Here is a 119,767-nt window from a genome sequence, read left to right on the forward strand (position 1 = left end):
ATATGTCTCATCAGGGTGTTCCCAATGTTAATATCCGGCAACTCCATTCACGAGCGTTTTACGTCCCATCTGAAAAGCACAAATAATTGCGGCGTTCCCCACTTTTTTTGTGTCGTGCCTTTGCCAGACCGCCCACGTTTTGCACACTTCAAGTCACCGCACCAAAACACACACATGAACACGTATTCCTCTTCTCCCTCCCGCATGCGACACCTCGCCTCCCCAGAGAGACGCTGTGAGGAAAACCCACCATCCTCCCTCCATCTCTGCTCCCTCGGCACTCGCCCACGCATTCCTATCATCACACCCCTCCCGCTCTCCTCAAGAGATCGCCTTTCTCGGGTGTGCAAAAAAAAAAAAAGAGAGATGCAGATGACTCACCGGCTTCTTCCTTGCTCCCATTGGATGATGTGAAACATTTGAATTCTCACCTACAACTAGGCTGGGACCGATTATGATGCCAGACCCAAAAGAATATGCAATGATGACACTACAATGTATCAAGTGTCATATATGCAGGACAAAAATCCATTTAGCTCTCATACAAACACAAATACATATACAAATCGCTCCCTCACCCCGCCCCCAAAAAACTCACACGATCACCCAAAAACCTCTCTGACACACCAAAAAACTTTACAGGCATGCGTCACACTCACACCAAAAACCTCTCACCCAGAAAAAAAAAACTCTGAGTCACAAGCAAGAAAACTTCTATTTATCAAAAACCCTCCAACTGAAATGAAAACAAACACAAAGAGAGAGAAAAAGGGCTTTTTTGTAAGTGAGAGAACTTTTAGGTTTAAGTGATGGTTGTCTGGTGACTGTGACAGTTCAGCATTATTTTTGACCAATATTTTAAAAAAAAACAACCCCTGAAAATGGCTTCTGCTGTTCTGGTGACGAAAACCCACAAAAGCTGATTAATGCAACATCCTTCCCTCGTGTCCAACCCACGCACTTTTCCCACCCCCTCTCTTGATAAAAAAAGAAAAATCCTACTACCACCTTCCTTTCTCGCCATCCTTTTCCATCTCAACCCTACGGGGAACGTAAAAGTTCCATTCCAATTTATTGCTTGTCAACTGTGACGGCTTGACAGCCACACGCCCCCACGCAGCCACCAGTTAATTAAACCCCGGTGAGATACGATGGCTTGATGGCACAAACTTTCAACTTGTACTGAGCTTGTTAGCCCGTTCTACGTTGCGCTGCCATAACCATAAAGGCTCATTTATTCTCTTCTTCGAGGCTTTGGTCCACATGCTTTGTTAATTTTGTCTGTAGCAATTTATGTCCTCAGGAAAGTGGAAGATATGGATCAAAGGCTGCGGCCCGATCGGAAATAGTGGGCAAAGCAAAGAGAATTTTTTTAATGGGAATTTATCAGAGCAGACTGCTAAATGTGATCCGATTATAATGTCTTTAGACTTACAGGCTGGTCTTTGCCGTCTGCTATTTTTGTACGCTCTGTTCCGAGTAACATTTTACAATTACGTTTATGACCAGGAAGCTGATCTTGTGTTGTGTAAGAGCGACAGCTGCAATCCAGATTCTTTCTTACAAAGATTAAATACGAGCATCCTTTCTAAATGGACTTCCATTATGACATTTTGGACTTCTGCATGATACGCAAAAAAACACAAAGTAGCTTAAGAATCTGTCAAATTGGCACTCTCAGATACTGCCATACATAGTTTTTCTTTGTATTGTTTTATATTATCCCACAAGAGTTAATTTCCCCCATTGATAAATTCCTTTTGAACTTTAACTGGCTTTTTTTGTCTTTAATGTTGGCTATACAATGAAGGATCAGACAGAGAACTGCCAATCAAAGGCTGTGTCCAAATTGTTATGCTGCATCCCTCAAAGGTCACATTTGTCAGCCACATGAAATAGCTTGATTCCAAATTCACATGTCCTTCGAATTTAGCCTTAAAATGTGGCTTTCGTTTGTAGCCTGCATTGCTCCGCTCTTCTCATTTATGAACACCAAAAGCATGGCAATACGTTCAGCATAGTCCCGCCCTCGCCTGACGCTGGATGCTGATTGGTCATTCGCGAAGATTCGCGAGTGAGTGACGTTCTCCGCATTTCCGCTTCCAGTGCACAAGCACAGCTGAGCTGAAATTACAAAAAGACCTGTCCAAGGGAATCTAAGGATCCTCTGGTTTAGCAATATCGCACTAGTATCATTTCTGTATGAGTTTATTTGATTGGATTCCATTTTAAATTGGGTGTTTGGAAATTCCAAATTTCCTACTTTCCAACGACGACATCATTAATGCACGTACACGGGCAATCAAGCAGAATGCGTTCTTAGCAAATAAAGCTCTTTTAATCAGCGCTAACAAGTGTTCTTTGGTAACGAATCAGTGTCGGGTGCCTCTTTCTCTCGACACCCTCCTCATCATCACCCCCCCCCCTTCACAGCAGGGGGTCTCAGCTGATTAGGGAGATCCATAAATATGCAATCAAAGCGAGGGTCTCATTATCACCCCGCCTGTCTTCCCCGGCACCAAAAACACCAAATTCGCACTCTTGGAAAGACAACGACACCTTGGCGAACGAATAGCAAAGGGTTGATGGGTGAAACGGAAATAAAACGATGAGGTGAAACACACGCGTAGTTACCGCGAGCGTGCCTATAAACTGACTGCAGTAGAATGACTCACCCTGTTGCTATGGCAACCTAAAGACATACGCTCTTCGAAGGTGCAATTTCAAGCGGCCGGCTAGGCAGGCAGGCAGGCAGGCAGGGGTTGTTGTGATGTACCGTTTGCGTAAACCATTGTGGCGAAGGGTCATTGAGGGCAGCGTGGGCGCGCGTGCGTAGGTGTCGCCGCACCAAAAATAAATAATGAAATAAAAGCATCAGCGCAGATGAAGCAGTAGAGCAATGAAAGGCATTGTGTGTTGAAATGCTGCATGTGGGTGTTAAGCTCGGATGGCCTCGATAAGTAAAAGCCACGTAGGACAAAGTCTGGCCTCCCACCTTCTTCATTATTAACTTTTTATTGCTGCAGGAATTCGTACGTAATCGCCAACAGTGGGTTTTTTTTTTTTTGCTCACAGTCATTGAAATGAAATGCCAGCGTTGTCCGTCAACGTGTCAGATGCGTTTCCGATAGCATTTCATGCATTCGGCAGCTCTTTGAGCCATTTCCCCAGAGTGTGTGGAAACATTCCACATTGTTCTTTGAAACATGGAAGCATGGCCGATCCATCAATGATTGGATGGTTGATGATGGGTGGAGGGATGGATCCTTTTATGGACGAATGGATGGGCAAGGCTTTAGGTATAGATCAGGGGTCGCCAACCCTGTGTAAAGCCTAACACTGATTTTTTTCTTTATTGTATGTATAACAAAAACAATTGTGTGTTGCTGTTATGAAATCAATTAATCGCTACAGCATGTGAGGAAAATCGGCTTTTCTGTTGATCATCATTTTTTCATGTGTGGAATGTGCAATCATCTGTCAACTTGAATTTAAAAGGACAATTTGACTTCACGATATCAAATAAATACTGTATACAGCAAAATAGGCAATTCGACTATTTGTCATTGTGAATGTGATTTTTTTTTTTTGCTTCTGGACTTCAGCGTACTGAATTTGCACATCAAAGCTGGAGACATCGCCTTCATTTTTACACATGATTGTAAGCCGTCATCTGTGTGTTGGTTATATATATAGAATAGTGTTCAACACTCTGATTATTTCAGAAAGTTTTCTTTTCTGGGCCTTGTCCGCGGTTTGCCAACCAGGGTCGAGTAGCGTAATAAATCCCGGCAGCAGGTGTTGCACACCACTTCTTGTGATGAATATTCCGAGCGACAAAAAAAAAAAAAAAAAAAAGATGCATTTTCTTTTGTGACCGCAACCTTCATATTTAGATTTACAGTTGAAAAATGAATAGAACCCATTTAAATGTAAATTATAATCTATTTTACTATATTTTAATTTTCAAAAGTGAGCCTCGGAAGAAGTATGAAAGAGCCTCTTGTAGCCTTGTAGCCTCTTTTCAGACCACTCATTGGTTGATGTATAGCTAGATGACGCATGGAGACACGGATGGACGGCTAGGTCAATGTGATCAGCATGTGGCTCATTACGCAAGATTATTCTTGCATGTCACAAGGCCTTTTTATAGTCGCTATAATGTATCTCTAAGAGGAGCTGCCGTGTTCAACTTTCTATACTTCATTCCTTGTCTTCACAGAATGTGTATGTGGAGGTGGTGTACACCACGGCTTGTGCACTCTCACGTTACCGAACCATACAGTATGACAGTCGAGCTATTCCGTGACACAAAAATTGAAAGGGAATCTTTCCGTCTTCCCCTTTCTGCGGAGGCGGGAGACAAGCAGACGAGCGGACAAACAAAGAAAGGCCCTGATGTTTAATTTAATTGGCTCCTGTGTGGACACGCGCTCTCTTCCTGGCTGCTCGTTTGTTACGCTCGGCGCTGGGAAGCAGAAACGTTCCAATAGAGAGGCTAACATAATAAAACAGGATGGGATGGGAAATAAATACAGTGGCGTCTTGACTTCGGAGTTTAATTCCTTTCCGTGACTACGCTTGCGATGCAAAAAACACTTGTATGTCAAATCTTTGCACCTTAGTGAAATGAATGCAAGTGTCATAAATTGGTTCCACTTTCACAAGAAAAGAAAATAGAATAGAACTTTGTCATTGTCACATTGGAACAATGAAAATCAGTAAAGTGTAGGGAGTGAGGGTGTAACGGAAACCAATTTGAATCATACAATTGCTTTTTATTTGACCAAACCTAATTGAATTTTTAGATTTTAAAATGTCCCTTCTGTGAATCGAGTAACGAGGTTGGTGTCCAATTGTCTTTTCTGGGCGATGCACATCAGCTATAAATTTCTTTTGTTGTATCTTGCACTCCTTGGCCATCAGGGGGCAGTATAATACAAGCACACGTAACGATTCATACCCCAAGAGTATGAATCCTTGTGTGTTAATTTTTGCAACGGATAAAAAAAATATTTGCCTGTCAGTATTCTTGCGTTGTCGGTCTACATGCGTTCCTGAACCGTTTGTGTTCAAACATCCAATGCTTCAAGTTTAAAACTACCGAAACATAAATGCTAGTTTGATTGTCAGCTATGACGTTTTACATTGAGAGTTAGCATTAAGCTATCGAACTTTCGTAAATGCATAGCATGTAATTTTCTTTGATTTACGTTTAGTGTTAAATTGGGAATTGCAATAAACACATTTGGTCTCTTTTTTTTTTTCTTTTTTTTTTAAGAATTGTTCACTGATGTTGATCTGTTGCTTGTTCTGAAGTTCGCTGCCCCATTCAGCTTTGTCCCCAAAAAAAGAAAAAAGACCTCGAAGAAATTTCTGCACCGCTCATCACTGTTAATAAAAACATTATTACAGAACTGTCAGAGGAATCGGAACGCGGTGTGACAGAGCACTTGGATGAAGTCTGTCCTTAAATGGTTCTGATGAGACTGTGCCGGCGCAGCCTTTTGTCACCTCGTCGAACTCATAAGAAGTCATTATCGGACGTGTGGGAGGATAAAGTTTCCTCATTGTAATAACAGAAAGGAACAATTGCAGCACAATTTTTGGACATCATTAAAGCGGAGCTCAGTGAAGATGCTTCTGGTACACTGCATAAAGGCCTCAACACACCAATCCGCCATTGGAAAGTCTGTTTGGTGTAGTGCGACACTTCGTAAAGTCAGACCCGTTTTTGAGGAAGTAATCACTCTCATTCACGAGAGACCGCCGTTTTTTGACATCACCGTCATTGACTAATTAATTTAATTTTACATTAAAGAGGAAGTTAAGTCCATCAGATTCTTAACAATAATATATTCTATACGGACCCACTAGTCTAAACATGAGATTCTGAGAAAGAGATAGAAAGAGAGAGAGAGAGAGAAATCAAAACATTGCTTTTGGTTTGTTGATTGCGATTTATTTGTGGGACACATTACAAGCTTCAAATATATCTTATTATCATAACTAAATAAACATGTTTCACTGGAAGTTGAAAATAAATAGAACAGTATTTAAAAAAAACTGTTTCATTAAAACGTTGACCCTTTTTTCTCACTTTGTTGTGAGGAGAAAAAATCTGTCAACATGACAGCTTGTTAGCGTGTGCGTGTGTGCCCACATGCTTGGGATTGAACTGACATAAGAGTGCGTACACACTTCATAATGAAGACGACAGAACTCCTGGAACTGTCTCACACACACACACACACACACACGCACCCCCCCCCCCACACACACACACAAATAAGCTTCTGTGTCCCTAATTAAATAGAAACAGCTTCACATTCGCATTAGGTTTGTCATTCATAACATTTCAAGTCGGCAGTTTGAAGGGCGCGCAGTCTGTGACGTAACGTCAGCCACCCGCAGCAGTTATGTATCACCAGAACACAGGTGTCCTACCTTTTGGAAGACACATTGAACACAGCATATGAAAGCAGCGTGAAGACCTTTTTTGTTTTTGTAACAGCTCACACAACATGGTGACACTTTGTGCGTGTGCGTGTGTGCGTGCGCGTCAAGTGCTTTTCAAAACCATTACGTGTAGTGACGCGTGGGAGGCCCAAGTGCTTAGGTACAACCGAGCATTCTGGGAAATAACGACTCCTTTTGTGCCCTCGTCGCACATCGAGGTGGCGTTTTGTCGTCATCGGCGTCCTTGTGTGCTGGCTTTCTTTTGTTTTCTATTCTATTTATTTGATATTGCTTTTTTTTTTTTTTTGCGAGCAGCAACCCACATGTTCACTCTCCACTTACTGTACCTCACCACCTCCACCGTGCACTTACGTAAAATAACTTTTAAGGGCAATTTCACCTGTGACTTCAACGCACTTCTTTGGCTAGTGACTCATGGGCTACCTGGGCTTGCAGGCAGCAAAAAATATTTATTCCTTTCCCCTATTTATGTTTTCTCATCATTCTTTTCTATATTAATGGATTTTTTTTGGACCCCCACTTGACGCTAATTGTCAAACTAAACGTATAATAGAGAATTTCACATTGGGTACTTATCTTTTTCAATCTTTTTTTAAGCAAATAAATGAAAGAAAAGAGGATGGATTGTAGAATATAGTATGTACACATAAATGTCCACATAGGACATTTTGCCTAATACCAGAAGAAAATCTTTTTTGGAGCTCCAAATCGTACACTTTTATTGCAAAGCCGCGTGAGCTTTGTTAGGACCAGGTGTGTTAAATCATGAAATTGGGGCAAACCAAATGAAGAGCAAAAGTGGGGGGGTGGTGGCAGGTTTGCATTGATTGAATCTTTTCCCATATTAACCCTGATTAACTAATTTACTGCCATTGACGGCTAAAGACGTCAAAGATCCGTTTATTGTTTTTTTACTCGGCTGGTAGTGAATGAGTTAAACAATTTTAAAATGTTGAAATATTGCGATTACAATCCTTGAAACCACCCCAGTTAACACATGTTTGATTGTTCCCCTCATTTGTTGGCGCCATCCTCCTCGTTTAAATAACATGCCTTTTATAACTAAAATCCACGCAGGCAGCTAATTTTTTAAAACTAATTACACATATTCAAACTATTTTTCCATTGTATTCTCTTCTATATGACGTTTTCTTTGTGCAATGTCCGTTTGTGTTCTATTTTAAGAGTCACGGCTCGACTAATTAATACTGCATGGGGCCCTCCCCTTGTGTTCAGAATAACTAACAGGGTGATGCCTAATTAATTCCCAAAGATCCATACATTTAAATATTAATAAAGCGGCATGCTTGTTTCGGTTTCCATCTCCCGGTACCCGTGGCGCCTGGCGCCGCGTGAATCCCACCGAGCCCCGGCAGTGAGATTGTTTTAAATGGGAAGTTAAAAGGAGACTCATTATTAATCACCCTGTCATTGAACGATTGAAAAAGGGGAAACAAAACTTGGGAATCAGCTGCGAGTCGTTGCCATTATTTTCCTTGTCAATCTCAGGTGGGATCACGTGGTGCAATTTATAAGACATTGAATGAAAAAGCCGAATACAAATAGGTGTCTAATGTGTGCCAAATGACCCCATAAGCACTGTATTTTTTCACAGAAACGGTTGTTAAATTACTTCTATAAATAGTCTTTTTAGACTGCGTTTGAATTGATTTATGTATCGCGTGGTGTTGTCCGTGTAACAAAAACCTCAGCTACTCCTCGGCACTTTGTTGCCATGGTAACTGCTGCCAGCTGGAACATCAGCACTTGTGGCATCAAAAGGGGCTTTGTTGTGGACACGTTCATTTTATTGTCATAGTTTTGCTTGCGCTGGCTGCTGCAATTGATTAAGCGGATGTCAGTGTTGGTGAAGCAGCATGCGGCTCATTGCCCAAGGTTATTACTGTACTCTCTGTTCCCGGGAAACTGTCAACATTGCGTTCACGTGGTGGCTCCTGTCTCGTTTAAGTGTGTGGCTGCAGCTCAGAAGCGACGATGTTCTATGCTTTTGCTCAATGAAAACGCTTCCTGAAAGGCACCATTGAGTGTGATGAACACTGGCACTTATGTAACAAGTCTGTGTGTAAGAATAAAATAAGTCAGCGCAAAAAAAACTCCGAAATGATGGAAGGGGTTTATGTGACATGTTTTACCACACTGGGATGCTCAAAAATGTACGTAGACAGGTTGAGTGACACATCAGCCGGACGACGTCAGTGAAGGGACGACGGCGGAATTTTAATATTGTTTCCAGTCTTGCTTTGTCGGCGTCGATTGTAAATTTTGAACATTTAAGCAAATATGTCAGCCAGAAATTGACTTACACAAACTGGAATGAGCGATATTGCAATGACTCTTTCATTATTTATTATTTATTTATTATTTCAATGATACTTGTTGTAATTTCATTTCATAAAACCAGTTAATTAACCAGTTATACTGCTTGTCACTTCAGCGAGTTCTGTTCGGAGATAGAAATCTGTGTTTTGTGTTTTAATATCATGTTTTTACAGCTCAGCACATGACACAATTTTGCTTTTTTTTGGGTTTGTAACTAATGCATTCAACCACTCACGGAGCGTTTACAGAAACGAATGACCCTCTGCCCACACAGTGCGTGTGCGTCACACTCAGGTGACATATCAAGCGAACGATTTTAATGGCAATTCTTATCCATTTGAAGAGTAATGATAGATAATGTCTTTTGACGGTCGTAATTGAGCAAAAGGAAGTGTGTTCTTTTAGAACATGACCGACAACAACACAAAGCAATCAGATTTGCTGTTGCACCTTGCAAAAGTTCCGCATTCTAAAATATATAAAACTGACCAATTTAACCATTTGCACCTTACACACACTCTCTTGCTCACACACACACACACACACACACACACTTTAATGAGAATCTATTACATAATCACTTGTGAAGGCAGCAGTTCATCACTGAGCTAAAATTTTATCCTCCCTTGCATCTCCAAGGAGGAGAATTTGGTGATGCTAATGGACTAATGACTCCATGCTGTTATTAATTTTCCATACAAGCATTAAATATTATGGGACCTGTTTTCGTGCGCGGTCTAACTGTGCGCTTGAGTGGACTTGCAGTTATTTTGGTATTTTCATTAATGGGCTCCATTAGAAGTGGGTGTTTGCGCCATTGTGGGAGTGAACACGGCTGACTGGCTGAAACTATTAATATGAGCAATTTTAAACATTTTCACAAGTATGTCAATTACTTTCATATTTCAGCTTTTGGTCGAGGCCAAGCCCTGCTGCTAAAATGCAAACTATGTGTTTAATGCCTAAATAAGATTCTACCCATTTTCAGTCCAAAGTCTAAATCAACTGAAGTGTCCAAATACTTGTGGGCCTAATTTATTCTTTAATCCTCCTGTCAGGTAGATTGATTATTATTGTATGCTTGCAGTGCTCACTTGGCCTTTAGTTTGCTTACGTCATTAACTTCATGAGCTCCGCCGATGTTCCAAATGTTCTCAAATCCTGTGTGGAACATCTGTTTATAGAGCAGCATGCAGATGGAGCCTGACCGGAGGCCAGCAGCGGCAGCAGCGGTGGGTGGGGAAGGGGGGTCTCCCCCCCCAGTCACGACTGCCTCGGCATGCTGCTCTCGTCGGCAAGTGGGCGGTGAGCCAGGGGGGGGTGTTCCAAGATAAAGGTGAAGAGGAAGGAAGGAGGTGGGGGCGGCTGTATGAGCAGCGCGTGTGCTGACATTAACCTTCTCCATTAATGATGGACTGGGGGGACTTTGCATGCACAGGAAGGAAGTTCAGAGGTTGAGGGCGGCGTCAAAGTGGCAGAGGAGGAAGGCCGTCAATCAAAATGAGGCTCAAATTGAGTGGACGAATGACACAGCTGCTTTGAACCTCACTGCGCTCTTAACTTTGTTTACATTGTGACGTACTCACTGACAATTTCATTTATTCTCCATCACGTTGACTCATCCGTACGACACTTGGGATGTGCTTTATGCATCAGATGACATTAGGTCAATCCACAAGAGCTGTGCGCTACTAAGAGGTGCTCCTGAGTGGGACGAAATGTTAGAAACAGCTCGCAGCATAATAATACGACAATAAAATACCACAACATACTACTACAATTATTTCACTCATGGATGGCGTAATGCACACGTATCAAACTCAGTGGCCGACAGAAGCAAATGTTTTGTGTCAATTTCAATGATTCTTGCTAAAATTGTTACAACAATTTCTCTTTGTCATATGTAAAAATAACAACGTAGAGACGTTGCAAGCGATTTTTATTACCATCATCATTGACGACTGGTTTTAAAACAAATTATCCATCAGTTGTACTATATGTAGTGTAATCAACTTTTGGGTATTCATTTATTTATTTTCCACATTTTCTCCCATCCCTGTAGGGAATATTTAAGGAATGTTTTTTTTGTTTTTGTTTTTGCATTGCGGACCGCCTCAGATTTCGATGCCCCCCCCCAAAAAAGGGAAAAAATCCAGCTGCACCAGTGAATGTGACCCGCGTTCAAAACGGTTCACACTAAAAAACGAGGTAGTAAAGTCATTATAAACAGGGTAAATCAAGTATTCAAATCAGCCAAATGCAAATGCACTGCCTGAAAGTTATTGGCATGGTAAATGGCGCCCCCTTGTGGATGGACTAGTAAACGCAAGAACGTTTTCAGCTTTGAGTCGTCTTCAAACTCACAAGAATTATTTGACCTTAGCTAAGCTCTTTTTAAGAGAAAATGAAGGTCCATCTTGTTACAACTTGTTTAAGACATCCGTCCAACTTCTCTTGTTCCCTCCTCATATTCCCATTTTTTTTAAAATAGGCTCTAATTTCTATAGACCTTCACACACACATCTATTATTAACATAATACATTTACATACTACTGTAAATACAGGCCAACTTACATAAATTATATTTTAACGTTGCATTGTGGTATTCTATGCAGACTTTATATATTGAAGTGGGTGTGAAGAAAAGCTAAAGCCTTAGTCAGCAGCCTAGTATGAAGCAAAAACTAAATAGTATAACTATAAACAATTGAGAATGAAATAAACACCTGCCATCGTATCAGCATTGGACTAACTGTACATGAATAATGTGTAAAAAGGCTACTACAGTAAATGCAGACGTGAACAAAAGCATTAATACGTCAGCAGCATTGTATATTACGACTGTCCATGAATCAGCAATACCATAAATAAAGTCCCTCCCCTCCGAGACCTGTAGTTGTTTTCACCGAGATTATGCAGCAAAATAACTCATTTAAATACGCTGACACGATTCTTTAGGATGACAACCTTCTCCACTAGATGGCAGTGATGTCTTCCACCACGTCAGCACAAATATGTTTGGCCTACCACCCAGCGTTCGTTCTCCCCACCTGCCCAGTCAGTCAAACATTCAGTTCTGTGTCCAATTCCGATTGGACACGGTGCAACACGCCATCCTTCACTTTCACGCCGTCTCATGGAGCCACGCCACATGAAAGGGGCCCCCGATACGTGCGAAAGATCATACATTTGAGGGCGCTCCCCGTTCACCGCCATGCTGTATTCATTTGCGTCGCTCGGCAGCTGTGATGCAAACCATATGAGTGAATGGGCAGACACCCAGTAAAAAAAAAAAAAAAAAGAAAGAAAAGCAGCCCACCCACGGCTCGCGGGCTCGCTTTTTGTCTTTCCCTCCCCATCCAGGTCAGGCGGCATTCCTTCTAGGGCTCCGGGGATCTCGACTAATGAAGGCAACCGACATCCTTCACGAGGACTGGGATGTCGCAACATGTGCTACTTTAAAAGACTAAAAAAAGAAAACGATAAAAAGAGTACATAAAAAAAGGGACAGACAGACTAGGTATAGTAAGGTGAAGTGAACAGAAGCAGATGTTCGGATGAACAGGAGACTCCTCTTTGGATAAAAAAAACCCAAAACTTTTCAGTTGTGAGAGGAGACTTTATCCCTTATTTGCCATGCCCTTGAAGAAATATGAAATATAAGGGGTGCTCGGTTTGACGTTCCCACAGCGGTGATGTAACCCAAATTTGTCCATAGCTCATAAGGCACCGTAGTCCGTCACTAACCTACGCTAGCGCAGCAGTAAAGTCTTGACTAAAACAAACATTTAAATCCAAAACACTTCTCCGCCATAAATATAAAACAAGGAAAAGAAATACAATATGCACGATATTAACTTAGCGTGTCTTTTTGTGCCGCGTGACAACATATTCTTACACCGCATTGCAAACAGTTCGCTGTGCGCCGTTCGTGACCACATGTCATGACTACGCGAGGAGCCTCTGTGCTTAAAAGTTCGTCTGACATCACCCTGCAACAATGAAATGAATTGTTGTCATATGCAAGCATGTACGTCATATAAAATAACAGAATAAAATGAAAAACATATGGATCATGAATGTTTAGTTTGCCATGACAATATAAACAGTTAAATATATCAGGCCAAAGCAGAGTGCCTTAAAAAAATGTTAAGTGGAGTCTAGAAAGACTTGTTCGTTTTTTTTCACCCCCACATCCCATATTTAAAAAAAAAAAATGAAAAAATATTTCCAAAATCCTTGGACGGCGAACCGCGAGTATGCGCGTGTCGACTGTATTATCATGTGGAATTGAAGAACAGAGTATCTTCACCCCTTCCAGCACTGCATCCTTCCTTCCCACGCTTTCACTTACCACAAAAGTTGAGGAATCATTGCAACCACAGCAGTTGGATCAGATAAGAGCAAAAGCTGACTGTCAATAAACTGCGGCAACGCTGGAATGGTCGGATCATTGGAGGCACTTGATATTCATTACATTTGGCACATGCTGGTGAGAAGAAGTCCCCCGGTTATTGAGTGTGAGATCATAAGTCTCTGGTTTCCATCACAAAAGCCACATTAAGAAGACAGGACCAAAAGTTTGTGGACAATAACAGAATTTTGTTTTGCCGTTATACCCCTCCAGTGTGGATTTGGAAGACAAAGATTAAGGTGCGATTAAAGCGCCATCACTTTGCTTTCAGAACGTCTTGACTTGCTTTTCACTTGGAAGAATATTTCATTCCTTAATTGTGAACACTTTTTGTGGGCTTTTCACACAGGAGGACTAAAGGCCCATCCAAACCAACCCAATGTCGGCCAACTGTCCCGTCGGCCTTGAAGTCGGCACGTCAGACTGGAAAATAACCGAAGCAACACGCCGCAAAAGCCGACGGAGACGCCAACTACTCCGGACCTTCTGCGCATGCGTGCAAAGTAGTACCCCTCCTGACCATCGGTGGCGATAGTGACTGCGTAGCCTTTGACAGTGATGTTGAATAACCGCGGTTTTTCGTGAATAAGTGGTGAATTCGTTTTTATGTTCTTCTGTCCACCCAGACATCATGTTCATTGAGGAAATTTGAAAAATGAGCAAAGTTGATTTAGTTCTTGAGGAATAGTTTCAAACGTCCGCCTTCGTCACTTCCCATTCTTGTCCGGTGCACTGATTCGCTAACCAATCACAGTGATCATTTGCCCTGACAGCCCGACCTGTTTGGACTTGTTGATTTGGCCGAACACGCCTCCCCAACGACAGCTCCAACTTTACGACGTTGTGCGCTACACACCAAATTGACGGCGTGTTCCAACGGCCGACAGGATTGGTGAGTAGAGTCCTTAAAGTTGACGATGACACTAGCGAAGCGAGAGGAGAGGTGCAGGGGCGCTGCCCCCCTGAAATTTGCTTGCCCCCCCCAGGTCCCAGGCCAGATGATTGATTTTTGGATGTATTCAGATTTTTTCTTTCCTCCTGTGGGAGTTTTCTTTTCCACATCAACTTGTGTCAGAATGACAGAGAAGGAAAGGAACAGCTCCCAAAACAAACCATATCAAACATGGAGAAGGAAGAGTAATGCCATGCAAATGGAATGGGCTCAAGGGTGAATTTTGTGGCAAAATCCTCCGCAGATGATGAAACAATGTAAAAAAAAAAAAAGACACACCAGGAAATAGAGGGAGCTAAAACCAACAGCGGTTTGACTCAGTGATTGCGATCTTGGGAACTTTGAACGCCTAAAAAGCACGCACATGGAGTACGTGAAGCAGGACACATTCACTGCCTCACACATGGCTTTATTTTACGTGGGCTGTTTGGTGTTGCCGGCTACCAGAATGATTCACTGTGTCTTGTGCCAGGCTAAAAACCACTAGCTTCTGGCGTTGCAAATTTGACTTTCAAATGTTTTTTTTACACATACAAGCATGGGACATTTTTTGGAGAAGGTTAGGAAATGACCTTTCACGTCTAAAGCGCTTTTTTTCTGCTATCAGAAATTGTACTGATGATGCAGCGTTAGGAGCAGGTGTGGGGTGGCAATATGAGCAAAAAAAAATAAAATAAAATCAGATGTGTCAAGTTATAAAAGTTGGTGTTGCATATTTGCTCATTTTTTACTGAAGTACATTTCCGAGTCTGTACTTTTTTTTTCTTTCACTCAAGTAAATTAAAATCAGTAAGAGAAGGCCTGCATGGCAAAGCATCTCCAGTGAGGAAACTCAGACTCAACTCCATTGTGGCATTGTCTAAAGAAAATCATCGAATAATTATGAAATTAATTGTACATGACTGAAGCACACGAAGACAGCGAAAATAAATCCACTGTAATGAGATCAGACTCATCCACATACAGCGATTATTAAGCAACGGCAAGTGTTTCCCCAAATACGTTGTCGTCTTTGCAAGCAACTTGATTTAATTCCGCCATTAATGACACAAATCTAAGACATGGCGGTGTACTTAATGAGCCAGTAATTAATCAATTATGGCATTTATGAGATCATGCAAGTGGCCAGCGTCTGACGCTTGGAGGGATCATTTCCCGACTCTGAAAATTGAGTCAGCGTCAAAGTGTCGTGCCTGCCGCGTCTTATTACTGGCTGAGAGCAGGGCCCATCCCAGCTGCATAATTCCATCTGGGCTAAATATTTATACAGGGGTGGAGGGTGGAGAGGAGGGGGAGACGGGGGCGGAGGAGGAGGGGGGCGGCTACATCACTTAGCCACAACACATTCATTCACATAAGGAGAGAGGCTTGCAGGACAAGTTAGTGTGAGAAGGTTAGTCGGAGGAACATCAATTCTATCCCTTGCCGTGACTTTTTTTTGTTGTTGTTTTTTTGGGGGGGGAAGTAAAGCAGAAGATGAAGAGCTTTGTGGTGTTTGCTGTTATTATCACTTTGTGTCAGATTGGGACGAACACCGTCAGTGGTAAGTGGATTTGGGATTAGGAATTGATGGGGTTTTTTTTTAATCCCTTTATTGAAAATGTCCATGAAAAATAGCATCACTTATTAAAAAGTGCAAAACTGATGCAAGAAGTGATTTGATACGCGTTGACAAGGAAGAGCTGAATTTCACAAAATTTTGAGTTAGTATTTCTATATCTTTCAGGTGCATAATTTATTGGAAAATGTATTTCATTCATGCTGAGTGAGTCAATTCATGGTTCGGTTCGATTCAATTCGATACACAAGGGTTCGATTCGGTTTTTGATTCATGATTCACTTTGATTGACTTTCGATTCCATCAAGGATTTCACACAGATTTAGGTGTGGAATGCATTCTCAGAAGAACCAATGGTGCAATTACTACAGTTAGTAAAAATATTCATATTTGCATAAAAAATTTAAGCCAATGCAGTTTGATTAATCATGTACCTTTTATTTAACGTGACCTGATCAAAACCATAAATATATCTGCCTTCATGCTTCTTGGCGCTGACGTCACTCCTTCCACTGTTTAGTTTTGAGACGCTACTTTTGCATCGTGACAAGATCTCACGTGATGGGTGAAGTCATGTCAATTTACGGGAAAAAAGACATTATTGAAAGTATCGATATATCGTTTTATGAATTGATATCGGGCTATAAAAAGGAGAATTGTTTAAAATTGATCTGTCATTTTTTTTTAAACCCAGCCCTAGATTTGATATTTATATTTATCTTATGAGTAGTATAATTGTCATTATATTTGCAATTACAGAACAATATATTTTAATCCGTTTGTGCGGGTCAAAAGCAAAAGTGGACCCAAAAATCAGTTCAAGACAATAAAGCTATTTTATGATCATTTGTCCAGGGGCTTTTCCTTGGAATCTACTTACCTACCGAACCTAATTTAACTACCTAGCTAATCTATCGATTTACCCTTACCTCAGTAATGTACTGCACTTATCCATCTTACCGACCTACATACGTACCGGTGTACTTGGTCCATTTTTTTCACCCAGCTGTTTTTAGAGTACGTTATATGTTGTTCTATCTGTCTGACTCATCATTTGTGATTTTTGCAGCGGGGATGTGCTGGCTTCAGCAGAGCCAGCGGTGCGACATGGTGCTGATGAGAGGGGTCACCAAAGAGGAGTGCTGCGCGGGAGGCCGGCTGGACACGGCGTGGTCCAACACCAGCCTGCCCATGAACGAGGTCAGCCTGCTGGGCTTCCTGGGCATCGTTTCCTGTAAGCCTTGCAAAGGTAACTAAACGCATGAGGAAAGAAAGCAACTTGCCTCACTTTTTATGCTTTCGCTTTTTTTTTTTTTTTATTGCATTGCATATGACAGTGTTATCGCCATCCGTTGTCTATAGTGCTCGCGGTGATTAGTGTAACGGGTAATCCGACGGCCAATCGCAAGGCCAGACAAAATAAACACACTTTGCTCTGCTTTATGATTAAGGATAATTGGAGGTAAACACGTTCAAATTGTCCACAACACGCACACTTGTACAGTATAATGAGATCCAATGGAAAAATTCACATCATTTAGTCGTTATTCATTTCAAGTCAAGTCAAGTCAATTTTATTTGTATAGCCCTTAATCACAGACAGTCTCAAAGGGCTTTACATAGCCACAATCGACATCCCCGATCTTAACCCCCAGGAGGGCAAGGAAAAACTCACAAAACCTCATTAGGGGAAAAGTGAGAAACCTTGAGAAGGGACCACAGATGGGGGAATCCCCCTTCCAGGATGACCAGGCTGCAATGGATGCCAACTGGGCAACATTTGACACATACAATGATGCTATGCAATGATAGATGAGATAATATAAGAGTCAATTGAATGAAGTGCTGCAGGAAGATGACTTCAGTGGAGTGGGTCCTCATCCAGGGCCGTAATATCCATGGCAGCATATCCGAAGATGAGCCTTCGATCTTGTACCGGTCAGTTGGTGTAAATTCAGTACAGCCACTTCCAAGTGAATCGCCATCACCTAATTCGGGGAATTGGGAACAGAAAAGAAAGAACAGAAATAGCAAACAGGCCAACAAGTAGTTCAATGAAGTGCTGAACTATAAGGAAATCAGAAAAGGCGCTGCATGAAGACGACTTCGGCAGAGCAGGTCCCTTCCCGGTTCGTCAGTGCCGTAATCTTCAAAGCATGTCCCCATCACCTAATTCCCAAGCAGGGGAAGGAGGGGGCAGAAAAGAGAAGAAGCGGCAGTAAACAGGCCAACAAATAATTAAATTAGATGCTAAAGTATATAAATAAATTGATCAAATGTCGCGCTGCAGGAAGACGACATCACTGGAACAGGTGCATGCCCAGTTGGTCAATGCCTTAAACTTCCTAGTGGGTCACCGTCACCTAATCCCCCAGCCGGGGGAAAAGGGGGCAGAAAAGAAAACAAAAGAAAAAAAAAGCGGCAGTAAACAGGCCAACAAATATTTCAGCTAAATGCACAAGAGTATAAATGCGTCTTTAATAGTGTTTTGAACATTTCTACTGAGGTGGCGCCTCTAATATCTGAGGGAAGTGCATTCCAAAGCATTGGTGCCCGAATAGAGAACGCTCTAGAACCTGCGGACTTCTTTTTGGCTCGCGGGATCACTAAAAGACCAGCATTTTGTGAGCGAAGGTTTCGGGACGGAACATATGGTACCACGAGGTCAACGAGATAAGAAGGTGCTAAGCCGTGCAATATTTTAAAAGTAAGTAGCAGAACTTTAAAATCACATCTCAAGTGGACCGGAAGCCAATGCAAATTGGCTAATATCGGGGTAATATGATCAAACTTTCTCGTCTTAGTTAAGAGTCTAGCTGCTGCATTTTGAACTAACTGCAGACTTTTAATACTCGACATGGGGAGACCCGAGAGCAAAGCGTTACAATAGTCGAGGCGAGATGTAACAAACGCATGGATTAAGATTTCCGCGTCACACGTTGATAGAATTGGGCGAATTTTAGCAATGTTACGCAGATGAAAAAACGCAGTTCGAGTAATATTTTTAATGTGCATTTGAAAAGACATAGTTGCGTCAAATATAACACCGAGATTTTTTGTTGAATCCTTTTGGATAATATTACATTTATCGATATTCAGAGTGGTGTCTTTGAAAAGGTACCGATGACGCGCTGGTCCAATGATGAGCATCTCGGTTTTATCTGAGTTAAGACGCAAAAAATTGAAAGACATCCATTGTTTAATTTCGGCAAGGCACGCCTCTAATTTATAGCAGTCGCGGGGATTCGTTATATCCAACGGCATGTATAATTGCGTATCATCAGCGTAACAGTGAAAACTAATGTTATATTTCCGTATAATATCACCAAGCGGTAGCATATAGATGCTAAACAATAGAGGTCCAAGTACCGATCCCTGCGGAACTCCACATATGATCTTACAAATATCCGAAGTCGTATTGCCATGAATTACACGGTGCGTCCTCTCCGACAGATACGAATTAAACCAAGAAAGCGCTGAACCTGAAATGCCAACACACGTTTCAAGGCGTTTTAATAATATGTTATGATCAACGGTATCAAAAGCGGCACTAAGATCGAGTAAGAGTAATATTGATGAGGTGTCGGCGTCCATAGCTATGAGAAGATCATTAGTAACTTTAGCAAGGGCCGTCTCAGTAGAGTGGTCGGCTCTAAAACCCGATTGGAAAGGTTCAAATTGATTATTAACAGTCATATATTCATTAAGTTGTTGTGCTACGACTTTTTCAAGAATTTTTGCAATAAACGGAAGATTTGAAACCGGCCTATAGTTGATGAGACTCTCTGGGTCAAGGTTTGGTTGCTTAAGTAACGGTCGGATAACGGCGGTCCTAAAAGCTGCTGGTACTACACCCGTGGTAAGTGATAGATTAATTATATTTAAAACAGACGGTCCTAGGGTCGTAAACAGTTCTTTAATTAGTTTGCCAGGAAGCGGATCGAGCACACAAGTTGTCGGTTTTGCCGCACTAACCAATTTTGTTAGGCTCTCAAGAGATATTTTTTTAAATTGACATAAGGTTATCGGACAGTTATCAGCCCTAATGTCCCTATTAACACAATTTGTCGCGGAATTCGACGGAATTTTAAGAACAGTGTCTTTAATCTCATCACGAATACATTCTATCTTCTGAGTAAAAAATTGCATAAAATCGTGAGCTGAATAGGAAGAGCTATCCGAGGTTGGTCGCTGTTGCGTTAGCATTGCTACGGTATCAAATAAATATTTAGGATTGTTTTTATGTAAGACAATTAATCTAGAATAATAATTAGTTTTGGCTAAATTAAGCGCTTCTTTGTATATTAGTAAACTATCGCACCATGCCTGACGGAAGACCTCAAGTTTGGTCGCACGCCATTTGCGCTCAAGCTTCCTACAAGATCGTTTCAGTACGCGCGTTTCCTCTGTAAACCACGGAGTAAGCCTCTTTGGACGAGTTTTAGTTTTTAAAGGCGCGACGGAGTCAAGCGCATTTAACAAAGCGACATTAAAGTTGTTTGTGAGATCATCAATCGTACCAATATAATTAGGAAACGAAGCAGTTGCTAAAGGGAGTAGCTCAGAGAGCGCAACGATGGTTGAGGAGCTAATGTTACGGCTGCTATAATTTTGATTATGGTCAGAACGATGACAGTGAGCCAAGACTTCAAATTTGATAAAGTAATGGTCAGATATAGCACTGGTATATGGTAATACAATTATTTTTGAAGATGCTAAGCCTCGGGTTAATACCAAATCTAGCGTATTGCCATTTATATGCGTTGCTTCATTTATTATTTGCGTGAAACCAAACATATCAATGATTGTCCGAAACGCTACCGTAAGTGGTTCCGACGGGAGATTCATATGAATGTTGAAGTCGCCCATGATAAGTATATTATCCGCATGAGTTACTAAATCAGCTACGAATTCAGAAAATTCATCTAAAAAGCCGGAGTAAGAGCCAGGTGGACGATAAAGAACGGCAAGATAAAACGGCAGCTCGGCTGAGGATCGCATAATGAGAACTTCAAATGTTTTAAAGGAATTGCTAAAACGAGGACTAAGTTTTAGGTTAGATTCGGAAATGAGGGCTACACCCCCGCCTTTCTTTTGAGGGCGCGCAACATGCGAGCTCACGAAGTTTGGAGGCGAAGCCTCATTTAGCGGTAAAAACTGATTTGGTTTTAACCAGGTCTCGCAAAGACCAATCATGTTAAGATTATGGTCTCTAATAAGGTCATTAACTAACAAGGCTTTCGATGAAAGCGATCTAATATTTAAAAAACCGAGTTTCAGTAAAATAGGTCTATCTAAGTTATTCCGCGCAACAGGACTCCTGGTCATAATATTAAGGAGATTGCCTTGCCTAGGTCCCGGATTGTACCTCGAGCGACTATAAACGCGGCGAGAAATTCTGACGGTCGGAATCCGATAGTTATTTACCAGCTTTCGAGTGCTATTATTTTGAGAGAACGGCTCGTCGTCAATAAAACCGACCGAGGAGGAATGCTTAAACCCATCATGTATTGCCACCTCAGTAGAAATTATATCAGTATGAGATCTACCAGCGTATGGTGTGTAGCGCTCAAATCTAGAAGAAAAGCTATGTGTGTTGTCTAAGTCTAGCATAGCGCTAGTTAGCTCTAGCCTTACAGACTCCATACCCTTCCTTACAGGCTCACTATTCGCCTGCAGCCCGACCTGCTCTAATATGAATAGTCATGGAAGGCTCAAACAATAATCTATGTTTCTAGAAAGAGTGATGGCGCCTTCCCAGTTAGGGTGAAGGCCGTCCATCCTCAGCAGGTCGGGTCGGCCCCAGAAAGAAGGCCAGTTATCTATAAACTGCAGTCCGTGCTCACTACAAAAACTAGCCAGCCACTTATTTAGCGAGAATAATCTACTAAACCTCTCATCATTGCCTCTCGCAGGCAAGGGGCCAGAGACAATTACTCGATGCCGACTCATCTTTCTGGCGAGATCACAAGTCCTTGCTATGTTTTTCTTTGTGATCTCTGATTGCTTCATCCTAGTGTCATTGGAGCCAACGTGTATCACTATATCTGAATAGCTAGCGTTGTTTGCACAGCGCTGGTGTATAGGTGTCTTGCGCGCTAGCTCCATAAGATTAGCTTCTATGTCGGGTGCTCTGGCCCCAGGAATACACATTACTGTGGCTGGATTTTCAAGCTTAATGTTGCGGGTAATGGAGTCACCTATCACTAAGGTGCGGGAGCCATGAGACCGAGGTGGAATGGAACTGCTATGTGTCTTAACAGGCTCACCGCGATTAGCAAGCCGTTTACGGCCAATGCTAACCAGACTAGCAGGTTGGCTACAACCCGTGCTAACAGTCGTGTCCGCCACGTTTACGCTTACCACATTACTCTGCTCTAGCTGGCGGACACGTCCCTCTAGCAGGGAGAGTCTTTCCATGAGAAAGGTGCAAGTGTTGCATGTGGTGGTGCACGAAACCATAGTTGCGTTTACTCGCCCGGTGGATAAAAGCGGAGGAAAAGATGTCGCGCCGAAAGTGACGTCCTGTCGCGCCGAAAGTGACGTCCTCTGGACAATATGGTTATTGCTATGGTTGTAGTTTGTAAGGGTGTAAAACTGCACTACATTATTCTGAGACCTTCTTGTAATATTTTGCAGTTCAATCAGTTATTTTACCTTGGCTGTGTTGTACTGAATAAAGTGTACCGTCTAATAATGAATCAAATACTGTACCGTAAAAAATGATATGTAAGGTATGAATACTTGCAGGTTTGCACTAAAATGAAGAGATCACGGCTAAAAGATTCTGTCATTTTTTTTTGTTTCAGTACAATTAATGGTTTTCCTTGATAGTCCGCACAGAGCTGTATAAGAAGGCATGCAATCAAATTTGGTGAATGATGAACAAAGGTCAAAACAAACTGACCCAAATATTGAAATAACAGAAACACAACAAAGTGTGACAAAGAATTCTTGAGTGTACTTTACAAAACAAAACAGTTGTCAAGTGATTAAAAACAAATGGAAAATTCAATCTGCTAATAAATTACAGCGCTGTTGTACATCCATTGTCATGCTTACATGACAAAGTCGATGAAAACAGAGCAATATTTTATTTGTATTTTTTTCATACAACTCTTGTATTGGATCTCATCACGTTGTGAAGGCGTGCCTAATGTAACCACGTCACCTCCTTGTGAAACGTCTTGCAATTTGCAGCTATTTAACACAATCGAGCTTGGTATGTAGCTTGCTAACAAAATGCAGACATGGATGAGAGAAAGACACACACACACACACACACCCTCACACAGTATGAGGCGCTCCACATAACTCCACCCAACTTTCCTTTGCGCAAATTTCCGTGAGGTTCATCCAGGTTCACACTCGAGTTATGTGGTCATGCTTTTCATCTTGACTTGACACCAAACTCAAGTGTGTGCGTGGGTGTGTGTGTGTGTGTGTGCGTGCATGTTGATACTCCAACATACTGATAAAAGTGCACCTCCCACATGTGTTTCCCGGGCATCACATGATTTCAGGTCATCCTTCCTTCAAATTGGAATGGGAGTAAGAAAACTCTTGGACGATGACCCTTAATGAACACCCTCTTCAAATTCATACGGCGAGGCAATATGTGGAATGTCCAAAGTGTAACATTTAGTGCATGTATTGGATCTTGATACAAATGACGTACTGCATTTTTCGGGGTCCCAGACACTTTGTTTGGTTTCACCATCCATCCATTCATTCGCCGTGCCGCCCTTGGTTTCTCCAGTTGACACGTCCATGTTGAAAAGACGGCCAACCAAACAGAATGTTTGCTATTTTGGTTTGAAGCAGACAAAATTTCGATCTTCCAAATTTGAAGGTATACCAGAACGATGATAAATTGGATAATGATAAACTCTGCTGTCAATATGGTGTGTGGACAGGCGTAGAAGTTTAATCATTAAAAAAATAAAATAAAAAAAGCTTTACAGGCTCGGGGTGCAGGAGCCCGCTCATTGAATTTTCAATTCAATATGCGGAATAACAAAACCTCAAATTTTGCGTCGCTCTCCTGTCTAGTAGACATGCCTTGAATTTTGTTTAAAAAAAATCTCTCGGCAAGTTTGTTTTTGAACAACACCTGGAAAGTTCTCACCAAAATGCAAGACTGCCTGAGTTGTTTTAAGTGAGTCTTTTTTGTGGGACTTCTTATGGTGGACAAGTCTACTAATATTTCATGTTTCATTTGTAAAACACTTCAATGGCTATTTTTTATATCTACCAACTGAAATGCAAAAATTGTGATTTACAGAATACCAGCAAAGAAAAAAAAATCAATTTCAAGAGGACTTTTGTGCACACACCCACCCTAGTAAAATTAAAAAATCAATTAAATCCACAAGTTACATACTGTACAATAATAAAATAGTTCAAACTTTGTTTCTTATTTCTCATCATTTTAGGTTGACCTTTCGAGGACTTTGTAAAACCTGAGCTGGGCCCTGATAAGAAGGTTCACCTCACAGGTCCTGGGAACAAATAGGCCTTTTTCTTTTTTCGCTGTGGACTCTGCTCCGCTTAAAATTACACTTCCAACCGAGCACCGTCAATGTAGCTCATCTTCTTTGTCTCTCGGGACGTAAAACTTTCCGCAAAAGTCATTTGAACTCCTCCGACTGTGCCGCTCCACCCTCTCCACCTCGCCTCGGCGGGAGCTTAGGCCGCGTCTACGTGCAGCCGCTTCACATTGGATGTGTTATGAAAACACACCAGGCCCGCATTCCATCAGGCACGACGCCCCCCGTGCGTACCTCTCGCCGAATGTGACATGCTTATTGTAAACATCAGGCGAGGTTAAAACAAGGGAAATCACCTTCAGACTCAGAAAAGATGAGACCTGAAAAATCTATGGAACTCTAAATAACAGGGATTTGCAACTTAAATGATGGAGGAGGAAACAATGTTTCTGAAAAAACGAATTTTGTGCATTTTTTTCCCCTCAAAACCAACTCACGCTATAATAAATAATAACACTGAGGTTTTATGTTTGTCCTCCGTGTCGTTTTAAATCTGCAAACAAATTATTAGTTACAGTATAGGGCAGTATAAGGGTGCAAATATGCAATGTCTGCCATCTAGTGGTGAATGGTTGTATTACAAACAAAAACAATAAATTCATCAAGTGGCCCCTCAACTTCTGTTCTGGCCACATGTCGCCAGTTGCCCATCCTTGCCCTAGTCAACTATTTTCCTGCTACCTAACTTTGTACTTTGCTACTTGCCACCTCGAAGTAACTCTGTACATCTGACAACCGTTTCTTTGGCAGAGACATGTGAGGGTGTGAAGTGCGGCGTCGGGAAAGTTTGCAAGATGAAGATGGGGAGGCCGCAGTGTGTGTGCGCTCCAGACTGCTCGCACATCGGACGTAGGCACGCCGTTTGCGGCAGCGACGGAAGGTCGTACAAGGACGAGTGCATCCTGCTCTTGGCCCGCTGCATGGGACACCCTGACCTGGAGGTCATGTACCAGGGGGAGTGCAAAAGTAAGCCTTTGACCTTTAAGCCAGTTCGCCCTGGGTTGCAAAATTTTGAGGGTAGTGTTAATAGGCGCAAAAGTATCGGAGTTATATTAAAATGTGAGAACACCAAAAAAAAAGTCAAAAATGCTGAGCTTGCAATTAATTCATTACCTGTTTGTCCAAAAACACCCGGGAAGAGGACCTTGTAAAATATTCGCATAGTAAATCCCGATGACGTGTTTTTACAGAGTCGTGCTCCAACGTAGTGTGTCCGGGAACGCACACCTGCGTGACGGACCAGACCAACAGCGCCCACTGCGTCATGTGCCGAACCACGCCCTGCCCGAAACCGCTGCCCTCCGAGCAGCCCATCTGCGGTAACGACAACATCACGTACCCCAGCGCCTGCCACCTCCGCCGCGCCACCTGCTTCTTGGGCCGATCCATTGGAGTCCGCCACTACGGCCACTGCAACAGTACTGAAACCTCAAAATGTATTCACTTCTCAAATGGCTCCCTTATCTCATCGTCACTCTTCTCTTTGCAGGTCCTCCAAGGAAAGCGCACGTGTTCCACGGCAGCGAAGAAAACGCCGTCTAGACGTCGACCGACGCAACACAAGCTAACCTCTGTTGTATTTGTGACAATCATTCCTCAGTTGTGTGCACAATTTATTTGATATGGAAGCAGTGGCTTGGCATGGGGGAAGGTGGTCGCCCTGGGGTGAAAATTTGGAGGGGTGCAAAATTTCCCCAAAAATGTTCTAGTATTGCTGATCATTTAGTCCTTTGTTTCGGTTTAGCCTGCTAATCTTTCATGGAAAATATATTGACGTAAATTGAATAGTGTAATGTGCCATGCCACGGAAAATGTATTTTAAAAACATGTTGTAGTTGTAGTGGTGGTTAAAGCAAATTGATTGAGGGGTACCCTATTTTTGGACTATAAGTTGCTCCGTAGTATAAGTTAAAAAAAAAAGTGGTGGTATTATAATGATATCATTATAATGCACCAAAACTATTTGCCAACCGCCAAAAGAAAGTCGACATCATTAGGGAACGAGGATTTTGGGCGCCAGTCCAAGATCTAATTTTAATATATATACGGTGCACCTGAGTATAAGTCGCAGGACCAGCCAAACTGTAAAAAAAAGTGCAACTTATAGTCCGAAAATTACAGTCGTTGTAGTCATCATCAAAATGATGGCTTACCCCTCAATCTGTCAATATGAGCTCTTTTAAAATCGATTTTTCTTTCTGTCATAGTCAAATGGTCTGCATATAATTCATATCGTAATAGTTGTAAGTTCAAGAGACCAACGGGAATTAATTGTATTCCTTCTATTTTTTTTAATTGGATAATTTTTATTCGTAATCGTAATTGGCATCAGCCTAAATATCGGTATGGCCTTTGTCAAAATGTGCAAGAAACACGCCATTGAACCAGTGACCACGTGGAAGAGGAAGTGAGTGGGTCTTCAAAAAGCTGAAACAGTCATATCAAAATGAGTGAGTATTATGGTATGGAGACGTTGACCTCATGTGGGTGAGGAGCCAAATTATAAAAAAAAAAATGTAGCAGTTGTGGTCATTTTTTTTTTTTTTACAAAAAAAAAAAAACAATATTCACAATTGCAAGTGGCTTGACCATTTCGAATGGCTTGCTTCCACTTGGCCGACATGTTGGACTTCACATTCAAAAGGCTAGAAAAGAGGTGTCGTGCACCCGTTGATGGTTGCAGGGCAAAATGCAACCCAAGCTACGCCACTGTGCTTTGAAAAGCTGTATTGAAAAAGTTAGTTAGGGGCAGATGAACACATCAAGAGAGACAGAACGCCGCGAGAGACGTGTTCATATTGTAAATAGAGTACCGCAATTATTTATTGGAGAAGGTATCAATCACTATTTATGATTTTTATCCCAAATAACCAAGCCGTGTATCCTTGGGAAAGCTGACGCAAAACTATATTTATTGTGCTTTGTTTTGATTCTGTGCCACATTTTCACGACTTGGTTTTATGACAAACAGTCTTTTGCTCATTAAGTGGATGGGGTAAAATCTAGGGCCGCCGGGTGGAAAGCTAAGACCAAGTTTATATCTTTGGTCATTTCAAAGCTGCACTGTGAGTGATAAAGTTGTTTAGTGTGTTTCATTAAGTTCGCGACGCATGTGCCTGTAAAGCATTTCATGTTGACACCAACAACTATGGAAAGTCATTTTGAGTATGCATTCGCTATCGGTGGCATCCAGCATTGTATTTTGTTTTCACTTGTAAGGCAAATCAGTCGTAGAATGACTTTGTCTTACTAGTGAGGGCAAAGAAAACTCTTTTCCAGGGATCTCAAGGTGGAAATCAAGGGTATCCAATGAATTTTCAAATGGCTTTCCACAAACAACCCGCTTCCAAACATTCCTCACATTGAACTGTTCTTGTTTTTTTTTTCCCCCCAACAATACCTCCTCTGTGAAACACTCGCCTTTTGTTTTTGTTTTATTTTGTAAATACAAGCTTTTGTAGGACACGCTCTGCACTTTTTTTTTTTTTTTTTTTTGCTTGCATCAATTTGACCAGAATTCCCCCAAAAGAATGTAGCGGAGAAGATCAAATTAGTCTCGGAATGGACCTCAGTAGCCAACACTTGATGTCGCGCCATCAGAGGTGAGTCACGTCTGTGTCGTGTTGACGGCCCCAATGAACTCCGTGAAACACGCGGACTCCTTATGTGTCTGTACATGTGTGTGTAACCTACTGTGAAAAACTCAGTAATAAATGCATCCTATTTTTGTACTGCCGTTTCCATAACATAAAGTTATTACTATAAGACTTGCTCATTGCTCTTTTGTTCAGTGGAGTTGATCTCACTTGCTCCCAAATGTGCCTAAAAAATCCCTACTAAGTAGAAGTAGAGATAGATGTAAAATACACATTCATATCAGATTCACTTAAGACTCGGAATACTTCCCACGCAAGCTAGCCCCAAGAACTCCTAGCCTTAAAAGATGATTGTCCACCTGGCTGACAACTTTATGGGGAGGCCTGAATTCTGTGGGCACAGGAAGGCCAACCGCATTAAAGGTCCAACTTCCTGATTCACTGTACCAGCTAGCTAGCGTTAAGCTAACCTAAGTGTCTCGCTGATCTAGCGTCATGCTAGCACAGCGTCAAATGCTAATGGTGAAACAATGATAAAGGTGTGGATTCACGTCACCTCCAATTCGTGCTCAGTTCTAGTCACGACCCACAGTTTGAGAATTTTGATCGACTAACAGCTTCAACCTTTGGCTCACCGCCTTCTTCACCACGATAGGTTTCTCCTGACTGCAGGTTCTACACCTGTCCATGTCCCAGTCCTTCCTTGCTTCCCTCGTAAACAAGATCCCAAGATACTGCAACTCCACTTGGGGAAAGATCTCATCCTTAACCTGGAGCGAGCATTCCACCCTTTGGCCATGGCCGCCCATTTGGATGTGCTGGTTCTCGTACCCGACGCTTCATACTTGGTTGCTGTTCTGGCAGGAGTTGAAGATCACACGTCAATGAAATCAAGATAAGGGCTGAAAGCTAACCGGCTAAACATATTGGCGGTCCAACGACCACCGGCACAGTCGGTCCAATCACTCGAAGCGGTCCATGGAGGGTCCAGCCACCTGACTCACTCAATTGGAGGCCCAAGAACTCGACCCAGAGGTGTCAAAGTGACCTTCCCCACCAAATTTGCTCCACAGATTAGAATGAAGCTGACTGCTTTGGAATCCTCCCAAAACATTTCAAGTTGCCACTGTTAGCAACTCCTAAAGCAGCCTTGTTGTTTAGCATATAGCAACATCTGGTTCAACTTTTTCCAGAATGGCCCGTTTATATATTACTGCTGCGACACATTTTAAATGACTCATTTTTGCACATCAAAGCGATGCCCACGCGAGCATACATGCTGTGCAGGAACACGCACTGCTTTTTTTTTTTTTTTTTTTTTTAATTTTTAACGGTTTTGGCTGTTCCAATTTAACGAGCTGGACGGGAAAATAACTCTTGTTTTTGATCGCATCTTGTTATTAGGCATCCAGATGTGGCCATCACTTGACCTTCTGTAAACGGGTAAACACAAACACGTGGTTATGTAGGATACCAACTGCACGGCAAATTCATTAAGCGACTACACTGGGATGTTGGAATTACACGTTGTCACGCAGATGCTGAAAATAAATGTTCCGTCATGAGCCGAGATACCATCGCCTGTAACACTTCAGAAATCATTTAATTATTTTTGTCAGCATGCGAGCGTCACGTGACCAAACTCAGAAAACAGGTGTGTCTTGATTCATTTTTACCTCTGGCCTGCGCGACTGTGATGTCATTTTCAGTTGACAGAAAGTCGCAAACGATTTTGCTGCTGAATTCATGTTCCACAAATGTGGTATTAATCAGAATGCCATGTTTAGATTAGTTATCGCGCAATGAACATTATTGTAACCATCATTTTTTTTTTTTTGACGATCATTCTTTTATTTGACTTCTAAATTTTGCCACTCAAGTTTGAAACAAAAAAATTATCTATTTTTAATTAGGTAATATTTTCGGGGTTAATGACAAACTTGCTGCGCAGGGGTCCGCAGGTTACCACGTCTGCCTCACAGTACAGAGGTGCCGGGTTCAATTCCGGCTCCGGCTTTTCTGAGTGTGGAGTTTGATGTTGTCCCCGTGCCTGCGTGGGTTTTCTCCGGGTACTCCGGTTTCCTCCCACATTCCAAAAACATGCATGGTAGGTTGATTGAACACTCAAAATTGGCCCTAGGTGTGAGCGTGAATGGTTATATTTCTCTGTCTGCCCTGCAATTGGCTTGCAACCAGTTCAGGGTGAACCCCGCCTACTACCCGAATCGGCTGCAGCACTCTTCGACCCTTGCGAGAAGTGGCTTAGATAATGGATGGATGGATATTTTGTTACTGACAAACCCATGCTTCATTCTTCAGCCTATTCATCAGTAATAGAGTGAGCAAGAGTGGAAATGTTAATATTTATGTCAATTTATGTTTCATGTGAATTTTTTTTACACCTAAAATTTCTGGTTAGAGCAGGGCAAACTACGGCCCGGGGGCCACATGCGGCCCATTAAACGTTTTAATCCGGCCCGCCAAACTTGAGAAAAATTAAATGAATAAATCTTGTTAATGTTCTATTTTTTTAAGTACTGTGTTTTTTCAAAGACATAAATATTGTTGTAATGCTTTTGTTCACTTTCATTTCAAATTAAATGTATTTTTTTTTTCGACGATGAGGTGAGGTTACCGAAACACTCCATCCATCTGCTCCTGGTCCGGCGCTTCTGTCAAATTTTAGAACCCATTGTGGCCCGCCAATCAAAAAGTTTGCCCACGCTTGGGTTAGAGGGTCACTGTACTCATGCTAAAAAATTTTTTTTAAAAAAGGTTAGTCTGGAGTCCTGCATATACAAACTGTTGTCAGTCTTACACAGTGACAAAAATATCTGAATGGTGTCCATGTTCCAACATTTATGGACCTGATTGTTCTGTACAACCCAAGTCTAAGTTTTTTTCTTTTTTGCATCATTTGCCAATAATCCTTTTTATTTAATCCTAATTAAGTCACCTGTGAGAGAGGACAAATCCAGTGACTGCTGAAAAGAGTTGTCCAGAGAAGATGACGGAGCCTCCTTGTTCCCCCGTGACGCCCATTCCGGAGGCTGCTCATCATGCCGTGACATGTCAACGACATCCACATGGGATCCTCGGCAACTCCTGCAGATCCCCCCCCCCTCCCGCTTCCAGTAAGTCAGACAGAGAGCATCAAGATCACAAATGAGCATGTGATGAAAGTGGGCCCTGTAGACCACCCACTCGCCGGAGAAAGAAGCGTCACCGCATTGTAAACACCCCACAGCTGAAACTAATACATATCAGAGCGGGCCTCGCCGTCGCCGTGTATCTGCAAGCAGACACCATTTTCCAAGGTCATAAAAATAAATCCGTATTCTTACACGTCAGCCCACGGCGCACGCATGCAAGCTTTTGGGAGTTCATGGAATTGTTTTTCCCTTCTTGTGGTGGATAATTTTAATTTCTCAGAATTATTATTATTTTTTTTTTAAGATGACGTTACTCTAAGCAGTGGAACCTCTAAGGTTGGACTAAATTGGTTGACCAATTTCTTATTTTGGGAAAAAAAAAGCAAGAAAAGTCCTAAGGGGACTTTATTTCCCCATTCCGTTTCATTGCTATTTGCACACAAAAAAAAAGATGCGGAAAAATTAACTTTCTTCTCCCAATTCCTTCCATGTAACAGAAGAGCAGCAACACAAAAAAATACATTACGATTGAAAGAAAAAAATGTGGAAAACATCCCATTAACTTTGTGTCTGCATTGGTGCAGTTTGCTTTAAGAAGAAAGTGAGCCGAGTTTGTTAGTCCCATTTTATGCTGGTACCGTTCAAGAACAACAACAGAAAAAAAATCGTTGGAAAAATGTGTACAATATTTTGTTGGTGCTCTTCATACAAAACAACGATAAGTTGGGTCAACATCGGAAATTCCAGGTCATTTTCAGTAAAAAAAATAAAAATAAAAAAAAATCCCAACTTGACTTGCTGGATTGCTTGATTTCAGAAATTCCAAGTTGGTCCTGAACAAAAGGCCGAAAAATTGTCAGGTCGACGTTTTAAAAATAGATTGTCTAAAACAATTGTCCTCCCCCCTTTGGCCGATGCTGTTTCTAAACACAAAAGAAAAATGTTGGGTCGCATTTGTTAATAAAGGTGTAACGAAGCGGGTCCGACTTCTATCTTAGTGCCATTTGGACAAAACGGCAAAGGAAAAAGGTGAAAAATTGAAACGTGGCACAATTCTGACAATTGGTCACTTTCTGGTGAATCGCGACCATTACCTCGTAACAAAGCTCCACTCACATGGAAAGTCATTGCTTAAATTGCGGTTTGGAACGTAACTATAAACCACGTTCATAATTTTCATCTTGTTGTTTTTTTTCTGCCTAAAAAACAGGCCACCACCCTCTTTTATTTACAAGCTTTGGCCCAAAACCTTGCTTGTATTTAGTGGAACGTGGGAATCGTTTTTTTTTTTTTTTTGCTTACTTTGTAATCAGGCCTTGTTTTTCCCAAACTTTTCCAGCTCAAGGCCCAAGTACAAACCCCAATTCCAATAAAGTTGCGACATTGGGTAAGACAAATAAAATCAGAACCCGATGATTTGCAAATCCTTTTTAACCTGTAATTCAATTGAGTCCACTACAAAGACAAGATACTTCAGGTTGAGAGTGGGAAAGTTGCGTCATGGCTCAAATAAAAAAATTCAATTAAAAAAAAGGGAAAAAAAAAAACGCTTGTTTGGAACTCCCTTTATTGGAAACTGATGAGTGTCATAATTGGCTATGAATGGAGCATACCCGAAAGGCGCGGTTGTTCAAAAGCAAGGATAGAGTGAGGTTTACCACTTTGTAACATTTTCCAACATACATTTGCAAGTACTTTGGGGGATTTCATTATCTACCGTCATTACGTAAGCGTGTAAAAGCAAAACTGAATTACCGTGACCTTTGATCTCTCAGATGGCACTGGATTAAGAAAAAAAAAACGGTATGATTGCGTAAAGAGTTCAGGAACACTTCAGAAAACCGTTGTCACTTAACAGTTTGTCTTGAAATGCAAGTTAAAACTAACTTGGAAAAAGTAAAAGCCAGAAAGGACTGACACAAAGTGGAAAAGTGTGCTGTGGTCTGACGAGTCCAAATTTCTTACCAAAAAATATGGGGTGCATTATGAAGCGTAAAAAAAAAAAAAAATGATAATGGAGATTAAGCCAGAGAGCTGCAACTTTCTTCCGTGTTAATCCGTACATGTCCACAGCTTGTTTCAATTGGTTAGCGCTTCAGCTCATGTTTTATTAAACCTGTCAGGAGCAGCAATGATTTCAGGAGGAGCACATCATTTTATTATCTCGCGTGCATGACGCTCGACTGCCTATTGGCTCCCAGTGAAAAATTAAAGTGAATGTAATGAAATCCGCATGCACGCTTGAGTAGATTGCATGTAGCGCAAGCACACAGAGGGATTACAACCACACACTTGTATAAGAAAGCTAAACACACACACACACACACACACACACACCCACACACACAATTGATGGCAAAGATATTAGCCTCGAAAGGCCAGAAGGGAATCATTTACACATTCCTCTTAGTTCTTATTTCTTGTTGTTTTGGCCGTTTTCCCTTCCACGTACTTGCACTATTTTCCAGAGTGAAGTTTGATAGGCCTGATAAACAATAAATTATTTAAAATGCAAAAGTGATGAGGTTTGTGGTTGTCGCAAGTGCGTAAAGCTGTGACCAGTTGTGATAAAACATGGAATTATATTGATCTGAACTTGCTTTTAACCATAACGGAGCCGATATTTTATGAACCTTCCTATTAGGTTGGTTTCCCAGGAACGGCAATATATTTTTTTTTCCTGGGTCAGTTTGATGTGAGCTGTGTTTAATTCAGCGTGTGAATGCAAATAATAATAATCAATAAGCAGAGCCATTTGAGTTCTCTGTTGATCGCTGTCGGAAGGCACCACAATAAGGCTAATCGCGCACATATGGGACATCTCGATTTTGATAGCTGCTCTGGCCACGTCATCCCAAACAATGTACAGTAGTCCCGTACTTGGAACACATGACGTTTCTGTTTGTGCTTACGTGTGCGATCCACAACACTGGTGACACAATGTCAGACAAAAAGTAGATCTGGCAGAACAGAAAGTCTTACTCAAGTGGATTTCAAAACAATTGACGCATGAAAGAGGCCCAGGAAGTTCCAGCCAGCGGGCGGCTGTTTTTGCTGTATGCGTGTGTGTGGGGGGGGGTGCGCGCGTGTGTGTGTGTGTCTCCTCATGTGCAGGTGTTTTAAGTCTATGTTCAATAAGTGTTTAGAAACTTTGGGAGAGCCTTGCAGCGCCACTTTCTGTCCTTGGCAGGAGCCATTTATTGGCTTTCAAGAGTAAACTATGCGGCAAAAAAAAGTTTCAAGTATTGAGAGCCTTGTTCGTCCACCATAAGGACTAAACGCATCAATTGTCGTCACATTAATGTTAAACACTGAACTGCTTTGTGACTCATGCGAGTTACTCAGTACAGACAGTTCGCAATGAACCACATGCTGCTACACCCAGACAAAAGACATTATTTTCTGATGCCATATCAAACAGATGCTCAGGTGAAGTTCCATTACAGACGAATGTATCGTTGTCCCGTCCACCTCTTCACTCATCCTAGAAGAAATTGCACAACCGACTCAAGGAATGCATTTGAGCCAAGCGCCATCAATGTATATCTAAACCCGATCGATTCAAGTTTACAAAATCGATTAGATTTGATACACATGGGCCCAATTCGATTCGCTTTTCGATTCACGATTCATTTTGCTTGATATACGATTCAATCAGGGATTTCACGCAGTTCTGATTTTACTTTGGTATGGAAGGCATTCTCAGAAGAACCAATGTTGCAATTAGTACAAACTGCTTGTTGTAAAAATAGGAATATTTACATTAAGAACTGAAGCCACTGCCGTTGCATCAATCATGACATTATTAAAAGAATCGATATCAGACTTGGAAAAGGAAATATATAAACCTTACAGATCCTATATTGGATGTAAATCCCAAATATCGGAATTCTCACAGTGAAATGCAACAGTAAAGGGTGTGAAAAATTCCCACGGTATGTTAGTTGTTTTGTGTGGCTCACATGACCGGCGACTGACCCGCAGTCACTCCCCGGCCACATTTGGATGGCTGCGATGAGCGTTGGACTGGAAGGCTGGTGACGCACCGGGGCACAAAGAGACAATAGATGACCTCAGACGGGCAGACATAGCAAACCTCCGTGCTATCAGACCTTCTCTAATCTGGACCCATGGGACAGACAGGTTGCTTCTGCTCCCACATGGACCCCGCAGACACAACAGCAGAAGCGCTAGACACGACATCCACAGCCTTGCACCGGAGGAAACGGCCACTCTTAATCTACAGTCATCTGCACTGTGTTTTGTTTTCATTCTCACAACAGTTTAGTTTACATTTGGGAAATAATCAGGAGACATGAGATTCTCAGTTGTCATAGTAATGCTTCAATAGGTGAACGTCGACCAACTATTACTTTACTTATAGGTTTACCAGTACAACTTTTACAGGAAGCACAATGGTTTTTTTTTTTTTCTTTTCCTAATCTGTTTAGTCTTCTTGCCCTCACACGTGGATTTTACTTGCTTTTCCCAAATTTGTGTTGGTTTTGTCCAGATACTCTAGCGACGTCTCACATTTTCAAAAAAGTATTCGTTTTCTCATTGATTGTGAGTGTGAATGTCTGTGGCTTATGATTGACAGGCGACCAGTCTAGGGTGTCGCCCAAAGTCATCTGGAATGGGATCGAGCTCACTGTGAAGGAAAATGGATGAAAAAAATGGGTGGTAAGTGTATTGATCCCACACTTTAAACTGTTTACCGCTGACCCCATTTCAACTCATTTGCTAACCAAAACAGCAGCACCGTCTGAGACAAATATACAGTAATTTCAATTAATTTAAGTGTGGAAGCATACTGCCATGAAATAAACCAGTTTGGTATTGATGAGTGTACATTACGTGGAGGCAAACATGAGTTTGTTGAGTAAACAACTCAAAAGCTACTCTTTTTGTCATCGTGATCAGCATAAATGTAAAAAAAAAAGGACATGGATGCCGTTTTTTCCCTCCTTTCGATCATTAAATCTAAAATATAGAGCGAAAAAAACATAAATGGCCAGTCGCTTGGAGAGATGGGATTGGCTGGTGGGTCACTTGTATGAGAACTCTTGCTTGCTTTTGAGCCAGACAAGAGAAATATGGTTATCCCATTAAGAGTACCTGAAAAGAATGCTGTCCAAAAAAAAAAAAAGAACAGCCATTACTTTTCCATCCAATTGCTCTCCATTTGTTACTATTTTTGTCCACGCGTTTGATATAAATAATGTCTTTTACGAGCGTTATTTTGGCTTTATTTTGTACAGAGAAGCATTGTTATGAGGAAAAACAACAACAGCAACACTTTGATTAGAAAATAAAATAGAAAAGTAACCAAGAAAAAGGTGGGAAAACAAGAGAAAATCAAATAAAAAACAACCGTTTTTCTCCATGGGGTGCGATACAAATTGGTCGGTGTTATTACATTAAACGCTTTCCCTGCGGCCAAATCGTTTGGCAGGTGAAAGAGAATCTATAAAAAGCCCTTTTTCAATTTATTTGGTAACTTAAATAAATTGGTGTAAACTGCACGCCACGGTGGCCGACTGGTTAGCACGATGGCCTCACAGTGAGAGACAGCATCGGGCGTGGGTTCAATCCCGGCTCCGGCCATCCTGTGTGGAGTTTGCATGTTCTCCACGTTCCTGCGTGGGTTTCCTCTGGGTACTCCGGTTTCCTCCCACATTCCAAAAATTGATTGAACACTCTAAATTGCCCCTAGGTATGAGTGTGAGTGTGGATGGTTGTTCGTCTCTGTGTGCCCTGCAATTGGCTGGCAACCAGTTCAGGGTGTCCCCCGCCTACTGCCCAAAGATAGCTGGGATAGGCTCCAGCACCCCCCGCGACCCTAGTGAGGAGAAGCAGTTCAGATGATGGATGGATGGATGCACGCCACGAGATTCACACGACCGCCATCTTGTGGCAAAATTGTGTGGATGCACTCATGCCTAACTGTCGACGAGGACATTAATTTCGGTTACATGAAATAATAACAATTAAAACACAAATTGAGAGTTAATTTAACTATTACTTGCAAAAACAAAAAAACAGGTACTATTTGTATTAGTCTTCATTGTCACATTCACCAAAAAAAGCTCGGTAATTATTATCTTCAGCTAAAATAAGAATCAAAAATACATTTAATTGTGAATTTATTTTTAAACACCGCGAAAAGTTATATTTTGTGCGTTTTTGCTCGTTTGTGGTGAAAACATTGTCCTCTGTGGTGCCCCATACTTGCTCCAACCTCTCCGCATAAGAGGCTAGAAGATGGCCGAAGCACAACCGTGGCCTAGCCGGTTCTTCTGTCACAGATGTACCGCGGAGATCAGCCCTCGCCTTCCCGTAAGTCTTGCCGACAGTACGTTACGGAGCAAAACATCCAACCGTTTTTAACACGCGTTTGATGTTTTATGACGTTTTTCGAGAGTCATTTCGTCATCGGGGCCAAACGTTAGCATGCTAACGGCTACGAGGTCCCGTTTTAACTGTAATGCTAACGGCAGTGTTGCTATCTTTAAGCCTCGCTTTACGTAAAAAGCGAGTTGCGTTTTAAAATATACCGTTGTTTCACTTGTAAGGAAGTTAGCCACCTTCCTCATTTTCAAAAAAAAAATTACTGTCAATTTAATATAGATTTTGTAAATTGACGTTTAAATTTGGTACGTTTCTGTTGTGTAAGTGGCGACTTTAACGTCAATGACGTGATTGATATTAACATCCTACGTCACTCCTTTGCCGAAACAATACCGTAAATTATGTTGCGGAACCAAAAGAAAGCCGTTGCGTTCTGTTCTCTTCATACCATTCATTATGGTAGATAAGGTGTCACGTTCTAGAATGATCTTCTCTCATCCACATGCTGCTCCATACATTCCATAGGAAGTGTGTCAGAAAAGTGCCAGGACTGGTGTCAAGATGCAATACAAACCCAAACTACGAGTTTTCCGCTTCAGTGTGGGCCAGGCAATCAAGCAGTATGTTGGCTTTATTCAGTGCGTGAGAAGAGGCAATCTAGTTTTTGCAAACTCCTCATAGTTGTTTCAATGGCCCTGAGCATGAGTTCCTGGTTGAGAAGAACACCGCCATACTGGACAAACCTCAATACTCAACTGACCTGGCTATTCCCAAGCTCAAGGGCAGTCGTTTTTTTTTTTTTAAACATGGACGTCAAGTTGATGGAGCTGCCAAGCATGTTGGAAGAATCCTTCCAGGAAAGCATGAAGGATGGGAACATTTTCTTCGAAGGGCAAAACCTTCCGTTTGGATTTGAAATACATCTTCTGTGACACCAGATCTGGAACTGTTTTGACACACCTTGTACTATGTATATAATTTGGTTTATAGTCCTTTTGTATTGGCTTTCCTTCGGTTGTGGTGGTGTACTTGATGTTTTGACCAGTCAGTGTGATTCATAACAGTGACCTCCCCTCCAACTCAGAAAAAATTGCATTCAATTATTCCCCATTTTTGTTCTCTGGTCCCTGCTTTATGTTTTTTTCCTTCTATCAAGTGATGTCAGCATTACAATTTGGCTGCGTACCAGATTAAAGGCGAAGCGGATAAATGCTGACACTTCCGCTGCATCGCTGATGTTGCAATATTGCAAATTCAATCTCACGTGTGATGACCTCCAATACTCTTACAATTTTCATAACTTCAGAAGCACATCTTCCTCAAAAGTTGTTTTTTTGTTTTTTTTCAAAGGAATACACATGTCCAAGATGTGAATCAGGGTTCATCGAGGAGCTGCTGGAAGAAAGAAGGTTTGCGTTTGTATTTATTTATTTTTTTTAATAAAATGCAACACCATACTAATTAGGTATGCTTTCAATTTGTGTACATTTTAAGCCTTCCACCATTCATTGTGTGTGATAAAATAATAATCGTATCTGTACATTGATGTAGTGTGTAAGATCTAAGGATACATTGTAATGGGATGCTAATTGATTTGCAGTGACATCAATGGGACTCTAACCGAAAAGCCCAATTGGCGTGGTTTAAAAAACAACAGCAATATAACAACACATAACTCGTCAACTATTTGTCTCCCGTCTAGTGCTGACAATGGCTCCGTGTCTACCATCTCCAGCAGGCCACAAAACCGGCAACCAATTGAGGTTCCTAACTCATTCTTTACTTACACCACATTCTGTCCGACATATTACATGAGTAATGCCGTGTTAGTCCGATAAGTAGATGAATAAGATAGAGGTGGCGCCTTTGCGACTAACTGGTTTATTTGACGAGCATTCGCAGGCACAATATGTCTGCTTTGTCAGGTGAAGTGAAGAAGTACAGTCAAAGAGCAGGTTATTTGCACAGGATGCTGTTGTAGCAGCTAAACTTGTCCGGGCCACTTTCAAGGTAATACAAAATAATTGAGAATGGGCAATATGGTAACAATGAACGGATTTTCAGGTAACAGGTGTGTCAATAATAAAGCAGTGAAAGAAGGAATGCACTGAAACGGTAAGTACTGGTTCATTAGTAACTGAGCCTATTCCTTTGAAGTGGCATTCTTACAAACTAATTAGTTTCATTCCTAACCTTGAAATGTCGTATGTTGCTACTGTAATCAACAGCGGAGCCCCTTTATGTTGTGCCTCTGATTTTATTTTTGAGCTGAACTGGACTCTTATCAAATGTAGCAGGGTTAGCGCTAACCAAATATAAGCTGACAAAATGTGAATTTCGCCTTGTGTGTGGATAGCTTTTGGAGATTTTGAAACTCCTCTTGCTTGGTGCCTAATTCTCTTCCTTCAGAACGGATACCAGCAATTTTTTACATTGCCTTCGAGCAACGGCCAGTTCTCGCTGAGCATCTTCGATGAGGGCTTCGACTTCATACCTGTACCCAGACCGGGGGACAACCGCGACGCCGAGAGCCGGCGAGAAAGGGAGAACATGTCGCGGCAACGCTACAGCGCCAGGCAGCCGAGGAGTCGTCACAGCGCGAGGCGGCAGCCCATCAGGCATGAGGGAGTTCCTTCTTTAGAGGGGTGAGTGTCAGATAAACAAACATATGGCACCACACTTGTTTTCACCTATTTTTTTTTAATGATATATCTCCTCTCCTTGTGTTTTCAGAATCATTCAGCAGCTAGTGAATGGAGTCATTGCACCTACCGTAATGCCAAATATTGGGGTTGGACCCTGGTGAGTGTGTGTGCCCTGAGTACAAAATAGGAGATTATCAATTTGTACATGTTTTGATACTCATTTGAAATGTCCGTTGATACTAGTATCCATCCATTTTGTCTAGCGCTTCTCCACTTTATGGTTGCGCACAAGATAGAGCATCTATCCCAGCAGACTTTGGGAAAGAGGCGGGGTACACCAGCCAATCGCAGGGCCCGTATCGACAAACATTCACACTCACATTTTCACCAATGGACAATTTAGAGTCTTTAATGAACTTAGCGTGCATGTTTTTTTGGAATGTGGGAAGAAGCCATGGAGAGACCACACAAGCACGGTGAGAACATTACAACATTGAAGTGAACTGTGTGACAGGCGCCATCACGACTGGGCCTCCATGCAGCCACTGAGGAGATTTAAGAAAGCAGATATTCTTCTGTTTAGTCTTTCCAACAATAAATAAATAAAATCACGATACGTTGATGCTATTTTGCATATGATACTCCTTGTAGTGTCGAAAACATTTAGGACCTGACTCAATTGCACCCTCTACCGGTTGCTGGCACGAAGTGAACTCCATTATGCCTCCATTTGCGTCATGATTTAGTGGCTACAATAATAGGGGATTGTTACAGATTTAGCATGAGGGACACAATTATTAATAATAATCCCAGATTTAAAAGTATGCAGTATTCATATTGTCCATCCCTAGTAGATCAATAATAATTCGCCTTCAATTCCTTTTGATGCTACGTTTGTTGTGTTTCACAGGGGTGTTCTTCATTCAAATCCTATGGATTATGCGTGGGGTGCTAACGGGTTAGATACGATTATAACACAGGTATTTCCCGTCATTTACTTTTTAACAAACCATAAACTGCTATTTCTAGTGCCGTGTGTGCCCAAACCGTCTGTGATTTGTCGTCATTTTCAGTTATTAAACCAGTTTGAGAACACGGGGCCTCCGCCTGCTGATAGAGATAAAATAAAAAATCTGCCTTCAGTCCTTGTTACAGAGGGACATGTTGGTAAGTAGGCAGTGGACCCCTCAGAATGACTTAACGCATTATTCTGCACAATTGTCATTTTAAATTGAAGTTGTCATAATATGTGGTTTGTCTTCCAGCTTCAGGATTGGAATGTCCAGTGTGCAAAGAAGATTACAGCGTGGGAGAAAACGTGAGGCAGTTGCCGTGCAATCACATGTTCCACAACGATTGCATTGTACCGTGGCTCGAGCAGGTAGGAGACTGACCGTCATGTACTCTGGAAATGTTCGGTCCGTAATCAGATTGAATATTATGCTGTGGTGGCGCACGAGTCCCTTTTTGAGAAAATCTCCATGCATATCATGTGAGAGAAAGAAAATGCCAATTCCACACAGGCCTCATGCGGTAGTGCTAAGCACTAGCTTCCCATGCTGCTTCAAGTTAAACTTTGTAAACTCATAATAAAATAAAACCACTCACGCTTAAAAGATGTGTGATAGACGTATAGGGAAGCGTGGAAAGGGAGGATTGCTGAATGTGATTATAATTTTTTTTAATCAAATTTTTAAATATTTTTTCAAGTGTAAAAAGAACATTGTGAAGCGACCACATACACAAATCATTGTTATCGGGACATATGATCCTCTTTAATATTTTCACACAAGGACCGTTTACGTGGCTCAGTATGTACAACAGAGTTGAAATGGGCTCTTTAACGTCCATGTGTGTGTGTGAGATGCATGGCATCCATTCCTATTTGAGGAAATGATGCATTTATTTATTAATTTATTAACTTTCTCTGTCATTGTCTCCAGCACGACACATGTCCGGTGTGCAGGAAAAGCTTAAGCGGCCAGAACACAGCGACCAACCCTCCAGAACTATCAGGGATGAACTTTACCTCCTCCACCTCCTCAACGTCCTCATCGTCCTCATCGTCTTCCTCCACTCCTCACTCCTCCAGCTCTACCAGTAATGAGAACTCCACCGACAACTCTTAGAGAACCATTTTATATCCGTCTCCATCTTGATATTTCTTTTTGAGCCGTTTGGAGCTCACCACGGCCCAGCTGTCTCCCCCCTCACGAAGGTGAGAAAACCTGGGTGCAATCTCGTCAAGATCACCCGGTTCAAGTGTGAAGTAAGACGTGAGGTTCCGTCGTTACTGTTTATTAAATCCATCAGGGATTCGAATAAAAGGTAAGATTGGAGGCCCCCTGGAATGAAGCCTCTGTTAAGGACAATGTGGGGAAGCGTTCGCGAACATTTGGAATTGAGCTGTTTTTGCCAGTGTGAAATGTAAAATCTACATTTATTCCCTTGTTTTTTTAAGAGTAGCATTCACATCTGAGAAGTTTACCATGCGCCTAATTTCTCTCGACTGTTCCTTTTGCTTTCAAATTTGCAATGACTTCACTATCGAGGCGCCACTTTCAGTTTTAACTTTAGACCGAAGCATATTTTTACATGAAAACTTGCTGTCCACATACACAATCATTTTTATATTTTGTCCGAAAAATTGCTTGCGCCCTCCGTATAGTTGAAACGTTTCATGTGCGATTTAACCTCAGTGGAAAGTGAGCTCTTTTCTAAGGTTGCCAGTTGAGTTGCAGTTTGATCGTGTATTTAAATAAAGCAGTTTGGGTGATGACACTCAAGACAATTCTCATGTGTCGTTTTTACTGCACCGCAGTGTAATCACCACTCTCAAAACACAACAGTGCTTTTATTCTTGTAATAACAACAAATCAAAAGCTGTTTTTGCAACTTTGAACAATAAAGCATTTCCTAATGTAATCACAAACTCTCAAAATGGGACATATTTTGACCCCTGACCTCAACAAAGTCATAGGGAAGCAGCTTCAATGTAGAATAAGATTTTTGTCGATAGCTTTGTACTTTTCAAGTGCTCAGGCTCTTGTTCGATTCTTGACTGCATCAATGAAGTCATCAATTCTGCTTCCTTTTTAATTGTAAGCCCATCAAGGGTGCCTACTTCCTCTATTTGGAAACATTCCTCCCTGCTTCAAAGGGCTAAAATCAGAACGGATTGTTCTTATTGACGTGACTTCAGTTTTATGAGGAGAGAAACAAAATAGCTTGGCTTCACGACATGACACTATTCAAACATTCAAACAATGCGGTTTAATCTGCATTCAAATGGATCAAGAGGCTTCAGAATGTATTCACGGCTCAGACAGTTTTGCAAGCTCATGCTAAATTTATGTTGATTTGTTGGAATTTTTTAAAATGGTTTCAGTTTTACTGGTTTATATAACTCATGATGGTTTAGATTTCATACACTTTAAAACAAATGCATTCACACCTATGGAAACATTTGGAGTCGTCAAAGAACGTAACGTAGTACCGTGTATGATTTTTTTTTTTTACATAATTTTTCAATGGCTCTTAAAAACCTTAAAAAAACTACAATGGTTATGTAGATATGTTCCCTGGCCACATCTACACAGTCTGAGACAGGTCTGGGCAATTAATTAAAATTCAATTACGATTATTATACTCAATGATTACTAAATTGACATAATTATTATATACAGTATGTATTATAACTAAAAGTGTTAAAATTATACAAATTTTAACATTTCTAACACTGTAGAGCTTGTACTATCCAATATAAACACTTCAGACGTACCACATATTTTTCTTAAATAATAAATTAACATGATTACATTTCTAACGAATTACAAAGCCGAACTTTTTTTCTGACATTTCATCTGAAATTAATTAAAAGCGACTACTTGACCACGCCCTCTAAAATACGTCACGTGCACGTGCTGCTCGGGGCGTGTCTGCGTGAGTCGCAACCAGAAGACGACAAGCGTCTCGGCTGGCGAATATTCACTTCTGCTCATCGAACTTCAGCGACGCCAAACACTGTCATACTCAGCCCGGCGTGAACGGCATCCATCGGCCTGCGGTCGAGCACGTAGTCGGTTATCAACCATGAAGCTATTTTGGGCTGTCGCTGTCCTTGTGTTGAGCTGTTGGCGGGCGAACGCGTCCACAGGTAAGCGTTTTCCACCCCCTTCTCTATGGTCAGCCATGTTGCTGGAAGATGGAAGACTTTGCCCTCGGTGTGGACGACGTTTATGTGGCTCTTTAGTCGTTGCTTCATTGATGGTACGCTAGCGGTTGTTTGTTTTTTTCGATGTAAACTTACATATATGCAACAACTTGTTTTTTAACGAAATAAATCCACGCCCTATAGGTCATAAATATTATCTCCGGTAGGCGTCCCTAAGCTAGCGTCATGTTATGCTAATTTGCTGTGGGTGAAATTCATTAGCACTGTGAGCTTCATTGACCTCGCCTTGTTTGGAATCTAAAATGTTTATTTTTTCATTTTTTTCCCTCGACGTTTGTTTTTATAATAGCCCCTTGGCTGTCGTTAAATATCCCCGAGGAATGTTGGCGCTTACGCAATAGGTCGTGTCAGCTAGTCGATAATTGGTAATGTATGTCCCGTCGTTTTGGTTTTCGGCTTCGCTCGTCCTGTACAGGCTAGAAATATTTGGTAAACATTTGCTGTTGGATTTTTTTTTGTTTTTTATTTCTGAATTGCGGTATTTCGCTCCCTTCATCCATTGTAATAGAAGATAATGACCACCTCCGACTCCCATCTTAACGGGTTGCTTTTTTGTGAGCCAATCGACGGCACAGTTTTTCAAAGAGTTAATTCTATAATCTACTGTAAATGTTCTCACGATAACGACGTTAAAATGTCTCTCTTGCCAACACGCCGCAAGTAAATGCCGCACGAGGGTCCTCGTTTTACGACGAGAATCCGTTTCTAATGCGACGGGTAATCCGTACGTAAGTCCGAACGCGTCGTGTCAGTGTCAATTTGTACCCATACTACGACGTGTGGTTAAAACGCACGATTAAAGTCGTCATGACAGCGAACACTCAAAGGTACTAAATAAAAAAATGAATTGGGTAAATTGTTTTTTGGGGGGTAGTTTGATTATTTATTCGAAATAAAAGAGAACTGAACAGCCGACACAGTTCTTCAAGAACACAAGCCGATCTAAAGGCGTAGAATGAAGCTGAGGCTTTTCAAGCCTTTGCCTTTTTGACATGACATAAAGCATATTTCAACAAAGAGAATGATTTCCCACAAAAATGACAGCAGAAACAAAATTCAGCCTAAAAAAATAATTTGCCACTTAATTAACAAAAATGTAATACATGGCAAGAAACTACACTAACAATATCACAGTCCGTCTGTATAAAATAACACATAACAGAGGCAACTCCCAGTCACAAGTGTTATTTGTATTGGCAACAAAGCATGCTGGGAAAGCATCTACGGAATCATAAAGTTAGTATCAGGCAACAGGTTTGTCTCTTGGTCCCTTTTTGTTTATTTTTTATTGCTTCGCTGACCCCCTCTCTCAGTCATTTTTGAAAATTGTGTTCAATAAAGATTATTTTTTTGTAATTACAATTTGAGAGCGCAGCAGCTCCACTTGCTTGTTGAAATAATCCTTTTATTACAATAAATAGTAATGACCTGATCAGTAATGTTGAAATGCCCCATCAAATTAATGATTATTATCATTAGACAAAGTGGATTACTTTGTTCGTACGTTTAGCATTGTGTCCGATTCAGAGAATGTTCTCAATGTGGATTTAGGGGAACAGGAAGCCCCCCCCCCCCTCTTTTGCCGAACAGGGGGTCGGTTTCAAATAGCTTTCAATGCATCTCAAATGTTTTCCGTTCTTTGCTGGAACTGCATGTGACTGTTCTCTATTGTACGCAACCTTGACATTGTACTCGCCTTTCGAGTTCAGTGTAAAATGTCAATATTTGCACATATTACCTTAGGATGGCACCTTCTTTTCATTTTCCAAAATGCTGAAGCAATCCTTTGTTCATTTACCCACAACTGATAGATGAAATATTGAACGTTGCCTCGCACCAAAGATAAAGCTTGCATACTGAAACTGTGCGCTTAGTTGACCAGCTCTGCTGCTTTGTGCACAACCCAAATTTTTGCTTTACCTATGATGTCACCTTAATTAGAATTAGAAATCCCTTTATTGTCATTGATCTAAACACATAACAAAAGACTTGGATTTCAATACAGAAACACTGAGCAACAATTCTCAACTTGAGTTTCTGCTCAGCTTGCAACAACGTGTAAGTTACTTTTCCACAAAGCTCACATTTTTGATTCAAGTGAAACATCGGAATGAGGGCTACAACCATCAGTCAAATTTGCTTATCAAAAAGTGTCGAAGCAAAACGTTGGCCTCAAAGCTTCGCACGGATCCATTTTCGACATGGACTACTGTTCGTGCAGTCACCCGCACTGCTCGCCACGATGGCGGTGAGCCAGCAGGAAACAGTCCATAAAAGACAGAATGGCCAGAGTTCGGGATCATTTGTAAATGAGAGCTATGAAGTGGAATTTGTGTACCACAGCACGTCTGTAATCACCAACGATAAAGACTGAATCAACGTTCGATGCCCTTAAAGTGACCTTTGGTAAATGTGGCAAAGACGTCTGAAGTTAAAAGTGCTTCATGCAGCATGGACAGACTCCGGCCCATGTTCGCAACTAATCCGCCTTCTTGGAATAAGCCAATTAGTTGCTTCCCTCATTTGTTCAAGCTTCATACCCGACTCTTGAGTTTAGTTTTCTGACATCTCCCTTTTACTCTATCTAGGATGCACTCAAATGTACTCTCACTTCAAGCTTGACCTGAGCGGTCATAAATATTCTTGTGATAAACTTAGGAAATGTTGAAGTGACAGACATGTCTGTGTTCGCGTGACTATCGACTTAGAAACAGTCAAAATGTGTTGGTGAATTGTGTTTCCTTCTCACTTGATTGACCCCCAAGGGGTCGAGCAAGTGAGTCTTTTATGTCCTGGAAATGCTCTGGCAAACAAAGATTTTTTTTTTTGTATTCTGGAGTTGTAATGAAGTACACACTCCTCCCAAAATGGGCAATCATGCATGAAAGTCGCTCATTTCATTCTTTATTACATATCAACATCATCTGCTTTGCTTTTCATCTGCTTTGTTGTAAATCATGGCATGCCTTTTACTATGTGTCCGGATGTTACTTGTTAAGTTACAAATTGTGATTTTAAGATCTCGCGCCTGCCTTTGCTGTTCATAAAAATGATAGCAGACATTTAAAATATAGGTCTGACATGATTCATTTCTGCTGTCACTTGTTATAAATTAGGTTTAAATTTTTCTATTATGCAATTTTAGGGAACTGCATAGTTGATTAGAAACTATTATGGATGTAAATCATGTGTTCTGTTTTCTGTCTAATTGCATATTTTCATTTCATTTGTGTTTTCTTAATAATTCTTTCTTTCTCTTTCTTGCCTGGTTTGCTTCTGTCATTGCCTTATTTTGCCATCACCAACCCATGAAATCACCTGGCTTTGCTCAAACCCCCACCACCACATCCCCCCAAAATCCATTAACACACGTCTGGCCGAATCAGCGGGCTTCATCAAGTCTCCCCTCTCCGTCACCAAGCTGCTCGACGACAGCGCCGAGCTGCATTGCGAGGTGATAGGCAGCCCCATCCCTGAGGTGCAGTGGTGGTTCATAGAGGGCCAGGAGCCCAACGAGACGGCCGTGCAACTCTTTGACGGGGCGCGCGGCGACCGTGTGCAGATAAACACCACGTACATTGCGCACGCCACCAGCGCCGTTCACCTCACGAACCTCGACCTTGCCGACTCGGGCACGTATGAGTGCCGCGCCTCCAATGACCACGACCGCAATGAGCTGTGGAAGATGCCAAAAATCAAGTGGATCCGCTCACAAGCAAATATTATTGTGATTGAAAGTGAGTGGCAGAGGAGGCCCAAGAAGACTCTGGTCAAGTATCTCCCCAGTAGTTGAGCCCTGGACACACTACTCCTCGTTGAATACACCCCCCCCTCCCCCCACCCCCATCCTCCCTCTAGCAGCTCCCGTAGTAAAGCACAACCCTGCTCACCACCCCCAAGATCCTGATAGAGAAATATTCTTAATCCTTTATCTTTTCCCATGTCATGGATATGGTAGCAGTTTGATCGGTATTTTGCATCTAATACGGGTCATAAGGTTGGGTGTCTGAAAATGGCATCAGAAAGTCTTCTTTCAGAACCGGATGGGCATTTGACTACATTTCAATGACGGAGACAGAATCAACAGTGCCCCTCCTGGTTGCAGACAAATGGTGCATGCAATTTTGCGTCAGTTCAAAGGGCAGGATTAATCGGCAGACTATCAACCAAATTCTTAATAGTCAATGAGACTTTTTAAAAGCCCATCTCTACGATCGCTAATTCCAGGATTTGGCAGTACTGTGTTGTATTTGGTATCTGTCCTTTTTACACCACCGCCATTATGACTTGGCAAATTTACGGAAAAAATCAGATTTCCAGAAAACTTTCTTGTGGTCCGTGGTTCCAGTAAAATGGTCGTTTTGACATCTGGATGTCTATGCAGGAGATGCACAGACTTGATCTAAAAAAAAAAAAAAAAAGACCATTTGTCACCAGAGACGTTTGCAGAGTACTGCATGCATTTGCTTGATTGCAATGACAATTGATATTTAAACAAAAAAAAAACTTTTCCGAGTATTTGTAAACTATTTCTTAGGCCAATTGTGTAGCAAATATCCAAGAGGAAGTGGCTGTCGCTGCTTCTCCCCGTTGCTTCCCCTCCTTGTGGACTCGTATTACTTCAGTCAGTAAAGAGAAACAATATAGTTCTGTTGGTCTGACTGAAGCGTTGTGTCCCGTCTCATAGGATATCCTTAACTTTTCTCTTCCATCTTTGTTGCTTCTTTTGCATGTTTTTATTTGAAGATGACGTCCTTTTTAGTTCACCTCCATATCCATTAGATTTCCTCTTTCCATCTCCTCGTGAATATTGTGCTCAATATATGTGTAACTCACCTCTTCCGCAGTTTTCCAAAACTAGAGGTTTTATTGCCACAGTTGACCATACTCAACAGTTGTTTCAAAGAACATTTTCCTCATGCCCTTTGTGACAACTAAATTAAAATTTAAGTTGCTTTTTTAAAAAATTTATTTAGATCCTCACACCCATGATGAATTGAGAAGACTAACTCCTTTCTCCTTTTCTGCTCCATCTTAAGCGCCAACCATCATCACAGATCCTTCTGAGGTTAACAACCAGACGTCCGCCGTTCTGACCTGCAATTTGACCGACACCACTATCGTCGTCAAGGGCTCGCACTGGATGCACAACGGCAAAGTCATCGAGGTGTCCAAATCCACGGCCGCTGACCACAGCACGGTTTACAAGTGAGTCGCATATGCGCATGCATTCCTTCACTTGGTTACCAACTATTAACACAGAGGGCCATTTATTTCATAATCCGAGGTTTCTTTCCAATCTCACTTTTTCTTGCACCGCTGCCTTCATTAGCATCAGAGCTCGAGGCGCTTTGTCAGGCACTCGCCGCTAATGGTCAGCAGAGACACGAACACTGCAGACGCTCTGATTGGCCTGTGCTCTTGGCAGGACTGATAAGCAGCACTCATGGTGTTGCATGCTCGTGCTGACCTAATTTGCCATTAGGGAAGAGACGCAAACAAAAGCGACATTGTGATAACCTACGCAATTCCAACTCTTTTGGATTTTGTCACATGCAGCATCATGTGCACGTATACTTCGACATGGTCACAGGTTGGGAAACGACCACTCTACTACTGAGCCACGCTCCCCCATTTTTCTGCTGTACGAGTGCTCAATCAATCAACTTGAAGATAAGGATTAGAATGTTAAAATGTGTTTTCAAATGTAGGAAGTATAAAAGAAATAATTACCACTATTGTCTACTATTATAAAGATGGCATAGTAGTGCAGTGTTAGCTTGAGTTGTCATATTTTTTTCCACTTCCAGATTGGACAAGATCACCCACAGCTCTGGTGGCAAATATGAGTGTGTGTTCCTGAGTGAGCCGCAAGTGCAGCAAACAATTGAAGTCAAAAGTAAGATCCATTTTACTAGTCACGATTTTGTATTTAAAATAAAAAAAATAAAAATGCTTGTGATTTTCACTGCCGCTGCTTTGAGGGTTTTAGTAGTTTTTATTGCATCTGAAATTGTCTCACAAGATTGTTCCCTGCTCATCATCTCCCTTTCCCCTGACACATGTAGCCATCCCGCACGTGGCAGCCTACAAGCACTCCGAGCATGGCAACGAGAGAGACAAAGGCGTGATGGTGTGTGTGAGCCACGGCTACCCGCTGCCGACCGACTGGACCTGGTTCAAGCTTCAAGATGGTGTCCAAACGGTAAGCAGCACTCATTTGTCAGCACGTATGCCGTCAACTTGCAAATGATAACGACGGCCATCGTCGCTCCATCGCACGTCTCAGCCCATCATCAACGGCACCAGCAACAAGTATGAGATCAAGAGCACCCCCGAAAAGACGGTGCTGACCATCAACGACCTGAACATCGAGACCGACGTGAGCGACTACATCTGCTCGGGCACCAGCGACATGGGAACCAGCACGGACCAGATCCACCTGCGCGTCCGCAGCCGCCTCGCCGCCCTCTGGCCCTTCCTCGGCATCGTGGCCGAGGTCATCATCCTCGTGACCATCATCCTCATCTACGAGAAGAGGAGAAAGCCCGATGAGGTCACCGACGGTACGTGATACTCTTGAAATGTAGTACGCCCTGCTAAGTCTTACTAGCATACATATCCCCCCAAAATCCATCAAGTCCAACCATACACACTTCGGATACTTTAATAAGTACATTTAATGTGTCATAAAAGAAAATATGCCTTTGCCAAAAAATTATACTTAATTTTGTTTTGACTGTCAGTTTCTCTATGTTCATTATAGTGGTTATTGTTTGGTGGAGCTCCGTTAGCGAATCAAAGTACGTACAGTATTAAATCACTACAAAGATTGTTGGATTATTGAATGGTATTTGAGATGATCCGAATTTCAGCAATGTCACTTTTGTAAAGGCACTTTGTTTTAAAGCCGCTCACCTTGAATCCCCAACAATAATGTAGACGTTCACAATATTGTGTCTGGTACTTGTAGCTTTCTATTGATCTTATTTTTGTGTTTATTTTTTTTTTTTGCTGGTTTCCCTTCATGGTAATTTGAACCGACTAGACTGAGAGCATCAATTTGCTGTTACGGTGCAAGTCCATATTCTCAATGTAGTTGCATGCATTTAGTACATACTCCTGGTGTCTTTTGGTTCTTTGTCATTATTTGCATTTTCTGGTAGAATTGATTTTTATTTTTTTATTTTTTCACAGTTTACTTTCCGCTTCTGTGTACGATTCTTTTGTTTCATTTTTATTCTTTACATTTGTACCTCTCTGTTCGCTGCTGATTTTACATTTGGTAAGTGAATAAAACTGCATGACAGACTGAAGTGGTTGAGCTGAGGTGACCGCGTGATATACTGGAATGAACTTCTCTCTTGGTCACCACCTCTTGAAAGGAATGTGCTGAACGATGTGCTCACTCTTTCGCTGGCCCTTTTAAAACAAAGGCACATAGAGCTTCCTTTTGGTACTCCTTATTCCCCCCCGCTTAATTCTTTTTAAATGCATGTCTGAGCCAGAGAAAGAGTCAAAACGAGACCGACCAAGTGACGTCAAACCTGAGACGAAGAAAAGTGGCGGCATTGCTTGCATGAACTGTGCATCTTGTCCTCAGTGCATGACAAAGGCGCTTACAGTGGTACCTCGAAGGTAGAACGCACCAAGTTCCATCATTGTTTCGAAAGCTGTCGCTTCAAATGTGCCACGAACTCTGAAGTTAACCGTGGCCAGCAATAATTAGTCAACAAGCAAGTAATGCTGATTTTCTTAGCTGTCATGTATACGCAGAAGTTAACCAGGCTAGTGGGAATATAAACGAGGTCATCGGTTGATGGCAAAATTCCAACGTAACTTGACTTTAGTCGCAATTTGTTGGCTTGCATTCTGCAAATAACAAAAACTGGTTCGTTGAGACTATTGTAAACTGAGGACCCCCTGTACAGCGAAAGCACTTAAAGAACACTTTACATTAAAATGCCAAATGTTTTGCTGATGCTTCTCATTAACGGGCATACAAGTACTTGAACGCAATCGCAGGCGCTAACCGTTGAAGCATAACACAACACGTTTCATCACAGGTGGCAAGCATCCGTTAATGTTTCACGGCGCAGATGAGAATCTGGTCAATTGTTTACGTTGAAATGTGGAGTTCGGAGTCTGGTTATGGAAATGTCAACAAAGCGCTGCCGTAGGATAAAGTACCAGCGGGAATGGCTTTTGTAGTCTCTGTCACTCAGTGCCTCTTTGCTAAATAGAACCAACAGGTACCTCATACCTCCACCAAGGAACATTTAAGGATAAGAACACACGACCAAGTAAGAATTTGTCCGCCGGCAACGCTGTCATGGTCTTATATCAGGATCCTTCTTACAGAACAAGAGTCAAGTTAATCCGTTGATGCTGGCGAAAATGAGGTCACAGTGAGACACGCTGACAGTTTGCGCTGACGTCAGTCACTGTGGCGAGAATGAAACAATTAAGAACATATTAAGCACATTGTAATCCAAGTGAACTTGAAGGCCTTTGGAGGTACCGCTGTATTTCTCTCATGAAGACATTTGCCTCATCGAATCCCATCGAGAGCCCGTCTGCGTACATGGCAGTTGTGTCCTCGGGCCACTTAAGTGTTTGCGCTGCCAGTTTCCACATCAAGATCCCGCCCGTGGTCTTCCTTTTGCCGCTCTCTCGCTTGAATGCATGAGCATCTGTGGTGTACTTCCAGACTTTTCTCTCTCTCTCTCTCTCTGTACGAGCTTCATCAATGCGTTGCTGTGCATACAACTGCACAAATGTGTATATTCTTCTCAGGTTTTGTGTTTTCAGATGCAACAAGCACGCATGTGTGAGTTTTTGATCTTTGTCCTAACTCACAGAGCCAACTTGCAGAAGATGTGAAGATGAAGGCTGGAGTGGCATGCACTTGACACACAAGCGCACAAATGGTCTGCCATTAACTGACTGCTCTTTCTCTCTGTCCTCCTGTTTGTTTTTTTTCCCCTTCCCCTCGTCCTGCAACCCAGACGACGACTCAGGCTCCGCTCCTCTGTAAGTACCCGCCAAGCGCTCTGGGCTGCATTTGTTCCAGTTGACGACACTCACGTTGGCATTCTTTTGTTTGGTTTCAGGAAGAGCAACTCCAATGCCAACCACCAAGACAAGAATGTGAGGCAAAGGAATTCCAACTAGATGCTAAACAGGTAAGAAAGTGGAGGCTTGAATCAAGTCTGTCTAATAGTTAGGAGCGTCACACAGCAAAGTAGGTTGCGCAGTGCCGGAAGAAAACACGGTCGCCTCCACTGCCATCATTTTTCATACGTTTTTCATTGGATGGTTTTATAGTTCTGGCCTTGTAGTGGTTACTGTAATGATGGTTTCACAACTGCATAATAATCAGTTGGTGATTGATTACGGTGCCCTACGACACGTCGATGGGGCGAATGCAGAGGGCAAATTTCTACATGGCCACAAAAGACACTCTTGCAGCCCTACTGTATGTATGAAATTGTAACGAGTTTTCTTTACATGAAACTAGGTTGTAGTGCATTGTGGGTAGCGGGTACTGAAGCATCCTTGCACGCTTAAATACTAGCAACAATCGCGAATGTGTGTTTTTAAATAGGCACTTAATATAGAAGTATTTATCACGACAGGTTCACTTTCGTCAGTGTCAGTTGGTCTCGTTGCCATTTGGTTCCTCAGAAACGATGCCGACTTTTGCGAAAGCTCAAGCACATTAAGCGGCAGACATCTTCTGCATTTGGTTGTCCATTACAGCAATTTTTTTTCTCTCTCTTTCCTACAAGGAGGGTCCAGATGACGGCGCTCGTGTCCAAGCTGTCCCTCTGCACCTCGTCCCGCACACCCTGCAATTTCAAATGACCTTTTTTTTTTTTCTTCCTGTGCTCGAGTGTTAATGTTCTTGAGGCTGATTTCCTCTTGTTCTCTTCTCTTCTCTAATAATCTTCACTAGGCCGTGCTGCCCCAGAGAGCTTAGTATGTGAAATGCCATTTTGCTTGAGGCCACAGGGCCACTGTTGCATGAGTTTCAACGCCGTTGTAGCCAAGTGTGTCTTTTTGTAACAAAAAAAAGAATAACCATCACAGTGTCCAAAATGAGGAATGCTGGTTAGTGTTGTTTCCCCAGACAACCTTGCGGATCGCTGCCGTTCTTTCCACTCTGATTGGTTCCTTCACAAATTCCCCTCAACAGTTTTAAGCCGCTTTTCCATTCTCCGTTCTGTACTGCGAGTGTGCACTGTGCGGTGAGGGCTTGCACAGTTCGGATGGTCCCGCTGCTTTTGATTGGTGCCTGTTGTAACGGAAATGCAACGGAGGGCGGACGGGACCAAGTGAGGCCCAATTGAGGTGTGGTGGCGGGTCCTCGTGGAACCTGGAAAGGAAAAGTGGCTTTAGACTTCAAAAGGGACTTCAACTTTAAAGCACTCTGCTAGCTTGTGTTGCTTCATTTTACACTTGTTTGTTTGGTAAAAGAATATGTATATGTGTATATGCTATATATATATAGAATGAAGGGACAACTGCAAAACAAAAAAAAGTAACAGCAGTTGCCACATTGATACAACTCACGACAGATGTTTTACTTACTTTTTAACATAATTGATCTAAATTTCTGCTCTTCAGGGATTTTTTTTCCAGTTTGTGTTGAGTTGGGGCCGAACAATGTCACTGTTTCACCCTTAGATGCATAAGTGGGTCAAAAATGACCCGGTGAGGTAGTTTTCTTGAAATATCTCTGCACTGAAATTTGTCTTTTTTTTTTTCCGTTTTGTCATTTCATACTCCAGGTATTCCTCAAAAAACATGTTTTTGACATAATGCCATTCCCATTTTTAACTTACCTTTTTTAAATTTCAAGAAATTATAGTTTTTGTATTACCACCCCAAACTTCCATAAGTGGCTCAAAAATGACCCGCATGCATTTTCTATGGAATCCAATGGGAACCTTTGATTCTTATCACTTTGGCTGTCAGCGATCAATTAATTGTGAACTACACAGACTATATCAGAAGTGCCACCCCTCAGGAAGATTATTTTACACAGCAAGAGCTGATGAAGCCTTCCAAGTGCATGGACATTTCAAACACAAAGTTTGAATTCAATGACAGACAATGGTCAGCTTTGTCAGAAAGAAAATAAAAGCTGTTGTGCTCCAGAGCACGATGCACCACGACAAGATAGTGGATGAAAACAGCAGAAAGGAAAAAAAACAATAGGGATTACATTTTACAGCAAGACGAAAGGAGGTGTAGACACCATTGACCTGATTGTTGGCAATTACGACTGCAAGCGCCAAACACAGAGGTGGCCCATGGTGCTGTGGTACAACATAATTTACATCGCCATCCTGAATGCCTAAACCGTTTTCACAGTTCAGCACCCAGATTTTAACAGCGGCATCATCAATGAACGATGTCTCTTCCTCAAAAAGCTGTCAAAGGCGCTTGTCACGCCACACAAGAGGAGTTGACTGGAAGGCTGCGCCAAACAACAAACCCCGATTTTTGTAGAAATGGAAAAGTGCGGGGTGACAAAATCCACAACCCAGCCACACAATAGAAGCAGCAAGGGCCTCCCAAAGAGAAAAAGGTGTCAGATCTGCCCAAGTAACGAAGATCGCAAAGTTAAATGTAATGTGTGAAAATGTGAAATGATCACATCCAGAAACAGGTAGTTTGAACTTCATACAGTAATGAGACAAGAAGGCAAAACTCGGAAAAGAGGGTGGAATGATCATTGACTGGACAGTTTAAACACGTACACACACACGTGTGCACACGCTTGCAGACACACGGGCAGCTAATTTTGCTAAAGGTTAGGCTGGGTAATTTTCTTTTTCAAAAATGTTAAAAAGTGAAAAATACTGATATTTCAAACATGAGATAATTTTTGTGTGGTCCTAAATATAATAGTTGTGATTATACACATGATTATTTGTCACCAAAATGGCATCGAAACACATTGCTTCTAATATAGGTCAATTTTGACCCACTTGTGAAAGAGTTTAGGGTCCACTCACTCATGCATGTAAGGGTTAAAAAAGTTGTTTTGTGATTGGATGTTGCTGTTTCAAAGTTACACAACTACATGAAAAGATCGTCGCCAGATTTGTGCGAGTTAGCAAGAACGTCACCATCTGTTGTACAACTTGCACAAACTGAATAAAGTTATCTAATTTTACACCAATGTCTCATTTCAACTGAATTGCATTACTAAAACAAATAAAACCCAGTCAAGCACATTTGATTAACCAACAACTGCTCATATTTAGTAATGCATTTCATTGTGCATGCATATTGTGCTTTTCATAAACAATTATAAATGCTGTACCTCACTACTTAAAACCTAAAGGATTTTAGTTTCCTTGTTTTACTAAATGAGAAGGGCAAATGATAAATGTATTTTAAATAGAAAATAATACTATACATGTTTAAAATGAGATTATTAGTCAACTTGTTTTCATAAATGCCTTAATTATTTTAAAGCCTGCTACCAGTAAAAGCACAATTTAAGGGAATTTGGTAAATATCAATTCTGAAAACTATTGTGAGGCGTTTTTGTTGCCTGGCATTTAAAATGAACAAGAAACTTGTGGATCAACAGTGGTCTATATTTTTCCATGACACCAAAAATTTTCCATGTGGGAAAAAAATGCCTTTGAATATTGTTGAAAGCGAAATGACTATAGTTTTAAGGCAACAAAAAATAGATTCCCCTCACGAAAGTAGATTATATCAAAAATGATTTATAAAATATGAAGATTTATGAGTATATTATTTGAGGTTGCCTTTGAATTTTTTAAACACCATTCTGACCATATTTAATGACGACAGTGCACAGACAAAGTGTTGTCGAAAAACCTAAATAAATACTTAAATCCACGTGCATTTGACGAAGAGTCCCCCCCCCCATTCAACGTGAAATTAGAATCCACTTTATTGTAGTTCCAGAGTTCCCCACGAGATGGTGACATTTAGCCGTGGAAGTATTATTTTCTTTGGAAGCAACAGGCTGACCAAAACTACATTATGGTTTGTTTTTTTATGAAATGGCACTTAAAAGTGCGACTGATAATTTTGGACAGGTTTCTTTTGAGCGCTTACAATACGCGTGTGGGCTCATGGAATTTACCTGCAGATGTTTTGAGTGTATTCTTTTAAGTGTGCGCGAGAAAGTTTATGCATGCCTGCATGTGCAAGTGTGTAGCATGTACATGAATCTGTTGGTTGCGCGTGAGTGTTTTAGTGTGAGTATGCGTATTTTATTTTCAGTGTTTACGGATGAGTGTGGACTCGTGTGTCTTTTTTGTGTGAGAGCGCATGTTTGTATTGTTTGCGTGGGAAGTGCGAGTGAAAGCGTAAACAGTGTTTGAGTGTTTTGCGTGTTCGTTGGCTCGTGCGCGTGATTGTATATGAGTGTTAGTGTGCGTAAAGTGTTGGCCGAGTGCGTGCGTCTCTTCGGTTACGTGCAGTGTTTTCCGGAGCGGTTATTTGTTTTGTGTTTTTCTATGCGTGACTGTATTTTTGCGTGAGTCTCAGATTGTTTATGTGAGTGCGATTGCATACGTTATTATTTGTGTGCGTGTTTGAGACTGTAAGGGTGTCTTCCGTGTGTTTGTATACGTAATGGTGTGTGAGTATGACCGCATACAGATGATAGTGTGTGCACACTTTAGTGTGCACGTGTGTGTGGGAGTGTGAGCATGTTTGAATGAGTGTTTGTAAGTGATTGAGTTTGCCTAAGAGTGTGCGTCGTGTTGTCTTGTGTGTGCACGTTTGTGCGCGCGCGTGTCCCATTGATGTTCGAGGAGGAGTCCAGTTCCCCCCCGACCAGGCGCGCCCTCTCCCGCTTCTAGCTTCCGAGGATGTTCGCCTTGGAGGAGGCACCTGCACGATGAAGAGACGCTTGCCGGGGGGAGGCGGGGCCCGCAAAAAGTCCAACAACAACAACAACGAGCTCTTGCTGCTTCACGACGAGCCCTCGAAATCTCACGACACGGTCGGCTCATCCTCAGCTCGCCACTTCCAGTGGGATGCGCGGGACTCGGTCGCACCGGAGGCTGCCGCGCTAGGACGCCAAGCCGGCGGGATGATATGCAACAAGAACGGAGACTGTCGAAGGGAGCCCACCAGCTCGGGGAGCTTGTCCTCACTCATATCCCGACAAGAGAAGCACGCCGATGGGGGGTTAGAAGCGGCCGAGGGCGGCAGGGCAGCGAGCATGGACGGGTCTGCGTTGTCAGAGGGACCCGGGGCGGAGGTCAAGAGCGCCGCGGGCACGGAGAAAAAAGACTCTCGGGTGTCTTTTTCCAGCGCGCCCGGCGGTCGAGGGCACACCCCGACGCAGCTTTCCAGGAAGTCGTCCACGAAGGCGGCGGTGGAGGACGGCTCCTTGATTGTGGCCGACGATGGCGAGTCCAGCCGGGGCCAGACGTACATGCAGCGGCAGTTCAGCTCCATGTTGCAGCCCGGGGTCAACAAGTTCTCCCTGCGGATGTTCGGCAGCCAAAAGGCGGTCGAGAAGGAGCAGGAGAGGGTCAAGTCGGCGGGGAACTGGATCATACATCCGTACAGTGACTTCAGGTACAGCCGGCGCGGGACTTGCGTGGTGGGGGATCAAATGGGCAAGCAGATACTTCACCAAACTTTAAACGCATTAAAATCGCCATAACTTGAATAGCAACATATTCAGATAGTAATGGAGTGGTTAAGAAGTTTCAGCACAGAGGACAACTACATTTAAGAAACCTGATTTATACTCATTATCTATGCATTTATCTTTCTGTTCACCCATTTCGCCATCCAACCATCTATAATTATTGTTCATTCATTCATCTCTACCCATCTGTCCATCCACCCATTTCTGAGGTCATCCATCCACCGCTCATCCATATATCATCTATCCATCTCTCCACCATCCATCCATCTGTCATCCATCACTGTCAGTCACTAACGCTCATCCATCCATCCATCCAACCACCCATCCATTCATCCATCCATCCATCCATCCATCCACCTATCATCATTCATCCATCCATTTCTCACCCTCTCCCGAAAAACTTAAACCCTACAGGCAATGTTTTAAGTGAGATTTTATCATTTTGATATAATAGTGTAATACTAAAAACCAAAATAAAAACAAACTACTGTCCTTGCCACTTAGTGGCAGTTTATACGTCATACTTAAACGAGTAAAGCCTTTCACATTTCATGAATTATACTGTTCATATTTACTGTAATTAATTTGTCCTTTACTATTTAGCAGTGAGTTCTTGCGTATGATTGATAGTGATATGCATGACCTTGGTCTAGGTTCTACTGGGACTTCACCATGCTTCTCTTCATGGTGGGCAACCTCATCATCATCCCCGTGGGCATCACCTTCTTCAAGGACGAGACCACCACGCCGTGGATCATCTTCAACGTGGTATCCGACACCTTCTTCCTCATGGACCTGGTGCTCAACTTCCGCACGGGCATCGTGTTCGAGGACAACACCGAGATCATCCTGGACCCCAAGAAGATCAAGAAGAAGTACCTGCAGAGCTGGTTCGTGGTGGACTTTGTCTCCTCCATCCCTGTGGATTACATCTTCCTCATTGTGGAGAAGGGCATCGACTCGGAGGTGTACAAGACGGCGCGGGCCCTCCGCATTGTGCGTTTCACCAAAATCCTCAGCCTGCTGCGCCTGCTCCGCCTCTCCAGACTCATCCGTTACATCCACCAGTGGGAGGAGGTAGCAACGCATTTCACAACATCACAAGTGCTACAAAATTCAAAAACTACGGATAGCCAATCGCAGATACCAAGTATTGGTACAATCTTATTTTAAGATATCGAGTAACCACCAATATTTAATGCTAATAATATCTGACATTGAATAAGTCCTCCACGGCAGTAGATGGCGCTATATTGTGGCAGTTTGACCCAACAGCAAATTATCATTTGTATCAGAAAGAAAGATTTTGTTCATAATATTTTGCCATTATATTTAATGACATTTTGTATACTGGTATTGTATCGGTCTGAAAAATAAGCGGTATCGAATTTTTACGTATTAATCTAATAAACTGTAGGAAAACACCATTTGTTTTAGGAAGGAAAGTCGTACAGAGCAGATGGATTTTTTTTAACACAAATAGTGGAGCAACATGTGTAGACCGATAATTTATCAAAAATCACAGCAGGTATGTATTCTATGTTTTATACAAAAAAAAAACATAGAGTGGCAGTAAAACACTATTCTTTTTTCATGTTTGTATTCTATAACGGTGATTTAGTTTGAAGAGGGGGGTGTGTCATTTTTTGAGAAAATGTCAACTTTCCAGAAAAAAAGCTGATGCGATTATAGTAAAGTTGAAATATTAAAAGCAAGCGTGCAAGGTCTTCTGAGCAACATGGCGGCTGACGTCACACTTACACTGTACTTATCTTGGGTTGGTTGGTGAGCTCAAGCATGCAATTGTTAGAACAGGTACTCCAAAACCAACCTCGGTGCATTGAGCCACATGCTGCTGCAAAATCATGATTATCCGAACACATGTATCAGTACCAGCACCAGCCAGTTCTAAGAGGGTGTGCACACTTGTGCAAGCGCATTATCACAGTTGTTTTGTACGACTTTGCCTCTAAAAGATTTCATTTCTCTAGTTGAGATGTGTAGGTCATAGGTCACATTAACGGGGAAATAAGTTTTGAAATGATTTATCTTGGTCTCCTAGCATTTGAATGAGGGGTGTGTAGACTTTTCATATCCACTGTAATTAGCCTTGAAGCCATATTCACTCCCACTCTACAGTAACTAGATGCGCTATTATGCTACATAAACACAATTAACCCCAGTGCACGGTTTGTGTGTGTCTGTGTGTGTGTGTGTTTGTTTGTGTAAACATAAATGGTGTCCTTTCTTTTTCAATCGAGCTGCTGTGAATCAGTGAAAACAACCACACAATCTTTTAATTACCAGGCGGTAATTTGAGCTTGGGGAAAAGCCTAATTACGGTCTTCCTTGCACACAAACGACGACATGAACCGCACTCACGACATGCGTAACATCAACTTGGAGTGCTTTGGCTACAAGTGTTGAAAATGTGTATCATGACACCAAATGGAATGACAACAAATACTTTGCGGGCTGTTATAAATCTAAATTTGAGGCAAACATGTTCGTGCTGTTGCAAGATTATTTTATATTTTTTTTCATGATTATATATATATATATATATATATATATATAGATGTATATGTATATATTGTACTTCCATAACAAAACTCCGGTGTTCTCATTTGCAAATGTTGTGGCCACAAACAATTATGCGGCATCAATTCTAGGCCCGGCCAGCACTAAAGATTGGGTCGCAGTGGTTGCTGATGTATTATATGCATATTTTTCAGAGAAGTAATGTATCTGTACGTGTGTGTGTGCGTGTGCAGAGGCCGCGATAAGCATTGTCGGGAATAAGCGGAGCAATTTCCTGAGGCAGGAAGCTCTTTTCATACGAGCTCTTCACCCGTTGGCGCGAGGATGCTTTTGTCTTAGGACAGAGTGAGGGAATGTGCGCGTGTGTGCGCTGTGCATGTGTGTGCGTGTGATTGTTGTTGGGAATTTTCCAAAGCAGGCTACTAAATGTGAATAGATAAGACAAGTGTGTTGAGACTTGGTGAAGCAGCATGAGGCTCATCACTGAGAGTTATTTTTGCACTCTGGGTTCCATGTGAACAATTATGTGGTTGTGCTTTGGTAGCGGCTCATGTTTTAGGAACCGCGTATTGCGATATGTTGGCTGCTCGTATGTTCTGACCCAGATTGCGGCGTGACATTGACACGCGACCGCTTTCTGTTCAAGGTTCATGAGGGGAGTCGAGGCGGCCATTTGTGAAAGGGCCGCATTAATCATGTAAGGGGAAGCCGCTCGGGTCTCCTTTTGCCGTTGGACCTTGAAAGTGTAAGATGCAACCTGTCTGAAAATAGAAGTACAGTAGAAGCCTGGGAATTGTTTTAATGACATCGACAGGCAATGTATGTAAATTAATCATCACAACCAGAAAAGGGTTCACCTGACAAAAACATTTCAATGGAACATTTGTGTCCAAGATGGCGGCATCCAGCTAAGCACACGGCGGCTGAATGTTGACAGAAAGAATTTTCGTCACCTTTTATTATATATTCCATTGATTTTACATTGATTTGAACACCAAAAATATGATTTTCAATATAGTTAACATTTTCAATAACAAATCCCCACTTTCAATGAATTAGCTTTTGGACTTTGTTTCAAGTTTCAATGCTACGTTTGTTTGTTTTTTCTATGTATTTTGCTTTGACTTTGGAAAACAAAAACAATGTTTTACGTTGCCACCTTTTAATTATAAATTATATCCACTTTATACTTTTTTTTGCACTTGAATATTTTATTTATATATTTAAAATATTTGTATTTTATTTTATATTTATTTCCCATTTTAATTATAGTAATTAATGGAAAATTTCATCTCATCGCGTCATCGCCCTAACACAGCCCCCATTTTTTTGTTTTTTAATGAAACGTAGTAACCCAATTCCTGATTTAACTCAAAATACGTTTATTAGTCGTAGTACGTTAACGCATCAGCGAATGACATTGCAATGCTGTTCATGAAGTGATGTCAATTTCGCCTCCCTCCCGCCAGATCTTCCACATGACGTACGACCTGGCCAGCGCCGTGATGCGAATCTTCAACCTGATCGGGATGATGCTGCTGCTGTGTCACTGGGATGGCTGCCTGCAGTTTCTGGTGCCCATGCTGCAGGACTTCCCCTCTGATTGCTGGGTTTCCCTCAACAAGATGGTGGTAAGCCCTTCAAATGGATTTGGTTATTATTTTCTTCTCGCCATAAATTCAATGCTTAAGAAGTGCTAAAACTTCACATTTCTCGGCATAATAGATTTATGAGTAGGCGACACAAGTTTGGCTTTCATTGTGGAGCTATGATTTTTTTTGGGGGGGGGGCGGTTAGGGGGGGGGGGGTTCGGTTACATTTCTTTCAGTAATTTTGTGGTAATTATCATTTCCATCTCGTTTCATCTCTACTTTGAGTCCAAGCTGTTTCCTCACCACTACGAGTCCAGTAGTCCTACTTCAGAAAACAACAAATCGGCAATTGAAGCTTCGAGGGCCGTCGTCAAGGAAACATGCGTGTCGTTTTGTTTTATGTCTCTGGGAAAAGTGCAGAAAAAAAAAAATGACTGTCACAGAGTTGAAATGAGCCTCGCCGCACGGACTTTGTAGCGTGTCCAACGAGACGAGATTCTGGCTCTTGACGAGCACTCGCAGCTCATCCAATATTCCTCATTAGAATGCGTTTTATAATATTTCATTTTTAGCGATACTCTCTGGAATATTTGTTAGCAAAGCGGGCACGCAGTTTCATTTGTGTGTCAAGTCAAAAAATATTTCTCAGCCTTGAGCTTGGTGGGGGTCGCTTTTGAAAGTATTAATGCGGGCGAAATATGCAGCGGCAAATCTTTGAGCAAGACAAAGATCAGCGCAGTCTGATTGGCAGTGATCCTCATCTGGCAAAGCTGATTTTTTTTTCCTCTGTAGAACATAATTTGTCCCAAACTAAACTCACAATTTGCTCCTCAAAGGAATTGGACAAAAGCGTTGCTGTTTGGCACTCTTATTAAGCATGATAAAAAGCCTTGCTTCTCGGCTTTTGAGTGCCAACTTTTTGGCGCTTCCACCGTTCGGATGTTGGCATTGTTTCTTCTAGCAGACCAAATAAATGACAGTTTTGAGGGCGTTGCAGTAAACTCGCCTCACTTTCATTTTAAGCCTGACCTCCCCAAGTTGGTCTCCTCTCCTTCCTCATAACCTTTTTCAACTTCAGGTTTGACTTTTTTACCCGTATTAAAAAAAAACAAAAACAACAATTATTAATTTCTTAGTCTATATATGGTGTGCGACTTTGAAAGTGTTCAATTTGTGGTGTCGATCCAAATTAGGATTGTTTGGCCTTGATAGAGGTCGGCGCTTGTGTTGTTTTTGTTTGGCCTCCTTCTCAATGTGCATTCAAGGACCCGTCCTCTTCTTTGCAAAAATCCTCCACTCATGCAATTACTGATAAACAGCAGATGGGGCTCTTAAGATAGAAAATGGTCCTCATTGAAATGCTGCTCTGTGTTCTTTGACACGCCCATACAGCCATCAATCCATTTTCTGTAGCGCATGTTCTCGTTAGGGTGAGATGGAGCCTCGCCCAAATGAGTTTTAGTGAAAGACGGGTGACAAGCTGGACTGGTCGGAAGTCAGTCTCTGCTACTTCCTGAAGTTTTAATAGCAGCAAAACCAACCCAATTCAGATGACGCAAAGAAGGTGAAAAGTCGAAATTTTGGACATGTTTTTGGGCGGGTGATGCGAGGCCACACCTTGCGCCATCATTCTGGACGATTTAGCCGGTTGGTTGTACTCGGCTTGAACTTGTTTGGATGGATGATGGACTTGGGTGGATGGATGGATGGATGAATGGATAGATGAATGAGCGATAGTGATGGATGGATGGATGAGCGATAGTGATGGATGGATGGATGGATGGATGGACTCAGATGGGTGGATGGATGAATGGATGAACTTGTTTGGATGGATGATGCACTTGGGTGGATGGATGGATGGATGGGTGGATGGATGCATGGATGGATGTATGTATGAATGGATAGATGAATGAGCGATAGTGATGGATGATGGATGGATGGATGAATAATGGATGGACTCGGATGGGTGGATGGATGAATGTATGATGGATGAACTTGTTTGGATGGATGATGCACTTGGGTGGATGGATGAGTTGCACCAATATTATATGAAGAATTACTTACATTTTTTAAATGTCATCCAAAGTTTCTTTTTCAGTGTAGCTTACAGTGAGTGCTGACTTTAATTTTTCCAAATGATTCAAACTCAGGATTATTACATCACTCTTCTCCGTGGTGAGTCATTCATTTTCGCTTTACAGCTACCTTAAAAGTTCAATATTTCAGATCCACGCTTTATAAGCCGTTCATCCCTAACTCAAACACATTTGGGTCTTGGTTGTGGTGGAATCTGTTGATTCATGGTGCTTGTTTTAAGAGTGATGATAAAAATTTGGTCGGGTCCGGTGCACTTGACGTGGCATTTCTCCATTCCTTTCCCACCATTTATCATGCGGTTGTTGGACATGTTTGAATAATAGATAGAAACACGGTACTTTTAAATAATGGATCGTAACATAGCTCGCAGTTGCTTTTGTGTTACTTAACATATTAAAAGTCTAAATGGAGCTCTGCCAAGCAAGATAAGCTCTCTGTTGTTGGTTTTAGACGTCAGGGAGGCTCTGCACCCTGTCTCACACACACACACACACACACACTCTTGTTTAATGACCCTATCATATATCATAGACGTTTCATCCACCCATTGTGCTGCCATCTAAAACGACTTATCTGCAAACGCATATAAGTGGCAGATTAGCTGTTGAGTCGCAAGAAAACGACCTCCACAATGAACACAAGCCTTTTTATTTCATTATGCACCAAAGGAAACGCTCCAGTCCGTCAAACAATGAAACTCATACGGAAGATGATATTATCCGTGCTCATTAATTAAATACATAAATGAATTGTGGTGGCATTCAATGATAACAATGGAAAACGGTCCAAAAAGTTATAGAACAAGCACAACTCAACTGATTTGTTTCTCGAGCACTTGAGAAGAAGAATCAGCCGCAAAGTGCTGCACATAAAAAATGATAAAAAAAAAAACTATCAATAATACAATAATTGTAAGAACAAACTGAAAAAAAAAAGAGTTGGTGAAGCAGCATGTGGCTCATTTCAGTGTTTTGGGGATTTTCTGCTGGCTGAAGATAGAACTAGCAGACAGCTCTTGTTGTTTTGCCGTCGTTATTTTAGATATATATTTTTGAAACATCGCCACAGCAGTAATCTGAAAAAACACCGCACTTTTAATGACAAATTACAGTTTTGTGGCCGTCAGGTGTCAAACTCCAGTCCTCAAGGGCTCTCGTGCATGTTTTTGATGTTTCCCCTCCTCCAACACGCCTTATTGGAAAGATCAGGATCGTTATCAGGCTCCCGCAGAGCTGGCTGCCGAGCTGATCATTTCAATAAAGTGTGTCGGAGAAGGGAAACATCAAAAACATGCTGGATAGCGGTCCTTGAGGACCGGTGTTTGACACCAGTAATGCAAACATTTTTCATTCCCAGCTTGTCTCAGATACTCGTTTTTATGTAACATACAGATCAAAATTACGGCTGTACTTGTGGGCACACTCAGTCTGCATATTATTCATATTCCCAAATGAATTATGCAATCTTACCACGTGTATGCGATACAAAGTGACGTTCTCTAATGTGTTTATGTCCACGCATGTTTTTTGCATCTCGCGGTCATCTCCTCATGTTGCTCATCCAACAGTAGGGTGCTCACCACATCTGGTCCCCCAAAAATGTCGAATCAATTGGCTTTGTATCAGTAATTGGTGCATGCTAACTCGTTGTGTGAAGCGCAGATGTTTGGACAATGTCAGGATGAGCGGCGCCAGCGGAGGCCTTCCTTTTCTGTAATGAACCCACGACTGGGGAAATTCGCACCAATCCAAGCAAACTGGAGCAGGCAGATGTGCGTTTGCCTCATTAGCGCTTCTTGTGCTGTGGTCACTTTTTTAAAAATACTCTTCTTCGATTGAACATGCCGGTGATGCGCATCACGTCGTTACTGGAAAAAAAACAAAAAACGTTGACAGCTTTATACAGTAAGTGAAGTGATAAATATTTTTTTTCCAAAAATCTTCCAATAGGCACTTTGACAATTATCAAACCGTGATCATGCAGGAGTTCACCGTACCACTGCAATGGCGGCAATGGTCAAATGCATCGGGAGTGGTTTGACTGGCACCTCCGCTCCCTTTCCAGAACGACACGTGGAGCGAGCTCTACTCCTTCGCCCTCTTCAAGGCCATGAGTCACATGTTGTGCATCGGCTACGGACGCCAAGCCCCCGAGAGCATGTCCGACATTTGGCTCACCATGCTCAGTATGATCGTGGGGGCCACCTGCTACGCGATGTTCATCGGCCACGCCACCGCACTCATCCAGTCTCTCGACTCGTCCAGGCGCCAGTACCAGGAGAAGGTACCGTTTTCATTCTATGAAGCAGCTAATTTAATATTTAGGAATGGCTTTTGATTGCAAAACTGCTGTTAGTGTCTGTTCTCATTCTCATCGGATTTCTAAGATCGGTCTTGTAATTTCGTCATTTATGACACATTCATACTTAGGCTAACTTTTATATACGCTATTGCTACATAAAAGTAACACTAAAAATCTGTAGCTGTGGCCGCCTTGACAGTGAAGCTTCCCAAACCTCCCCTGTAAACAGTTGGCAAACAGAAGGGAATTTCAATCTGAAATGTCGCATCGCTACCCTCTGCTGGCGGTTTGGCTCATTACCACTAAAGTGCTTGCAATTTATAGGGTGAGCTCATCAGACCCATAGCAGCCCCTCCCAATGAAAAAACTGCATAACTTGACTTTGGCTGTGAATGTTTTGCTTCTAATGGACGACTTAAGTCAATTAATTAGTTAAAAGAGAATTATGGAAACTTTGCTTTTTAATTGTATGTACACAAGTGCAGTTGTACCTTGACTTGATGCTATCTTAATAAGGCATTCGTATTTTAGCGCAAGCGCAATTTATTTGTTGGAGGGGTAATCTGTTTGTTGTTGTTGGTTTTTATATATTTTTATTATTTTTATTTTTATTTTTATTTTTATTTTTATTTTTATTTTTATTTTTATTTTTATTTTTATTTTTATTTTTATTTTTATTTTTTATTTTTATTTATTTTTTTTATTTATATTTTTATGTTTTTTACCTATTTTTTTTTTCCATTTTAACGTTCTCAATTTTTAAACTGAACCCGAGAGTGGATCAATTTCAAAACACTGAAGACTATATCTCTTTTTCTTTCTTTCTTTTGAATTCAAAATGATTTTGCGTGACCAAGCAGATTTTTTAAAATAAACCCCCCCAGAGCTTCTGCGTCTGACGTCTTTGTGTCAATTTTTGTGACCCGTTTTTGTCAGACATGACATAAAACCTGAAATGCTAATTTAATCTCCACAAAGACTTGGCATTTAATTTGAGTTCAATGGTTTCCTCCCTTAATTCCAGCACTCTTTGATAGGAATAGCATGTGTTCCATTAATTCTACGCTGGTATCCGCCAATCGCAGCGCCTTGGCCTGTCTCGTCACCTGTTGGGCTAATCAAAGCTGAGCTCAAGCCGGCCAAGGTGGCCTTTTTGGCCTTTCCTTGCCTCATTTTGCAGGCCTCTTTAGATCCCCGAAGAGATGCTGCCTAATTGCATGCACGTTAATGCTGACACATTAATCCCGTTCACATCAGGGTGCTTTGTTGTCTGGCCGACTCGTCGGGCCATCGTTAAATTGAGATTGACCTCCGTGTGTTGCGGGAATATTTTTTAAACAGTGGGAAACACCAAGCGTTCTTTTTGTAGTTGATAATTTCCAAGAAGAGGAGAAATGACGGATTGTTTGACTGAAGAGTTGGCTTGTTTCTTATCGTTACTGCATCTTATTTGTTAATGAGTTTACTCCCGATGTGACTCTATTTTTAGACCTCCAATGTCCTTACTACATCCAGCAGAGGAAGCTAAAGTAAAAAAAAAAGTAATTGGTTCAAACTTTTTGCAAAGTGGAACAGTATGGCCAAGCAACTCCTAATTTTTCAGTCCAACTGAACTTGGAATTGTTGCCTTGGTGTTGTTTTTTTTTTTTTTTTTTGGCAGTGTCTTTGGTCTTGTTTACTAATGAACTCACCTCCGACTTGTTGCTATTTTCAGACTCCCACAGTGTCGCTTTTATCCCTGGGGGTAAAACGTTTGTGTTCATCTGCTTGGTCACAGTTACAACTTTACAGCTTTCAAAAAAATAATAATTGGACCGAGATGGAAGATGTAAACAAATCCTGTTGTGTCCTGTGAAGACTTCCCCAATGCTTTGTTGTTTACCTTTATTTCCCAGTTGTGGTCAAGAACAGCTCTCTGTTCAATGTCTGCAAATGAATTTGACATATATTGCCGCGCTATGTCAGAGGAATCCATTCATGGTTTGGCTTCAGGCAAAGTTCTCAAAGCTGTCTTTTTAAATCGAGTATGGAGGGGATAATTGGGAAAAATAGTCTGCTGACTTCTTTAATGTCGTATCTGTCTGCCATCCTTGGCGTCGACATTATTCTTTTTCCTTTTATTTCCACGAGCAATTAAGCGGTGTTAAGTGTGTGACATCAGCTGCCATGTTCAACCGAAGGCAACCCTTGTTTTTTTTTCCCCCTCAGTTTTCATTAGAGCAATTTTGAAATTCATTCCCCCATGTGGCCCTGATGCAAGTAGTCTGTAACAGTGCAAAGTGAAGTGAAAAAATATGGAATTTGTACGGTACCAGGATCAACAGGTACACGGAGACGTCGTGATTAAGCTGCATTCAAGAAAAAATGGAAAGCGGATTTATTAGACCTCCAATGAGAGAGAAGGGCACCCAAAGCTGGAGTTGCTTTCTCCAAATCGATTTATATCATCAAACAAATCCACTAAAGGTGTGAATATACATTATGTCACTATATCCAATCTTAAGCATTAAAAAAAAAAAAAAAAAAAATCAAGGCTTGGTCAGGTCATGCTAGATGATTTATCAATGTTGTTTGTTTTTTTTTTATTATTAATTTTTTCTTTAATTAAATTTTTTTTTTTTCCAAGGCGCCAGTACACATTTGTCAGTCAGACTGAAAACACAACGAAATGCAACCCCGCAGTCGCACAACTGACGCATAGATTTCTTCTCCATGTATACTTTTCCGCTACATCGACTTTGGGAGGCCGGTTGACTTTTGAGTGACGCAGCCGCTAATCTCAGACTAATGCCGCGGAAATCACAAAGTCAATAAAACTTCCAACGACAACAACTTCTTAAAAGAGGCGGAGGCGGCGGGAGCGAGCGAGCGAGCGAGCTCTCATTTGGCTTTAATTGAGAGAGTCACACACACACACACACACACAAACCGACTTGCCTGGCTTTTCCCACCGTGGCGCTTGTGAATGACCAGCAGCTTCGATGCAGTAACTGAACGCGAGCTTCATTCGGTATCCTTGTTTACTCAACGATATATTACCAGAACGCTTTTACTGATTGAATTCATAAATTGAAAAAAAAAGAATAATTTGAAATTTCCCACTACTTGCTGCTACGTGTGATCAGATAATCGATTTGGTGTAGCAGCACGGATATTTGAATGCCGTTGCTAATCAAAACAGCAGCATGTACTCATGCAAGGAATTGTAATATATGGCAATAATTTATCTATTTAAGTTTCTTGAATACTTTGTCTTGAATTCAAGTGTAAAGATTTATGGAAGTTTGAATTTGTGTTTGTAACACAGATTTTTTTTTTTTACCATCAAATTTCTATCAATGACATTTTAATACTGTGTAAAAAGTTCAATGCGGTAAATTTAAAATCAAACTCAATTCAAATACCACATACCACAAGATATGTTTGTGCCACTTGAATTTTTGACACAAATTTTTGTATGGAAATAAAATTGTGAGTTAGATATTTTTTTTTTGCATACACTGGTGGTGGAATATTCAAAAATTCTATGTAAAAAAAAAAAAAAAGAAATCAACATCTTAAATTCAAATTCAAACGCTGATGGCTCAATTAGAAAATTATGTGTGAGCAATTCTGTCATACTTCCATCGTGATTTCCTGCATTTTGTGGCGACCATTTTAGCATTCCAACCCGGCCTTCCTCCATCCACGTTTCAATTTTATAAATTCCGTCCATTCTTGACTTCCTTCCGCATCACAGCCCTTTTTTATTTTATTTTAAACTGCTTTCACTTTCGCCATAAATTGTAATTCCCTATCACTAATATTTAATATTTTTCCTAAAATTCTCTGACTTTTAATGCAGTTCAAGTAGCAAGTAGCCGCATGGAAGATTTGATGCGTGAGTGGTTGTTGACGCCGTGTCCCTTGACCCTTACCTTGGAAAACACCGCTCATCCCATTGACAGTTGATTCCACCGAGCCATGACTCACGCTGCATACGTGACACACACACACACACACACGCACAGAAAGTCCTTGCATTACATTTTAAAGCTCCAAGAACTTTCTAGTCCGCAGTTATCTGCTCTTAATCATCAAACAATCTTCTTCAACCTGAATGATTTGTCTAAAATGCATCAGTCAAGAAAAAAAAAATGCGACAGAGAAATCATTAATCCTCAATTTTTAAGGCATTGTTTTGTTTTGATTGACACAAGACTCCTGTTAGCTTTAAAAACACACGAGGCACAAGATGGCTGAGCTCAGAAGGCCAATTATTTTCGTCGTTTGAATACTTTGAAGAATTGTATTTGCTAATTAATGGCAAGAGTCCCAGTGAGCTAAAAAGATATGAATATAAAAAGTCTCCACGCCCTCTTGTTCGAATGTCAGGATGTGTAGACTTTTTTCACCCACTGTAGAAGAAAACATATTTTGTAAAAATTTGTTCCCTTGTTTCCAGTGTCCTTTTACTTTTCCAGTTAAACTTTAGCATTCCCATATTTCCAATTATTCCAAAACTTATGGACGCATTTATTTTACACGCAGGGGAAGATTTGGATGGTGATAATGCATATTACGTGAAAGGGCGCTAAAAAAAAAAAAAGTTCTGTATCATCAGAATCAGAATCAGAAATCCCTTTATTGTTTCCGATTCTGATTCTGATGATACAGAACTTTTTTTTTTTTTTTTTTTCATGGTGTCACCATGATATCATGGTGGAGATGGAATCATTCCACCGTCTCCAAGCTTCCATCGAAGCATCAAGAGACATTTTCTGTACTTCATGAATACGTTGACTCATTTACTGCCATTGACGGCTAAAGACGTCAAAGATACATTTTTTTTTTTTTTACTTGTCTGGCAGTGAATGAATTAAGGTTGACTTTGTGCAGGCAAACACTGATGAAACATACTCTTTTTTTTTTTTCTTTTATTTGCGCATGCTCTTTGCTTCTTTTTATTTTTTTCATTCATTAAGAATCATTGAGAAAAGGTGTGATTTTAGTCATGATAAATGCAAGAAAAGTGACTGGAATATCTGGTAACAATATTGAATATTTCAGTGCCACAACTTATTCTTTATGAATAAAGCATATTAGGAAGCTCGATTGGCGCTATTATGAGTCAACTCAATACATATTCAAAAGGCTGCCATGACAGTAAAACGTAAATTTGTAAAGAGTAGTTCGAGCTAAACTCGAACAACAAAGTGCTTTATTATGAAACCGACATATTGCATCGTTAAAGCTCCTTGTGTTTTTTTTTTTCTTTTTCAAACCATAATTGCTTTGAACGTTAACTCATTGACTGCCATTGACGGCTAAAGACGTCAAAGATCCATTTTTTTTTTTTACTCGGCTGGTAGTGAACGAGTTAAGACTGATTTCTGTTATTCACTGACATTTAGTTCATTGTAACGGAAAAAAACAAACATATTTCCGACTTGGTGAAGCAGCATGTGGTTCATTTTCAATGTGTGTCCAGCTGATCCTTTTAAGTCTCAGTGTATTTTAAACAGTAAGTAGGACAGCACCGGCTATTTTAGTCACCCAACTTGTAGCGTGTGAGTTTACTGTGTATAATTTCTCCCTTTTTTTAGGGGGGGCAAAAAATAAAAAATCTTGAAGTTTCGCCCTTGTTTATTACCGCAGTATAGAAAATACCGACATCTTATATTTGCGACTATACAACAAATACAATGAGAAAACAGCCTTTTAAAGCAACCAAATCATGTTCTAGTGATGGTGGTGGGGGGGGGGGCATCATAATGATGTGATAGAGCATCTTTTCACAGCAGGTGTCATGTTTCAGCTCATTGCCTGGAGGAATAAACAGGTCACGGGCTTCTCATGTGGAGCCCGAATATCATTATCACCTTTTCTTTTTATGTCTACCTCTGCTCGTCAATGTGACATAAATGTCCCGGTGAGCAAAAGTGGTGTGCTCATGTCCTCCTATCCCTCCACCCTCTTCCTATCTTATCTTCCTCTCCGTGGCGTTCAGTATAAACAAGTGGAGCAGTACATGTCATTCCATAAGCTGCCGGCAGACTTCCGGCAGAAGATCCACGACTACTACGAGCACAGATACCAGGGCAAGATGTTTGATGAGGAGAGCATTCTGGAGGAGCTTAATGAGCCGCTCAGAGAGGTAACTAACACACACACACACACACACATGGAATCTCATTATAAAGTGCAGTCAGTCTTTGCTGGCGTGCTGCTTGAATATTGATACATTTACAATTAATATGGCTTCATGTGTCACTTGGTAATTAAATCTCCTCTAAGTAGTAGTAAGTACAAGTAAAGGTTTTGTACTTTTTTTTTGTTTTCTATGTTTATCGGGTTAAAAAAAAGATCATTAAAGACATTTAAATCTTACTCTCTAAAAAGGCTGATGTTAGTGTTATATTATGTATGCGCATAATACGGTACAATGAATAAAAGATATTTCAAAGGGTGAGCTGATTAATATACCCTTTAATATATAAAATATTTAAAATAACACAAGATAAATGTAAGGGAAATAAAATAGAAAGAAATTGTTCTGATAATGTTTTATTTTTCTCGTTGACTGGACTTAATAAAATAAATAATAATAATAATAAAATATTTTCACAAGAATGAAGTCAGAATTTTGAGAAGGCTTAATATTATAAGGGCGGAATGTCATTTTAGAGAATAATGTCATTATGAAAGAAACATTTTCCACTATCATAAAGAAAACTAGTTGTGAAAAAAATCTTTGTTCGAAAAAGTTTTCATTTTACTTGAAAACGAGCAACAGAATAAAGCTGCGATTCTACGGGAAAAAAATGGAAAAAAATATCTGAAAATATTTTTCAAAAAGCTTCACAAGAATATATTTATATTTTTTTTAAAGTTGTCATTGGACAAGAAACTAGTCATGTCATTTGCAATACTACAATAAAAACCTGTAGTTTTACACAAAAAGTTTTTGAATACAAAACATCTATTATAAGAAAAGTTATTTAACGGAAGAGAATAAACATGTTTTACGCAATAAAGTTAAAATACTATGGAAAATTTTGGCACTGTAATGAAAAGTAGTATAAAATTGGAAAAGTAAAAAAGGCAACATTTTTTGAAGAAAAAAAACATATTTTGCAAAAAGTCAAAATTTTATGACAAAAAATAATAATCTTATAATACAGCCAAATATCAGAGATACCCCGAAGAAAATCACGAATAATCTAATGAAAACGGAAAAATACTATTATTTATTTATTTATTTTTTAATGGAACGTGATCGTCCCGCTCAGGAAATCGTCAACTTCAACTGCCGCAAGCTGGTGGCGTCCATGCCGTTATTCGCCAACGCCGACCCCAACTTCGTGACGGCCATGCTGACCAAGCTGCGCTTCGAGGTGTTCCAGCCGGCCGACTACGTGGTGCGCGAGGGCACCATCGGCAAGAAGATGTACTTCATCCAGCACGGCGTGGTCACCGTGCTCACCAAAGGCAGCGTGGGCATGAAGCTGGTCGACGGATCCTACTTCGGAGGTGGGCGCCCCTTTGGAAAAAATAAAAGCTGCAATGATGAGAGTTGGGGCTGACGTCACTTCTGCTGGCTTCTTATTCCATTCGTGTGCAGCATAACCGCTAAATGCAGCTCCGCCATGTTTACTTCAAACTCTAAGCTCCACGAACTGACCTCCGTCTGGAGACCTCGGTTTCAATTCAATCAGCATTTCTTAAATGCATTCAGGACTCAAACCATTCAGCGATTGAAAGACCAGGAGCAGAATTCTAAAATCTATTCGAAAGCTAATTGGGAGCGTGCGTAAAACCTTTCGGAGTGGACTAATATGTTCGGATCTCTTCATTGTGGTCAGAACCCGAGCTGCAGCGTTCGGAACGAGCCACAGCTGTTTCATCCTCTTTTGAGGCAGTCCAGCAAAAAGACTGTTACAAAATCAAGTCTACTGGAGATAAAAGCAGGGATACGTTTCTCCTCTTCTGTTTGGAGCATGCAACCCTTCAGTCTGGAGATGTTTTTCAGCTGCTTGTTTTAGTTTTTGATTTGATATGATTGCCGAAAGTCAGCCCGAGATTTCGAACTTGGTCTTTGGTTTCGAAAGTCTGATTTGCGAGTGAGGCAAAACTGTGCGACAAGACTGCGGTAATGGTAAAACTAAAGTCTTTACTGGTTACTTCCCACTACATGAGAATAAAAAAAATAAATAAAATAAAAATAACGTTCCCCATCAGCAAGTTGCTTGATGCAGGTGGAGCCCATATGAACAACCCAATAGTGATGACGATGATGCGCTCATTTGTCATGTCTCGCCCGCTTTTCATGAGTGCGCGCATGGACACTCTCAACGGTATTTTGACGCGTGGTTGTCAAGACGACGGGTCATCGAAGAAGAAAAAAAGTGAATGTAATGGAGCTACGCGGGCCCGGCTCCAAATATAGCGGTGCTCCATTAAGGCGGCCTGTCAGACAGACGCCACTCACCGTCAGCGGGTCGAAGTAACCACACACGGCCGACGCATTCACGATTGAGACCTGCTGTCAAAAAAATATAAAAAAAATAAATAAATAAATAAATAACCCCCCCCCAAAAAAAAGCTTTATTAATGTGTAATTACGCTCGTTTCAAGTGTAGTAGGCAAAATAATCACTGACCATCCCGTGCAGTTCAGTTGTATTTAACTTTTTCGTTCAAAGTGTTTTTAAATTCCTATTTTTTAAAACCAGAAGAATACAATAAAATAAAAATGAGTTTTCCTTTTGGTTCACAGAGATCTGTCTGCTGACTCGTGGCCGACGGACCGCCAGCGTGCGGTCGGACACGTACTGCCGCCTTTACTCGCTTTCGGTGGACAACTTTAACGAAGTCTTGGAGGAGTATCCGATGATGAGGCGCGCCTTCGAGACGGTCGCCATCGACAGGCTGGACAGGATCGGTGAGTTCATGTGATTGGATGACTCCGAGGTCGCCTGTCTGGCGGACTGCAAAGGGGTTGGAAACCTCCGACACTTAACACCAAGGACGACTTCTGTCGTTTATGTAACAGCTCGCTCTCGCGCGCTTTCCACGGAAATCATAATTTTAGGGGAAAGTGTCTTTAAAAATGATTTTCCTTCCATGATATGAAGAAGACACAGGTAGAGAGAGTACAGTGTTTTTTTCACAAAAGCCTGGGAGTCATCCACGACAAGAAATGAAGCATAAGGAATCGCGACGCTAACTGACGGCTGTGATGAATAACGACAACGTGCGATGAAGGGAGCGTGAATATTTATTCACGGCCAGGTTTTTTTTTTTTTTCTTCTCATCACGGCACTCAAACACCCTTTTACTATATCTCACACCTTTTCTCTAATTTTTTTAAATATGCCAAAATCGGGCTACACAAACATAGCCCGATTTTGTTGTTACCTTAAATTCTTTTTGGAGAATAAAAAAATCCATACTGCTCTCTCCGCACCATCCAGGAATGCCTCCATAGCGTCCTTGTTTTTTTCCAATTTTTTGCTGGAGAAAAAAGACAACAAAACACATGCGCATAAAGCCTAAAGGTCATAAAGGTCGTCATGACGACATAATTGATTGTCCCGCCTCCCCGACAGACCTGCGCCATTGGAAAGAGTCTCGACGAAAGCATGTTGAGTCAGGAAAGGGTCTTGTAACGTGACATCTCACACGATAAAAGACACAGAACGATATTATCCTCTCTGGAAAAAAAAATACTGAGAGAAAAAAATTATATTGCAATGAATGGAGAATATAGTTTAACCGAAACCCCTAAACAAAACGCTAACACTCAACTCTAAACCCTAAACCGAACTCACTGACCCCTAACCCTAGAAATGACATTGTCTGTTTTAAGAATTGCACAGCAGGCCAGATAAAATGTTCTTGGAGGGCGAGGATGTCCCGGAGGCCCTAAATTCCTCACCGTTGCATTCTGCTCCAAAAATTTTGGGAGTAGAGTGACAGTCATGGCCATGTTCAGAAATGCCCCAGATGCTGCCCCTCCACGCGGCAGCTTGTCTTTACCTATTCGCTAAAAAGGTGCACATCCTCTCACGTCCCATCTGTTGCCATAGCAACCACATTCCACACATGAGCAGCCGCTGGCCAGTTAGCAAATTTGGATGGGGTGTTTTAATCTATCTGATCAACCAAAAACGCTCTCCATGTGCGCTCAATGGGCGATAATCACCCCCTGTGCCTTCTGTTGCTGGACGGGGTGTGTGTGGGGGTGTGTGTGGGGGTGTGTGTGTGTGTGTTGGGGGGGGTGTTGGGTTAGCTCGTCAACCAGCAGCTGCACCAAGAATACATAATCGAAATAGACTTGAAAATAATGAGCCAATCAATGCATGTCCACGAGTTAACAATATTTCGCTATCGGCATCCGTTTTCAAAGCGTACGACACGCTTCAAAGATTTCGCTATCAAGCATCTGTGAGCTCGAATGCTTATTGAGGATCCGTACAGCTGTCAAACCAAAACAACACATAAATACAAACATGCGCTTTGGATTCAAAGCGTCACACCCTCAGTGTTGGGGAGCAAAATGGACGTTACATATTTTCACTTCAAGGATTTCGATGTTATTTATATGCTACTTTGTGTTATTCACGAAAACATCGATAGTGAGTGTGACATTTAATGCATGGACAAGGTACGAACAGATTACAAGTGAGAGCAATTTCCTTAGAATTTATTTTAGAAGAAGAAATTTTATTTGTCCTGCACGCACACTCACACAAAATTTTGCTCAAGGACATCACAGGTGTGTGTCCGGTGATGTTGGGGGCGGATGGTCTTGAACTGAGGTCTAAGGCCGGCGGCTTTCCCATTTCAAATCATACTTGCATGTGTCTTCGGGACTTTGGGATAAATTCGTAAACTGCCAGATCCCGAACTCTTATGAAAATATGGTTGAGCGACGAGCTGACCAATTCCTCATCGTATTAAATATTTGTAAGGAGTCCGTGGACCCGAACCGTTTGAGAACCTTTGCTTTGAACCGCACCACCTTCGCAACAACTGTTTTCTTTCTCATTTTAGGCAAGAAGAACTCCATCTTGATGCACAAAGTCCAACACGATCTCAACTCAGGGGTGTTCAACAACCGCGAGAACGAGATGATCCAAGAGATCGTCAAATATGATCGCGAGATGGTTCAACAGGTGGACGTGCCGCGACCGCAGCCATTGGCCGTAACGTCTCCGCAGCACACAGGGGTTTTGACTCCACCGGGTTCGTCCCAGCAGGCTCAAAGTTCCGCAATCGCCACCTTGCAGCAGGCTGTCGCCATGAGCCTTTGTTCACCCATGCAAGGGAACTCGGTGGGGGCCGGGACGTTGCAGTCTCCCAGGATGGTGAGGAGATTCCAGGTGTTGCAGAATGTATCCAGTCCTGGCTCGCCATTGCAGTCGCAGCTCCTTGCTTCTGGTGCCTTAGCTCCAGTCATGTCCAGCCCCACCGTCCACAGCCCCCGGTCGTTCCATTACGGCTCCAGCATCCTGGCTGGTCCCGCCACTGGTTCCCAGCTGTCTCTGGCCCAGCAACACACAGCGAGCCCAGTGCACCGACCCAGCACACATAAGAGTACGCATTCCCTGCCAATGGAGAGTCTCAGCCAGGACACTCGAGCGCTGTCGGCCTCTCAGCCCTCATTGCCACACGAGGGGATGCATCCAGGTGGTCCGAGTCCACCCCCATCCACCCGGGTCTCCTCGACTTCCATCGGACCAGTTCAGACCCCATCGGGCCATGCGGGTGTCTGCAGTGCTTTACCGCACAGGATTGTGCTTCCGCACCAGCTGTCAGTGGGGGCCTTCGGAACGGGGGTCGGTTTCGCCATGGGGGCACCTCTCGGGGACTTGGTACGACCCAAAAAGGACTCCAACGCGAGCCTTCCAGAGACGGAGCAGATCAAAGTACGATCCCGGCTATCCTCAAACTTGTGATCATCATTAAAGCCTTCCGGAGTTCTCGTGGGGCTTGACGGGACGAATTAAAGGAAACTTAAGTACTCCAGCGTGAATATATGCAATGAGTGACTGGCAAAAGTAGACGGATACAGTGTTTAACTTTAGCCTCTTGTGCATTGACTTGTTTCTACTCAATGCACAGAATGATAGCATAGCATAGTCGCAACTCCCAAATTTGCCTCCTTTGTACAAAATATGGTAGTTCACAACGTACTGTATTATGCCTCACTATCCTTGTATCCACTTTGTTTGCCTGAGGACTAGAACAAGAACAGGAACTTGTTTCTGAGTTTTTGACTCACTATGCTAGCTTTAAATGTGACGCTATCGCAGGGACGTGTCCTTATACAGGTCGGTCTTCTCGACAAAAAATGTACAATGGTCGATTGACCGTTGTTTCGTTACTCCTATTTATTAAATGTCATTTCCCTCCGCTGATTACTGAGTCTTGCTAGTACAGAAGTACCTTAACTTCGCAGTTTCATTACCTCAATTCTCAGCTCCTCGGTCATTACTCCTATCTCTAATTGTAAGTGAGCCGTAGAATGCTGGGCGGATACTGTAACTTTCTGCGCTGCTCTGAAGTTCACTCGTACGTTCAATTTGACGTGAAGCAAAGCAAAAACTCAACTGAATGGAAAATGTTGTCGCTCGGAAACTCCCAAGTTGGTGCACTAGTACGTGAAGGCATTCAATTGATCAACAAACGCCAATGCAGTTCTTGACCTTGCATCCATTGTTGCCGATCTCAGCTGACTTTGGGACGAGAACCAGAATACATCTTGGACTGGTACAGCCCAAAAAATAAAATACCAACACTTAGTCTAACCCACCCCTGCGCAGAGTTAGGCTGCACCTCACGCCAGAATTGCACTCCGCATGAAAATAGCCCTAAATATTTGTTTTATTTTAAATGCGGTGGCTTCTTGAACACCGCTGGGATCAACCATGTGGAATTCCACCACGTTTTTTTGGGGGGGGACTTACCAAATTAGACTTTCTCAAACGGAATGTGTCCCGCTTTAGAGGTTCCTACATTGGTAAAGAACCTTCACGTTCTGTCCAGCCTGAATATTAATCCATTGTCTGTAAGAAGAGAGTATATTTGTAAGAACTGCCTTACAACACATTCAGGCGGAAAAACGGATTTTTGATTTCCTTCGGGGCTTGCGCGGCGCAGCGCAAAGGGTCATTCAATATTGGAATTCAATCAACAAGTTGGCAACTACAAACGTATCGGATGTTGGAGTTTCTCAAGAAGGCGAGAAAGAGTATGAAAGGCCACACTGAAAAGAAAACACTTGAAATGATAAAAATACTAAATTAAACAATAAACCCAATTTTAGATTGCGTATTCTAATTATTTTTATGATCACATTAGATGTTCCCACTGATGATGGCTTGGTGGCGCGGCCGTCATATTCATCGTTTGTGACGTTCACCTAGCAAGTCATTCCACCCAATCTTCTCACCGTCAACGTAAAGCAATTTCGTAGCACGTCATTAAAATGTAAATCCGAGCGGTCACTGGGCCAAAGCGGTTCGTGGCTCCGCCGCCATCACGAGTGGAACGTAAACACACTTTGGCTCAACAGCTCGACGTGGCAGCTCAACCGTGCCAATAAGAGTTCATTGGATGGCTCCGATTTGCGTCCAAAAGCATTTGCCTTGCTGTCCACCTTCTCAGCACGTTTATTTCGGCTCATCTCCGTAAGGCCTGCTGCACATTTACTGCCTAATGACGAGGAAAATGGAATCCCTCGGGTCTTTTTGGGGGCTCTTATTAATTCCCCTTTCACTGGAATCCATTATTCTGTGCCAATAATGATTTTGCCCCCCCCCCCCTTCATGATGATGATGATGATGATGATGATGATGATGACACTTTTCATTTTGTTCACTTAGTGTACTGTATCTGGAGACTTTCAAAGTGTTTTATTTTAAGCAGCGTTTTTCAGGTCAGTTGTGTTTTTGTTTATGCCCAAATCAAGCCCCAGTGGAAGTTATTTTGGGTGCTCAAAATTTGACTGGTCAACAATTTGTAACAAAGTTATTTAATCAGAGATGAAAGAAATAAGAACACACGAATAAACATTAGCTACACATTTGTAAATACTGAAGTCGTCATTTATAAAGCATGTTTCTGACATGAATAATCATTTGGATAGAGTTTGTAAACCCCTAATTTACCGTCATCATTTTGCAAGGCACCTCCTGATGCTTTCTTTCTACGACAATATATGGCAATCAGTGGCGTATTTAATGAGTTTATTATAAATTATAAATTTATATTATACATTTATAAATATAAATTTAAATTCTATATTTATATACATTAATATTATGATTTTTTAATTCACTATAAATGCTTAGGTAATGCTTATTAGTGTGTACTTATTACAAAGTGTGACCAAATTGTTTTGCGCTGATTCCGAACATGCCCTCATTTTTTTTTTCTAGCACATCAGGATTTCAAAATTTTAATATAATATGTAATGTATTGAGTTTTATTTATGAATTAAGGATTGGGTTGAGCAACAGGTGGATTTGTTTTTTCTGAAACATCATAGCTATAAATTACAACGCATGGAAAAAAAATCCATATTGCACAAGCTTTTATAGGTCAAAATTGAAAAAAAAAAATGAAAATCTCTCTAAGCCCAGACGTGCTCGGAAAAAAAGTAGACTTTTTAAAAATCTGCGTCAAAAATGTTTTGCAACACGCAAAGTCATCTCTGATTATTCGCCGAATTAAACTTAACGTTGTGTCTGCGTCCAGTCCAGGGTGTACCCCGCTTCTCGCTCAGCCAGCTGGGATAGGCCTCATCTCACCCCCAACCAAAATGAGGACAAGCGCTACAAAAATAAAATTGGAGGAGCGCATGATACAGTACTGAGAATGTTTTGCAATAAGAAAACAGGGTAAATTGTAAAAAGAAAATGATTGTGAAAACCAAATGTCTCAAACAACAAATCAAAAACAATATTCCCAATCAGGCCGCTGAGAACGAGAGTGGGCCAACTCCATTTTTTTTTTGTTAATTTTACAGCAAGTGCAAAAATGAACCTCAGATGAATATCAATCGACTGAACTTTTTCTGATACATCAGCGCAACTCACATTTCCAAGATGGCTGCGCCCTCAAAAAAACAAAACAAAACAAACAAACACAAAAAAAAACAGGCCTAAACCAAATGTTGACTCAAATATTGAGAGAAGAATGGATATTTGGAATAAAGTAAAATCTGAGGGGAAACCATTTCTGTAAGAAACAAGCATGCAGAAAAAGTAATCACTGCCACATAAATCATCAAGATATAAATCCCCAAGATTTTATTATGAGCCAGAAAGCGTTTAATCGCACCGTGCAAAATGACAAAATTGAATTCACCCACTCAAGTTCTCTGTGGCGCCACTGAGCGATAAAAACAAGTCAAACCAAAGCTCAGCGGACTTCTTTTTTTTTTGTTTGTTTGAATAATAGACTTCATCTGGAGAAATAATTGCAGAAGATTATGATGACACATTCAGGCATGCTGTGAAATGTTAAGAAAAGGCAATAACACTAAAATGGACACCATGTAACTTTTGTAAGTTTTATGTTATCAATATTACAACTTCCTGATATTTCTGAAGGGAGTTAATGGAACAAGATTATAAGATCTTCTATGTTATTATAAAATGTGCTAATTGTGGTAAAATTACAAGGACGAATAAAATTCAACAAAAGTATAATGACTTATACCTGGCTGATAATTTTACTGAAAGACTGATGCCGATTTCGATATTTGGCAGAATAAAATTTCAATAACCGATTAATCAGCCAACGGATTAAAACTATATATAACCAGAAAATGTAATTCCTGGAGAAATTGCGTGTGAAGGCGGAAAGGCTGAAATCTTTTTTGTGGAATGATTTTGAATGAGACTGAATGAAATTGAATGATTTGAATGACAGTGAATAATAGTGAATTATATTGAATCATCATGAATGAAATAGAAAAAAATATTGAATAATGTTGAAAAATATTGAATAATGTTGAATTATAGTGAATGACATCGAATGAAAATGGGGAAAGGCAGTGATTAATGGAATTGAATGATATTAAATCAACGTGAATAAAGTTGAATGATATTAAATCAAAGCTAATAATATGAAAACTGAATGACGTTAAATCATTTTAAATGGAAGTAAATAACATTGAACAACTTCCGGTTTCGTGACGTCACCCCCGGGTTCGTGACGTCACATCCGGCCAAAATACGTCACTTCCGGTTCAGTGACGTCACTTCCGGTTTCGCGATGTCGCTTGCGGCCAGAATACGTCACTTCCGGTCAAAATACGTCACCTCCGGTTTAGTGACGTCACCTCCGGTTTAGTGACGTCACTTCCGGTCCGTGACGTCACTTCTGGGTTCGTGACGCCACTTCCGGCCAAAACACGGCACTTCCGGTTTCGCGACGTCACTTCCGGGCAAAAATACGCCACTTCCAGTTTCATGATGTCACTTCCGGTTAGGTATGTCACTTCCGGTCCCGCGACGTCCCTTCCGGTTACGTGACGTCACTTCCGGGCAAAAACCGTCACTTCCGGTTTCACAACGTCACTTCCGGTTAGCGGCGTCACTTCCGGGTTCGTGACGTCACTTCCGGTTAGTGACGTCACTTTCGGGTTCGTGACGTCACTTCCGAGTTCGTGACGTCACTTCCGGTCAAAATGCGTCACTCGGTTGAATTATGTGGAAGTAGTTAAGCGTCAAAAAAACGGGCGGAATAAGTTTAATAATAATAATAATAATAATAAAGAATCAGAATAGCGTATGTGTGAAGGCCTCCAAATTATTTTGTCGATTTTTTTTTTTTTAGGGGGCTGGGAGGATATTTAAACCTCATTATCTTTGACTTATGTTTTCATGTGTTGTTTAAAAAAATGGTGAGAGAAAAATGGTCCCATTTTAAAAGAGCTGATGATGATGATCGGTCGGGCTGTAATTATGACACAATTTCACAAAACACCTGTTTTAGTGTCATACTGTTTTTATTTCCTCGTTGGTGACTCAATTTCTCTTTACTTTCCAAGTGAGATTTCTTTTCGCAGTGAATTGTAAGCAAATCTGATCTATTTTGAGTTTATTTGACGATGGTATATTTTTCACTCTGCAATCTCATAACAAACTGTGCATACCTACATAGTGCCTAGCATTATACTGTAGTCTCCACATAATATACTCTTTGTGTGTGCGGCTGTACAATATAAATGCATTGTACCTTATACTCCACATTTCAATGCAATAGAATACGAATCGAACACAAGTTGTTGAGTACAGTCCGTGTGATTTCCAATGCTTCCTGTTCCGGGAACTCGATTTAGCATGTCGGAAAAGCACAAAAAAATAAAGATGTGACTCGTTTTTTTTTTTTTTGGAAAACTTTTTACTGCAATAAAGGACTGTAATGGTGGATGTCAATCTGATTTTGAATTTTTCTTAATTTATGCAGTACAGTTATTTTTCTCACATCTTTTGAGAATCCAGAGAGGCACATTTCCCAAAATATATTTTTCCATTTTGTAAGAGCTGACACACACAAAAAAATGACTTTCAACTGAGCGCTGTGATGTTTGCGGCCGTCATAAACAAGCAATCATCACAGTTTTATAAAATGAGTTCACGTTTATATAAATAGGAGGTAAGCAGACTGCAACGGCTGTGAAAGGCCGGTTTATAGTAGGAAATACTGTATGAGCGCTGCGTCGTTCTTAAAAGTGCCGTCCACATGCCACTTGTGCTATTTTTAAATGTTCCGTGCACAAGTATTCCAAGTTTAAAAAAAAAAAAAAAGGCTTTCGTGATGACTCCTTTTAAAATATGACATCTTGAGTGAGTGTTCTTTTACTTGAAACAACACTTTGTAGTTTGGGACAGTTGTCACATTCTCCTGCTATTAGAGAGGATGGAGAGCCACACAGCAAAATAAATGACAAGACAAGGTTTTTTATTTTTAAGAGATAGAACATTTTTAAAAAAATTGTTTCCTCCCATAATATTATAGTTTTACTACATAAAATGCATTTTTTTTTTAAATTCAAGAGTAAACAATTTTTTCTTGGAAATGATTTTTTCTCAGTAACAAATTCCTAATTTCATCTGGGTCATATTTAAAAGAATTCCAAGGAAAAATCTTTTTGTGAATTAAAAACTTTCCAGACATAAAAAAATTGATTTGTCGTCTCTTTTTCTTGACAAGAAAATGCATGATAACTCCCCTGTCTGCGGTCAAAAAAAAAATCGAAATTATTGCAAGATTCCAATCAAGATTCAAGGAATCATTGTTGCAATACTCACTATATATTTTTTAATTCTCAGATATCGAAAAGATGTTTTCTTGTTACATTTTTTCAGAATTTTTTTTCATCAAAACAGACAAAATATTACAAGATTTAGATTGTCAAGAGGAAAAAGGGAAAATTTAATTAAATCATCAAATACTTTTATTGGTGCAATTATTGTAGTCACATTTCTAGTACATGATTTTTTTTCTCTTGGGATAAAAAAAACAAACATTTTCCCCTAAAAAAAGAGAGACTATTTTAACTGAAAATAAATAAAATAAAATACGCAACTTAACTCAAACTCATTTTTTTTTCTTCTTTCCAGTGCGGTAAAATTGTTCCTTGCGTGTTTTTTGTAGGTATTGTTTTAGAATGACAGAGTGGCTCTCATGTGCTTGCACGCCCTTGATTGATGAATGGTGAGACGATGCGGGGGGGAATAATGATGACGATGATGATGTCAGGTCATGGTTGTCGGGGCTCCTCACACACCTGACCGCCCACCAGAATCACACGCATACACGCGGGCAATCACTGGCACTTGAGAAGCACGAGTCCAGCTCCACTTCTGACGCAAGCGTTTTTCTTACACAAAACGCCGCTTTTCCTTGATTCAAGTCTTTTGTGGCGTCCCGCCTCCTTGCGCACAAGAGCCCGTACAATCAGGCTCATAACCAGGATGCCAAACGACGGTGGAGCGGGAGGGAGGAGGAAACAGGCCGGGCGTGGTCCGGATCGATGTCGAGACTGTCGGTGGCGATTCAGCTGAAGAAGTACGTGGATTCTTTCACTTGGTTCAGATCGAAGTCCCCTGGAGATGAAAGATTGTTTATTTGTTTACTGTTTTTTTTTTAATCAACATTAAAAATACATCATGAAGCCGTCTCTGATTAAAATTTGCTTTTGGCCCGAGACTTTTTTTTTTGTGGGCTTCTCTCACAAGGGAAGGCCTAATTTCTTCATAATTTAATACTAACAAAATTTTGGTAACTTTTTTTTTGTACCCCAAAATGTACATTTGAAAAATAAGAAAGAGTACACGTTGGTGTTTTAAAAATCCAAGCCAGCAAAACGTCTATGTTTATGTCCCGGATGACATTTGATCCTAATGAGGATGAGGACGACCTTTCTCTCTCAGGTTAACCGCGGCCAAACGGGAAGAATAATAGGTTCAGTATCCATCCCAATGAAGATTAACAAGGATCCAATGAGTTGCGGTATTAAATACACCTGACTGGGCCACGTAAGCTGATTATGTGGCGGAGGGACGCAATTAACTGCAATCACTTTCCAGCAGCCAGCTGTTGGTGCTCAGCAGACGCTAGCTTGTTAGCACGCAGATGAGATGCAAACGGAAGGGACAGGTTGTGTAAGAGGACCTCCATCCACCTGACTGACAGGGACGTGTCTGTGTGCCGTCGCCGTGGCAACCATCACTCGGGGGAGTCAAAGACGTGCACCGAGGATGGGCATGATAAATCCATGCATCGATTTTTCAAAGAAGTTTGTCGCTCACGCGGAAATTGGTTCGATCGAATGTTTGCGGCGAGGAGTTTTTGTCTTGTGCGACGGCAGAGTCGGAAGAGGAACGAATGGATTTCAATAACAGTGGGCAATTCATTCCGGGAACGACTAGTTTGCCGCCGAGATGGGCTGGCCCAAAAATGGAAAAACTAAAGATAACAGGATCACAAACGCTTACAAAAGATAAAGTGAAAAATTATTTGCACGACTGCAGCAAAAGATGAATATGAGACAAAAGCGGAGAACTGCAGCTTTATTTCATGTTATTTACACCCAGATGTATTAAACAACTCTGGAGCGAGCAGCTTTTTGTCTGAGCTTCAAAATGATTTGCTTTCCTCCCAGAGCGCTCCCTGCTTGCTAAACAAGCAAATGCATTTGTCACAGGTGACAAAAACAAGCACAATCTAATGAATGATTAAGCAACGCATGGAAAAGACAACATCCGAGCAACTAGAAACCGCCATCAATCACTTTTTGCAATCAGTTCGCTGACTTGGAAAAAGTGGGTGGCTTCAAACAAAAGGTGCTTTGTTCTGAGTTGTTGAACACATCGAGACGGAAATATCATGAAATAAATTGCGAAATTCTGTGTATTCATTTTTTAATATGAAACCCAAATGTCTTAATTATAGGGCTGCTCGATTATGAAAAAAAATATTAATCAAGATTAGAGAGAATTGAAATTACAACTGTTCAAATTATTATTTATTTTTGCACAAAACAAAAAAAATATATCAATAGAAACAATATTCAAACAAATCTAATTTATTTCATCTAAAAATATTTTTTAAAAAAAAGATTAAATTTTCACATGGTTTCCTTGTTTAAAGAAACGGTACATTGGCGTTTACTTGCTCTAGAGTTCTAAATTTCCATATAACTGTTGCAACATTTAAATAAACCATTTCAATAGAACGCTATTGTGTAATAATCGTAATTGTAATTGAATTTCGATGAATTCTGCAGCCCTATTTTACTAAACAAAGAAATGGACCTATATTTGATCGTTGGATAGTGCAGATTTTCACCATTTGCAGGCGGTTCTGTAAAATATCTCCTCGGACGTTCACTGTCTTTGGTTACAGCATAATTAAATGTGAAAAGGTTTCAAACAAGCAAAACTTATCACCAGCTCAGGCCGCTCATAACTGAAGCAGAAAATGAATGTTCAGCGAGTTCCAGTGAAGCGGTTCGTTCCAGCGCTCGAGGCCACGCGAGTGCTCTTCCAACCAATTAGGACAAACACAACACAGCACGTCCAATGTCTGGGAGCAGCGGCCGCCTTAAGCGGCGGGCCACAAGCTGCATGATAACCGACCTGTCTGCGGTACTTTGGCCAGCAGCAGCATGAGCCTCCGTTCCTCCAGATACTTTTTGTTTTTCTTGTCAGGGCTGCCAATGAAGGGGCACAATCAAAAGTTAGGGGTTGGGAAAAGTGCAGAATCACAATCAAAACTTCCGAGCTGGGCCACATTAAAATGCATTTAAGGCAGCGCTGCGAGTGCCCTGACTCGGATCTCAATGGATTCGTTTCTGTACTCAGCCAGAGCAGGTCAAAGAAAATTGCAGAGAAACACAAACATACGCTGCAAATATTCATTTTCCGACGGCGATTGTGACAAGGCAACAAACGACGCACACGCTAAAACTTTTCAAAGTCTTTTTTTTTTTTATCTGTGGGAGAATGCCCTTTGTGAACTTTGTCAAGAGAGGGTGAAGGCTACAAAGAGAAGACTACGAAGTCCAATTACTTCAGAGAAAAAAAAGCGAGATGAGCAGAAGCCTGCCTTAAGCGTGAAAGTCAAGCATTGCAGAAAAGGAAGGAAAAAAAAAGTTAAGCGAATAGATATAATATTCCGTACGCATCGAGTTTACTTTGCAAGTGTATATGAGAAGAGCAAACTCTTGTCAATATGATGCAGCGGCGTTCTCCATTGATGCAAATTATAACCACAATGAAATCATATCCGCATGAAATTAATTATTGGTACCAGTAGATATGATTTCAAATCTATGTGCATTAATTATTATTTAAATGAAGATATTTTTATTACACAGTAAAAAATGTTTTATTTTGTGTTTAAAAATAGTTGTAATAATGACATATATAGTATTGTGATGATAAATACATTTGAAACATTTTACATTTTGAACATAAAAAAAGTCAAGCTTTTACAAAGTCGAAATACAAAATATATATTGTATACTTCAGACATTTTATTTTATTTGTATTTTTAATCATTAACAAAATCGGAAACAAAAATGTCTCTGGGATCCAAGCGCACTCATGCTTTTGTTGCTTTACATGTTTATTCAAATTCAAAACTATATTTCAAACTCCTGCTTTATCGAAGATACGCAGTTGAAGTATCGCATTTCCCGGACTCAAAGTCACACTTTTGAATTTGACCGTTTGCTACAATGCAACGCAGGATTCTAGTTAAGGTAAACCCCTTTAAAGAAAAAATATAAAAAGTAGCTACGTAGCTACAAGCGAAAGTTTCCAATCCAACCGAAATTCATTCGCTCTCGGGAACGGCGATTTATAGTCAGAAAAAGAAATCAAATCACCTTGATACGCAAAGTAAAATACCGCCTCATGAAGTTTACAACAACTTGTAATAATTCATATGCTTGCATTACGATGTTGCTTCCGGTGGCGTGTGGCACTTACGTAAATCTGGAGCAGTACATGCGGAGCAGGTAGTCGGACAGCTCTTGGAGGATGGGCTGACTGTGCAGCGCCACAAATTGTTCGCGGCAGACCTAGCAAAGAGATGCACGTGAATTATAAACGTACACAATCTCCCACATCCCATAATCCAAGTGCCACCGTGGGCCCGTCGATGCAAAACGTTTGAGCGTGAGCGCATCACTTGTGGCTGAGTGATCTCGGTTTGTTCCTCAAACTGCCTTTTTCTGCTTCACATGCCGGAGTGTCGACTAATACGTTAACTACGTCTTCCGCTGGCGCCGAGTTCAATTACCTGTGTAATTAGGTGGGCGGACCTCGGCACATCAAGACTCAGGGAATTATGACAGAGGATAATTGTACTGAGGGGAGGACCACTCGCTTGAAACGGCTTCACTGCACTGACGCTACACGTGCAAGAAAATGCGACGCCATTTTTCGGATCGGTTTGAGAGCAAAAGGCTGAAAGTAAAAGATGGAGCGACACCTTCAGCAACAACAGGAGAATTCAACACCCGGCCGACATCAGATCGGACCGGAGGAGACGAGCCCGGTGTGGTGAAGGAATGGTGGGAGAATTCAGACAATTGCAAAGCAAAGCGCTGAAAGTAAAAGTGAATACCTTGTTCATGGTGTCCACTGTCAGGGCGTGAGTCCAGAAACAGTCGTGAACCGAGACGAACGTCAAACCGAAGCTTGGTAGGGATTGAAAAGAGAATAGAAACCATGAAAAGGTTACAAAAAAAATGATTGTTGTAAAACAACTGCTGTCGCAGCGATAACAATAACAATTCGGGTTTTTTTCTTCGAAGAAGTGGAGACAAAGAATACAGTATACGGTCTTCGGCCGAACACGGCAGCTGTGAAGGGATTTAGAAAAAAAAAAAAACATACCTGCCCACTAGGTGGCGATGTCACTAAGTAAAGTTACTCTAAACATTAGCACAATTTGAAGTGATAGTATTTATCATTATTTTTTTTTTAAACTTTTTTTATAACCTACCCGTGGCAGTGAAGTGCGGTCAACATCATGTGCGTGGAGTCCAGCGAATGGATGAAGTTTGGTGGGAAGGCGTTCTTCTGCTTCACCGTGTCTGGCCTCCTGAGAAGAAGCAACCCAAGGCACACGTGTTCATTAACATGAGCCGCACTTGTGCATCCATCTGCAACCTCAACTCATCTTATTAAGCCTCATAATGAACCCTCCTGGGAGGTGGTTTGCAATTCCACATATTATGAATAATAATAATAATATATCGTACAATAGTAAAGCGCAGGATTTCAAGCACTAGAGTTTGTCAGCTGCTTGCTGAAAGAGGAGCAGAAATAGAATCACATGTAGTGTGGCGTTTGTTAATAATACAGTACCTACGCACAGACATACATTTCACACGTGATAATCCTGCGAGGGAAAAACACTTAAAGAAATGCAATGGCACTAAATAGGATTAAATATTCACACAAGTAGAAATGCCTGTTGCTTAAGACTTTAGAGATGAAAATTTTAGACGGGATGTGACACAGATTTTGTCCCAACCCGTCCGAGTGTGACTGGCTTCAAAACAGGGCGTGAAACGTGGCCTATAATTCCGATCAAGAAATTATGCTTTTGCTGTATTTGTATTTATGACTGACAATAATGAAAAATATATTTCGCATATTCACAGAGGGCTGCAACTAATGATGATTATTTTTTGGGGGGGGGGAATAGTTGAATTCGGAAAAACATGTTTGAATTTCCATCCGTTTTTTTCCCAAAATATGACATTATGTCTAAATGACAAATATAAATTAGGATTCAGTTTCTGGTAGGTCGTTAACGTCAGAAAATTGCAAAAAATGTTCATCGTCGTTTCCCAAAGCATAAGACGACGTTTTTAAATTTCTTATTTTGTAAAAAAATTTAAAAAAATTTAAAAAAAAGCCAAAAAATAATCAATCAGCTTTCATGGAGGACTCCAAAACACCGCCAGATTTAATTCAAAGAAGAATTTGCGGTGGACCTTCCGCGAACGGCTGTGCTAACATTGTTTCAAATCAAAGTAACACAAAATGTGGAAAAGAAACTTACTGCTTGGTGTCATGGCTGATTTGGAGGTTGATGCGTTGGATGGTGCTCTTGAGCTACAGAAACAAAAGACAAAGAAATCGGACGAGTGACATTTGCTTCTTCATCGTGGTGACTAAAATGCACTTTGCTCAACGTGTCAGTGACTCAAATTATGACCTCAGTTATTCTTGCTCGCCGCTGTGGCAAAAGCGTTAGTTTCAAGGAGTACATGTGATCAGGTAATAAGCGGGTGAAGCAGCATGTGGCTCCTTAACCAAAGTTGTAATTGGAAGACCTGTTCTGAGTTAATCTCTCGAGTGGAGCTTCGACAGTCCATATGTTTGCACGCTGCCGTGCCATCTGTGGCAGCGCCGCGTCCTGACCCACTGCAACTGTGCCTGGGTGGGACCGGCAAGTGACTATCCGCAAAAAAAAAAAGAGGAATTGGACCATAAAGACATCTGGTTATGACATTTTGAAATTGATCTGGTCACATATTGTGTTGATGAATCGTCGCTTGATAAATCAAATCGAGATGAATTCGAATCCATTTTGAACCGAGAAAATGTGGAGTCAAGGAAATAAAAATCCTCGCAGGCTGTCAGTTATGGTGATGACGTAATTGAAATGCATAATCACTTGGGAAATTTGACTATGGCAGAAAAGCAAAAACAAAAAAAAGAACGATACCGAAAAATGTCTTAATTGTAGCATACAGGAGGTTTTCAAAGAGCAGAAAAAAAAACCAAAACAAACAACATAGCAGAGCAATGGCTTGATCGTAAAACCATAAAACCGGAAGTTGAGCTAATATTTGAAGCTAATCATAAAGGTGAAGATGTGTGAGTATAAAAGTACAAGAACCTGCAACCCTCACTAAATGGATTGATAAAGTATAAAGATTCATTTTAAGGCAGAATGCATTTCATTAAAAAAAAAACTATGGAATACGTTTAACAAAGCAGCCCCAGAGAAAAAGGAAGACGAAGATATGACGGAATTAAAGTGACAAAGGTTTACATGGATTAAAGTCTATCGCGGCTCCATTTCGGCGAGTTACTGAGCAACTCACGTTGATGGCCCGAGTCGATCGCGGCGAGATGAATGACATAATCGCACTTTTATCAAGGAAACAATTTGAAAAATAAAATACGTGGCGAGGTGTGAGGGGAAAATCCCATTAGTCTCTGCCACAGCTGCTATCGCGTACATCAACGCATGAGCGGGAATGTCGCAGTTGTCGCCACCATAAAAAAATTGCTTTGGCCCAGATTGAATGTTTGATCGCGAACCGTGGTAGAAAACGAGATTTCTGAATGAACGAGTGCCTCAAGCCCCCTCATGGGAGAGCGAAAACCCAGTGGGAGTCCATCCCCTTTCAGAAAGGATTTTTCCAAAACATCGAGAATTGTTTTACTGTTTGTACATATGCAATGCGGCAGTAACAATAAAACCTTGTCAACAGTTTCCAGCCTGTGAGCAACTATTAAAAAATTATGTGCAATAATTAACTGTCTGGGGAAATTGATGGTGGGGGCGGTCGGAATTGAGCGAGGGGGGGGGGGTTCTCGCTGCATTTTGTTTCATCTGTGGTTTCCCTTTTTAACTAATTTTGCTAGCTTGCGGGTTTAATATTAGCTTAATGCGATCGAGACAATTAGCATCATGACATTGTGTTGTTGGCGTCGGCCAAGACCCACAGTAACCATGTCGTAATAATACTAAACTAACGTATCTTTGGAAGACATTATATATATTATTCAATATTTTTCAACCTCAAATAATAAATAAAGCAGAAGTACTGCAATTTGTTTTTTTTTTGTTTTGTTTCATCTGTCTGGTCCGCACAGTCCCAGTCCACGGGTCACATTGGACCTTGGCCACTGCTGGAGAGGATTTAATATCATAAGCCAGTTGTCACACTCGTAATTGAAAAAAGCAGTTAAAACCTGACGATGCAAAGAGTACACGTCTGCGCCCGCAGTAGCAAGCAATGAGGCAAGGAGAGTCAAAAAATAAACAAGAAATGTGAGCCGGAGTGACTTCTGATCCGATTAGTGTCTCGCAATCCTGTTAGGCAGCCTCTGATGTACGTTCACGCTCCGTTCTTCTCTCATTGCCTCACCTTCATCAGTCATTAGAAATACTTGAGTACATCTGGGTATTTGTACTCCTTGGAGATCAAACTGAGATTGGCTGGCAACCAGTCCGGGGTGTACCCTGCCTCTCGTTCATAGTCAGCTGGGATAAGCGAAGGGCCTCTGTATTGTGTTAAATACAGAAATAGCACACACAACTGAGATTGCACCCTTTAATACGGTGCGCCCTATGCTCGTGAAAATACGGTCATTTTCAGGGACACGCTGCATGTTGGGCAATCATCCAAGAATAGCATCCAAGTTGCCCGACGATGATGAGGCAGCCACTTACCCAACACTTATTGGTTTTCTTACAGTGCCCGGGTCCTCGTTTTGCAGTCCTATCCCTTGTCTAATTACAAATGACCCCCCGGCAACACAATGGCCTTGGATTGAAGAAGCAGAGAGGAGCCTAGGAGATTGAATTTAATCCATCTGTGCATGGGGGCGGGGGGGTGACCTTTCTGCAAGTTACGTTCATTTTTGTTGCGCAGTGATGCAACTGGATTAGAGTGTTATTATAGCAGAGGATAAAGAAAGTCACGTGTGACACTATTTCATTGTCACTTCATCAGTTGTGTGTGTGCTAATACTAAAGCTTCAAAGGGGCTAATCGGCCTCCTCGTCCATGCTGGACATGAAACCAAGCAGAAGCAATCAGACCAACGTGAGGGATGAGAGATGGACCCTCGGGGGAGCCGCCATCTGTCAGCGCAGCTCTCTTGCACCTGCTTGTGAGGTGTCACTCCCCCCTTCTGAAGCAACCCTCTGCTTGATGTCATACTTGAGAGAGGACAGCACAGTGGGCAAACTTTAAGAAGGCCTTGCGAGCTGCATGTGTCTGGCATCTGCTCTACTGTACAGTATGTCTGCATCCTTCATTTACTTTGCTAATAAGCCGGGGGGATATAAATCACTCACAGACTCCAATACTGCGTTAAGTGACAGCAGAGTAATCCTCTACTACATAGCGGAGATTTTTTTTGTTAAATATATAAGAATGCTTTTGCGTCATTTCAAATTTCCAAAATAAATTGAATTCGATTCATGAGCCTGATTCGATTCTTTTCGATTGATTTTCGATTCAATCAAGGATTTCACGCAATACCAATTTTACTTTTTTTTTTTTTTTACTTTTTCAGAAGAACTAATGCTGCAATGAGTACAGATTGCTGTAAAAAGGTGTATTTATAAAAATATGAATATTACTTTACATTCAGAATTGAAGCCGATGCCATTCCATTAATCTTGTACGTTTTATTTAACATGACCAGATTAAAACAATAAATTTGCCTTCATGCTTGTTGGCGCTAACGTCACTTTTTCCACCATTTTGTTTTGATGCACTACTTTGAAAGTAGTCACATGACATCGTGTCACGATGCTAATGTACTACTTTCGCATCGTGACACGAGCCCGCGTGACGCGTGAAGTCATGTCAACTTAAGGGGGAGAAGACGTTATTTAAAGTATCGATATATGGTTTTATGAATCGTTATTGGTCGATGAAAAGGAAAATCGATTCAACTCGATAAATCGATTTTTTTAAACTGAGTCCTAGTTCCAATAATTCTACTCACTTAAATTGTGGGTAGCATCAGACAAAACGTGTGTGTGGTTAGTGCAGATGTTACAAAAAACCAAAACAGTATTGATATACAAATTCATTTGGGATAAGGCGCTTGCAGCATTACGTCAATGTAAATTCCTTCCGACGATTTAACAAACACTTGTGTTATCCAAAATGAGGACAGAAAGACGGCCACAACACAAGGAATAACTCATCAAAAACACACACACAGACACGCACCCCCACACACACACCCTGGCGCGCTATCTACAGACGTGCTGGCACGCTGACATTTATCTCTCAGACGTGCCACTGTCAGCCTCTCCACAGTGACAAACAACTCTAATGATGTTGTGGAGCTCCATTACAGTGGGGGCCACTCGTGCCAATCGCACGCCACCATCACCGCTGCACTCTCCAACACCCAACGTATCGGGACCTGGACATTCTAGTCGGAGCACTCTGGCTTGGGAAAGCATTCCGCATGCTGGAAATGTACCCGGTGTGAATGGCACGCGGGCGATCAGAACAAACATACAGGGCGAGCTAAGAGCTAAAATATTGTTATACTTGCTCACAGTCATGTGCTGAAACTGGAAAAGCAAAAAAAGTAGTGGGACTGCAAATGTGGATTAGGGGGGCCAAAGTAATGTCCACTTTGAAATACATTAGGGCTGAGCGGGGGTCATTCCAGAGGGAAGGTTAGTTTTGAGAGTTGGCGTCATTTTCAGGAATAATTCATTCATATTCTGCATATAGAGGAAGTGAGTCTTGTTGACTCACAAGGGGGGTTGAAGAGGTACAATATGTGTCAAGTCAAGAAAGGGCATACAATACAGTGGGAAGCAAGACAGAAAATCCAATGTTCAATACAACAATCGAAAAAAAAAATAAATAAAATAATTAAAATTAAAATGTATTTGTGTCACTCAATCCTTGTCAGAGGACAGTGGAGGGAAGCAAGACGTTGCCCATGAGTCGGCGGCTATGGAACATTTATTTAAACAAGACTCTCTGTTCTTTTTGTTTCTCTGCATGAAAAGTGCAAATAATACACTGCTTTTTTTTCTTTTTGCTCAAGCAACAACATCAGGTAGAACCTTTCAAACTGTTTTGACAGTTGGACTAACGCGATAATTCCCAAACAGAACAGAAGTGTGCCTTCATCATTTCTGCAAAAGCAAACTCTACAGTGTGGATGTGTGGAAACTCTACAAAGCTAGCGGAGGAGAAACAGACTTGGAGGTATTGTGAAGCCAGCGGGCATGTTGTTGAATATGCTAATTGTCTGTCTGGTGAGCTCCAGGATTTTTGCTCAGGATAAAGTGATTGAGTTTCCAAAGTTGTAAATGCAGAGCGCCCCTCAGTACGGTAGCTTACCATTTGGTTCCGCGTGCGATGATAGGGTTGGATGATTGGCAAACCCAAGGGCGTCACCCACTGCACGGTGTTTCCCCCCTTGGATATAAGCCTGGCGCTCTCCGTCAACCAGTCCTGCAACAAACAAAGGCCGCACTTAATCAAAAAAGATGTGAGAATACACTACAATGAGGATACATTTGTGCTTTATCATGAGCAAGAATTTTTTTTTTTAGGAGAATTCATGAATAGTTTTATGAGGAAAGGTTGTAAAAAAAAAAAAAAAAAACAAGCTAAGGTGAAAAAACATAATAGGGAACACGTTTGTCATTTCAATGGCAAATTATAATAGGAAAAAAAAAATTCTGTTGAAATCGGCATGCATTCCAAAATTGCCATGAGTTGTTTCTAGCGCTTCAAGTTTTTTTTCATCACAGATTACCCTCCAGATAAACAAAATACGAGTGATTGGCAGAAAGAAGATTTGGACTCGCCGACAGCAATGAGGCAACTTGTTTGTGCCGTGAGAGGCTAAGTGAGAAATTGTGACTACTCCATCTTAGTGTTTGATTTTCACACATACATTTATTTCATATATTTTTTAAGAAAACGGGGATCCTATAGCTCAAAACCTTGAAACGGAGGCCAGTTTCAGATTCTGCGCCCCAAAATGAGTTAAAAACAGCAACATGTTCTTTCAACTATTATTTCAAGAACAATTTCAAGCAATTTAAAGCACCGACGCACCTCTGAAACCGCCACCACCTGTGAGAACCCGTTAAAAGAAATAAATCGAATCAGTTCGGCAGCCTACATTTGGTGTACATGTTTCGAAAAGGGGTCACAGTTCAGAGAATAAAAGTGTTCTTGTTCTATTTGCTAACGCACAAGAAATCATCGACATGACCTTTTTGGCAAACAATTGTTGCCGACCTGCTGAGGAACAAGTGAAGGATTGTTGGGGGAAAAAAAAGCAAAGTTCAACAGTGCTGCTTGTAAAGCCCCATTTTGTCTTTTAAGCCCTAGTAAGTTCCTTTTTACACACACGCACACACACACACACACACACATCTGTGTGCAAGATGGATGATCATAGTCTTTCCCGGGGCGAATGCGTTCTCATCTTATATCTCTGTCTGAGCCAGAAACAAAGACAAGGAGACAGCCGGGAGTGACGGATGGACTAACTAGATAGTTAGAGAATGACTGATCAATGAGTGGATTGATAGGTGGCAGGCCGAGGGGAAGAGTGTGCCGAGAATAAATGGGACGTGTTCTAGGAAGGAAGGAGGTCAGCGGCGGGATTGATTGGCTGCCGTAAATTGTTTATCTCAAACCCGGGCTGTCCCCGCTCAATCCCCAAAGGAAAAAAAAAAAAAAAAAGCGCCACAGCGGCGGGCACTGGTTCTATTAGCGTAGCGGGCCGAGCGCCGTCTGTGAAGATAAGGCATACGGTCCCCACCGGGTGCGAGTCCCGATGCTAAAAATAGAGTCTCTGTGGCGAATGTGCGCCATTGGTAGTTTTTCATCACCTAATCATGCCAGGAACAAGTCATTAATAAAAGGAAACTATGACGCCCCGTGGAGCCCGAGGCCACTCATCACAAGTTGGCGACAGGATAGTTCAACAGTAGAACAATGCTTGTCTAGCGATTGCTTCGGACAAAATATGACCGTGGGTTGAGAGGGAGGGAGTTCTCTTTGAGAATCCAAACTTTAAATATATGGACATAAAAGTCAGAGAAATTACTTGGATACCATCCCGAAGACTTTAACTCAATGTATTGTGTGTCAAATAAATTAATAAATTCTAGCGATCAAAATAGGCGGATTCGTATCGCAGTTGGCGACAACAGACATGTACAGTAGCCAAAGAATACTCGAGGACTTAGATACCATTACATTTCCAACAATACGTTCGGTTAAAATGAAACTGCCGAGAGGGAAAGTTCCATGAATGGCTGCGAATGCTTGAATGAGGATTTTACTCAGAGCCCCCCACCTGGATCTCTCTCGTCCCCGTAAACATCTCCTTGAGGCCACTGAAGACTTGCCGCACCAAGTAGTGAGACGCTTCCCAAACATATTCCTGAAAGACACAGATGATATGCTACTGTAATAGATTCTAAAATTAAAAATACTGATGAAGCATTCGAAATTCAAGGGAAGATACAATGTGACTGCCAAGTTAGAAAAAAAAAAAAAAAAAAAAAAGATTCCCACAGCGAAAGTAAATTTATACTTTAATAAAGGAGTGGTGTGCACAGGCAATATTTCAAGCGACAGTTTAACATTTTTAACTGTCTCACAAATGTCAGGATAAGTTATTCACTATTAAAAAAAAAGACTATTTTTGCTTGAACAGGTGAATTTTCTTGCTGGTTATCATGCTTGCAGCTATATTGTTACCTTTGTAAAATAATCATCATATTTTTTCAGCTTTTTCAAAAAAGTATGGAAACAAATACTAATTATATTTCTCAATCATTTCATTTCAGGGGTTGAATCAAATGATCTATTTAAGGACAATACAATACAACTTTATTTATACAAGTGAGGATGAAGGTGACTTTAACAGAGGGGGCCAGCATCAGGAATCATGTAAGGCAAAACAAAATATTTTGGGGTGGAAAAAAAATCCCATTATTTTAAGAGTGTGACGCGATTCAAATCAGGAAGTGCTTGGTCAATTTAATTTCTCTCTGTTGATTGATAATATTCTTGAACTTATACCAGCAAACTGCTTTCCTATTTGGGAATGAATTCAATTATGATTATTTCCCTTTGCCATCAATGGTTCCATTCAGCCACATCATAACACAGTTAACACCTTTAGATGTTAACAGTCTTACAAAATTTTAAATTGCACGATGACGGTTAGCAGTCCAACTTTTATGGTTGTACTCCAAACTGTTTGCAGTTTGACTTTGGACCTTTGACTGTGCAAATATTGCAAAAGCAAGAGAAGATTTCAGACGAAATATATTTCCTATGTAACTACAGAATATCATTATCAGCCAGCAGCTGCCATTAGTCGCATAAAAACTTCTCAAAAATTTCCCGACGTAGCGATTAGAGTCATCCGCAACCACACTCCTGAGCATGAGATAATAATAGATAGCACGGCCATGTAGTGCCCATCCGCATTGGAAATGAGATCAACTTTTGGTATAATGTGAAAAGATGAGATAGTCCTGAGGAACAATTTGTGCACATGCGGGACTAAAAATAGCAGCACAGTATCACATGTCCGCTGTTTGTTGCATCCTCTCCTGGCCTCCCTGATACGAGCATTACAAGTCTAATATTTCACCGCATCGTGTGATGGCGCGCGTGGATACTGAAAGTGGCTGTTCTCGTCAATCTGCCGCGTCAAGGTCAAAATGACGTGACGATCACATACGAAGGTGCTGTCATCTGTGTGATATATGTTCGGAAGCAGGACGAGAACAGTCATCAGCAGAGAGGGGCTTCACACCTTCCAGCGAGTATGCACGTTTCGCAAAGTGCCCCACATACAGTGGAGGAGATCCTGAGCAGAGATCGTTCTAAAAATAAACCCGACTGCAGCGTGAGGGGAACACCCCCATGCCCCACTTTCCCCTCACCTCCCTCTCTACGGTACCTGTGGGAACTCATCAATCTCCTTCAGGCGCTTCTCGATCTGGAGCCGTCCCCCGTAGCGGGTGACCCCGTACACCACGGTCATCACAGTCTGCTTGACCACTTTCCTGTTGATGAAGCCCTCCAGGACCTGGGCGATCTTCAGGCCGCTCTCGGCATCGCGGGCTCGGAATTCCTCGACCTGAAACACAAGGCGTGTTAGGTGAGAGTCCGATCACTGCCACTGTTGAGGGAAAACAGGAGGCAGCTAACTCACATTGCAATTTGATGCAATCAAGGCAACAAGGTTAAGGAACGGCACAACCATGTTGTGTTGAAAGTAATTGTCACTCTCTGATGTGGCAAGAAACTACTTGAGTCAAACAAACACTGGAAAACACCAAGAGGAGTCTTTTTTTTTTTTTTTTTTTAATTGTCTGAAAGAAAAGCTGCCAAGAGAAAGCATACAAAGTGCTACAATAAAATAGCTTTGCGTCATGGACCATATGCTAATTCAGCATGTCCTATGACCGATATGATTATAGAGAGCATTTAAAACAGGGGTGGGCAAACTACGGCCCGGGGGCCACATGCGGCCCGTTAAACGTCTTAACCCGGCCCGCTGAACTTGAAAAAAATTAAATGAATAAACCTCGTTCATGTTTTATTTTTAAAAGACTTGTGGTTTTTCAAAGACATATATATTGTTCTAATGCTTCACTTTCATTTCAAATTAAATGTATTTTTTTTTTTTTCCTCAGATGAGGTGAGGTTACCAAATCACTCCAACTGCTCCTGGTCCGGCCCCCTCTGTCAAATCACAGAGCCCATTGTGGGCCGCCAATCGAAACGTTTGCCCACCCCTGATTTAAAAGTTTTTTTCTGTAGCGCGTATTTCACTTATTGCAAGGGTTGTCTGGAATGTAACCCCTCCGATTTAGTATCTATATCTTTTGTGACACCAGTCCGGAGATATTTCTGAACCACTTTCACATAATAGGTTTTTCTAGTTGGTTTAAAGAAAATAAATAAATAAATAAATAAAAGTATTTACACGTCTGTAAACAATAAACAGATGACAGTTTAATAAAAAAAGTGAGCATTATTTTTACAACGGGAAAATACACAGCACAGTATATGACTCCTGTACCTAATGTTGTGACCCGTGAGTGTATTATAGAGCGAGATATACTGTGAACAGTGAACAGCAGTCATGTTGAGTTGTGCTCTGACCTGCTGCGCCACTCCACTGTACACGTCCTGCGGAACGTCACAAGCCATGAGGTTGACTGACGTGGCGCCAATAACGTCTCGGCCAAGTGCGGCGTAGTGCTGGAGCCCGTTGCAGGAGCCGTCCTGGAGGAGCCGGCGGGGAAGATTAAAAGCAGCCATGTGAAGGAAATGAGAAGAGAAATATGGATGGAGGATGTGGTTGGGTGCATGGAGGGGAAATGGACAATTAAAAGAACGTATAAAGCGCAGTAAATATTCATCTGAAGGGCAGCAGTGCCAAGAAGTGCTCGAGATTGTTAAAAAAAAATACATAAATAAAAACGAAAGGACACAATACTTACTCACACATTCAGATATCTTAATTTATGAATAATTATATGAATAATTAATGTTATAATCCTTAGCTAAAATATGAACAGGATGCTGCATCCATCAGCGTGATAGACAATTAACTGAGGACCTCGTTCATCATTCTAATCACTTTGATTAATTCATAGTAATCCTCTGTAGAGCATAACAGCATTATGTGAGCATTTCCAATGAGATTGCATGGACAGTATTTAGTCGGGCTGAGCCATTATTGCATTGGGCATAATACCATGAAATGATAAAACATGATTTTCTTAACATAATATAGGCAATTACAAGGTGGTCACAAGAGTCAAAGTAAAGCAGAGGATTCCAAATATGAATGAAATATCTGTGGTACAAACTCGTTATACGGCTCCACCGGGGGAGAGAAATGAGGAGTGTTGAAACGATACCTTACGATGTGATATTGACAAGCAAAACAGCCGTGGCTTAATAACGGCACTGGAGACATGGGAAGCTGATTGCTCGCACAATTGATTATTTTGCCCCAGATGGCAGAGCCCTGCCACGTAAATACAACTGTAATGTCCCGGGTTGCTGTCTAGCTGATGATGCATGCAATTTCCTTCAAGCTTCTCGTGTTCCACACCATGCTTCATCATCAGGGACAGTGCACATTCATCAACATGAATAAAATGGCAATGTTCCAAAGACTTCATTCTCTGTCCCGAGATACGCTGGGGAAAACTTGCGATTTTTTTATTTTGTCATTTCAAATCCAACAGATTGATTTTGATGGTTTCCGAAAGAACTCCGACCACGCGGAGAGATATAACATTGGACAGACGCACAGACTATTTGAGTTAATGCAAGAATATTTTGTGTCACAGGAAACAAACAAAGAAGTCTAGTGGCTTTGAATGCCATACTGTAAATGATTTAGAAGACTTTGAAGTGCCAAAGGAGCATTCATTAAATAGCAGCTGCCTTGCACTTCATCGCCAGGTACGGCAATAAAACGGTCCAAAAAGGTTAGGCCTGTCTTAAATAGCTCATTTTAATGTGCCCTTTAAAAGTGCAGTAGAAAACATGAATGGTAGTAAAAAGCTACATTTAGTTGGCTATATTCTAGATTCATGACAGAAGAAATGTGCTCTGGTTCATACGCTGCCCATCGAGTTAACCGCTGCTAATGAATATCATATTTCCAAAAGATTAGAAAGTGAAATTAATGTTCCCACCAGTCAGTGCCAGAAAAATATTTAAACCTTGAAGGGGGGGCAGCATCTTCCCTCTTTCAAATTCCCTTGGATGGATTTTCCTCACAGATTCCAAAATGCATGTTAGGATTATTGAAGACTCTAAATCACAGGTGACAAACTCAAGGCCCGGGGGCCATAACAGGCCTACTGCATCACTTTACGGCCCACTCCAGTGTTTCTCGCTAAATGTCATTTTTCTTTTATTTTTGCAGAAAATATTGACCAAAATTGGATTTTTCTTTCAATTTATTCCTTCACAGCTGGTGTTTGAAGCAGGTTTCACCCAAAGTTTTTTTTTTTTTTTAAATTAATAGATAATATATCAAAACAATTTCATGGCACAGTCATAACGAAAGCTATCACTATCGAACATTTTTAGAAGCCTCATAGCGCAAGCCAGATGGGATGAGCTCCAGCTCACCCGCCACTCTAATGTGGACGAGTGCTACTGAAAATGGATGGATGGAAAACACTGATGGTACCTGGTGCACAGGAAAATGAGAGATGAATTGTGTTGGGTCCGCAGATCGCACGGCGTTGGCGATCTCCATGCAGCAGGCGAGAGCTTGCCACGGCTCATCTGCATTCATCCACCATTTCTTACCCTGAGGAGACAAACACAAGCATGAGGCACGTTACCCTGCATACATATTTTATATCAAGCCAATAGAGGAAAAAGTTACTTCGGATTTAATGGTTGAGAATTACAGCAGAACTTTAAAAAAAAAAAAGACGCCTATACTGTAACCCGTCAGTTGGTTAGCTGCTATACGTGTGGTCACGCGGGTGGTTTATTGTCTTAATGTTTAAAATTACATTAGTGGTCCATCATAAGAGTTTTGGGGGCATATTATCAAAAATGAGCAGCTCGGTGGCATAGTGTCCAACCGATTAATCGGCTGATATTTTCACTTTTAAAATCGACAAAACTCGGCTGATTCCAAAATCCTTTTTTTTTTTTTAACAAATTGCAAGAAATGACAAAGATGATGACATTCAAATGACCAGCCGGCATTCTATTTGTTTTAAAGTTAAACACAAAGAAGGATTAGAAAAAAAAAAGGAAAAAGGAAAGTACTGTAAAACAGTCAAAGGTTCTGCCTGTAATTCACATAAAAAAGGTTATTGAATATTTTTAATTACTCAGCCGATTAATCGAATATTGTAATTTTACACAAAAATGAAAAAAAAATATATTGAAATGTTATCGGCCACAAAAAAAAATCCATATCCGTCAGGCCGTAGTTAGCCGCCTCACAACTCTGCTTCCAATGTGAAGCAAATAGCAATAAAGATAGACGCACATTCATGGGGTGGTCGGCAGAGTCCAGAATGCCGTCCATGATGGAGTTGGCGTACTCCAACCTTCCTTGTAGCGAGCTCCGCTTCTTCAAGCCTGTCAGATTGACTAAGTGGATCTTGAGCCAGTCCAGGCCCTTCGGCCCGAGCGGCTTCCCCTCTGCGAACATCAAGATGGAGCGGGTCACGTCGCTTCCCAGGTGATTGAAGTATGGGGGGCAGGGGTACGTGCGTCCCCGGAAATCCATATTATGCGGGAACCAGAAGACCTCGTCCCTGACGTGGTTGGCGATGGAGAGTTTATAGAGAGCATCCATGCGCAAGCTGTGCATCTCGCTGCATTTCTTTCTGGCGTTGATCGCCACTCGCTTCATATGGGCCTTGTCGCTAGCACTGTAAGAGGGGTCCTGCGGGTTGAAAACAGGAATTTTGGGGGCTTCTGACAGGGGAGGAGGGATGTCAAGCTTTTCGCTCCCCCGATCATTAAAGATGGAGATGATGATGTCCAACAGAGGTTTGTTGATCCTCCAGGCACAGTTACCCAGTTGGTTAAGGGAGTCCAGGACCGGGTGAAGGTTCTGGCATCGCTCCAACAACTCCTCGTGCTGGGTCGCCCCATCCACGGAGCGCATTAGCTTGGCGGGGGTCAGCAGGTATGCACCAAACTTGGCTGAGGTCCAAGGTAAAGGAGGGCAGCGCATTGGCATCACGGAGGAGTCGAAGGTCAGTTTAGCCTCCACGGCCTCCTGCTGCATCTGAGTCAGGATGGGGTGGGGCTTAATGAAGCCCACCTGAGGGGAGAGAGCCAAGTTCAGCAAATCCAAAGACAGCACTTGAAGAAACTTTAAAAGTCACACTAAAAGGAAGGAAACAAGTTTTTGCAGTGTGATGAGAATCCTGCGTGCCCACCGATGTGCGGGTACGACCCATGAATTTAATGCCCACACGTGATGTCAGCAACAAAAAAGCTCAGAAGTAAAACCACAAAAGTGATTTACCCCACTGTTGTTAATATACAGTAGTTTCTTCGGGCTATGGCTTTATAATTAATGCGCTGTAAATAGTCTTGTGGGAAGAAATAGAGCAACCTGACAGGCAAAAATAAATAAGCCCACCATTGCTTTGCGCCACTCAGACTGTCATGCTGTGTCGTAAAGTCATTAGGCAGCTCCCCTGACGAGCTAACCTCCAAAAAGAGCAACAGAAAAAAAAAAAAGTCAAAGCAAAGGCAACGACGGCGAGAACTGCCTCGTAAGCGCAAGGTGAAGAGCTCAGTTATCTCCTAGTCGTGCATCAAGTCCCCAAAGTCTTCCATCGCGCTTTCCCATGACACGGTCACTTCACCCTCCTGTAGAGTCTGGTGACAGCCAATCAGGAAGCCAATTAAAAAGGAGACACTAAAAAAAGGGATTAGCTTGGATTCTTTGCGCGGGAGGGTAAGCGGTTTTAGAATTCGCCCTCATGGGAGCGACGTACTGGATATTAGGGTGCAAAAGGTGACGCTGACTTAACGCTGACAAAAAGCCAAGGTCAAGTGTATGCAAATGCTTCCATTCATTATTAGTCCATGGAAAGGTCTCTCTCTCACTCACTCGATGTCATGGCGCTAAATCTGATCGACCTGAGATGAGAGGGTCAAGATCAATTAATCGATCATTAAAAATTCTCTCGAGTGTCTGGAGGAGAAATGATGTGTTCTGTTGAGTCAATACCAACTAGCAAAAATGTAAGCTCTCACTTTTTTGGTCCAAGATGAAAATACATTTTGCTGGAGATGTGTGGACAGGATACCTGTCGGTTGCTGCGGAAGGTGTACATATGATAAAGGATGGGGATGCACTTCCTCTCGTAGGCTGAGTTCAAGACGTCGCTATTGATTTTCAGGTTCTTGACAATGAGATCCAGCAGGTACGTTCCCAGCTCCAGAATAAGTACGTAGGGCCAGGATGATTCGCACCCCTGGAGCGTGGGCCCTGATGGGTGAGCCGCTTCCAGCTTGCACCATTCCTCCCTGGGAAGGACGGTGTCCGCCTGGAAGGAGAGGTCAATAACTATTTACGCATATTTATTTATTTATTTATTTTCTCTCTCTCTCTCTCTCTCTCTCTCTCTCTCTCTCTCTCTCTCTCTCTCTCTCTCTCTCTCTCTCTCTCTCTCTCTCTCTCTCTCTCTCTCTCTCTCTCTCTCTCTCTCTCCTCTCTCTCTCTCTCTCTCTCTCTCTCTCTCTCTCTCTCTCTCTCTCTCTCTCTCTCTCTCTCTCTCTCTCTCTCTCTCTCTCTCTATCTCTCTCTCTATATATATATATATATATATATATATATATATATATATATATATATATATATATATATATATATATATATATATATATATATATATATATATATATATATATATATATATATATATATATATATATATATATATAAAAAACTTAAGTTTGTCATTCAGTTATTTTTTTTCAAATACCTTGGTATCTTTGGCTAGCAGGTCTGTGTAAGCCTTGTAAATGCTGCCCAGCTTTCCCACCATCTGATTTCTGTATTTCTGGTAGACCGAGTACTTGGTGAAGACGCGGGTGCCCAAATCTTTGGCTAAAGTCGTCACGGACTCTCCGCTGGGAGGCATACTGGAAACACTCTAGTAGGACGCAGGTGACAGCAGCAAGTCGTGTGAGTCAACCAATCACAGGACTGCCTCGAGCACCCACCCTCTGGCTTCTCGTGTTACCTGTATCATGATATCTACATAGTCGTTGTCCTCTAGCAGACAAAGGTAGGGATAAAGGTTGAGCCTGAAGTCGTTAGAGTTGGTCTTCCCCAGGATCATCTTGCCCTCCCCGAAAGCCTGGAGAAGGACCCTGCGCCACTGAGCCCGCTGCTCCAGCAGTAACGCCCTCTAAAAGGACGACATTGCTTGTGAGAACAACGGCGGTCAACAACCCTGCTACTACATTTGTTGTTCCTTTTCGCCTTTCATCTGTAGGAGGTGCGCATGCTTCAGTGATTGCAGCCGGCAACAGCTAAACGTCTGAAAAGTGAATCAGTGCAGCTGCTGATGCGAAAGTGTCTTGTATCGGTTTGATATTTCTTGCTTTAAGAGAGTTTATCGACTGCTTTGATTTGGTATTCCATTGGTGTCTTGTGAAGAATGTGGTTAACTTCTGTTGTGAACTGGTGACGTATGAATAAAATTGAGTTGACGTGATAAAAGCCCCTTTTCACATTGCATATAAAAAGATCATTTTTGAGTCACTGTTCCATACAAATAAAATCCATTAATCATAATTTCAGCCCGAGTAAGGAACTCAGGGACAAAGTCAACCCAGAGATAGGATGAGATCTGAACCAGAGGCAGAAAAAAAGGCTTGCATGTCAGGGTGTGAAGTTTAACACCTGACACTTACTTCTCCCTCTCTGTTGTGTCAAAAGCAATTGTCACTGCCCGACAGGTATTTTCAACACCACGCCCGGTCATGTCTGCTGACGTCATCTAATTATCAAATCACAGTATGCTGTACCACTTTGTGAACACACACGCACAGTGGGGGCATAATCCATCTTGCCCGAGTTCTGCGTAACGGGCAAAGGTGGATAAATGCCAAATCTTCGGTCAAGGGTTCTGATGCGACACTTTCTCTGCGTAAAAGAGGCTCAAGGACCAGGCCTTGTTTGTCACATATTACACATCACAGGGGGGCAAATCATTAAAAAAATTCCAGGCCAGGGACAAAAAAATTGTCCGTTGCGTTGCATGTTTAACCAAGAAGCCTACAAATGCTCAAAAGTTATCACATATTTTTATGGTGCATTTTAAAGTAGAAAACAGAGAGTAAATTTCTACTACTCCAAAATATGGAAAGCAAACAATAGAATTTGGGGAAAAAATGCCTCCAAAGTCAGACCAAACTAAATAAAATTAAGTTTTTAATATTAGCAAGCACATGTTAATGTAAATGTACTTAAATTAACGTGCAAGCTGGGAGGACGGTCTCACATTAGTTGCCATGACAACTTGTTCCATGCTTACACAGCCCGGATTTACAATCAGCGACCACGATTCTACCTTTGGCCACAATGCAAAGCGGGATTCTAATTATGGTCAGCCATTTTAAACGAAAAGGAAAAATGTTTCTGTCGTAAGAAGCACAAGTTTCGAATCCAACCAGAACTTGTCGGCTGCTGTGAACACGATAAGCGACCTAACAGTCCAGCGTGACAGTTTTTTTTTTTTGTTTTGTTTTGTTTTATTTTTTTGTATTCTGCATTTTATTCGCTATTGGCAGGTGATAGGTGACATGATCCACTGTTATACTAAATGTCCATCTGCGTGTGTAATACTTAATCTTCAATCTGAATTTTTTTTTTTAGTCAGCCAGTGTAGTAGTTTTCAGAAGTGACAGTCTGGATTTTGGATGGAGAGGTGACTGTCACTGGCTCCTCTCCGGGGGCCTCCATTACAATACATTATTATTCTGTTCGGCCTGCTTGCCTGCCTGTCTGTCTGTAAATGCTTCCCGGCCACGAGGGACTCTCGGCTTACTCGCTTCCCACATAGCCCATCTGCAGAGGCGGACGAGCCAGCCCGGACTCGAAATGCCAGTTAGAAAAAAAAAAGGATCTGGTTTTCTTCATCCATGCTTGTAGTGGACAATGCGTGCCCTCAAAAATGTCTCACAAGCGAAAATCAGACTCAGCACTTTTTTTTTTTCTAACAGTCTAACAAAAAGTTACATTTCCTGAATAGTAGAGACCCTTTTCAATAAACACAAGTTCAATGTTTTCAGCATAATTAATTACTAGATTAGACAGGAGGTTAGCAGGATCCTTTAGAATACTGTAAAACCTGTTTAATAATTTAGAACAAGAATAATTACAAAATGTACAAAGAACAATGAGAAAGAAACATGGCATAGTAAACTCCTTCCGTCTGCCATTACCAACAAGAAGATAATAACAAAAACATAAATCTTCAAAGTAATTTTTATGTTATGTTTATTTGAGTTTTTTTTTTTTCCTCTCCGCACATACTAAATATTTATCAGGTTTTCATTGAAGAATTTTAAATTTCTACGTTTATTTTGTTCATTACATTTCATTCGGCGTCAATTATACATAGATTATCGCTAGCCGCAGGTCGGCCCGCTCCCGGTCCACTGTATACGAATTCAGTCTATTATGAGCCATTTTCTGGGTCTGCTTTGTCTCTTCAAATTAGCCTGAGCAGATCTGTTGATCCAGCAGATTAGGTGGATGAAAATAAAGGTGTCTCACCATTTTAGCCATGTTTTCTGTGATAGGCTTGGCTGCCTCCACAGAGTCAATGGTGACTGTGCATGCCTGCTCAATGTTGAGCTGGAATTTGAAACGTTCCTGTAGCTCGTCTCGAGTGAAATCCAGCTTCGGGTACTGGTGGTTATCCCTCTGAAAAAACACATACATAGGGTTAAATCAATTTGATATTGTAAAGTTGGAAGAGAGCAGTATTATTGAAATGGGGAGGGTTGGGCAACGTCTTGATGTTGGATTTCGCCCCGACCACTGTAATTTTAAAACCTCAGAGGAAATGTAATTGCAGTGAATAAACCTTATACATTCTATATTACATAAGAGAAATTGTACAGAGGAAAGGCTAGTGCCATTCGCGGTTTTTGAACTAACATGGTCGCTGCTAAACATTGAGCTGTCTCCTGATCATAACATTTAATTGTTTAGAGTGACTTGGACGAGTGAGGTTTAACAAGATGACCTTGGTTAATGAGCCACATGCTGCTTCACCATGTCAACACACATGCACACTTTATTATCTGATCACGGAGCAGCCCATTTTGGCAAACGTCCTTTACAAACCGGTAAATGGTTATGACGTAATAACTATGCTCATCAATGCATAGTATTTAATTTCATCATGGTATTATTTAGCACGGCCTCAATATACGGGAGCGAAGGAGTGATGACTCTCTCCAAGTTAAACCAAACTCAAACTGCATTTTATATGAGCATGTGACACAGAGCAAACAGTATTCTAATAAGCTTGAGCTTCTGCCACCAACACGGTCTCCCGAGGCGCCACGAGAGACCGTCCTGTTTGCTATTCCGCTATCGAGCGAGCCAGTTTATTTGGGCAGCGTTTCAGCCGTTAGGTCGCCAATGACGTCAGTTGTGAATTATGAAACAAAACAAAAAAAAAAACTCTCGTTGGTCAACAAAGACACAAATATGAGAGAGCAAAGCAAATACGATGCAAGAATGAAGTGGAGGCTAAAAATATAATGCTTGGAATGGAATGAATGAAAAATGTAAAGATAAGAGGAGGCGGGGGAGAAAGGGCAGATTACTGACTACTGATGATTGGTTTGATTGATATGAATCACGCTGTTTCTTGTCGATGTGCAGTATTTGCATTTATTTCGCTTTCTTTTACTGTTATCTACCGCCAGGTTAGCACACTGGAAATGAGAATCTGCTCTAACTTGCCTGACTTGAAAATAGCGGTTCGAAAAACAAAATGTTTATCAGCAGCATTGCAAGCACAAACCTCAGCTTCTATGCCTCGACGGCTCTGCAGGCAGTTTATGCAGCGCCTTTGCCTTCAAACGCTACACTTGAAGATATCAGTCTCTGTGAAGGTAATTGCAGCCATCTAGTGGCACTCTTTGTTTTTTACTGCAGAGAGTGGTGGGAGGGGGGGGTCTATTTATGGCGCTGCATGTTATTTAAGTGGACTTATAACTTGGTGGAAACGGGATTTAACAACTGCATGGTGTTTTAATGATTAAATGATAGCCTCCACTTAATGTTTATTTTGACAATTTAGCATACTAAATATTGCTTTTTTGATTCAAGTGTCAACAACCAGATTGTAAAAGTTGATACCTTTGTGTAAAGGTCCCGAACCAAAACAGGGGGGCTTTGGTTTGCGGCGACGCTAGAGGTGGGCTCGTAGTCGGGGTGGATGATGCGTACGGCCTTCAGCACCATGTCTCTTTCATCAAGCTGGAACACACATTGGCTGAAGACATCGTCCACAGAGAGGCCATCCTGCTCGATCTGGGTCAAGCAGCTGTGCACACACACACACACACACACACGTGTAAGGTACCATAGTTGGTTCCACTTCCGCAGCAATCTTTATTTGTCGTTTACAAATAACAGTTACAGAATGTCAATGACGGCTCGCATTGGCACTTCTACCCGACTGAAAATGTGAGCCTGATCCAGAGGCAGAAGGGCACGGACAGCTTCAGTGAAATGATGATTCAAAGTGAATCTCCTCGAGGTCCACCGCAGAGCACACACTCACCATGACTGGACTGCACATTTCAGATAATGCTAACCTGCAGTCAGTGACTGGCATACAAATGGCAGGAGGAGCAATGGAATTATTTCAATGCTAAATTTCAAGCCGGTGGTTCAACAAACATGTTCTGGAAAAAATATGCCTCAAAAGTAAGGACTTAATGTGCAAATATGGTAAGACTTAATTAACTTAATTCACTTCAAAGGGGAAGTTACCCCCCCCCCCTCTCTCTTTTTATGTGCGGAGTTTGCATATTCTCTCTGTGCTTGTTGGGGTTTTCTCTGCCTTCCTCCCGCATTCCCAAAACATAGCCGTAATGTTGATTGAAGACTCCAAATTGTGCATGGTTGTCAATGTGTGTGTGACTTTGTCTATGTGAGCGATTTACTGGCGACCCGTCTACGGCTGTATTGTGCCGCTCACTCCCAAGTCAGCTGGGATGGGCTCCAGCTCAACGGCGACTCTAATGAGGACAACTGCGATGGAATGCAGTCATCCATTCTTGATGAATGAAATGAGGACAGCGATGCGCTAACAAGTAACATATTTCAAAACAGTACACGAGGAGGAGACATTGATCTCCAGCTAACAATTTAGAAAATTCTCTCACATTCCTTGGAGAGTTTCTCCATGCAAAGTGTGCAGTTTCAAAGTGGGCAAAGAAACAAGCATGCTCCAAAGATGGTATAAGTCTGCCAGCTCGTCAGTGGGATCGCCCGGAGAAGCAAAGATGACAAGAGAGAATGAATGATGAACAGGAATGAGCTTGGTGTGTACTCAAGTTTGGGATACATTGCTCAGCAAGATTGGTCATGCATACACACATGCAATGGAAATCACAAGCTTCTATAATTTCAATAAATAGGTCCAAAAATGTGTTCGAGTAAAGTAAAAAAAAAAAAAAAGTCTCTTGTTAAAATGTCTGTTGTCTGCCGGTCATTAAGGGCGATGAAATAATACCTGCGTGATGAAACTCTACCAACATGAGGCAATAAGTCGATATACGTACATACAGTGATTCAAAACTGAAAAACTGATGAAAACATGACACCTACTGTTAGCTCTCGGGACTGTATACATTTTCAAACTCACCCACGTTGCTACTGGAATCAGCGGATACATACCTGGTGATAACTCGGGGAGAGCAGTAAGCACTGCGGCCCATACATTCCAGAGCGGCACAATATGAGCCAATATTTGGCCGCAGACCGGCCTCCTCCAAAAGAACAAACAAGCGGCCAATCTGATTCAAGATGCCCTAGAGCAAAAGAAAATAGAATGAGGCAGAAAGAATTAACTTTGGGCTCAAATGTAATCAATATGCTTCAAATTGATTAAATGTTTTAATTGTACAATCATTGTAACCTCAAGGATAACTTATTGGTACTTCCATTTATTTGGACGACGAAACAACAAAACTATGCTATTTCATTCAGAATGCAGCCCCACGCCATCCATTTTCTTTTTTTTTTTGTTTTCTTTAATGTCAGTAAGGATGCAATGTCATCTAGAGGTGTACTTATAACGATGATATTGACAAATTATAATATTTACAGTCACAGTAGAGCGTTGGAGTGGCGCAAAAATGTTTTCCTCTTTCTGGGGGAGGTGAAACAAAAAAATTATTGAGAAGCACTGGGAAACATAAAGCCATCATGGATTCAAATTTGTTGTTGACCAGTGTTATTTGGTCAATTATCGGTTATGGGAACTTTATTCTGCCAAATATTGAAACGGAGCATAACTTTCCACAATACCTTTTTGGCCCAGACTCGCAACATGATGTTGTAGACGTCTGTGTCCAGAACTGCCCGTCGACTCCGAACTCTGTGCTGGCTGAGCAAGAAATTGTGCGCTCGCTCAATTTCCCCCGCAAACACGCACGCCTCCAGCCAAGAGAAGATGCAAGAGCGAGTGCTTCCCACGGCTCCTTCTCTGACCTTCAGCGGATGCTCCAATTGATTTGAGAAGGACAATGGGCTGGCTTCTTGTTGGAGCCTCCGTTCCAGTTCCTTCAACTGTGCGAGTTCCTCATTGGTCATCCGCTCCTTTGCACTGGGATGTTTATTTTTAGGGTCCTTTCGTTTGCTTTTGGGGACTTTTTGTGATACAGCAGCCTGACCATTTGATTTCACAACATCATTCTCAGCCAAGGGAGAAGTCTTTTTGCTCAATATTGTTTTGTAACTTGTGCCAGGAAGTTTAGAGGGGCCCTTCCCACCTTTTTCTGCCATTTTCTCCTTCTTGATCTTCTGCATTTTTTCACGGAGGTGCTGACGTTTTTTCTGCTTGCTTTTCTTCTCTCGAGTTAATTTCTCCATCCAGCGAGTGGGTTGAGATTTAGAGGATTCCTTCACTACATTCTGCGGGGATTTTGAAATGTCAGGCCTTTCCTGCGTTGTGGTCGTGGGAGTTCTGGCAGAAGAGACGTGTCTCCCGGATGAGTGGGCATGAAGAAATTCCACTTTAGCTTTTTGGATTTCGAGTAGGCCATCAGGTTGAAGTTGTTGGATTCTGGCCTCGAGCACTTTGAGGGAATAAATGGAAAAAAAAAAAAAAAACAATAACTTAAGTGACAGAATAGTTGTTGTTTTTTTTTTAATGCAGCCAATATTATCCATGATGCAATATTTGTTTTTGTTATTTTTTTCAATCGGGAAAGTCACTTGACATATAAATCATATATAGGACTGGACGTGGCAGGAGTCGTTCATCTGTCAGAATGTAAGTCTTGCAGCAAACAAAATATAAAAAGGTCAACTAGTTGTTGGTGAGATGCTAAAAATGTGTTGTGCCAAGATTGACACCTTATTGTGTAAAAAGCTTACCATCTAACAGCTGAGACTGTTCCACGACACGCTTCTTTGCATCTTCCGTCTTACGTACAGAAAATGAAACGTTTCTTCGGGGAGGATGCAAATGCGTATCTGAGATAAAAGAACAACAAAAATGGCATTAGTAAAATCCAAAATTTGGTTTGTATCCACGATGGACAAGTTGTCCTTTCGCGTTACTTGAAGTACTCTACTCAAGTTCATATAACACTTCGTTCTTTTTTTCTCCCCATTTATTCGATATCAAATAAACATCAAATTACTTAAAATTTGGGTAAGACAGCTTCAAATTAAAACTAGACAACGGGACATAGGATGGTTGGAATAACGAACGTCCTCAGCCGAGAACATTTGCAAACTAATCATCATTCGCCTCACCTGCTTGTAGTCTAACGGCGTTATTTCTCATCGACAAACACCACTGACAGCAACCTGCAAGAGGGACGCGAGATGTACACGTTTCAAGCAAACTGCGCCGATTAAGACATTTAACATAGGCACAAATTCGAAGGAGAGACATGTTGACATGTAATAACCGCATTACATCGCTGCACTAGGACGCCATTTTGATACAGACCTCGCTAGTCGCAAATCCGAGCAATGGTCTCGTAAAGACATAGCTAGAAGATAGCGGAAATATCGAACGCCGTTTGCGCCTGTTGTCTGGCGACAGCTAATAAACTAAAGGTAAGTAACGAACTAGTATCGATACTTAATTTTTCATTTTCTCACCATACAAAACACGTGTTTACATTTGTTTGTTCGTACCTTCATCTTTTGGTTATCCAACCATTTGGCATTTGCAACACATTCATATTAATTCAAGAAATGTTGAACCGTGTTCAGCCTACAGGTGTCAGTGTCGCGATAGTCGAAAGCAAGAGGTAAGAATCAGACTAAACTTGAAATAAAGATTAAACACAAACGCTTCATCATAAATGTAAAGGTGAAGATAAAGCTAACTTTTTCATTGAAATTGTCAATTTAAAACATGATATTTAGATATTATAGTTAGGCAGTATTTTAAAGTAGTGATATAACAATTAAGGTGACATGTTCCAATATAAAAAGCAGTTTTGCTCATTTTCTATATCCATAAAAAAACAATTCATTTTTGCCCGCTTGAGCCGAACACAGCATTGTGAACTACTTAGACCACGATAATTTGCACTGCTGAGCCCATCGGAGCACGTGCCTAATGGTGGCCCTGTTGGTCTTAATGTAGGATCCTGAAATTAATTTTACCCAGCACGTGCCAGCATGAAATCTCATGATTCATGACACCTATTTATCTCAGCAATACGCAAAGAACTCCACCAGGTGACAGTATTGTTCTGCAAACATCTTACAGGTCTGTTTCTATTGGGCATCCTCAAATAAGTACTTTGACTTTCCGTTGTATTTAGTGAGGATAAGCAATTCGGATTCAAATAAATTGATGCATAGTTTTTTTTATGAATACGCATCTAATGTCATTTTTTTTTCTTGCGATGCCAAAATACTTTATGGGGCTCCAGAGATGGCAGAGGAACCGTGTGATGATAACCTGGTAACCCTGGTATGGAATTCACAACTACACCTTCCTGTTTCTTCACTTTTGCGTGACCTACATCAGGTGCCTTGGCGAGTAGTTCTACTTTTAATCTGAATTAGATGTTAAAGTGGTTGATTAATTTCTCTTTTTGCATGTATGAGCGTTAAATTTTATTTAAAGAACTGTGTGTACCGTTAAAAAGGCTTTATGATAGCCTCGTCCAAATAATTTCAAATTATTTTGATATTAGAAGAAAGTAGAAGTCAAACAGTTCAACTGTACTCTTTAACTCTTTAATCACTGTGGGAAAAAGAAAAAAACAACAGCGGCTTGGCGGCCAGCCGTCTTTTTTATAATTTTTTTTTTTTGCATCGTGGTGGTTGGAAACACCCCAAAGCTCAACTCGAGTGTGACTCAGCAGTAAAGCAAAAGTGAATTCATCTCATTCACATCCTGTATACTTTCTGACCCCCGGCAGTCGCCCTCCCTCTTGTCATGCATCCATAAAGCATTCTTAAACACTTTAGCGCTCCTTTGTGTCTCGCTAGGCTGGAGGTTAACACAAGCGCTACTTGACAGAGGGAGAAAGGGCCAGGAGGGCAATGGGGGGAGTTCCTGTGAGGGAAATGAGGTCCTGGCAGTACATCTTTTCTCAGTGGAGGCAGCGGCTCAGAGCACAGCGGTGGGTGTCTGCCGTTGAGCCCTAGGTGAGGATAGGGAGGTGTTTGTTGCCACGGTTCACGAGCGCAAACCCCGCACCCCCCTCCTCCGCTCCAAGTCCCCCCCGCTCCCCTCTGTCCACCACTACCTCTTTGACAGCCTCGTTTGATGTGGTTTGGCCCCTGTCGGCGGCTGGCTCTTTGCGCTGGTGTGACAGTCATTGCCGGGTGAGTGACTGTCAATGCGCAGACCGACAAAAGAGGAGAAGACAAGCATTCATGGGGCCTGATAATGGCCGAGCCGGGACAAGGCTGCCATTCTCGTATACTTTGATCATGTGGATTCTTGTGCACACCTTTGTAGGGGCTCCTTATTTGTTTAGCAGATGCAGAGAGGGCTCTCTTTCAAACGGCTTCACCTGGCCACAGTAACATGGAAACTCACATTTGGGGAATGTCGTCTGCCGTGTTGTTTGTGTGCGAAGCGCGACACAGCAACCACTTACATGGAGTGACTGACCTTTGTCATGTGGACTTGACGACTTCTCGGTTCTTCGCTTACAAAAAGAAGATCCGGCATAGTTCCGGGTTTGCCTTTTAGTCAGAAACCAGCAATGCAGTGTATTGCTTGTTTCACACAAAGTCACATGGGGCTGTTGGGTGTTTTTTTTTCTTTCGTTCTTTAAAACTGCCCTGGAATAGACCAGCCGTTCGGGAAAATGACAAAATTCCGGATTGCCACCATTCTCCTGGTTCTGACAACAAAGTGCAGAAGAATCTTTGAGTAGCATTGCTGAGATAAAGCTCATAAATGACAATTTATAATTTGATTGTTACCACTGAAATGTGCATATAGAGCGTTTCACAGACCTATTGGTACAACCGGAAGATTCGATACTGGGACGTCCCGACTGTGACCCAGACGCTCTACATATTTAAACACATATTTGAAAAAAAACAAAACATTTATACATTACCTACGCAATAACACAGTGGTGGGCAAACTTTTTGATTGGTGGGCCACAATGGGTTCTAAAATTTGACAGACGGGCCGGCTCAGGGGCAGGTGGATGGAGTGTTTTGGTAACCTCACCTCATCGGAGAAAGAAAAATACATTTAATTTGAAATGAAAGTGAACAAAAGGATCACAACTAAATATATGTATTTGACACATCACAGTATTTAGAAAATAAAACATTGACAAGGTTTATTCATTTAACTTTTTTCAAGTTCGGCGGGCCGGATTAAAACATTGAATGGGCCGCATGTGGCCCCCGGGCCATAGTTTGCCCACACCTGCAATAACGTGTATTTTTCTAACCGCATTATGGTTGAAGCTATCAATATTTGTCCATTTCCCCATAATAACTGAACTGCATCAAAATGCAGCCGAGTGGGGCTCAAGAGAGAAGCACCACATTAAGGATTTTTACATACCGTCTAAACTTTCAAACAAACGGCAATTATGAAACATTACTCATCACATTCCACACTTAATGTCTGGTGCAGTCCATTACAAAGAGACTGAAGGAATCTTTACTGGACTGTTGTGACTCACGTTCCACTGAACAGGTTTCCCAACACAAGTGACTCATTTGAAATGACTTTGGTTGCGCTTGTGTCAATTTGGTGTCTACAAATGCATCTTAATTGGACAGAGTCAGATGTCAATCACAGGTAAGTGACAGTCAAAGTCAGCATCCATCCAGCCATTAGGCTTATCGACACTTTTGTGGTTGTCGTCATTGTCGGGATTGAGAAATATTTTGTATTACATACAGTGGCACTATCAAGTGAAAACTTTTCACTGGATATTACTGATATGATCCTGTTGGTAATCAGATCTTGATCCGGTGCAGTAAATCGTGTTATCTTCTTTTCTCAGTTTCAAGTAAGTTTTGGCAAAGAAAAATAAACAAGAAATCAGTGGTGCAATGTGGCTGGAGTAAAGGAGGTGGTCACCCATGGGTGGTTTTTATTTTTTGGATCTCTAAATGGCTTCATACACAGGCCAACGCTCGAAAGCCGCGCGCTTTCAACAAGATGCGCAGCAACAAATTGCAAAACTGCAACATGCTAGGTCAAGGGTAAGCAGCTACAACGCAAACAGGCCAGCAAAGCAAGCGACTTAGCAGGCAGACAAAACAATTAATAAAAGGGCGCTGGTACTGAGGGATTGTCGGGGCCAGGCGGGGGGGGGGGGGTCGTATTTCAGCAGCTTTTGAGTACTTTGATGCTACAAAACAGGCCTCATTATAGAGATATTATCTCCATTCATACACTTGCAGAGGCGCTTGGATCCCTGCTGGGAAAAGATTAGGTTCCTCCACTTGAGAGCATCCTACTCGGGTGAGTGGGTGGCGCTCGACAAAGTTGAATGAAAGATTCACATGGTGGAAACCGAGATCATCTTGTCATAAGACTCAACTAAACATTGTACACTTGAGTTTTTGGTGTGTGAATTTTAGATTAGATCTTGGATTATTAGAAGGGTGACTAAACGTTTTTGTTAACATCCTGAAAATAAGTGTCATTCAAAAGTCACAAAAATCTAAAGAAAAAGCAAAGCGGGGTCCTTTTACGAATACTTAACAGAGCTTCGAATTGAAGTGTGATTGATGGGAAAGGTC

General features: G+C 41.5%; 5 protein-coding genes and 1 pseudogene across 7 annotated transcripts; 5 read left to right on the plus strand and 1 right to left on the minus strand.

Annotated features, from left to right (window-relative positions):
* Positions 1–13,867: 13,867 nt before the first annotated feature.
* Positions 13,868–28,059, plus strand: fstl3 (follistatin-like 3 (secreted glycoprotein)). 2 transcript variants are annotated; one of them, XM_088312922.1, is made up of 5 exons: positions 13,868–14,127; positions 16,815–16,994; positions 25,045–25,260; positions 25,485–25,712; positions 25,784–28,059. In XM_088312922.1, the coding sequence occupies exons 2-5, from the start codon at positions 16,820–16,822 to the stop codon at positions 25,834–25,836; spliced, it is 672 nt and encodes a 223-aa protein (XP_088169048.1). In that variant the 5' UTR covers positions 13,868–14,127; positions 16,815–16,819; the 3' UTR covers positions 25,837–28,059. The 2 variants fall into 2 exon arrangements, with proteins under 2 accessions (XP_088169048.1, XP_088169047.1); XM_088312921.1 differs by lacking the exon at positions 13,868–14,127 and adding an exon at positions 15,553–15,730.
* Positions 28,060–37,254: 9,195 nt separating this feature from the next.
* LOC148324497 (E3 ubiquitin-protein ligase RNF126-like) lies at positions 37,255–42,829 on the plus strand. The gene is made up of 9 exons (XM_088314097.1): positions 37,255–37,381; positions 38,744–38,802; positions 39,096–39,156; positions 39,803–40,038; positions 40,127–40,195; positions 40,949–41,018; positions 41,112–41,205; positions 41,304–41,419; positions 41,982–42,829. Exons 1-9 carry the CDS (start codon positions 37,307–37,309, stop codon positions 42,165–42,167), a joined length of 966 nt encoding a protein of 321 aa, XP_088170223.1. The 5' UTR covers positions 37,255–37,306; the 3' UTR covers positions 42,168–42,829.
* A 1,135-nt stretch (positions 42,830–43,964) lies between these two features.
* On the plus strand, positions 43,965–56,459 carry bsg (basigin). 2 transcript variants are annotated; one of them, XM_088312731.1, is made up of 9 exons: positions 43,965–44,194; positions 47,659–48,009; positions 49,312–49,480; positions 50,083–50,171; positions 50,341–50,477; positions 50,562–50,838; positions 53,281–53,305; positions 53,386–53,457; positions 54,064–56,459. In XM_088312731.1, the coding sequence occupies exons 1-8, from the start codon at positions 44,131–44,133 to the stop codon at positions 53,444–53,446; spliced, it is 1,173 nt and encodes a 390-aa protein (XP_088168857.1). In that variant the 5' UTR covers positions 43,965–44,130; the 3' UTR covers positions 53,447–53,457; positions 54,064–56,459. The 2 variants fall into 2 exon arrangements, with proteins under 2 accessions (XP_088168857.1, XP_088168858.1); XM_088312732.1 differs by lacking the exon at positions 47,659–48,009 and having other exon boundaries at positions 43,971–44,194.
* On the plus strand, positions 55,332–56,459 carry LOC148324499 (uncharacterized; annotated as a pseudogene).
* Positions 56,460–57,778: 1,319 nt separating this feature from the next.
* Positions 57,779–83,578, plus strand: hcn2b (hyperpolarization activated cyclic nucleotide-gated potassium channel 2b). The gene is made up of 8 exons (XM_088313575.1): positions 57,779–58,861; positions 59,591–60,014; positions 62,948–63,109; positions 67,232–67,450; positions 73,458–73,604; positions 74,740–74,980; positions 76,226–76,390; positions 78,505–83,578. The coding sequence occupies exons 1-8, from the start codon at positions 58,173–58,175 to the stop codon at positions 79,407–79,409; spliced, it is 2,952 nt and encodes a 983-aa protein (XP_088169701.1). The 5' UTR covers positions 57,779–58,172; the 3' UTR covers positions 79,410–83,578.
* Positions 83,579–85,572: 1,994 nt separating this feature from the next.
* On the minus strand, positions 85,573–115,501 carry polrmt (polymerase (RNA) mitochondrial (DNA directed)). Its single transcript, XM_088314064.1, has 21 exons — positions 115,322–115,501; positions 114,938–115,036; positions 113,867–114,636; positions 113,234–113,367; positions 111,686–111,872; positions 110,084–110,233; positions 107,541–107,708; positions 107,280–107,450; positions 106,602–106,841; positions 104,816–105,601; positions 103,994–104,116; positions 101,938–102,060; positions 100,727–100,906; positions 99,104–99,190; positions 97,123–97,236; positions 92,056–92,108; positions 90,988–91,086; positions 90,607–90,679; positions 89,967–90,058; positions 88,611–88,684; positions 85,573–86,576 (listed from the first exon to the last, which is right to left on the minus strand). Exons 1-21 carry the CDS (start codon positions 115,482–115,484, stop codon positions 86,527–86,529), a joined length of 3,936 nt encoding a protein of 1,311 aa, XP_088170190.1. The 5' UTR covers positions 115,485–115,501; the 3' UTR covers positions 85,573–86,526.
* Positions 115,502–119,767: the final 4,266 nt, after the last annotated feature.

Source organism: Idiotropiscis lumnitzeri, chromosome 13 (genome assembly GCF_059441095.1).
Source record: "Idiotropiscis lumnitzeri isolate Australia: NSW breed Sydney's pygmy pipehorse chromosome 13, RoL_Ilum_1.0, whole genome shotgun sequence".
Classification (NCBI taxonomy): domain Eukaryota; kingdom Metazoa; phylum Chordata; class Actinopteri; order Syngnathiformes; family Syngnathidae; genus Idiotropiscis; species Idiotropiscis lumnitzeri.

Excerpts from the sequence above, each read along its gene's own strand:
- LOC148324497 (XM_088314097.1), top strand. The coding sequence starts at position 37,307 with ATGGCCGAAGCACAACCGTGGCCTAGCCGGTTCTTCTGTCACAGATGT. Across the intron at positions 37,382-38,743 it reads AGATCAGCCCTCGCCTTCCC|GAATACACATGTCCAAGATG; the intron begins GTAAGTCTTGCC and ends TTTTTTTCAAAG. Across the intron at positions 41,420-41,981 it reads TTGTACCGTGGCTCGAGCAG|CACGACACATGTCCGGTGTG; the intron begins GTAGGAGACTGA and ends CATTGTCTCCAG.
- fstl3 (XM_088312921.1), top strand. The coding sequence starts at position 15,664 with ATGAAGAGCTTTGTGGTGTTTGCTGTTATTATCACTTTGTGTCAGATT. Across the intron at positions 15,731-16,814 it reads TGGGACGAACACCGTCAGTG|CGGGGATGTGCTGGCTTCAG; the intron begins GTAAGTGGATTT and ends TGATTTTTGCAG. Across the intron at positions 25,713-25,783 it reads CCACTACGGCCACTGCAACA|GTCCTCCAAGGAAAGCGCAC; the intron begins GTACTGAAACCT and ends TTCTCTTTGCAG.
- bsg (XM_088312731.1), top strand. The coding sequence starts at position 44,131 with ATGAAGCTATTTTGGGCTGTCGCTGTCCTTGTGTTGAGCTGTTGGCGG. Across the intron at positions 44,195-47,658 it reads GCGGGCGAACGCGTCCACAG|CGGGCTTCATCAAGTCTCCC; the intron begins GTAAGCGTTTTC and ends TGGCCGAATCAG. Across the intron at positions 48,010-49,311 it reads AAATATTATTGTGATTGAAA|CGCCAACCATCATCACAGAT; the intron begins GTGAGTGGCAGA and ends CTCCATCTTAAG.
- polrmt (XM_088314064.1), bottom strand. The coding sequence starts at position 115,484 with ATGCGGTTATTACATGTCAACATGTCTCTCCTTCGAATTTGTGCCTAT. Across the intron at positions 92,109-97,122 it reads ATCGCACGCGGAACCAAATG|CTCAAGAGCACCATCCAACG; the intron begins GTAAGCTACCGT and ends TTGTTTCTGTAG. Across the intron at positions 88,685-89,966 it reads ATGTACTGCTCCAGATTTAC|CCCTGACAAGAAAAACAAAA; the intron begins GTAAGTGCCACA and ends CTTCATTGGCAG.
- hcn2b (XM_088313575.1), top strand. The coding sequence starts at position 58,173 with ATGAAGAGACGCTTGCCGGGGGGAGGCGGGGCCCGCAAAAAGTCCAAC. Across the intron at positions 60,015-62,947 it reads ACATCCACCAGTGGGAGGAG|ATCTTCCACATGACGTACGA; the intron begins GTAGCAACGCAT and ends CCCTCCCGCCAG. Across the intron at positions 76,391-78,504 it reads CGACAGGCTGGACAGGATCG|GCAAGAAGAACTCCATCTTG; the intron begins GTGAGTTCATGT and ends TTCTCATTTTAG.